Source organism: Eschscholzia californica, unplaced genomic scaffold (assembly GCF_041429995.1).
Source record: "Eschscholzia californica isolate CP2 unplaced genomic scaffold, dmEscCali1.0.p SCAF_1, whole genome shotgun sequence".
Classification (NCBI taxonomy): domain Eukaryota; kingdom Viridiplantae; phylum Streptophyta; class Magnoliopsida; order Ranunculales; family Papaveraceae; genus Eschscholzia; species Eschscholzia californica.
Window position 1 is genome coordinate 2,387,594 of NW_028238198.1, and position 113,976 is coordinate 2,501,569.

Here is a 113,976-nt window from a genome sequence, read left to right on the forward strand (position 1 = left end):
AGAGAAACTTGACCTAGTATTACTAAAAGTCAAAGTCATCTTGCTGATATTACGTCTATACTTTAGCCAATTTTGGTCGCACTACTAAGAGTCCTCCAACAAAAACGTAGCACTCAGAAAAGTTCTAATACTATACAAAGTTTAATGGGTCGGCTGATGCAATAGTCAAATATGCAAAGATAGAGTCTTCCTATTTTGGTTTGGATCACATTCCCCCTTTTTTTATCTAAATACTATACAAACAATGTACTCCTCCTTTAGTTATGTGAAATTCACCCGATAAGAAAAAAAAACGTAGGATGTTTAACTTTGTAATTGTTACCTCAATAAATTTGGGATACAATTCTAACGAACATTTTTGCAAATCGAAGATAAACAGAAGAAAGATACACTAGTACAGAAATCTGATATCAAAATCTTATTTCGTTTTAAAACATTCATGTACCTCGATCGTTTAATATTTATAGGTATGACCTAAGAAATTAGGTTTTGTTCCTTGAAAATATGACTAGAACCCATTTTTCAGGGAAACAAAAAGCAATGGTTGGTAAATAATGACAAAACAAATTATTTAGGGGTGGCAGAAAATTTAACATATTTTTTCAATGGAAACACAGTAATATTGTCCTTAAACTTTGAATGGTAAAATGTTATTTATAGCATATTTTATATATACAAAATTGCATCATATTAAATGAATATCACATAGAGATATGCACATAACTCTAAAGAGTATGATATAAAATATGTACACTTCTATGGCTTATAATGACTATCATAGTCGATTTCCAAAGAGAAAATGGCTATCATAGTCGATTTCCAAAGAGAAAAAAACGAACCTCTATTTTATTGGTTCAGTTCATATATTTTATCAAGAGGCTAAACAACAATCACCAGGATCACAATCTTCTTATTTTTGAAACCAATGTGAATCTCTCTAAAACTTGAGTAAAATCATAGTGATGTAGTAATACTACACACCCTTGAATCCTGTTTTTCTGATCTAACAATTTCTTTTAACATTTTTCTTTACCAATCTCGAAAGTTTCACAATATTGAGTCTGGCCCAAGAGAATTTATGACGTACGATACATATCATAATGGAAAGCGATAACCACGTCGTTGTGTATCTTATGTTTTGCCCACTAGCCCACTTTATGATGGTAGGGGCCAATATATATGAAAAACTTAGATTTGTAGTGTTGGATCTTGTTGCTTGATTTTTTTGACGCTCCCCTTGGATTATATTACGTCCCTGGCGTTATTATATATTATGTCTGCTAATGAATCAGAATCTGAATCAGACGAAAACATTATATCACATTCCAAAAATATTCATTCTCGAAATATCAAACACTATGCAGAGACGTGGACTATACACCCACAAACACTCTTAGTGGGATACACAATTTCTAAGTATTGTTAAATTCGAAAAATTGTTGATAGTTGTTTCATCTCCTCCCCCGATCATAGGATGCCTTCACATCCTACTATTTCTTTCGTTATTATTAAATTTGATGTGAGACTACTAGCGACATTCGCTATACCTTACATATTAAATTGAATAAATAAATTAAAAAAAATTCTTGATTGGATAAAGAGATCACACCAAACTAGTAGACCTAGAAAATACTAAATGGTTGCATGTGAAAATAGGACAATATTTTCATTGAGGTAGAAAGTGAGAGTGAGAGTGAGAGTGGGAGAGAAAAGAAGAGGTGATATAAAGGGACAGAAGGAAATGTCACATTTCATGTCCTTATGTAACAACATAAGAGAGACAAAGTATCTTTCTGGTAGGACTTCACCTAAATGTGGGAGGGGCTAACTTTTAATTAATCTAACCAATTACTCTGAGCCAATCACCTTAGACAAGACAAATTTCTTGATTAATTAGGTCCTTTTTATAAAAATATACAAAAATACAAATTTATTAGTTAAAAATTAAATAGAAAATTTAGGAAAAAATTGAACACCTACCCACAATTTGAACTAGATTATTTAATACTATATAATTCTCAGTTCCTACTAACGTTCATGGTGTAGGTTCATTCTTTTAAACATTACCGCTTACTCTTTCTTCTTCAGTTTTCACTCCATTTTCAAGTTCATCATCATACATATATATTCTTTTCTTATGCAAACCGTCCATGTTTCAGTATTATCAAAGCAAATATCGCCCACGTCTACATTTTTGAAAAGAGGCTGTTTTCTTTTAAGTTGCTTTGAATTTTAGTTGTATGTACTTTTATTTGAAAGGGGGGGCCATTAAAATATGATAAATATGTATAAACTAAAAATCAAATAATAATATGAAAATAAAATAAGATAGGATATGCATGGGTCTTTAAACAATAACCCAAATTAGCTACAAAAGGGCCACACCTGATTGATGGATCCATGTTGTATGGAAAATTGGAGACAAAATGGACCCCAAAAACTAATCCAATAATTAAAAGAAAAAACTAACTCACATATGTTCCTCCTTTTTAAGTAGATTGCTTCTTCCTTCCCATCTCATTACAACTTCTCTTACTTTATTCAAACAAGAAAAAAACTAACTTACCAGAGCCTTTTCAGTATAATGTCTAGCAGAAGATCATCAAGATCAGGTTCAAGAATGATTACCCAAGATGAAATAAATGATCTCCTCTCCAAACTCCAAAAACTTGTTCCCGAACTTCGCCATCGAAGCTCTTCCAGGGTATATAATCAAATTATGTTCTCCTATCTTCTAAATTTCTTCTTTTCAACCAACATTGGTTTTCGTACACTTCGTATTATATACATATATACTAGGGGTAACCTGTGCCACCAGCACTAGCAACAAAAGTAAAATAAATTGAAACAACAATGTTGGTTTAGTGGGAGAGATTTAAGGACTGTGAATTTGAATTGAACCGTTGGGTGGGGAATTTCAAATGAATTCCTATTATAAATCCGACAACTTTCCCCAATAAAGTCCATATTGTGTTATTATAAAGATATATATACATGGGTTTATTAAAATTAAGTATATAATTAAACAGGAAATGGTGATAATGGGGGAACTAATTATTAAGTTTCATGATTTTTGTGCAGGTATCAACTTCAAAGACATTGAAGGAGACATGCAAGTTTATCAAGAGTTTACATAAAGAGGTTGACAATATAAGTGATAGACTTTCTGAATTGATGTCTTCTATGGAGATTTCAAGTGATGAGTTAGAGGTTCTTAGAAGTTTACTTCTGCAACAATAATTATCTAATTAAGTTAGACCCACAATCCACATTACTATCTCTCTCTCCCTCTTCTTCTTCATGGGTTGGTCACCAATATTGAGATGGTATGTCTAGATTTGTAGCTTCATCCTAAGTTGGTTAGAACACCAAGCTCTGAAGTTTGTTAGAATTATATTATAAGTTGGTTTCTTAAGGTTTCTTTTTTAACATTTGATTGTTGCATTTCCTCTAATATTAAAAAGATAAGTTAGGTGTATTGTGTAAGAGTTCTTCTATATTAATCAATTAAATGCAATTAGATTGAGAACTTATCATGATATATATTTTTTATAGCCATTGACTTGTTTAATTTCTCCTTGTTCACTTCCCACCAAAAGTATTTAAACTATTTTTATACATATAGAATTTTACTTTGGAATTGGTGACTTAATGTGTCACATTACTCGTACATGCGAGTCAGTCATTAACCGGTGCCATATTGTCTTGGTGACTTGGTCTACTGTATTGTTCTTATATGCTAAAAGGTGTCACATGCCGATGCACTGGTATAATACGTATCATATGCTATCGTGTCTTTGATAAGACGACACCACGTGGTTTAAGGTTTTTCTTTTCTTTTTTTCTCCCCAAGGAGTACTCTAAACCTTTCCCAAACTGAGGTGCCCATAACCTAAATTGTGAGAGCTCATCTCGAAGATGTGAGACAATGAGAAAACAATAAGTGAAAACTACTAGTCATCTTAACCACTTTTTTTTTTTTTGATGAGCAAGTCATCTTAACCACTTGATTCCCTAAAAAAAGTTGTGTCTTCCGTATCATATTTATGTCTAGAACCTTGCATGATGTTCCAATAAAATCTTCAAGTTAATAATTTCATATTTTGCAAACAACTTTTTCTTTTTTGTTGTTGAAAGATGTTTTGCAAACAACTGTTTGTCCAATTGTTAGTGCATCTATTCAAATAATCTGAATGTCACCAATTCGATACTCAGAGGATGAGAACAAATAAAACAAATGTATCAATTTACGGATATTGAGCTCCATAGGACTACCTTTAAGGGTTTACATATGGTTTTTAGAGCCCAAAATGTTGTCTTTGATGTTTATAGATTTAAAGCTTTTCATGATGATGTATCTTCTTTTATATTTACCATATATCTATGAACCTAAAGAATGGAATGACTCTTAAACTCAATCTCAAAAAAATTGATATCTTAGACAATTTTGGGATTGGAAGGGAGACAAGAGTCCTAAAGGAATGCATTTTTGATAAGGTTGTACTTATATGATATATTAAAGCCCATTTCTAATCATAAATAAATATGGACCACTCAACTGCCAATCACACTCCAACATACTATTTCATTGATGTGATCTTAAGTTCTGAAATGGCCAGTCCTACATTAATTTTCATTGTCTTGTTCATCCAAAACCAGACCAAATTCTTAAACACATCACTTACTTGTCTATTTTATGCCAGTTAAATTTGTTTAACACTTCATTCTCACACATTTATTACAAATTTCTATCTCTTTTAGCCTCTAGGTCATCATTGGTTTATACTTTTGTTCAAATTTAGGTATTGAAATGTATGGTCTAAAGATTAAGTCACAAACTTATCAACTTACCTATATTCTATGTTTCTAGATAACATTGAAGAAATTTTTGTTTGGTGTAATATCGTTTGTTTGTCTATATTCTACGTTCAACTTCTCGTGCTTTAATTTCTAATTCTGATATCAGAATCACTTTTATTCTGCGTTCAACTTCTCATGCTTCTATTTCTAATTCTGATATCAGAATCACAATTCTAACCAACGCAGCCTATAAGAAATAAATATTAACAAATGAAAGATGGAAAACATATTTTAGGAGAGAAAGAGAAGAGCAAATTGAAATTCGAGACCACATGATTTTCATTTCGAACTAATCTTTTCTTACTATAGAACGCTTTTTTATGAGATATTCCCCTTCAACCATATATGTTTTCTTTTCTTTAAGTTTATCTGGATCTCGTGGTCGCTCCTCATCTTAAACAGTAGACACTTCATTGGGTAAAGAATAGTAGGCGAGGAAGGGGGAAAGATTCATTTTGGAAATACCAGGGAGTAAATAAAGAAGAGAGGTGATTTAGGGGGTTGAACTTTGTAACTGCTGTGGCGCCTTTAAATTCCTTATCTGCAGCTCCGAATTAAATGATTTTATGATTCAGATACTCTACACCCAGGCTATAGAACTTGAAAAGCTGGAAATAGAGGTTCTACAGGCGCTCCCAGAACACTAAAAGATCTCCCCACCTCCTATTTTTTTTTGGCCGTTGTTTTGGGGAAAGCATTAAAGTTTCCGGGGAAGACGGTGGAAAACAAAAAAAAAGTTAAACCAAACACCCCTTTAAAGTTGCCGGAAAAAAGTCGCCGGCCGGATGTTGCCGGCGACTTCATCATCTTCTCTCTCTTCTCTTTCTCTCTCTTCTCTTTCTCTTTCTTCTCTTTCTCTTTCTTCTCTCTCTTCTCCCTCTCTTTCTTCTCAATGTCTCGGGCGAAGGGGAGGAGCCTCTTCGCCGGAGCTCGTCTGGTTGAAGAACAAACCAGACGAGATCTGGTTTGTTCTTCAAACCAGACTTCCGGCGAAGGGGCTCCTCCCCTTCGCCGGAGATGGAGGAAAAAAAAAAGTTCGCCGGAAATGGTGTAGTCGTCGGAGATGGTGGAGTCGCCGGAGAAAGGAAGAAGAAGCTGAAAAGGATTTGGTTGTTTGGGGGAAATAAAAAAATCTAATTTTTTTTTGTTTCCACCCAAAACTTCACACCCCGGAAACTATTTAGCTTTCCCCAAAGCGCTGGCCTTTTTTTTTTTGAAGCCAAGGGAACCATTTCCATTAATAAGTGATAAAATCACATTGTTTACATGGATGATACATCATTCTTATTTCTCTCATCTGAAAACTTCATGAGAGTTACATACCTTTAAATGCAAAGTGCCTCATGAAGAGAAAGAAATGGGACTAGACACTGACTCAAACAAAAGACCCTAAAGGCCGACAAAGATCCAAAAGATCGAGAATGAAAAGACTTTAAAGGTCGACAAAATAACAGTAAAACTTATAAAAGAAACACCGCCTTGTTGTCGGAAAACCGTCGCCGACACCGGAAAACCGCCGATGCCGCCAGAAAACCGCCTCCGTCACCGGAGAATCGTCGCCATCACACCACCATAGAATCACATTATCACCACACCACCTTCACGAAGCACCACCCAATCTTGCCGTAGAAACCAATCGCTCCACCACCACCACCCATCACCATCAATAAAACACCACCACCACCCACCCCCTGCATTTAAAAACACCACCACCATCACATCATCACCATACTACCATTAACCCATCGCTCCACCAATAGATCTGAATTTGAGACCACCATTAAGTAGAGTGGATCGATTGAAGAGATGTCCATTAGATCGATCTGGAATGGTTTTTGGAACCAATTTTGGAGTGAATCTAACCCTGTAGCAATGAATCTAGAAAACCCTAAATTCACTCGAAAATAGATCTAGCCCTAAAACCAGTCATACCACCACCGCAACACCCCCACCTTCAAACCATTACCATTACTAGACTCCACCACATCCCAACACAAAACACCACCAAATCATAACATATATCCCATTCACACCACCACCATACAAAACACGAAACGGTTTTACTGTATAAGAGAAAGAGAACGAGGAAAAGAGAAGTAATAAGGAATCATTAAGGGTTCCGGCGAAGGGAGGACCCTTCGCCGGAAGATTCAAAACTAGATCTGGAAACGGTTATTTAGAAAACCTTATTTCTTGTTCTTATTCTTTCTTTCCTCCCCCCCACCTCCTATTATCACTTGCCAACCTCAAGATTTGGATATTGATATTGTCAAATACTCTAGACACCCACACCCGAGTCTTGCAGATTTTGTTTATGGGCAAAGCTCTGAGAGCCCTCCCAAGTCCCAAAAGTCATCGACACTCTTTAAGCATGATCGTATATTTTTAACCTCGACTACGAGTTCCCTCCCAAGCGATGTGGAACTATCACAATCCCCCACTCTCACCAACAACCCGGCCTCAGTTCTGGTACTATCTGCGACTTCCTAACCCATATATGTTAAAAAAGAGTGTCATCGCTGTAGATACTCAACCCCAACTGGTACAAGATTTTGTTCTCGACGAAAGTTCTATCGCTGGTGATACACGACTATCACAATAATTGATGTGTGATGTATAATTTGCTATTGTATTCATGTTATCGTGTAGTTTCGAGAAAAAAATACGAGTAATACTGATTATAATGCAAACAAGATCATATATATAGTTTGACAACTTTCTCATCATACATTTTAATGAAAAAAAAAACCATACTACAACATATTCAATCTTCACCACTCTCTTTCTCTCTCTCTCTCTCTCTCTAGTCTGTACAATACTTTGTTGGGGAATCAGTAACCACATCAAAGAACTATTGATAATGGATCATTCAATACTAATTAACTTACTTCTTGATCATTATTTGGTTGAAGAGATTTGATAGAAATTTTTCCGCTGAGACGTGAAGACGGCAAAATCTGCCTAGACGACCAGTTCGATCGAACACGACAACTTACCTGAATCAAATTCGTGTTCAATCCTTGTCCGAGATGTGAATCTTCTTCTATGATCTTCAAAATCTGCTGATGAAAAACCCTAAAATTCCGATTAACTGATCTAGGAGATTCAAATTCCTCTGATGATGATGATGATGATCCTCCTTCGCTCGTAATATCATTTTGTTCTTGAAATTCCATAAATCTCTTCAACTTATCAGAAAAACACCGATCAAACTTTAAACAATATGATTTCCTCGATTCATCAGTATGAAATTCATGGGAATTCATAACAGAATTCCGTTTTAATTTCTGATCGAAATCGATACAAGAAATTTCTTCTCTTGTTTTAATTACCGTCATAATTCAATGATCGGAAAGAGAGAGAAAGTTTTTAGAGAGAGAAAATCAGGAACTGAAGTGCTCTAAACGAGTTTTTTTTTTCTGTTTCATCGTTCTCCTATTTATACAGAGGTGGAGTGTGCGAAAGTTTTCATGATTCGGTACTTCTATCAGTTTGTTGTATGCGAAAGACCGCAGTTATTAACAAGGCACGTGGCTACAAATTGGTATATATCCTAGGACTAGGAGTTGGTGTAGTATTAGAGTTTATCTTAACGTTAACATATGAATCACGCCTAATCACGAGACTAATGAGGTTTTGAAAACGAACAATATGCCATATTTGGTATGGAAATCCATCCTTTAACGTATATACCTTTTTACATATTGAGATCATGAGGTGGCTTGGTCTCAGAAACCCTAAGTGGATCAATAGGTTGAGATGTTTGAAAACTCCATCATTCAAATGATCACGTAGTCCTACGACAATCCATATTGTTACACGCTAAACCTTTGCAGTTACCGATCCGCTTCAACTACTTCAAGCTCTTTTAACAAAATTTTGGTTTGGTCAAGACTCAAGACTCCACAGACCCCCCAAGAAACCTTGGTATGGGAAAAAACATAGCATTCGTCCGACATCGGAGTACACAACAACAACATAGACCCCACGATGATATTGGCCTCACTTTGCCATCCACTATCCAATGTAGTGTGAGGTTTTGTCCCGCAGGCCTCAGTGCTTAGTAAGTTTGGGTCTACATCTATAACACAGGTTTCAGACACTCTCGCGAGCAATATAAACTATCATACATATGCTACTTATTTATTTTTTTCATTTTTTGTAACTTGCCCCCATCAACCAAAATGATTAGTGAACTAGTTCATAATTGAATTAATGATTAACGATATTAGCATTTATAAAATGTAGTGGAATGTGAGTCCTAAAAAATTATTTTTTTTTATTGGCAATTTATTAAAACTAATCAATTAGTCCCTAATCAAGCTAGATTCAAATGAGTAATTTAGGGATTTGGTCTTTAGTATACTATGTGTCATACAAGATAAATATATCTTGAATAGATACGTGGGTATTAGTGAGAACAATAAATTAAACAATTAATGGAGTTGAACAATATTAGGCAAAATTGAAGACTACTTGGCAAAATGTGAATGGAAACATTTAGGAGTTGAGAAGCTTGAGCTTATCAAGAAACCCAAGATTATGAGGTTTGGGTTGCATGTGGCATTGATATTTATTTTCCTAATGTAAATTAGTCACCCCAGCCTGACCACATTTCCACTAGGGCTGGTTTTGATAATTACAAATAAATTTGGTTTCTTAGCCTACCACTTGCCAAACTCCCATCCACAAATTCATCAGTACAAATGGTACCAACGGATAAGTAGACTTTGAATTGTAGTCTCTTCAAACATTGCCAGATGCCTAGATATATCAGTAGAATAACTTTATAAACTCATCTCACAGTAGAATAACTTTATAAACTCATCTCACTACCGTCAATTCGAGAGTAGATCTCGACGGGTAACCCAAGAACAGGCACAGTAAGGCCACTCAGACAAGATCGACACCTCTATGGTGATGAAATTTCATTTACCTACTATGAAACTTTTTTTTTGATGAAAGACCTACTATGAAACTTTTTTTTTTGATGAAAGACCTACTATGAAACTTGAAAACAAGAAGTTATACTAAACAAGTAAACTCAATGTGACAAGAAAAAAAAATTACATAATCCCTTCCTTTATAACATTTACCTTCAAAAGGTTCTAAGTTAAGAAGAATCTCTCTAAGTTTCTCTAATGCAAAATGAGGGAGATAGATATCAGAAAGTGAACCTCATCAGATTTTTTGCTGACAGATGTTGTCAGATATAGCTTAATCTTCATCTTCATCATCACCATCTCCACCACCAGCTTTCTTTGCAGCTGCTTTCATGTTCCTTCTCTTAACTCTCCCAGGTCTTCCACCTCCCAGAGGACTGGTGAGTGAGAAATCAATGTGTTTCTGTGAATCAACCCTCACCATGAAAGAAGGGATGTTCACTACCTGCCTCCCAACCCTGTCAAACCACCATAAGGTTGATATTTAGCCTTCCTAGTTAAATGGGTAATGGGGTAAAACAACAAATAAGCACTCGTAGAATAATTTATCATCACAGTACTTCATCACTTAATAAGATACCAAGTTCCTCGACAATCAAGAACACAATCTGAACAAACAGTCAAACAAGAAGAGATCCATGAATCTACAGAAAGTCTGGATGTATTTGGAAACCCATATATCTAACAAACAAGAAAACTCGTTCTTAGTTGACGAATAATTATGAAATCCCAATATAAATTTCAGAGAGCACCAAGGAGTAGGATGTACTGAAAAACTTACGAATTCAATCAATAAGGATTTACAGACCTTACGAATACAACCAATTGATCATCTGAAACTTACTCAAGTTTATCAAAATCTTACATGTGTATAACCCTTGCAGATTGAAGTCAACTTATACTTCACATTTGTACTCAATGTCATTCTAAAAGCATGCATCGTTACTATTAATTTCACCTGTGCATTAATAATAGTTTCAACTTAGTCCCTCGGCTAGCATCAGACTTGTTAGTTATGTGGATATTCTACACAATTTTATCAATCTAAAACAACCGTCTTCGTCCTAGATAACAATAAACTACAAAGACAACATAGTTTCTAAATGGCGTTTATCCTAAACGAGAGGCTTTACTAGTACAGCTTAAAGCAAATACACATAATGGGTAAATGAAGAGACGTGACAACCAAACTCCACCGAAAAAATGCAACTCCCAAAAAATAATAAATATAACCTACTCCAATTCCAATTTCAGGCAAATAACACAATCTAGGAACGGAAAGTAATAACGGCGGCGTGATATTTTATATATATATATATATATATTATAGCAATTGTGATCTTGTGTTATACCTGATGTGTCTCTGTCTGATGAACACACGTGCGTGATGAATTGACTTAGCCATACCAGACTTGAATACTAGAGTTTGAAGACGACGCTCAAGGAAGTTCTCAACAGTAAGGGCCAAAACGTAATCGAGCTTGTTCTGACTCTCATCCAAAAGTCCGTATCTGTTCATCCTACGAAGAAGAGCTTCACCCTCAAATATACGGCGAGGGTTCTTCTCATCAAGTGTAAGAAGCATTCTAGCAGCATTACGGATACGACTCAAAGCATATTGAACCCTCCACAATTCTCTCTTACATCTCAACCCATACTCACCAACAAGCTTCAGCTCAGCATCCAGCCGCTCCTTCTCATATGGACGACGAGGCTTTTTGAATGTTTTCCCATCTAAAAACCACAAATTACATTTACAATCACAATCTTTCACTATCCATAACTAAGTAACGAATCATAACTAACTAAATCAAAATACTAAAATGGTGTTTGTTTTCTCTCATTGTATGACTCGTCTATCTCTCACTATCTGACTCAACTAGACCTAAATTCCACATGAGCCAATTCAGACCACGAGTTAGAATTCAGATCTGACTAAGACAAAAAAAAACAATGCAAAACAGATTAGAGAAGAATTAGGTCTTCTGATAAAGTAGAAATCTATCATGTAAACCCTAAATGTTTTCCAATGGCTTATGCAAAATGATTATCTCTAAAACATGAAGAACTAAAGCTAAAATGGCAAATTAACCAGAGTGAATCGAAGAAATGAGTTATTAAGAACCATGCGAGCAAGAACTACCTGAGATCGAAATCGAATATAGATTATATTACTTCAATCATCAAACTAGTTTCGGAAGATATCTGATTCGAGAAGATTAACAAGAATTAAGAGAGAGGAAGAAAACTTACAGTTCCGGTAAAAGTTGACGTGGACCATCCTCGATCTTCAACGTCGCCGGTTCAGTTCACCACCGTCCTCCGATGTGCTTGGATTAATGTACTTCAACTGAAATGGCGGAAGGGAAAGTGAAGCAGAAAGTAGTTCTGAGGATTATATACCTGATGAACCTTACGAAACCCTAACTTACTGTTTCATATATGCTGGTCTGGGCTTTAGTGGTTCAGTCTCACAAATTTTAAACACACCGGATTCCGTGATTTCGCTTGACTGGGCCTAGGGGGAATTGTTAAATGCACTCACCATTTTCGTTATATGCACTCATATCTGTTTTTTTTTTTTTGAGAAATTGACTACGATCTACGTTAGTCGTTACAGGACATTGGTACATCGTGAATATGTGATAAGCACAATAACCGCCTAAGTTAAACTTATAATAAAGAAAAGGTATAAAGCCCAACAACATGAAAGAGACCTAAAGCCCGACATACTTATTATATTATTTATACCTTTAACCCAAGGTTAATAACCATGAATTCCACCTCCCATGGGAATCGAATCTATAACCTCCAATTTTGGAATTTTGGAGTGTACATGACAAAAATGATGAGTGCATTTAAAATATGCCTTAGGTCAATCAAGTTTATTTGTATACACCAAGCATTTTCTTTTTCATTGTCGTCAGCGATCTTACCGACCACCACCACTGTCTCATTTTGGGAGGTTTATATTGAAACTCCCTGGAAGAAATTCATACCCCGATCCAGGGTTTTACACTTTAAGAGGAAATACCCCGATTTGGGTTTTACCGGGGCGAAGTGTTCCGTGAGTTGCCAGTCAAAATTGGAGAAAAAGATATTTGTGTCGTAAATGTGTGTTTGGATGACGTGCATGTGTCAATAGTAAAAATGTATTGATACATAAAATTCCTCATTCGATAAAACTGCCCAACCCTCATAAGTAGGGCCATTGACATGGACCAAGTATACAAACATATTTGGTGTTGTAGACCTATTTTCCTCTTCCTGGTCTACTCTCTTTTCCTCCTCTCACACCCCTACCACGATGTTTCTCTGTCGGTGTGTCAATGTTATTTTTTCTCTTGCCCTTCGTATACTTGGCGAAATCAGCACCCATTGTGACTATAGAATGTCAGTTTATAGACCATTTGTCTAAAAGAAAATGTAACTATATCATTAGTCGCAGTGTCTCACTCAAAATTTGACTTCTATCATATACTTATTGGTTATTTCCCTAATGGCCCCCAACTTTGTGACCAGCTTCCCGCTTGGCCCCCTACTTTACGAGAAATACCCATATAGCCCCCTTCCGTTATAACACTGTTACTCTCTCTCCTCCATCTCTTTTTCTCTCTCTGCCATGTCATGCCACATCATCTGTTACGCCACCTCATCACCTTCTCCGGCAGAGGTCGTCGGCCGGCCAAATTTCCGGCCGGCGACCTTCAAACAAAAAAAAAAAAAAAATTATCTTCTTCTTCTTCCTCTATCTCTCCTATTTTTTCTCTCTTCTTCTTCCTTTCTCTCTCTATCTCTCTCATCTTCTTCCTCTCTCTCTCTTCCCCTTTCTTCTCACTCTCTCTGTCTCTCTCTAAAATGGTCGGCGAAGGGTTCCGCCCTTCGCCGGCCATTTTAGAGAGAGAGAGGAAGAAGATGAGAGAGATAAAGGAGAGAAGAAGAAGAGAGAGAAAACCGGAGGGAGAGAGAGAGAGAGGAAAAAGAAGAAGAGAATTTTTTTTTTTTAGTTTGAAGGTCGCCGGTCGGAAATTTGACCGGCAGGCGACCCTGCCGGTGAAGGTGATGAGGTGGCGTAACAGATGTTGTGGCGTGACATGGCAGAGAGAGAAAAAGAGATGGAGGAGAGAGAGTAACGGTGTTATAACGTAAGGGGGTCATATGAGTATTTCTCGTAAAGTAGGAGGTCAGGCGGGAAGTTGGTCACAAAGTTGGGGGCCATTAGGGAAATAACCCTATACTTATTCTAAGGTGTCGTTTGGCAACGCTAAAATAAGTTACTTTTTTGTTTATTTAAGTAGAAAGGTAAAAAAAGTTAGTTTGGTAACGTGAAAATTCCCGACTTCACATAAGTTAAAATTTGACTTTCTTTTAAGTTCATATTTTCAGCTTTTGATTTTATAGTTAAGCAACTTTTCTTCAACATATGCAAGAATGTTACTTTACCAAAAAAATTTATTTATTTATTTACGCTCCACCACCCCAACTAAACTTCCACCACATTGTTGTACCACCACCACCACTATACACTCCACCACCACCACACCTCAAACCTCCACCACCATTATATCTCAACCACCACCACCACCATACCTCCACCACCATTGTACCTTTCCACCTCCATACTTCTACCACCACCATCACCACTGTGTCTCAACCACCACTACCACCAACGTACTTGCACCGCCACCACCATTATACATCCACCGCCACTATCCCATACCTCCACCGCCATCCCCCATACCTCCACCACCATCGTTGCCACCATCATCATACCACCACCACCACCTATTCCAAAAGAGTAATCATGAAAATCATAAATAAATTTAATTGAAATCAAGTATCTTTATGAGAAAAAAATAGAAAAGTAAATTACATAACCAAATTAACTTTTTGACTTTTTTATTTACAAGTAACATTTTCGCCAAACATACTTATGATAATTTTTTACATTTTTGAAGCCAAAAAACTTCTACTACAAGTAAAAGAACTTCTACTTTTGGTTGCCAAACGACACCTGAAACCAAATGGAATTTTTTTTGAAACAGAAACTATAATTTCATTAATAATAAAAATTACATAAGAGATAATACACGATGGAATGTTAGTGGAGTTCCATTCTCCATACAGATTCTCATGCAATACTAGAGCGGCCAATTCATGAGCAACCCTATTACAAGTTCGGGGGCAAAAAAGAAATTGAATTGACTCAAAATAGCTTTCGTAACGTTCGATATCCGAGAGGAAACGTTGTAATTTTCAAGGAGGATCAATGGATGCAGGTGAAATGCTATTAATGAAATTTTTCTGAATCGCTTTCAATTATAACTTTCGAAAAGTTATGCTTTAAAGATAGTTTTATTCTAAGTAAAATTGCATGGACTTCAGCAATATCAGATGTAGAGCAGCAAAGTCGACATGAAAGGCCGGCAAGAAATTCTCCATTCGAAGAACGAGCAACTGCATCACAACTGCATCACAACTGCATCACACCTTGCTCCTTCATTGGAACATGCTCCATCCACATTTTTCTAAACAAAAGAATCGGGTGGAGCAATCTAATGTGGTTGTACTATTAGATTTTGTAGCAATGTTGTGTTTCCCGATTCATAAGGTTGAACTCCGAATTGTCTAAGATCAGTGTTGATATGGAGCATAATCCTTTGAATGTTGTATTCTAAGCTTTCAAAAGTAACTCTGTTGCGTTCTTTCCAATGATTCCAGAAGACAATACAAACTTTATTGAACATGTAGTAGTTACTATTTTGGTTGAGCCACCATTGGAGAAAGTAAGATCGTTTCCTAATTACCTGGAGACGGAGTTGAAAGTTCAAATAAGTCCCAAAGTTGTCTCACTATTGCACAAGAGAGAAACAGATGGTTTATAGTTTCCTCAGATTGATGACAACGAGGGCAAAAAGTGTCGTGAAACAAATCGGTGAATATTCATTTTAACAGCAATTCCCGAATGAATTAATTTCCATATGAAACACCAGACCTTTGGTAAAAGCCCGAGTTTTTGTAAAATCGTGACCAATTTAAAGATTCTAATGCTGTTTCATCAGAATTTGGATTGAAGAGTTCTTGATAACACGGTTTAGTAGAGAATATCCTCTTTTTTTGTTGGTTTCCAAATAAAGTTATCTTCCTTTTCAAAATGCGGTAGCCTAATGCCCAAATTTTATTTGAAAAATCTAGAGGAAATAATGATTGAATAATTGATACACTCCATTGTCTTGTTACTGGATCAATTAAGTCTCTCAACAAACTTATATTAGTTGGCCAGTTTGGGGGCTTTATTCACGACTTCGAATCCAGGGTTCAGTAAAGATCTTAACTGAACTACCATTGCCAATTTGCCATTGACATATCTTTGAAAATAATGGACGTGTCTGAAGTATTGCTTTCCACAAAGAAGATGAAGTTGATGTTGGAACTGCAGTCCAAATACTATTTTGTTTCAAGTACTTTGCAGCGAGAAGTTCGGCCCATTTTGATGGGGGTTGATGATAAAATGCCAAGTAATTTTTGCCAATAATGCTTTGTTCACCAACTCTAAACGTCGAAATCCCAAGCCGCCTACTCATTGTGGGAGGCATGTGTCCTTCCAATCGATAAAGTGTAACTTTCGAGAATCTTCTGAATGTCCCCACCAAAAGTTGCGTTCAATCTTTTCCATCTGTCTGATTACTCCAATAGGAATCTTAGCCATACTCATAAAGAAAATTTATAAAGAAGAAAGTACGGATTTAACAATAACACTCCTTCTTGAGAGATCATTTTTTGTTTCCACCTGTCCATCTTGCCTCGAACCTTTTCGAGTAAAAACTGATAAGAATTAATTATTGTATCAAGTTTAAGAATCTCATTTCTCAAATATCTTTCATATATAGTCATTTGTCCCACTTCTAAGAATGAGGCAGTTTCTATTTTTAATTCATCAGATACGCCTTTGCTGAAGTATATTGACGATTTGTGAAAATTTATCTGTTGTCCTGAAAAATTTGTATAAAGGTGTAAAACTTGATGAAGTCCATAAAAATTCATGATATTGCATCCACCAAAAATGAATAGATCTTCCGCAAAGAGCAGATGTGAAATTGGAGGAGCTAAGCCATTAATCTTATACCCTTGAAAGAGACCTGATATTTGTGCGTGAGACATCATAATAGAAAACCAAATGGATTGGTTGCTCATGCAATTGGGTGGTGCCCACAGAACTTTAGAATTTTTTAAAATTAATTTTCAGCCGATAATTAGAAAAACATTTTTTTATATATTGGGAGTGTGATTCTTCTTCTTGTCCACTGCCTTTACTTTTCTTTCGCTTTCAGTTACTTCAAAACCCCCCACCCTCCCCTCTGTCCCCTATTCTCTCTCTCTCTCTCTCTTCTGCAAATCTTTGATCCATCCCCTTGTTTCTTCAGCCTCTAGCAAACGATCTAAACCCTAGAAAATCGCCGCAATTCTTTCGCATTTCGTTTTCAGCAAAAGTCTTTTCATCTTCAAATCCTTCAATTTGGATTCCCTCGTCAAATCTTGTTTAACGAAAACAAACGAATTTTCTGTATTTCATTTTTCATTCAAGAGATCGACATTTGAAAAGAAACCCTTTCTCATAATTTAGAATTTCTAGTAATGGCGATGGCAGCGAGTATAGGGATGATGGATAGTGCTTATTTTGTGGGTAGGAGTGAAATTCTGGCTTGGATCAACGCCACTCTCCAACTAAATCTCTCTAGGGTTGAAGAGGTATTATAATCTTAGGTTTTTCTGTTACCCTTTTCCTGTAATTTTGATGGGTTTCGTGTTGATTTCGATTTTCTTTGATAGTCGGTTAATTTTTTTTAGTTTTTGTCAAATGAATTTGGCCTTTTAGGGTAATTGATAGGCAAGGCATCGACTTTCTTCTTTTTAGCATTTTAAATTTGTACGCAAGGCATTTTGTCATTCTTGCTTTTTTTTTTTGTTTGTGGGGGTGGGGTTATTAGATGACCTAATTGATAGATGAAAAGTAAATGTCAAATCACTTCTCTTTTCTTTTTTATCTTGCATCTATTCTGTGACTTTTGTTTTCTTTGTGTAAAAGAAGTATAGGATCTACCAATTAAAAAAATAAAAATTTGGAACATTGCATGCATTTGAAATTTGCCCTATTGTTCATCTTGTATGTACACTTCTCTTGATAATTGTTTACCTTTTCCATTTCAGCCTTGAAGAATTTTGGTAAATGAATTGAGTTATATAGTTTGATCAAGGCATTCCGTCTTTTGATAACTCTAGGGTTACCCTATGTTGTTTGAGGCGAGGCGTAAGGCGAAGTGGTGCGCCATCGCCTTACGTCAGCTAGGCTAAGCGAACCCGATGATGGGGGAAACACCTTTTATGCATTTTTCATGTTTTCATCAGTATTCATGATATTAATACAAAACTAAAGATTCATCTTTAAGAAAAAAGTAGGCATGCTGACTTGGGGCACGTGGCTCCTAGGCGACGCCTTTAACTACGTATGGGATACCTTGATTTAAGTTCACAAAATGTTTCATATAGTAGTAACACTTCAATGTTGCGTGTATAGGTCTATGTGCGGCACCTGATTTTGGCAGTAATGCACTAGATGAAGGCTTATGCTTGTTTTTTAGTCGACCTTTTCTCTCTTTGTTCATATTGATTAAAAAAATATTATGGTAGGCTGCTTCCGGCGCTGTTCAATGTCAAATGATGGACATGACCCATCCTGGAGTTGTCCCAATGCACAAGGTATAACCTTACCTCGTATCTAGCTTGTTTACCTGTTTTCATTCTATTTCGCGATATCTGTCTCAGAGATGATCTAATTAAGCTCGGTTTATTTAGGTGAACTTTGACGCGAAGACGGAATATGACATGATTCAAAACTACAAGGTTCTGCAAGAAGTCTTTAACAAGTTAAAATTAGAAAAGGTACTTGTTGTGTCTTTTATGCTGTATTTCAAGCATTTCTGTATCAGATTTAAGTTCTTTCAACTCTAAATATTACTTGGTATATCTCATGACCTTCATGATAACCTAAATGCTGATTGGTTAGATTTGGTTTAGTTTGTATTGTATAGAGAGTTTTACTAATGAATCACGATTCACGAATAAATGGTTTGCATGGTCAAACTTCATTTCTTTGAACTTTTAGTAACTTTATCTTCTTCATATGTTACCCATCATTTGGATAGTGAAATTCATCAGAACATTAGATTTGCTCAATAAATCTAGTGACGGTCTAGAATACTTGAATGCGTCAGGTTCTAGATGTGCTATTATTAACGGGGTTTTAATTGTTAGTATGAAAAGATCGATCTTGATTAAGATATTGTACTTGTGTGCTAATTTATGAACTCTATTGTGACAGCATATTGAAGTTAACAGGCTTGTGAAAGGACGCCCTTTAGATAACTTGGAGTTCTTGCAGTGGCTAAAACGTTACTGTGATTCTGTAAATGGTGGCATTATGAATGAGTAATCAACTTCTTCTTATCTCTTTGTCATCATCCTTTGATATATTATCAGTAGATTCAGTACCCTAATCTCTTAAATCTATAATTTTTTTGTTTAGGAATTACAATCCAGTAGAGAGAAGGTGCAAGGGTGGGAAAGAACGGAACCCGAAGGGAGTTAGCAAAGTCACGAAATCGTTGCAATCAAACAACTTGCCTACCTCTGGAGATGCAACTGGTGTCAGTAAAACTGCTGGTTAGCTCTTGAATTGTGCAACAATCTTTTATGTTTGTGCATGATCCATCTCATTGAACTTGCATGAAGTTGAAATGTATTGTTGTAGGAGCTAGACAGGGGAAAACATGTCCGATGTCTGGCGTTGCTGACTGTGGTAGTGAAATTCAGGCACTCTCTGGGAAGGTATATTACGTATCCTATTGTTGAAAAACGTTCTTTTTTTTTTTTCAGAATTGTAAGGACATACTAGTATCCTGTTTTTGAAAGAGCCTAGTTTTCGTGACACTTGAAGTAGAGGATTTTATCTCCTAGGAGTAGACATTTTAGGTCAACCAACACAGAGAGCTCCACCAAGACTATATCCTTCTTAAGTAAGGATACTGAATTCGTCTAGTGTAACTGTGGGGGAGGGGGCAGTTTTAAGATTATATATGAAATCTATTTTTTCAATCCCTACCAACATTTTTAAGATTTTTTTATCTCAAATTAGTGGAAGAACTACTATGGTTATTATTAGGAAGACAACTAATCTAACACAAAATTCTTCCTAGTTCTGTATGTGTTGAGTAATAGTTATGATGCTCTTCCTGATTACAGGTAATGGATCTGAAGCTCTCGGTGGACCATTTGGAAAAAGAAAGAGATTTCTACTTTGCAAAGTTGCGAGATGTTGAAATACTTTGCCAAACTCCGGAGGTGGAACATCTAACGGTAAATTCTTTCTCTTTCGTTGCCTGCACAACTTTTAATGGTAATGATGTTTTCAATTTAGCTTCTCAAATCCTACTATCGGTGTATAATTCTCTTTTTTTCCCTCTATATTTAGGTAGCTGCAGCAATCAGAAAGATCTTATATGCAGTTGATGCGAAAGAGTCGGCTCTTGCAGAAGCCCAAGAAATCATTGCATCAACTACCGAAGATCCCGAAGCAACTGAGTGATTTTCGATTAGGTTGAAGCTAGTGGAATTGCATAGTTTTTTGCTTACATGGTAAGACTAGTGGAATTCTGATGAATGCTATACCTTCAAGTCTTCCTCACTCAGACTACATTCAAGTAGTCCACATTAGATTGAAGCTTTTGAATTTTTTTCTTCTTTTGGTTCTTTCATTCTGTGGGTGGGTAAGAAGAATCTGCCATCCACTTTTATGTACTGGATTATCGATAACTGCAATGAAGTAACCTCGACTTCTTGAATGACTTACAAAAGATTACTTTTTCACAAATGTTCTTCTTTCAAATTTATACTATGATATTGTGATTTGCCATGATCGCAATTCCTCTAATATAGTAAACAAATTATTGGACCCAGCAGCAGAACTAGTAAGAACTGCCCTGATAGAAGCATCAAATGGAACTCATGTTCTTTGACATAATCATCTTAAAAGGGTGACTGTATCTGTATCATATGCTGAGAAGGAACAGAACAAAACAAAACCACATACATATTGGATTTGTGCTTAGAATGACAAGTTAGGACAATATCAATAACTACTAGGGTTCGGGTCGTTGGATCATAATTAATCAGACACAACCAGTTGATTCTCTCTTGTACATTTCACGAAGGACATAAACAAACACAACTGCATTCACATGAAAACTAAAACCATTGTAATTTGGTTGTTGTTCTACTAGAGATGCGGTGACACCAAAAAAAGAAAAAAAGAAAGAAAGAAGAGGTCTGAGACTACAATTACATTGCTCAAATATTAACACCACAACTTTAAGCTTAGAAAAGTGAGACAATTCAAGTATAAATAACACAACCAGACTAAGACTGAGAGGTTCTCAACCTAACCTAAGAAAAGTGGTTGTTAGAGATGATGGATAGCTAATAGTTACAATCTCAATATCTATAATCCCCATCAAATATCATATAGTTGGTAGTGTCCGTCAACCTTGCTTCCTTATCAGCCTACAAAAACAAAAAACAATTTACGCCCATCAATCGAAACCTTCACTACAATATCTGCATTATCTTTTTGTGTGATTTTACGGGTAGGTTGACACTGTAACCAAGTTAAGAAGAGTTCTTAACACCGTTGGCCGTATGGAGTTGATGTAAATGGAAAGCCCCACATTGCTTAGGAAGACTTTCTTGGCTTGTAAAGTGGCATTTTGTCTTCTTATTTTAGCTAGGCAATTTTGGTGTCCTCGGCCTTAGCATGGATGTTCTTCATACATGCCTCATGCGAGAAAGAAAATGTGCCGTATTGATCTGGCCGGTTGGTCGGACGTGTACGTAAACTAGAGAGAATGGCAGGATTTACTTACAAAGAACGAAATAGGAGAGTATGACTGCCATTCGTTTAAAGATGGTATCTCGAGGTTTTATTCTTATCTTCTTAGACATCGATACTTCATTATATGCAAGCGTGGAGTACTTAATAAATATGAACACTGTGACCATGACTAGTTCTAAACAAACATACCTTGCTAATGAGCCTCTCAAACGCTTCTGTTCCATTTTCTCTTATATATTTCTCTGCAGCTGTCAAAATATCCTCTTCCTTAATATCTTTCTTACCCCATGGGACATACCAGATATTGATCGATGGTGGGTTGATAAGCATCGGTCTAACAAAATGTTCATAGACATATGCTGCCCCACTGAAATAAGGCAAAACTAACCAGCAAGTGCCGATCAACTTTGCATATGACCAAAAGGGCAACCTGCAATCAGAACGTCGAATTAGTAACCTGCAAATGTCATTAAAACCTGAAATCATGGCATGTAGGAAGTCAAGAGAACAATCTAAGAGAGCTTCATTTGTTCTAGATGAAAGGAACACATACAAAACTTATACGCGCGTGTCTTCCATAACTTACCATTCAATGACTCGAGCAAAAGTAAGCTCGAAGAGGGTGATCATGGAGTAAAGAACCCAATATGTTAGCCATTGCTGATCGTCAACAGGAGTCTTACTCTCGATTGCTTGAACTGATGCATATCTGTAAAGACGCCAAAAGAATGCAAGTTCTCATTTTTATCATTACCTAGAAGAGGTTAAAAGATATCGACTTTATGCATATTGACAAAGAAACTCGATAGAGATAGTAATGAAGCTCCAACTCCATTTGGTCTGTGGTCGGAAAACATGTTTACAAAAACCAATTTACACCCAATCTAATCTAAATCTTTTATTCTTCATCAAAAAAAAAAAAATCTAAATCTTTTATCACATCCAATTGGCTCCAAGGAAAATAGCACTTTTTTGGGTATCAACCCAACTGGCTCCAAGGAAAATCAAACTTTTTTGGATTTGAGAAACCAAAACTTCTCAACCAGGATCATAATTTCTTTCGATTTTAACAATCTCAACTCCCCTCACTGATTGTACCAAACTTCCCTTACTACTGATTGAACCTATACTAGGATATCTTAACTTATGTTTTAACCTGAACTGAAAATCAATGTAAATTGGTTGAAGTTGAGACCATAATTTAAATATAATATTAAACCATACTAGTACAATTTTCAAATCAATGTTAGTACTTTTAAACAACTTTTTTTTTTTTTTGTTAAGAAGTACTTTAAAACAACTTAAAATATTAAAATTTCAAGAAGACCCCTTTTAGGTCATCAAAGAATATAGGGTAAAACAAGCAAATATAATGAACCAAGTAAAACCAGATATTACTCACAGTGGATAAACAAGAGTAATCAAAGGTCTGCAAAAAAGTAAACATAGATAAACCCATATTAGCAAAGAAGAAGAAGAAGAAGAGGAAGGAGGATGAGAAATTTCTACTTTATTGAAGGGGGAAAGAAAAGGAAAAATACCCAGCAAGAATATCAAAATTTGTAACCACTACTTTGAGAAAACTAGCTAAACCCATCTCTATCTTTCTTCCTTCTAAACAAAACCCCCTTTCTTTTTCAGCAAATCTGTTTTGATTTTCTCAAATTCTTCTGTTTTGTTCTTAACTGTGAAACATAAACAACATTGAAGTAATCTGAACACTGATGATGAGAGAGAAAGGGTAGAGATAGAGAGAGAGAAGTCAGGAAATGCAGTGGGTGTGAATACTGAGCTCACAAAACACAAGCTAACAATCCTTCTTCGTAGTTCAGAGAGTCTTACCAAAATTAATGGGGGGTTAGGTGGGGTCTTTCTTTTTTGTCGAGGACTGAAAATGAATATTAAATTGACACTGGTATTCAAATAAATAACGGATTTACCAATCTCTCGTATCTTCTTATTTTTGACTATTTGCGTTATTTACGTCGGTCGTAAGTCGTAACTCGTATATAGGCCGTAAGGGACAAAACGGTAAGTTATTAACACGTGCTAGTCACTTTAGCCAGCTGCCATTTGGGCTGAATAGTTAAGCCCAATAAAAACTTGAATGGGCCAAGTTTAGCTTAAAAGAGATTTTAAGGCCCATTTAGGTGTCCATTAATTTAGGGAAGTTTTTCTAATAAATTAGTCATTTTATCATATTTTATTAGTTAAATCTAGTGGTGGAATGATATAATAATGGTAATTATTAAGGAATGATTTGAGTGGTTTTATGAGTGTATGATTGTTAGGCTTGGAATAAGGTTTAAATGTTACCCATAGTAAAAACATTATTAAGAGTAAATAATTTTCACCCCTAGAAGCCTAGAATTACTCCCACATATCCCAGTATCAAGGGACCAGTTGTTTCTAAATAGGTGAAGTCCCTTATATGGAGAATCTGGTTGATGAACTCCAAATTGAAAAAGAAGAGAGGTAGGTTGGTAGTGGTCGTTTTTGAGTTGTCCACTACAAAGAATGTAGTGTAGTGAATGACATGTATATCAATTTGACTATAAGTGGTAGCTTTTTACATCACCCAATGACCTTACAAATAGAAAAATGGGTTTGTGTGATACGTCGGGACCAAGGTGAGACGTTCCGTTATTGTTACGGACAATTGTTTCTGATTGTGCGAATTTTCGGCGAAAATCCCACCCGAAAAAAAAAAGAAAAAGAAAAAGTGTTGTGTGAATAAATTTGATAGGATCATATTAAACAAACCCCTTCAAGTGTTTGTGGGTGAATGACATTGTGTGCCTTGAATTTCCATTAATAAACAAATCCACCTTCTAACATCCTTTTACAAAGGGAAGTTTTAAATGCACTCACCATTTTAGTTAGATACACTCACAAAAAAAAGTTAGTAGTATATGTTCAAGGCTTAGGGGATGTGAGTGTAGATAACAAAAATTGTGTGTGCATTTGACATTACCCGCTCACAAATTAGACTACCCAAAAGCCACGTCTATAAGCGGCCAAATGAGTGCCTTCTCCATTCCATTGGGGCCTTTTGAGCCATGCCTCTGGGCACCCCTTTCTGGGCCGTTCTCTTGGGTCCTGGCTTCTTTGTGTTCAGAAGATTGCTCGAGAATGAAGGACCCATACTTAATGGCCCAACATTTGAGGTGTGTGAATAACAACATTTGAGCCTAGTGTGGTACGTGTGAATATCAATAATTGAGACCCTTTTAATACTTGAATTGTTTAAACTTTAATGAGCCCATCCTGACAGTCATAACAAATGATAGCTTAGTTGATAATTCATCTAATTTGTTGCACGGAGATCTTGAATTCAATCGTGTGGAAATGATATGAACTTCGGTATAACAAAAAGTAATTAGACTAACTTTATGTCATTAATAGTTGGACTGATTAAATTCAGTAGTTATCGTTCCAATCACATCCTACCGGTTTATAGGGCTAATCTGCGAGGTACTCGTCCAACCTCAGTCCACAACCGAACAGAAGTAGAGAGACCCATGGTTTAGAGAGACCCATGGTTTATTGGCTAAATAACAAATATTATTAGGAGATATTTTTTCGTCTTTGTCCCTAACTATTGATTGATTAACATTCTTTAAGTATAGATTTGGGTCATATATTTAGTCAATTAAAATCATCTCAACAAGTTTCTCCTTTAAAACCTAATTTACGGAATTCCATTTCTTTCTCTCTCTAAAACCCTCATCCCTTTTCTCTCTCACGCACCCACCCTAATTATCCCTCGAAATCTTTTTCTTCTATCTAATATGATTTGAAAAAAGGGTTTTGATGATATCACGAGAAAAAATGATCTAAATCCAAAGGTCAGTTGTACTATTAGTTCCTAATAAATTAGGTCTCGTGAGATTCTTGAGTTTAGGTTAGAAATTAGATTTGGGGTTCTGAGATGAGTAATCAGAAGAGAAGGAATTTTCAGATAGAAGCGTTTAAACATCGAGTTCAAGTTGATCCTAAATATGCAGAAAATACATGGAAGATATTGGAGCATGCTATTCATGAGATATATAATCATAACGCAAGCGGACTTAGTTTTGAAGAACTTTATAGGTAGTGTTTTTCTTATCTTGTTTCATTTACTTCTTTTTTTGATTGATATTCATTGTGTTTGTTCTTAACCTAATTTGTAGAAATCATTAGGTTTAACTTATGGGTATCTTGTGATTTGATGAATTTAATTGGCGAAACCCTTTATTCTGTGTTTGTGTTCAATTAACTGTGGATTTTATCTCTTGGGTTTGTCTAAGAAATTCAATTGTTCTCTAATTATGAACTAAACCATTCTATCCACCATATATGCATTGGGTGTGCTCTAATGTGCTCTATCTTTGCTCATTTGTGCCTGATATTTGTCTGTTTAGTCCATAGTTAAGGTTTGTTCTTTCGCAATAGTTGGACATAATTGGGTGAATTTGTGATAATCAGTGATCTACCCTTGGCGCCTGGTTTTGATCTTGTTGTTATGTTTGTGGATATCTTGATACTCCAGAAACAAGCCTCTTCTGACTTCCCGAGCGTTTACGCATTAGTCGCTTCGGTTGTTTTGATTAATGAATCTTATGAATTATTGCTTGTAGCTATAATTGGAGTATTATGATGTGTGTAAGGGACCTGGGTTTTGTCCATTTCTATTTAATGGAGTTAACACAGTGGATTTGCTTGAGAGTTTTCCTTTAAGTGGGTGAGTTTGGAGAATTTTTCCTTCTTTTGCAAGTTAGGAATCTACATCGAACTTAATATGTAGCAATCTAAAGAAGGCTGAGAGAGGTCCACGTACAAATTTGCTTTATCGTGCATGGTACAAAATTTTTGGCGAGCCATTTGGTTTGGAGATATAAATCATAGTGAAGACTTCTCCATGCTTCTCTTTACCATCTTTCACAGGTGCAATTGTATGAAGCTAAGTTGTACTTTGAGGATGTGGAGATGAGGTGCAGAACCTGTCAAGTAATGGCGGAATTGTAGTTAAAATTGAGCTTGAAAGACCGAAGCATTGAAGAATAGATCCAACTCTTTTGTCTACCTGAAGTTCGGTTTGGCCTCTGGTGGGGCTTTGACCTGTAAATTCACTCTTTCCAGGTTCATAGTGGATCACTAACGGGTTTGTTACTCTGGTGTTTGTTAATGAATGAGCACTTCCTGATGGAAGATAGGATGGGACAGCTCTGGCAGAAAGTTTAAGGTTGCAAACTATTGAATTGAAAGAGGATGTGTTTCTTGGAGCTGTAATATGAGAACATTGAGAAGTGGAAATGAATTATTTTGCATTCGTGCAACAGCTGTGTTTGTGAGATGAACCAATATCTTCAAGAGTTAATTGATCTATAGTGAGGAGAAAGCTCTGGTTGGGTTGATATAACATATAATGGCCAGCTCATTTGGTTTGGACTGGCAGTTGCTTGATATAATGGTTGACAATCAGAATTTGTGGTGCGACATTTGTTCACTGCTTGGTTCTTTGTGTTTTATTGTGGTACATGTGCAACTTGTAAATTATTAAATAGCTTTCTAAGTCTTGATAGTGTTTGAGGAGCGACTAGTCCAGTAGGGTATGAGAATAATCATTAGTCATATGCTATGGAACAATTGGTCCTTCTATTTGAGTTTTTGATGGCTTTAATAGAGTTGATAGTTATTCTTTTTCTCGTATACCGTTGAAAACTATAAAACTATTAACTATCTTTCCTTACTCCCTTTATTGTGTTCCCTTATGTTTCTTATTTGATATGCTTGGTCCTCTTACTATACGTCAATTATCTATTTTAAGTAGAGATTTCTTAGTCTCTTGGAGCACTGAACTATTTTGGTACTTTATTGTCTTCTGTGTCTAGTTGTGAATGCTCTTGTTTTTGACTCTTATGAGATATTCATGATTCTCAGTTACTGTTGTAATAGTGCGAGTCAGCATCTTGTTCTCTGAGTTCTAATGTGCTTTTGTAGATTTTATCTCACGACCTTACAAGTTCTAGATTTATGGTTAGGTTATGCATCTACGCGAGCAACACCAAATATTTTGGCATTATGTGCCAACATTTGATGTTTTAACTTCGTATCAACTGTACCGAGTTTTTGTTACGTGTGTCACTATTTTAGGACTTGAATTGCTTGTGATCTTTAATTATTTGGTTACTCTGTATTCTCTATTTTCGTGTTCCTCTTATTTTCCATTATGAAACTTCTTATTCTTCAAACCATTTCAGAAAACCTTATTCACGAGTGCATCATCACTTTGTGTTGATTGATCTTCAACCTGATAGTTCATTGCAGTTACTTTTCTGCTTCAGGTCGTGTTTTACTTATCATCAGATTTGTATCAACCTAAATTGTGTTTCTGTATCTGATTTGGGTTCAGGAATGCATACAATATGGTACTGCACAAATATGGAGAAAAGCTATATTCAGGTCTTGTGACAACTATGACAGAGCATCTAAAAGAAATGTCGAGAACAATAGAAGCTGCTCAGGGAGAATTCTTGGAAGAGCTCAATAGGAAATGGATGGACCATAATAAGGCTTTGCAGATGATTCGAGACATATTGATGTATATGGATAGGACTTTCATTCCCAGTACACACAGAACCCCAGTTCATGAGCTTGGGTTGAACCTTTGGAGGGACAACATCATCCACTCCAAGAAAATCCAGGCAGTACTCGTAGATACACTTCTTGATCTTGTGCACAGAGAACGAACTGGTGAAGTTATAAACAGAGGCTTGATGAGGAATGTTACTAAGATGCTAGTGGACTTGGGTTATGCTGTTTATCAAGAAGATTTTGAGAAACCCTTTGTTGTAGCTTCTGCCAATTTCTACACAGGTGAATCTCAACAATTCATCGAGACCTGTGATTGTGGGGATTACCTAAAGAAAGCAGAGAGACGTCTCAATGAAGAAATGGATAGGGTCTCACACTACTTGGATGAGAGGAGCTTAACTAAGATAACTAATGTTGTGGAGAAAGAGATGATTTCAAATCACATGCTAAGATTAATCCACATGGAAAATTCTGGCTTGGTTAACATGCTCGTGGATGACAAGTATGAGGACCTAGAAAGAATGTACAATTTGTTTCGTCGGGTCCCAGATGGTCTCACAACTGTAAGAGATCTGATGACCTCTCATCTTCGAGAAACAGGTAAGGAGTTAGTTACTGATCCAGAGAGGTTAAAGGATCCCGTGGATTTTGTTCAAAGACTACTAGATCAGAAAGATAAATATGATAAAATTATCACATCTGCCTTCAATAACGACAAAACTTTCCAAAATGGTCTGAACTCTGCATTTGAGTTCTTTATTAATTTGAATCCCCGGTCTCCTGAGTACATCTCGTTGTTTGTTGATGATAAACTCCGTAAAGGTCTGAATGACGTAAGTGAGGAAGATGCGGAAAATGTCCTGGACAAGGTAATGATGCTCTTCCGGTACCTTCAAGAGAAAGATATCTTCGAGAAATACTACAAGCAGCATCTAGCTAAAAGACTTCTCTCAGGAAAAACTGTTTCTGATGATGCCGAAAGAAGTCTGATAGTTAAGCTCAAAACAGAATGTGGATATCAGTTTACTTCCAAATTGGAGGGAATGTTCACGGACATGAGAACCTCTCAGGATACAATGCAAGGCTTTTATGCAAATCAAGCTGGTGATATTGTGGATAATCCCACCTTAGTTGTTCAGATCCTCACGACAGGGTCTTGGCCAACTCAAGCAAGTCCAACTTGTAATCTACCAGCTGAAATTATGGGATTATGCGAGAAGTTCAAGTCATATTATCTAGGAACTCACAGTGGTCGAAGATTATCTTGGCAAACAAATATGGGAACAGCCGATATTAAAGCAACTTTTGGGAAAGGAAAGCATGAACTGAATGTTTCGACTTATCAAATGTGTATCCTTATGCTGTTTAATAACGCGGATCGATTGACCTATAAGGAGATAGAACAGGCCACCGAAATACCCACGCTAGATTTGAAGAGGTGTTTACAGTCTCTGGCTTGTGTTAAGGGAAAAAACGTTCTCCGAAAAGAACCAATGAGCAAAGACATTGGAGAGAACGATGCATTCTTGTTTAATGAGAAGTTCACCAGCAAGTTCTATAAAGTGAAGATAGGAACTGTGGTTGCTCAGAAGGAATCTGAACCAGAGAAACAAGAGACTCGGCAGAAAGTGGAGGAGGATCGGAAGCCTCAGATTGAAGCAGCAATAGTGAGGATCATGAAAGCAAGGAGAGTATTGGATCATAATAACATTGTGGCTGAAGTTACGAAGCAGTTGCAATCAAGATTCCTACCTAACCCCGTTGTTATAAAGAAAAGACTCGAATCACTCATTGAGCGGGAGTTCTTGGAGAGAGACAAAGTCGACAGGAAAACATATCGTTATCTTGCTTGAAATATACAGCTAAGCAGTGCCATGTTAGCTTATTATTCCAAAGGCTGAGTACACTCTTCTCCTTTTTTGGTAAGAAAGAAACTTCTGACTAATATTTGAATGAACATTTATTTACTTCCAAGCCAATGCTTCCTGTACCTGCCAGTTCCAACATTATTTGTTTTTTGCTTTTTGTGGCAATTTATTGCTAGGGTATGTCTCTACATGACTACATGTGAAGCGACTCATTTTTAGACTGGCAAATCTCACTGAAACTATAATCGACTTGAAGATATTGATCATTTGAATTCACTTCGATCTGGGGTAAGTTTTTTTTACATGAACATGTTATTTTGGCAAGGCTCGGTACTGCAGGAGGCAAAAGAAACCAGAAGGTATCTCCTGGGACACTGAAGTGTAGTTTCACATGTCCTTTCTTTTGGGTTTATAATAGTTCAAGTGGCAATTGTGTCGGATTTGGAGTTAAAACCCAAATGAAAAACTTTATTTGAAAGTGTAATCTTACTCTATTACATTTTTCATCTTGTTTCAGTCATATTGGTAAGAACACAAAAACGGTATGGTGCACTAGAAGTTTGATTATACTGAGATGCACATATATGAATGCCGACTCTCTCTTCGAAGTCTTGCAATTATCTTAGAAACAAAACCCATCTAAAAGGTACTATCTAATGGTTGCCGAAGGAGTTTGATTATACTAAGATGAACAAAGGTGATATAAGTTTATTAACTTCATTTGCAAGTCCTAGTTTACTTAGTTGGGTTAGTTTGCTCGGTTGGGTGCCCAAGTTTAAACCTCTTAGAGCAAAGACAGTCTGTTTTAGTAAATTAGTTGGTATCATGTTTTTGTTGTAAAACAAACGGGCGTGACGAAAGAAGTTTGATGCTCCCTAAAAAGCACTCTTTCCTAGTGAGGCTTTGAGGCCTTCATGTATCAAAGTTGACGCTATTGCTAGAAGTCTTGAAAGTTGGTCTACACAACCTTATAACAATATTTATTCTCCTTACGTCGCCTCAAGAGATAATTTATGTACACCGAGTACGAGTGATTACATAAGAGGTTTGCACAATTTTGTACTGTCTTTACAAGTTTGCATAAGTTCGGTAAAAAAAAAAAGGTGAATCTAGCCTATGGTACTACCATTACCATCTAAAGTTTTACTCTAAGTCACCTTCTAAAATGAAGTTCATAAGGTTCATTGCCTATTAAATCTCTCTTAATACATTACCTCTAGATCTAAAAGAAAATACCTCACAAATAATTAAAGTTATATTTAAGGCACGGGAATAAAAATTTTTTCTACTAGCAATACCAGTCTCTTGATGCGATTCTTAGTGATCTCATATCTCTCTATCTCCCCACCAAACATGACCTAAAGTAAAAGTTTTGGTCATTTGTTATCGAGGTGAGTTGCGCTCAAACCCAGTGTCATAGACTGTTAGAACGTGGCAAAATTCTCGAAACCACACCAACCTCATTGCTAAGGATACCAAGTTGCTACATGTGATCTTGCCATTGAGTCGCAAGCTTCCGCCATATAATCACGGCTACCATTTGGACATTAGGAACAAGAGTGTCCCATCACTCATAAGCTATCTTTTTAACACCCATATGTCCAACTTAAGCGTATCAAAGACATGCCTCTTGAATGACTCAATCATCTCTCCATAGTAAATGCCCCTGCGTACCATGACAAGACACATGAAGAAGAAACTTCTCTCCCAGAGGGAGGTTGTTGTATACTATAGCCGTGCATTGTTCTAAGTCAGGTTCTACAGACAAGGGAACCCGTACAATAAGTTCTCCGTCATATGTTAGGCCGGTTATACGGATTGCGCCCTATAGTATTGTTTACTTTCGTGCTCATTAGTGTTAAGATGGACGAACGCCTGATCGTAGTTAAAATGGACAAACGCATCGATATCGTCCTTTTCACTACCGGAGCTCTTAGTTCTCTTAGACCCGTCTTGGCCCACTGGCATATAAACCAAATTTCCCATAATCCCATCAAATCATAATACGTTCCAACTTGGCACGTTTTTCTTCAAAGGGAAATCAAATCCCCCGTCTCCAGATTTCTCACAAAAAAAAAGGGTTTCCCGAAAGAAAGAACGATAGTCAATCAAATTCTTCTTCCGATTCAATCGACGACGATCAACCCTAAATTTGTAAGTAATTCTCTCTCTCTCTACAAATATCTTCGTAATTATTTGGCTCGAATTGGGTTGAAATAGTAGTTTTATTTCTATCATCTCACTTTAGATCTTGTTTAATTTTTCCCGATCTTCACAATTCTAGGGTTAGGCATATCACTAACCTAGAAATCAGTTAAGAAATTTCTTAAATTTTTGTTAATCTTTTTGTTCAGATCTTCTTACTCTAAGATCTTCCGATGGCCGGTCAAAATCAAAGATTGAATGTAGTTCCAACTGTTACGACACTAGGTATAATCAAAGCTCGTTTAATCGGAGCAACTCGAGGTCACGCACTTCTTAAGAAGAAAAGTGATGCTTTAACTGTTCAATTTCGTCAGATTTTGAAAAAAATTGTTTCAGCTAAAGAATCAATGGGAGATATAATGAAAAACTCATCTTTTGCCCTAACTGAAGTTAAATATGTTGCTGGTGAAAATGTTAAACATACTGTTCTTGAAAATGTTCATACTGCTTCTTTGAAAGTTCGATCTCGTACTGAGAATGTAGCTGGTGTTAAGTTACCCAAATTCGAGTATTTTACTGAAGGAGAAACGAAAAACGATTTAACTGGACTTGCTCGAGGTGGTCAACAAGTTCAACAATGTCGTGCCGCTTATGTTAAAGCGATTGAAGTTCTTGTCGAACTTGCTTCTCTTCAAACATCTTTTTTAACTCTTGATGAAGCAATTAAGACTACTAATCGTCGTGTTAATGCTTTGGAAAATGTCGTTAAACCCAGATTGGAAAATACTATTAGTTATATTAAGGGTGAGTTAGATGAACTCGAAAGGGAAGATTTCTTTAGGTTGAAGAAGATTCAAGGGTATAAAAAGAGAGAAGTTGAGAGACAACTTGCTGCATCTAGATTGTTTGCCGAAGAACAAGTCGCTGAGAAGGTTTCGTTGCAAAGAGGGATTTCGATAAACGCGGCTCACAATATGTTATCTGCAGGTATGCAGAATGATGAAGATATAATTTTCTGATTTCAGGTCAGTTGAATTCTTTATCGGCTTATCGTTTGTGTTTTAGTTTGTGATATTTGCAGTACTCCTTTTGTTAATCATCAAACGACAAACAATTTTATGATTTGATAAATCTTGTTATTGTCTGAATAAAGAGCTGAAAAACCTAGTATTATTATCGAACCCTTTGTACATTAGAATATCATGATTAGTACATTCATCTTTGTTGAACCTTTCGGTAATGCTTATGCAATTTTATATTGATAATTACGTGTTGTTGTGTTCGTATTGAAATCTGTTTTAGTTTGTTTTTGGCGTAATTTTTCGTTGGGTTTTATGATTCGATATTCATTCTGCAAGTTTGGTTGAAGTAGAATTATCAATGCTAAATAAAAATTTATTGTATACCCATTTAGCTGTTTCACTGATGAGTAATACTGCTCGTGTTGGTTGTTCGAGTTTTGTGAGTAACCATCTACTATTGAGGAATGTGAATTTGGGTGATAGAAGTGTTTTCTGTTCCTTTATATTCCGTAGTTCTATCATCTTTACTGAGAAGGGATAGTTTCCTATCACACTTGCTCTAGCATCCAACTAGTATATTATCGGAGTACAAATTTCTATTCAGCACCATTTGTGTTAGGCCAAGTGCTCCAAAAATGGGCACCACCACAACCCTGAACAAAACGAAAATCCAGTAGTCTCTCCAAAAAGATGTTGATGTTAATGTGTTGCTTTTGCGGGTTTAGAATTATGTGGGATTGTATGGTTGTTAAAAGGTTTTACAGGTACTACCAATGCTATTTACAAAGAAGACTTTGCCTGATTTTGGCCTCTCTCTTATTTCATTTTTCCTTTGGACAAACAATAAGATTGCCAAAACCTGAAGCCATGTGAAACAATTACTGCTATACCATCTCTTTCATCATCTAAATGACATTATTTTGCGCGGTTTTTGATGAAAAGAAATTGAAATTCTTCTAATTTCAAGCACAAATCAGAACTCTGAGAATTTGGTCCACAAGGGTTTGATTCTATACATCAGCTCAAAATCAAACAAAATGGATATCTTTTGTGAGGTCCTAGAAACAAACCATTTTCATGTTGATCTCAATTATCAAATTTTGAGATCAGGAACAAAAAAGCTAAAATGAGCACCATTATTGAAACCACATTCTGCAAATTATCTCATTATTATTGAAACCACATTCAGCGATTATGACTTGAGAATACGATCATTTATATCTGCAAACGTCTTTACGTCGGATCCCCACAACCTGGTCAGATGGTAGAGTATTTGTTAGATGAAATGAAAGGAAAAAAACATTATGAAACTGCAAAAACGGGATTAAGGACGGCGGATATTTCTTATATTAAAGCAAAAGGATGAAATATCCCAACTTCCTAGCAAATGTTACATTGTGGCAACCTACATCACAGAAACTCACCAGCACTCGATACCAACTTCATTCGCTCCCTCCTTATCTGCACGTTGATCATCCCCAACATGTACTGCTCTGTCAGCCTCAACTCCAACTCCCTCTACAAAAAGTCGGTAATGAGTTTATTCATATTTGAGAAGGTTCCTGGAACTAAAATGTAAGAGACTATAAGATCGTATTTGAACCAAACCTAAAGCGGCTTTGAAGATCTCCCCGTCTGGCTTTTCATATCCCACTTCTGAAGATATGATAATGGCATCAAACCTGAACAAAACCACAAACATGCGATCATTTTCACTCTAAAAACGATTTTTTAGAAAAAAGTATGGGAAGTATAAAATAGTTCGATTTATTCAGATTTAGGAATACGTTTAAGCTCAAATGCTGAATAAGTTAGACTAATGTGTGGATGAAAAAATGATCGTAGAAATAAAGAAGTCGAGTTTACATGTCTGCAACATTGAGCTCCTTCAACAGCTTTCTCAAACGGGTATCAAAATTTGAGACGACAGCCAATTTAACTGTATCACTGGAAACTTCACCAAGTTATGCTAAAGAAATATTGGAATTAGTTAGAATTGGAATCCTATAAGAGCATATTAACTACACAAATGATCAAGAATAGTTAGTTAACATTACCTCCAGCATTCTTCAGAAGACACATTGATTCATAAGCTCCAGAAGGAAGATGCCATGCATCACCATTTGCATAGTGCTGTCGATAGAAACCATTTAGACTTCAAAACATGCAAATTAGAGGATCAAACTTTTTGATTTGTAAAATTATAGAAGAACACAACTTAGTATGAAAGATATATCACCTCATATACTTCTTCAAAGTAGTCATTATCAGTACAACCAGTAGCTTCAGAAACGACAAGTTTCCAAAATGGTCTCCCATCTCCCTGCAATGATTAGGACAATATCGATCCCACAAAGATGTGAGTGATTAACCCCTTAACCTTGTTTAGTTGTTTAGCACCTTTAATCCTGGTTATCTATTACTCAGACTGTCTAAAAATATCTAACAATTCGTAAACATTCCCAAAAGAAAGTTCTCATAGCGCTATGAAATCGTAGGACTTGGTAAGATCTAAAAAAAGCCATATGTTTGAAACATCATTCATGAAACTAGATATCTAATGAAACTCAACCTATAATGGGAAGCGATGACAATGAGAAGATCAAAACGAGACATCCTTTATTGTGGAAAGAGTAGGTCGACTATTTCAGAAGAATCAGACCCTAGTTAGTAATTCCTCAAAAGACTAAAGGACTATGTGCAGAAAGTTTGAGCGTTACCCAGATTGGAGTTAGAAAAATATACAGCAAGGATTATACTATAAATGTACTATAGGACGAATCAAGTTAAGTGTACTAAAGGACTATGTGCAGAAAGTTTCATACTTCCACAAATAATTGTAAATTTGTGCCTTAAGTTCAAACTAGGAAGACGATTCTAAAGAAGGATCGGAAATTGAACAAAAGTAAAGTTACGAAAAGGGAATGTAGAAGATGATATACCTCGTAACGAAGCTTCTTAGACCATGGAGCTGCAAAAGCTCTACGAAATCCTTGTTTAATTTCACTAACACCAACATTCAACCCTATAGAGAAAGTTAACACAAGTAATTCATGATTTACTTGACCTAATCGAATGAAAAGAGAATCAAAATATCACAAAATTTGAAGGTTATAAAATTGAAAAAAGGGGGAAAATCGAACCATATTTCCTTCCAATAGATGCATATGTAACTTCAACAGGATTAGCTAACTGCAAAAGGGTTCCTCCAGCATCCAATAATAAAGCATCATATGCCCTCTTCTTCTCCTCAGATTTTCTAACTGTTACAGAGAAAAATGTTTTACATAAACCCTAACTCTGCTAAAATGTGCCCAAAAACTGAAATCCCATGTTTTTATACACCAGCAACAGAAAATTATCAAAGAGAAAAAACCCAACATTCTGAATTGTTCATTGATTCAGATTCTGAAGAAATAAAATTGGAAGAAGAAGAAAAGGGTCGAACCTGTATGAATTGACATAGGAGAAGTCTGATTTCGAATTAAGAGCTTTGGGTTTACAGGTCTCATGGCTTTGAAGAGAGATCCAGAAGAACATCTGATCAAGCAAGCTTCCATTGTTGTTGCTTGTGAATTTTGGTGAAGAAAAGGGAAATTAGAATTTGAGCTCAATAAAAATGGTGGAACCTGGAATTGTATTCCTAAATTACCCCTGGTTATATCAGAAAGGTTTTGACCAAAGTGTTATATAGAGGGGTAATATTCGTCTTTCAACTAATCCCGATGTCAATTTAACTTGTTTTTTTTTTAAAGATAATTTCACAGATGGCCCCTGTTTTATAATGGAAATAGAGTTTTTTTTTGGATTTAGTCAATAGATCTTTTGGCCATTGATTTAACGATTTTCTCCATAAGTTTAGATGGCTTTTGTTTATTATAATTCCTTAGTTTTATTTATTGAGTTTTCACTTCCTTCTCTCTTATAGCCTAATCATGGAAATTAATGGTGATAACTGCATGATTGTGTGTGGATTAGGTTTTGAGTTTAATAATGGGCCATGTAGAAGATGCAACTTTAATAGAGAACCTTAAAGAACATCTTTGAATTGCATAATGTTTTATTAACGTACTCTATTAAGATCGCATCTTCTACCGTCGTTTGGGGCCGTTTATTAGTCCAAAACTTGGCTAACGATATCTTCTGCCGTTAGGGGTGTCAACGGGTCGGTTCTGGTTCGGGTATTTAACTATCCAGAACCGGAACCTATAAATCGTAACGGTTTCGGTTCTTGACGGTTCCGGTACCGGTACCTCAATCAAAGGATCCAGAACCGGAACCTTTAAAATTCTCGGGTACCCATCGGGTATCGGGTACCCATTGGGTATTCACAAAAGTATATCAAATATTTCTTAAAGTAGAAGAATTTGCATGAATCTAGTGAAAATAAATATCATAAACGACATAGATCCTTAAATAAACAAATATCTCGGGTACAATAGTTGATGAGTATAAGAGATTAGAGATTAGGGGAATCAAGAAAGAAGAAATGAACCTTTATGTTATATTAACTCGCTCACTTTTGTGTTTTATAAATTAGTTTTCAACCAAGGAAAAGAGGATTTGAGAAATTTCATAACTTGGTGAGTTGGTAACTTGGTGAGAAAAACCCTGACGTACAAGAATACTATATAATCTAGGGTATTTTTTCGTATTATCTCGGGTACCCATTACCCGTCGGGTACCCATTACCCGTCGGGTACCCGGCGGATATACCCGATAAGGACCCGCCTCCTAGTCGGGTCCTTTCGGGTATACCCATTTAAGACCCGATTTCCTTAATGGATCTAAAACCTATACCCAGTACCTACCCATTAAGACTCGAGGTCGGTTCGGTTCTCGGGTAAACGGGTACCCATTGCCACCCCTATCTGCCGTGATCATGCGACAGAAAACTCTCCTACTTCAACAAGTTCTAATATGGTAGGTTTTTATATCTAGTAACGATTCTTGTTATTTGAAGTAACATTGGAGATCTCGAGGTGAGATGTTCTAGGAAATTGAAATGTAGAACAATATTATGGTTTGCAGTTCAATTTCCTCCGCCTCTCACACTTTACCATTCTTGTTTGCTCAATTTCATTGTTGAAGGCCTTGACAGATGTGCAAGTAAATGTAAGACGTGAGATATTGGAGAAAACTAAATTAAACACTTACTTATTAATGTCTATTAATTTAGTTTTATCCAATTCTCACTTCTAACAATTCCATTTCGTATCTTGGTTCAAAGTTGAAAGCTGGAGGTGAGATGTTGGAGGAAACTTAACCACACGCTTAAGCATTATCGGTTAAGTCTCCTACAACTCTCACTTTCAATTTCAACACTCTTCAGTTCACCCGCATCAAGAACACCACATGTATACATCAGTGGAAGTCGGATGTGAGATATTGGAGAAAACTAAATTAAACATTGTAAGTACAAAAATATTAATTTAGTTTCATCCAATTCTCACTTCCAACACTGAAACTTTTCTAACTAAAAGCTGGAGGTGAGATGTTGGAGGAAACTGAACCATATTCGAGTGCCATCGGTTCAGTTTCCTACAACTCTCACTTACAACTTTGAACCCTGCTAGTTTTCTCTGTTGAGGTTTGAGAACACAGATAGCATTGTATTTATAGGAAACTCTTAACATTTAAGAAAAAAAAATCCCAACAGAAACCACAGAACACAAAATATGTGTTAGTAAAGTACCAGAAGAATATTTCTGTCCTGCTTGGAGTAAGAATTCCAACTGTTTCCAGAAGCCAAAAGTAGAACCTACCAGTATGCCAATAGGAACCTTCTTCAAATGTACTTGACCAGAAAAGATGGTGATTTTCTTACCATGGTGTTTGCTTAATTTGATTGTGTGAATCTGACTTGCCTGACTTATCTGACTAAAAATCAGCCCAAATCAACTATTTACACGAGTCAGATATCATGATTCAGATAAATACATATATTTTGAAGTCTGACTCGAGTCAATTCAAACATCGAGTCAAATTTCATATATGACTTCGTAAAAAAACATATGGTACCTTGACTTTTTTTTTTCAACGCGAAGAATAATCATTTTTACTTATAAAATTATTATATCAGATTAACATAATACAATAATATTCTAAAAAAAATTTATTCTGGCATAACAAAGACTGCAGGAATCCCCAAAATTGCACTATCATAATAGCATCTCCACTAAATTGGCTACTTCGTCAAAAACCACAAACTCGACAGGTTAAGAAGCCCATGACTCCTACAGGATCACTTTGAGTTTACGTATGGTTAAGAGTAGTCTAGCAAGGGAGTTTTACGGCTTCAGCTCAAATCATTTTTTGAAGGAAAGTTTGTCCAACTTATTTATAGTGCTCATTTGCCCTTAAATAGTCTCTACTCAGCTCCTGTACCTCAAATCAATGAGCTCAATGAAGAGCTAACTTGCATTCAATGGTGGAACGAATCTGCAACCTTGAAGAGTTTGCTCAAAGATGTGTCCCACTCTGAGCAATTTACCCTGCAGTTAATAGAACCAAGTATTAGTGACCAACCAATCTAGATTCCGAACTGACTAAGAACGTGGACTGTTAATTAGGAAGAATGTAGTTTACGGTTGAATATGTCTCTTTTTGGCTAATTACAATGTGTTCACAGACAGACAGACTACCACTTTCTTCTAATTACTAATTAGATTATTCTAACACAAAAAAACTATGGTAGAACAGAATCCCAAGCGACTTAAGGAAGAGAACATATTAAGAAACCATCAAATTGAATCAATAGGTGAAGCGATTCATTTTGTATAAGCTCATTACCAAGACATGATAGCAAAACCTTGTTACCGACTCGAATGGATAGCGAGGGGTTGAGAGTGTTCCTAGAAGAAACTTCATTTTTGGAACTACAAAGTTTCCTCTTAGTTTGGTTTTTAATGAAATAGGTAACCATGAAGCCTTGCACTTGCTGTGGGTTTCTAGTTTTCAGATAGTTCTTAATTGGCTCAAGCTGGTAATTTCAAGCAGGAACACATGAAAACTAGTCCAGAAGTGAAGGCATATTGTAGACTTGAAGTACGACAAAACCTTGAGCAAACAAATGGTCATTATGGTCTAAATGATTTTGAGGAAAAAAGTTTACCTCGTCAAATTGTGCACCAATCATTTGAAGTCCGACAGGGAGTCCAGATTGTCCACCTTCAACAAATCCGCATGGTAGAACCAACGCTGGCAGGCCAGCCAAGTTAACATTGACCTGTGTTCATTTAGGAACATCCGAGTGCTTGACAATGAAATTGTAGAAGTCCAAACACATAAAAACTAGAAAGTAAAGTACGGAAGGAAACAAAAATCACTTCTATCATTCTTCCATATTTTTCTTCGTTCAACGTTTTTTTAAGAACACCCTCATGTAATTGAGACTCATGCCGTTTGGTCAATTTGGCAGGGGTTCATCTAGATGTGAAAGCATGACTCTACTTGTTCATGACTTCACTTCTGTAGTTCTGTTAATACCTTACTAAAAAGCCTCTTAGGTTCCAAACCAAACTCTTTTCATTTTCTCCTCTATGTACCAAACATTTTACAACTTGAAAGGAATATTTCACGATAACTTACGTCCCTAACTAACAAAAGGTAAAAACTCGAACTGCTTTGTCAGTCACATGTCATATCTTATTGGTCCATAATTTTCTACATCTTTTAGTGCTATCAATTCCATATAAGGAAAAAAGATCTCTTCACCTGCTGGTGCATTTCTTACTCAGTGGTTGTCTGATAAGTAATTTTGAAATAGCGGAATATCTCAAAATTCGGTGAACAGAAGAAACACACTTACAGTCATGATGTCACCTGCATACATCGCCAAGGGATCATTCTTCTTTTCACCTGTAAACAGCCATACCCATAAAATAAGTATATAAGATAGGACACATAGAACACCTGCATAAACTGAATCTGAACATACCTATCTTATAAGCAGCTGATGGTGCTGCCGGTGAAATTAGGATATCGTTCTCGCTCAATGCATCCTTGAAGCTTTTCTGAACCAATGTTCTTACCTAAAACACTATCACAATTATAAGCACTTTTGCATAACACAACATATACACCTAACTAATAACATTCATGGTGATGGATCCCATCAAATCATATCCAAGAAAGTGTCAAATCTTTCAATTCATTTTGCTAAAGCATTTCTTCGGGTAAAGGTCCCACCAACCTAAATATCACTAACCAAATAAAAATGTTGAAGGATATTTTCAAAATCTCCGCACAATCACACAATTGCAGAAATAAGCATATCAAGTTATTGATCAACTTACCTGTTGTGCACGCTTGTAGTATGCATCATAATACCCAGCAGAAAGAGCATATGTTCCCATCAAAATCCTCATTTTTACCTGTTCATAATGGCCATATATGTCGGTTTATTTTACAAAGCATTGAGCTAACAAACACATTCTGTTCTAAGACAATTACCCATACACATTGTGGCATCCGAAATAAAGTCCACGCAGAAAGGAATTATTTACATAAATTGCGACAGTGAGAAGCCATGGGAAGTCCTTACCTCGGGACCAAACCCGTTAGCTCGAGAATCACCATATAGAGAATTAAGCTCTTCTGCTGCAACTTGGTTTCCATACCTGGCATACAAGTTGGCAAGGATATAGGACCATAGAGGTTTAATAATTGACAATATTCGAAAACTCAACATTTCTATACTGATTTCTGTAATCACCTTACACCATCGTAACGTGATAAATTTGAAGATGATTCAGATGAAGCTAGAACGTAGTAAGCTGGTAATCCAAGAGAAAAGGAGGGTAGAGACACCTGCAATCAGGAAAAAATTAGATTACACTTAATAAAAAGAGACCCATAGATTAATTATAGTACTCCATATACAAAGAGCATCAGAGAGAATAACCTCTGTCACTTGACATCCTAACTCTTCCAGATGAGAAGCAGCAGATTTAATTGTAGATACTACTGACATATCAACACCATCTCCAAGGGTTTCACTGATTATCCCAACCTTCAGTCCCTTTAAAGGTTTCGATTCCGAGAAATCAGTGGAAATAAACTGAGATACATATTTCGGGACCTCCTGAAATGTGAAATTATCCATCACTAGTGGGATCAATCTATATAGAATTCATAATTATAAACTAACTTTCACAAATCGAACTTTTCTAGAAAACTATTAGATGAAGATGCCCTCATGTACCTAATGCCAAAGTTCAAATGAAACGAAAAACAATTTCCAAATGAACAATTCAAAAAAACCCGTAGAAGGAATAAGTCTCACACGCTTGCTACAAGTGGCATCAAATACATCATGACCAGAAATTGCTTCTAAAAGAATCGCTGTATCGGCAACAGACGAACCAAAGCACCCAATGACATCCAAAGATGATGCATATGCCATGAGGCCGAATCTTGATACACGACCGTAAGTTGGTTTCATTCCCACAACACCACAAAAAGAAGCTGGTTGTCTAACACTTCCACCAGTATCACTTCCCAGAGCTACAACGCACTGCCTTGCAGAAACAGCGGCAGCTGAGCCACCTGATGACCCTCCAGGAACACGATTTTCATCCCAAGGATTCGATGTCACCTACAACAAAAAAACGACGAATTTATCTTTTGTCAAAAAGGAAACTCTGTAGAAGGTAACATTGAGATGCATATTTTGCCAGATAGTGGGTGCAGTGATCTAATTTAATTAGGCTGACCCAATGTTACCCTATACTCTACCTCCCCTTGTGTACCGCCTACCAGATCTCCGTTACCATTTTAGGTGGGTCAGCAACCTAGTACTCCAAATTTGGCATACCGGAATTTTCAGCTTTAGTTAACCAGGATCTCTTTGTAAAGATTCATAAGCTCATCCAGTCGAATAGTTAACTACATGATTTACTAGTTAAGACATCCAGTTTTATGGTACTAGATTGTCCGAGAGTATGTGTAACTATTATATGTGCATCATATGGACAATATATTCTCTAGGAAAATAGCCCAACCCATACTGGAACCAAAAATAGCATACCAAAGAGGTATATCCTTAGCATACAAGATACTTATACAATAACATAACACATTGGGAGAACCTTGAGCTGATACTGACCCTAAATCCTAAACAACTTGCTAAACTCAAACAATTCAAATAAGAAGCTTGCAAGGGTTTTTGAATAAGTCATTGGAACAATTCAACTATCTCAATAACTTAAACAGAATCCCTAAATTAACCCAGAAAATGAAAAGAAAAAAAGCTAACCTGAAACCCTGAACTTTCAGTAGTACTACCCATACCAAATTCATCCAAATTAGTCTTCCCAACAAGAACAGCACCAGATTCCCTTAATTTCTTAACTGCTGTAGCATCAAAAGCTGGTCGATAATCCTGCAAAATCCTTGACCCACCAGTTGATGGCATATCAACAGTACAAATATTATCCTTCACCCCAATCAAAACCCCAGCCAAAAGCCCTAATTCTTCATTTCTTTCAATCTTTTCATCAATTTCTTTAGCTTCTTTCATCACATTTTCTGAAACATGAAGAAAGCTTCTAACTTGTGGCTCTGTTTGTTTCAATCGATTCAAATACTCTTCAGCAATCTCAACTGCTGTTCTTTCTCTAGAAAGAAGAGATTTCCTAATTGTTAAGATTTCAGATGAAGGTGGTGAAGTTGTTGTTGAAGATAGGGCTTGATTAGGTACTTCTGAGAGTACTTGTTGAGATGCTTGAAGATGAATAGATGAACGATGAAAATGGCGGGCGCTTTTTGGCGGGAAATTGAATTGAAAACGACATTGAATGAGTAGGAATCTAGGGTTTTGAACTGCAGAAAACATAATCCCTCTCTCTCTCTTTCTCTACTTTCTCTCTCTAACTTCGTTTGGAGGGAGAATTTGTTCTTCCACAAGCATGATATCCACAAAATTGCTAATATACGCGATTGTGCGCAATACGCATATTTGAAGATTGGGCTGCCTCTAGTAAGAAAGAGCCCGCCTGCCCGCCAATAGTACTTTTGGATGGAGATTTAAGGCTAAAGCCCTCATTGAGAGTATAGTATTTCAGAGTGAAGAAGAAAAATGGCGACGGAACTAGAAGAGCTTCTGGGTTTCCTTTCATCTCCTTCCCCACAAGTAAGTTCATGAAATTTCATTGTCTGGGTAGTGTTTGATTTTGGGTTTTGATGATTATGATTATATGCTTTGTTTCAGTATCTGGGTAGATTTAATTGAACAAAGTTTCTTGTTTGATTTTTGGGTTTTGATGAATATGGTTATATGCTTAGTTTCATTATCTGGGTAGATTTAATTAAACAAAATTTCATGTTTGAATTTGATATTTGATGTTTATGATTATATGCTGAGTTTCATTGTCTGGGTAATTTTTTATTTTGATAGAACAAAGTTTCTTGTTTAGTTGTGGTTTATGATTATTAGCTGAATTTTATTGTTTGGGTAGATTTAATTGAACAAAGTTTCTTGTTTGAATTTCGTATTTGATGTTTATGATTGTATGCTGATCTTTTTCAGGTGAAGAAGGCAGCCGTTGATATTGTTCAAGGCTTAACAGGTTCGCAGGAGGGTTTGCAATCTCTTGCTAACTATTCGAAGATCGTATTGCCTTCACTTGCTCGTCTTTTGGGAGAAAAAAAGGTGTTTTTTATTGTTCCAATTCAAGTCATTAGAAAATTAAGCATATTTTGTTAACTAGAAATTGTGACTCAAACAAGTGACAAATCGCCATTTCTACAGTAAAAACACTTATGAACCGTATAAATATATAACTAAAACGATAATCGCCCGTGCCCCTTTTTAATTGTGTAAAGGTTCTTCTTTGTGGATTCTGAAAAGTCCAACTAGGATGAAACTAAATTCAATGACATTTCAGGAGGTTTCGGAGCCTGCAGCTGAAGCTCTTGTAAATCTTTCGCAAAATGCGGATATATCCGCACAAATGGTTGAAATCGGAATGATTAGTATAGCGATGGACATGTTGTATAAGCAGGATAACGTTATTAAACGATTGCTGGTTATGCTCCTTGTTAATCTCACTCAGTTAGATGCGGGTGTTACTTCCTTACTACAGGTAATATCCATACATTAATTTGCTCGTGATATTATTGCTTAGATCTATTGCTTAAAATAAATGAAAATGATTCTAAGCAACTTTATCAAAGTTTGAGTAGCTAGTTGCCTCTTAACCTGTTAATGATAGAATCATCTCATTCTTACTTGTTAAAAGTGTACTTTTTTAGATCGGAGATGAAAAGATGCAAGGATTGTACATTATGAAGCTAGTGAGATCATTCTGTACGTCACCAAATGACAAAAGAGGTGAGTTTTAAATTCTTGTACCCGGTCTTTCTCGGAAGATGGCTCATAAATATTAGGAAACTTATTGTTCAGATCCCTCATACTTGTTGTTTTCACGTCTCCAAAAACATTAAGACAAGGTATTTTCAACTTGAACAATTGTTATATTTTGCATTCTCGATTCTAATTCTGTTTTCCTTTATTTGTATATCAGATGATATTTTTGAACATGTGGCTTCCATACTTGTAAACATTTCGAAGATGGATGCAGGAAGGAAAATTTTATTGGATCCAAAGAGAGGTCTTCTGAAGCAAATCATTCGGCAATTTGATTCAGATAATCAGTTGCGGAAGAAAGGGGTAAGGCTTAGAGATTCCTTTGATAAATTAAATTTCTCAAAGAGGACCCACACCCTTTTCAAATTGCCTTTAACTCAATCTAACTCGCTTTTTTCCTTTTAATTTTTTTTTTATCTTGAAACACCATCATATAGATGGTATAGGTATACCCTTTTTTTTCGAGTTATATAGTTCATTATATGCCCTTGATTTGTTCACATGATTATCGTCTCAGGTTTCTGGAACTGTTCGTAATTGTTGTTTTGAAGCTGAGAGTCAGTTACAGGATTTGATTTTGATGTCAGAATTTCTTTGGCCTGCTCTACTGCTGCCTGTTGCAGGAAAGAAGGTAATTTTCCTCTTCTTTGGTGTGCTTCTAGTGAAAACTCGATAAAATCATAGCTTAAATTATCAAAGCCTAAGTGCCTAACAACTCCTTGCAAAGTTAGTAACCAATTATCTTTCACCCAAACATGAGAAAAAGCAAATGAATTGGGCAGTATATTTTCAGATGAACTCCTGGTAGCTCGGAAAGTCCAACAGACATTGGGATGCCTTAATCAAATGTCAACCGACAGTTACCTCCTTCAAACCAAGGAAGCTGTAGCCAATGCTTCGAGTTTGCAGTAAACAGCATCCATAAAAGTTGTAATTTGCTATGCTAACTGGAAAATAATCAAATCTTGCCTCAATAGACTACAATGTAGAATTAACTAATTTTTGCTGATACAATTCCGAAAAACTTAAACCATCTTCTATTTCTGAACCTGACTTTCTATCCACTTTCAGTCTATTCTGATTGATACTGCAACCAATATCTTGATGTGGTTGAAGCACGAATGGGTTGTTTTTCTAGATTTTTCTTGTTATGCATTTATTTTCTATTAACTAGATAGTATCTTGTATGTGACTCTCACTTCCTTCGAATATTTCAATCCACCTGTCCTCTTGCTTAAATAACAATTTCCTCCCCGGAATTGTTGAATTATTTTCAGGTTTATAGTGAACAAGACACATCAAAAATGCCACTTGAGCTTGCAAGTGCACTATCAATTGAACGGGAACCTGTCGATGATCCAGATATTCGAGTCCAAGCACTGGAATCTATTTACTTGATTGTGCTGCAGGTCAGATTAGTAGCATTAGTCTGTTTTTCTTGAGATACTATCTGAGATTAAAGACCCAGATAGCATAAATTTATGGTTTCAAATTGTAGTGAAGAGACTCGAGACGTCATAAAACAGTTATCTATCTTATAGCCCGGGATCCAAAGATTTAGGGTGAGTCGTCTCCAATTGATTTTTATCTTGATAGCGAGAAATTCAACTACCAAATACATCTTTAGTATACTATAGCCCTTGGAAATCGCTTGGACTTATCAACCTTATAAACTTTGTGCTGGAGTGAAGTTTAGTTGAATTCGAGCTAAAAAAGGTGCTTGCTGATTTCTATTTCCTCAAGCTTGATTTAAGGTTTGCAGTATTTCTAGGCTACCCATTTCAAGATAAGAATTCTATATTTAGCTATATTGTGGATCATTGAAATGACATGCTCCTTATATAAGACTGCATATTTTTCCTTCGATAGAACTTTATTGCTATTCATGATATCTCTCAATATGAATCTACATACAGGAAGCAGGTAGAAGAGCTCTTTGGTCTGTGAATGGTCCACGGATACTGGAAGTTGGCTATGAAGATGAAGAAGACCCTAAAGTAATGCGAGCTTATGAGCAAATTGGTTCCTTGGTACTGTACACTTCTTGCTTTTCTATTCTATCAAGATTAGAAGCTAAATTTAGATTGCTTACAACTCTGGTTTAATAAAAAATTAAATTGGTTCTTTTAGAACCCGGACAAACAAAATGAGAATAATGCAAATGAGTTGATCTATTATTAGATTCACATGTTTTACTTTGGCAACGTTTCACATGGCACTTTTGGCAACGTTTTCAATTTCGATGCACTTCGGTGAGCATAAGACTCTGCCGGATTTTAGACTCCTCTGTAAATTGTGGGGATGCTCTCGTGGCTATATTTGGGACATGGGACGTTAGAGCCATGGTCTAGATTTATTACATAATCCTGAAATTTCATCTTAAGACTGTCTGTTTCTTGCTAAATATGTTGAAGCCATATAATTTACTTTTTTTTTTGTCTGCACCCAGCTGGTTGAAGGAACCGATGTAGAAGGATCATCTCCACAAAACACCGAAGCAGACACCCAGTCTACCAAGTAATGCATTTCGAGTGGCGCTTCTAGTCAAAATTTAGAGCTTCTAATGGTCGTCATTCAATTCGGTATGTGGACTTCAAGTCTCGCATTTGTCCTTCTTGATCGTCCCTGGCCACGACTTACCTGTCTAAGAGATGCATATAACTTAATCATATAAAGTTATGATTCATACTTTTGTACTCCAATTTCATACTTCTCTTTTTCAGTTGATCATAGACTATTCAAGTTTCATATTCAAATCACAGAGAAAGAAAAATACTTTTGGATCTAATGTTTTTGGCCATGACTTTCTTCATCGTGAATTATTTGTGGCATAATATATATGTGTATATGATAGCGCCGGAAAATTTTGGTAGGCCGATATCATAAGTAGACGGCTAGACTTCACCCACCCTATCAAGGTGGATGGAGTTGAACCATTAACTCACTTTGTTATGATGTGCAAGAGACTCTTTAATAGCTCATCCAAGAGTTGGTTTTATAAGAAGAAGCTCAAACCACAAATGATCTTCAACTATCTGGACCTTGCCCTATCCCTCTCAAAAATTAGATGAAACTTCAAGGAAACAATGTTAGTGGAAACTTCCTCCTCCCAACAATGGCTGTCCTTAACTTGTAAAACAAACTTGTCTCCATTAAACAAGTGATTAAACCACCTTGATTAATGTGGTAAACAGAAAAGATTAATTAAATCTGATTTTTTTGGAAAGGACAACCAACATCTACCCCCCTAATTAAATCTGATTTTTTGAATCTTCCCCGAAATTGCAATCTTTATGATCATCAACCAATAAAACCTCCATTTCTCATCTCCTTGGAAACTGATCATCATTGATTACTTTGTACTGCTGAGTCCTGGTCCGTTGGCTACGGCGTCAAGATAAAGTAGAAAACTGAAAAGAAGAAGAAGACTATGTGTTGAATTAAACAATAAGAAACAAGAACAAAGCATCCTCCGTTCCCCCCTCTCTATTTTCCAATGGCTTTTCCCCCTGTTGGCAATCCTCCCTTGGCTAATCCAGTAGTCGTTATAGGTCCTCATTTCTGTGCGCCATACCCAGTAGATCTAACCGTCACCAAGAGATTCCTTACCTTAAGGGAAGGTACCTTCGCTGTTATTGACATTAATGGTAATCTCATCTTTAAGGTTAAAGGCAGCATCCTCAGCCTTCATGACCGTCGTGTCCTTCTTGATGCTTCCGATAATCCTCTCATTACTCTCCAACAAAAGGTATACAGGTTTTCTCTTACTCCACTCACTATTTGTTTTTGTCAGATGTATTAGTATAAATCTGACTTAGAGACTATATATACGAGTCAAACTAAAACAAGTCAAATTTGGACAAACAAACTCAAAATATTTGACCCCGTAAGTGTCTGGACTTCTTGTTTGGCCTCCAATTGTGTCTAGGAGTTCGATAAAATCCTAATTCTAGGAAGCCCATAGACACTTATGGGGCATCAGCAAGTTGGTCACAAATTGGGTGCCAAAGCGGAGTTAACCCTAAATTATATTAGTTATAGGATGTTATAATTATGAATGGTTTATGAGACAGATATTGAGTGCACACAGAAGATGGCTAGTGTACAAGGGAGAGAGCACAGATGAGAAAGACCTATTATTTACAGTGAGGAAATCAAAGGTGCTCCAACTTAAGACTCAATTGCATGTGTTTTTAGCATCCAACACAAATGAAGATGCCCCACCTGATTTCATAATCAAGGGAAGTTGGTTTGGAAGAACTTCATATACTATGGAGAAACTACTACCATTGTTGCTCAAATGCACAAGAAACACAGTGTTGAGAGTGTTATGCTTGGAAAAGACACTTTCATGGTTACTGTTTATCCAAACATCGATTATGTTTTTATAGTTGCTCTTATTAACATTCTTTATGAGATTAATGAGGATAGAAGTGGCAAAGATTGATTCATCCTATTTATTTTATTTATAATGGCAGATTATTAAGTATAGGACTTATCATGTACGCATGAACCGAGTAATCCAATAATTAAACTTGTTTTCCATTCTTCAATGGAGTCAAAATATCATTTTTCTTATTGAGAGAGAGAGAGAGAGAGAGATTAGATGGCATAATGGGTGATATGAATAACATCTTGAGGTCTAGAAGGTGGGTGTGTCTTGTTTCTCATCCTGAGTTGTTGATAATCTTTGTAGAAGAAGCCTCTGTATTTGGGTGCCTCTCCAATCTCCTTAGTGAATTGTGGCAATGGCTCAACCCATTTGTCTCCTTCCAAGTTGTAAAAGAAAGCATAAGAGAAACGACTTCTCTCTCTTGATTGTCTCACCACCCTGTGTGTTGAACTCTTGTACTTGTTGTTAGTCAGCACCTAATTCACAAAAATCAACCCCACCACCCATATCACCAAAACAAACAACAATTCTATTCTAGTTAAAGAAAATAGGCTTTATACATTCTATAGAGAGAGGGGTAAAAAAAAACATCTCAAAAATTTTGATGGAGGCTCGTTGGCCGACTTGGCCAGCCGCCTATAGATAGGCTTGTGTTTGGTCCTAGGCTAGGCCAGCTAGTAACCTGCCATGGTCCGCATTTAAACGGACCAGCCTGGCCTGGCTCGAGTGACACTACTAGATTCAGAACATGAATCGGAGTACCTGAAATACATCGCCTATATTGACGATAATACTGCCCTCAGTCGGAATTACAGGAATCCAAACCCCGTCTTTAAGAACTTCAAGGCCTCCGAGCTCGTCTTGAAACACAAATGTGATACAGTTTCCGTCTTGGTGTTCGCTTATTCCATTGTTCTCGGTATTTGTCGCCGGAAAGTACCGTAACGCCACCATGAAATCCCAGCTCCGATCATGGTTATATTCTTCCAGAAAGTTAGGAGGAAGGTTTAAGCATTCATTCAGTATTTTCTCTATTAACATTCCTGTTTTGGTGAGATAGGAGAAGATCTTTTCTAACACCTCCCTGCCAACACAAGTTTAATCAACCAATCAGTACTCTACTCTTACTCATGATGTATGACTCATCTGAATGGCTGCCTTGAACAAATGGTAAGCTTATTTGAGTCAGACCAGTCAGATTTAGACAACGGAAAAAAAATACACCATCTACATCTCAAAACTAAAATGTGACTTCGTGAGATCAAACCTGAACCCCACAGGATTGTTGGGGTAGACATTAAAGCTCGATCCAGGAAGAAACATTAACAAGTACTCGTTCTTGTCGGCGGAGTGATCCGGTTGACGGGCATAACCAGCCGGGAGAGGTGCCGCCGATGCCGGGCTAGACTTCAACTTCTCTTCATCTGGGTACTCAAAAAACATCTTAGAGAGGTGGAGTGCTTGAGTCATAAGATCAAGAGGAACACCATGGTTGATTATTTGGAAGAAACCATATTCAGAGCAAGCTTGATTCATTACCTCTTTGATTTTCTTCTTAACATCTTCATTATCATGATCATCTCCTCCTCTTCCATTAAGAAAAGGAAGAAGATCAATTGTGGGTATCATTTCACTAACTTTAGACATTTGAAATCAAAACCTTGCTCTTAATTTTGCTATACCACTTGTGCAAACAAGATTATTGATTTAAGTGCCTAGGATTAATATGTTGTTTGACAAAACCCTTGGAATTGCAAATCATACTCATCATATATGTTAAATATTAGTGTTCTTTTAACATGTGTCTGAAAACGGAAAATAATTAACAATTATTTCTTTCCAACCTTTCTTGATTGTACCGGTTTCATAGTACTATGTGATTTTAAGGCACACAAAAGAAAGCCCCAAAATATTATTGTCTTTTTTCTTTTAGTGTATTGACATGTTTTTAAAAGTATAAATATGGTAAGTATAATTTTCTCCAACCTTTTTCCCATTTTTGAATGCAAAATATTAATTGCATTATCATAAGAGAATAAGACTTTTTAACTTGTTAAAACGGAAAATATTTACTCTAATTATCATGTAAACTCAAGTAACATAATACGAAATCCACAATTTATCATGTGAAGGCATGTTAGAAAGAGATGGTTGGGAAATCTAAGCAGACCACATAGGGTTGTGCTGACATTCCTTCCTACTTTTCGGGGCTAAACCAATGATCGGGGGCTATTTTGATGAACTAATTATATCAAATTCTCACTCATATTTGTAATATAAAGAACATAACGTTTTATGGAACACAGAATATATCACTTACATATATGAAGCAGTAATTTCTTCATGAAATCCTGAAACTTTACTCTTTTTATAAATAGAATCAGATTTACTCTTTCACAATTACCCCAAAAGTGTCCCAACCCTAAAACAAGACGGTACGAAAAAAGAGAAGGGTGAGAACGATGACAATACTAGAGAACTTCTAACATATAACCGTGGTAGTAGTATTTTAGCTACAAGATAGAAGAAATTAGCTGCTACCATTCAGAACTAACAAGTCTTCATCCACCTGACCCTTTTTGTTATTGATAGTAGACATCCATACTCACATGAGCTGAATCAGAAGGGCGAAAGCCAAAAATCTGAAGAAGCGAGCAAATAACAGACCACTTATATCATTCTTCATCGTCATCTTCGTCATCATCATCGTCCTCTTGGTCACCCTTTTCCTAAAAGCACAAATGAAAAGAAACAGTGAACAGAGATCATATGGGCTATTAATCATGCAGAATTCTTATTAACCCGTAAGACGTTTTTCTTTGAAGATTTAATAGTATGAACTATATGAGTTTACAGAGTTCCAGTTGCATGATTTCAGCATACAGTTAAATCAAGTACTGAGGTTTTAGACTTCTAGTAAATTGCTTAGAGGGCTTTCACTAGTTCAAAGGTAACAGCCCAAAATCTGGGGTGGACAGTGGAACCTTCCGGCGGGGAATCAATATTCTTAAAAGAAAAGGTAAGTCCCAAACTGATTTGGTCAGTGGAGAGAACCGTAATTACTTTTGTACCAAAAATTTACCCAAGCAATAATTCATTTATAATGTCAATGTCAAAGAGCAATAATCAACAGCAGCTAAGAGAAATCCGAGCTTAATGCCAGAATGAGAATATCTAGTCAGGGAATACATATATCAGCGAAGGTCAAGTGGTAATCATAGGAGTAGGCATTTCCCCACCGAGACCAAAAAGGAACCAAAAACTGTCTCCGAGGGCCTAAGAACTCAGACCTTAATCTGATAAAGATATGGCCGACAATATGATATTTTAGTATCATTCTTTCTTTTCTTTAGTTAATACCTACTAACTTATAACCAGCAAGATAATATAGGTCATAACTGATAGAGATACAATCAAGTTACACAGAAACGTGTGCAATGCCCTGTAACTAACTAACATAACATGATCGTTTATTGATCGGACACGAAAAGCTAAAGCTAAGACGACTTCATGTTCACATGTGGTATATGAGTTTAAATTTTGGAATATGGAAATTCATTTGCTCACCTCTTCTTCGTCATCGTCGTCTCCCTCGAAATCCTCTTCATCAGCCTCCTACAACAGTGAGAATATAAATGACGGGAAGGGAAAAAAGGAAACACGTGTACTATCTCTACGATTAATCTTTCCTTGTGTTCAATATACAGATAAACTCATTCTCTAAAGAAAGCCCCAACTACTTACATTGTTGAAATATTTGAGAGGATTAGGCCATAAATCCTCTTTGATAATCTCGGCCACCTGCAGCAAATGAAATCAAAGCGACATTAACATGACGTTTAAAAATGAGGAGCTCCTCCGACTCTGGAGCGACTCTACTTTCTTCAATAATGTTATGAAGTTGAATGAGAACGAATAACACAATATAAAACCATATAAACACTCAGCAGTAATTTTTGTAGCACATAAAAAGTCCTCTGAAGTCCTCAGTGGATTGCATCCTCCACAGAAAAAATAGCAATGCAGTTTGCATGATATGGGTTACCTCGTCATGAATGACTTCTGCGAGGTCCTTACTTTCAGTCTCGCCAAACCAGGAAAAGAAGCTGCCACACACAAGGTAAAAATTGAGGATGAGCAATTCAAAAAGTCTTAATCGCATCGCTGCAGAGGGCCCATTATCGTATTAATACTATTATTTTAGTTCCTAGCGGCTGCACCTTATTAATCTAAAGAATGACATTATCATGTGTTTCTCAAGATGATAATGGTCTCCAACTTTATAGGTTGCTGAAAATAACTATGCAATGCACCGAGATAAAGCGCTAAGGCACCAATACTTCACGGCACCAATGCCTTCACTCGCAAAGAACAGACAAACATGACAAGGAAACAAACCTTTCTTCAGTAACAGGCCGTTTGTTCCCTTTTTTCTCATGTTTACCTCCATTAGCAATATCCTTGAAGGTAAACAATGTTCATTGATTAATAATAGAAGGTAATACACTCTGTTAACAGTAGTAGACAACTTCTCTTACCATGCCCTCCTTCCACTTAATTTTTGTTCCAGTTATCTTTGTTGTACCTTCATCAGAGAAGGAAAATGTCTTTACGAGGCTTTCATCTTCAAAGTATGGGTTTGGACTGAAGTTCTGCAAAAGAATATGTTCATAAATATTAGAATGGTCAAGAATTGTAGACAGAAAGAAAGAACATGAAAAAATTTCAATGGTCAAAAAGAAATCAATGCATCAAAGCAATCGACCAAAAGCACGAAAAGATTCACATGTGAGACAGACAATATAAGAGACCATGAAATAAGAAACTTACAAAAGTGATTGAATACCCAGATTTCACATCTTTGAAATCCTCAACATCCAGAGAACTTAGATATTTGAAAATCTGCACCAAAATATATGGTAGATGTGAATTATATACATCAAAATGTTCCTGCCAATACATGTCTACTTTCTAGTTTAGGTTGAAGGATGAAGAAATTAAACCTTCTGATCTTCCTCGTTTAAGAGATCACTGAGGGCAGGATGACTCAAAAACTGCAAATGACAAGAAAGTCCAAGTAAAATGAATGGAAGATTTGCCAGTAAGCACAAACTATGTCATACATCCTCATAGGACTGAAAACTCCAATAAATTATTGGGGAGGAAGGATAACGCACAGCAGTTAACCAGAAGTCAGGAATGGATTTGATGATCTCATTCCTTTTAGAGTAAACAGGCCTACGTATCACATTATACTTTTGTTCTACTTCCAACACTTTGTCGCTTGCTTCCTCGTTTACCTATAAGTCAAACCAATAAAAGAAACACATGTATAAGCTTCTATCTGGATCTTTAGAAACATACCAAAATCTTTATTAATGTTTAACAAGAAACCCCAAAAGGAAAGGGAAGAAACAACAATGCCATGAATAATTAAATATTTAAATGATAGATACGTTGCCAAAGATCAACCCAGCGTGTAAAAGGAAACCAGGGAAACAACCAGAAGTCTTGTGCCCATTTATATTGTCCCAATTTGAAAAACTAGGAAGAGAAAAAGGCGGAACAAGAAAAAGTTTCAAGTTCCAATTGCTCCTTCCTTTCGTGTGGAAAAAGAAACAAAAAAGAACTCTTCAAACTTCGAAGTACAAAGAACTGCAAGCTAAGCTCCTTTATGACTCTTCACAACAATTCTTGTTTTCAACAATACTTTGTAACTTTATTTTACAAAGATTCGCCAAATATAAACATTAAATGCACGAAAAAACAGTGACGCAGTGATTTATCTGTTTGGGAATTCTCTTAACAAGTACTACAGAGTGCTGACACAGTAAACACAAGGAGCCCAACCTTTGGGACAATTCCTATAAAGGAAGCAACCCAATGAAGTGCTTTCCAAATTGAATCTAGCAAATACAGCAAAATTATCTTTAAAATTCCTTCATGGGAACACATGAATAAAAGAAACAAATTGTTGTGTTAACACCTCTTTCAGCAGAAGAATTTTCTCACAAAGCTTCTTCTCCGACATATCAAACTCAATCTTTTCTGAACATATGCCTGCTAATTTCCATTTAAGCAAGATTAAATGGTACAGAACTACACCAACATTTTTCACAGGCTGAACATTAATAAACAGGAGAGGACAAGCTCCCAGCTGACCGAGAAAACACCTTCCAATACAAACAGGATAACTAGAACTAGACTTAATAATTGTCTATCATTTAGCTTGGAAATTCTCCGAAACTTGAAGTTTCAAATAGGAAAACAATTTAGAAAACTGCAAGTCAAAATTCAAACTGAAATGAAATCAAACCATGTGAAAATCACAAAATCATGACAACCCAAATCAAGATATCATCGTCTCTCATCTAGACTAAAAACAAAATCAACCAATTTTCTATCTTCTAACATTTCCACTAAATCGTAACTTTGAACTCATCAAAACCTACCAAATCAGTAACACGAAATTCACAAAAATGCAAACTCAAACTTAAAACTCAAACAAATCAAAGTATGTGCCCAATAAATGAATCAAATACGAGCTATAAGGATGAGAGAATTATCACCTTTTCGAGCTCATCTTGTATCTCTTGCAATTTCTCGATGGATAAAACAAGTTCGCTGTCAATGTGATCGGAATCCTCTTCCTCAACCTTCGATTTCTTTCCCTTGTCCGCTACCATCTTCGGTTCTCACCACTAGCTTGGCTCAAAAACCCTAGCTTTTATGGGGTTTATGAAACCCTAATTGCCGGAAGAGAGAAAGCGACTGTGTGAGCCAGATGAGCTAGCTTGCTAGTGATGTTTAATATATAGGGTGGACGGTTTGGTTTAAAACTGGCGGAATAATTTGACAAATACTTGTACTTACATAAATATCATAGAATAAAGAATTATACAAATGACCTATCTGATTTAAGAATTAACACAGTTAATAAGATGAGATAGATATTTAAGAGTACCTGATTCAACGTTGTATAATTATAGTTGTCTCAAAGGAATAACAGAGACATTTTCGACACATTTAAAATGTATCCAATGAATAACACATTTTGAGATATTTCAAATGTCCTCAACTGTAACACAAAATTGATAAACATGCAAATGTTTAGCAATGGATGTAAACCTTTATTATCTTTGTAGATGTCTTTCTGTTCTCTCTCTGTAATCTCTCATATCTCTTCAACTCTTCAACCCTTCATCGATATGTTATTGACATTATGTCGATGGACCGTCTTTTCTCATACTTTCCTCCGTCCTCTCTCATATCCATCTTATTTATATCTTACCAATGACATATACTATATATATGTATAACCTTTAAAATTAATAAATCATAATAATTTCACAACAAATCGTAATATCTGAAGCCAAAATTCTTAGATCCGAAATCTTTTGGTGTAGCTTAGCTTAAAGTTGACGTTCTCAAATAAAAACAATCTCAAATAAGGCCTCCTAATCACTCTGATTATTTCTATGAACTATAAATCGTATACCTCTAAAGAAGGTAATTCAAAAGATGAACTAAAAATGAAAATTCAGAGAACTAAGTGAACATACAAAATAAAGAGCAATCCATGAGGGATCGAAATTTGGATATCATGTCACTGGGAGGGATATGAGAGGAAGATAAGACTATTTTCGCATTTTTTTAGTGTATGTTCGTTAAGCGGGGAAATAGGCTATGAAAGTCGTTATTCACGAAAAAAAATCAATAGTCCACTGTTTAGTTCGACCATAAAAGTGAGAAGAATGATTTTCCTTTGGAAAAGACAGTGAGAAAAAATTATGATTTGTTAAAATAAAATCGAAGAGGCAAAGAGAAAAGATTGAAACACAATTGATCTTATCTATATATTAAAGGCAAAGGATAACCTTTTCTAAAAATATACATTCATCTTCAATAGCAAAGATTACCTCCCAAACTTATCTCCAAGGGTTGAGATTGTTTCTCTCAAACTTATCTCCCGGAGTTATGATTATATTTCTCACACTTTTCTTCAATGGTTAAAATAACACCTCCCAAATTTACCTCAAAGAATTGAGATTGTAGAATTCTCTGTGTTCATCGAACAGTTATACACACATATTATCAGGTAAATGGAGGACATTATTAAGCGGATTATGTTCGACAAATACTAATCGATTGGATTCGAACGGGATACGAGTAGTGCTTCAAAATTGAAATGCGCCAATTTATTCCATCGAGTAAGTCGAGTTGAAACCACTTTCACGAGTCCATTGCAGATTTTGGATTATGATCTAAACTTCTTTTATCTCTTTTGATTTCTCTCAATCTATTAAACTCTCTCTTTCGCTCTCTGGCATCTTTATTTTCTTTCTCAATCCTAGAAACCTTAGTCACCGTCACCGTCAACAACAACTATCTACCAATAGATAGAGAGTGAAGACAAAGATAACGGCCTATGCATATTTAACTCTTCTTTAACAATCTAATACCACATAAAGTGAAGATAGACCGACAGACAAGTTACAACCCCGACTTTTGTTCAATATGTAGTGCAAATAATGATTTCTTCTTGTTGTTCTGAAATTAGGATTTTTAAAATTTAGAGATTTTTCATTCAAATTTTTGAAAATGAGAAATCTGAAATCAGAATTTCTAAAATTTAGAGATTTTAGAAATTAGGGTTTCTAGAAACGAAAGAGATCTAAAATTGGAAATTTCAGAAATTAAAGTGTCTAACATTAACACTTAATCACTAACATTTAAATTTCACACAACAACTCTAAAAACGCCGGCACTTAGTGGGAACAATAATATAGAAAGGGAATCCAACGGCAGTTTAGTTGAGGAAACAGAGTTCAATATAATGAAGGAATCCTCCTAGAGAGATAAAATTAGAAACTTCCCAAAGACAGAGAACCGAATTAGAAACAGGAGAAATCTTATATAAATTGGCAGGCATTATTCTACAGTACTATTCATCTGAAAACTCTTTTTAAGTCTTTCAAATACAACCAAGAAACCTAAAGAAGAAGAAGAAGAAGAACTTCATTGGGGTTTTTCTGTTCAAATAAATAATTTCAAGTTCTGGGTTTTGATCAATCTATCAGGTATTAGCCATTCTAAGTTTTTTTTTTATTGGAAGAATGGGTAGGATTTCGCCCAGATATCAGAACACTATGATTTCGTCTGAGGCAAAGTTGGGGAGGATTTCGTCAAGAGACTCTGATGAAATAGACTTCGATGGAGAGAATGAAGAAGAGATGAAGATCAAGGATGAAACAGAGACGAACGATGTCAATCTTCGAAGAACAATTTATCTCACAATCATGTCAAGTGCTACCTTTCAAGAGGCTGGTCACAAGCTCCTTAAAATTAAGCTTCGACATGGTCAAGAGATGGAATTATGTATAATGCTTCTAGAGTGTTGCAGTCAAGATAGAACTTATCGTAGATACTATGGTCTTTTGGGGGAGAGATTTTGTATGATTAGCAAAATCTATCAAGAAAATTTCGACAGGTGTTTCCTTCAACAATACTCGATGATCCATAGGCTTGAAACTATTAAATTGCGTAATGTGGCGAAGTTCTTTGCTTATCTACTTGGCACAGATGCCCTTTCTTGGCATGCTCTCGCTTATATACGACTTACAGAGGAGGATACTACATCATCTTCTCGCATCTTTATAAAAGTTCTATTCCAAGAATTGTCCGAGCACCTTGGAATGCGTTTGCTGAACGAGCGACTTTCGGATCCCACAATGCAGGAGTCATTCGAGTCCATCTTCCCCAAGGATAATCCTAGAAACACAAGATTCGCTATTAATTTCTTTACATCAATCGGTCTTGGTGGTTTAACAGAAAACTTGTGTGAGTACTTGAAGAATATGCCTCGATTCATTATGCAAAAACAGAAACTAGTATCTGAATCTAATGACGATGGGTCTTCGAGTTCAAGTTCTGATAGTTCCAGTTATGAATCAGGATTTGAATCTCAGTCAAGTTTTGAAAGTGAAAAGGACAGAAGGAGGAGACACAAGAGAAGGAGAGATTAAGATGATAAACTACAACACTAATATTTCATAATTTTGATGATAATCTAATCAAAATTGGTTACCTAGTTTTACCTATATCATAATAACTCTGTATGATGATGTCCTTTATTCTTCTTTATATTTTTGTATATTGGTGAATAATTCACTTTTTTGTTATTTGGAATGTGCTCTTTCTTATGTTTTTCAATTTTCATGCCTTTTGTCTTCCTCCTCTATGTCTTCAAGTAAAAGACCCTCAAAGTCAGTCCACAACATACACTACTAGTCATATATTTTCTCCTTATAAGCAGACAACATAACCCAAACTAGTATAAATATAAATGAAAACAAGCTTATCTTACTTTATAAGGACGGAACGAAGTTTTATCCATCCCTTGCATTGTGCTAGAAGAGGACTTTGTCATTGTTAATTGGTAGAAGGCTATCCGAGAAAGAAGTAACATAACTTTCCGTGCATAAATGTGGAACCGATGAGGGGATCCCACTTACTTCAAACTCTCTCCAACTACCCTTCTTCCAATTATATGAATAAAATGACACACACTTCTTCCCCACTTCTTTATCACAATCCGGTTCCTCAGATAATGTGATGATTATCTCGTCATCTGATCCTACGAACTTACAAAATCTAAAGCCATACTCCTTCCCCAAACTAAAAGGCAATGTGATAGTACTTGCATCACTCCATGTTCCATTGTTAATACTTGAGAAACTACCACCACTACTATAGATCCCATCTTTTAGCTTGTAATCATCCTCTTCATAAATATACATCTTGAACAGACGATTGCTCATTTGAACTAACATAGATAAACGCCCACACACTTCTAATAAATTAACACGCTCACCATGTAGATAATATGATGGACTATTGAGGTTGTTGCTTCCTCCTTGGAAACAACATGGAGGTTGATCAAGGATGAAATCAGGGACGATGATATTTCTAAACTTCTCTCTTCCTACATCAAATGCCACTATGACTATAGGACGATATTCACTATTCCAAAATCCAAAATGAAGGTCAGAACTGCTCCAGTAAATAACACCATTCACATAAACAGAATCCTTCCCTAGGCTATAAGGGACCTCTTCAATCCTCCTCCATCTATTATCACCATGAATACCTTGACGCCCTATAGTCAATACCTCGCAAATCAACTGTTTTCGTTTTAGATCTGAAGAGGTAACTTTCCACAAACAAACCAATTTGTGTTCATTAGTGGAAGGATCAAAACCAAATTGGTAATTGGGCTTGGCATCGCGATATTGCATCCTCCTGCAACGTATGCCATCAATTTCTTTTTCTTCGGATAACAATGATGACTCAAACCATGGTGATAATTCTCTGGTACTAATATTGCATATACGAACAACATACTCGAAACTAGACTCAATGAGACATATTAAACCGTTTACAGGGTTTGAAACATAATCATAATTGGTCGAATCCACCTCCCTTACTGTGTCAACCATTACTACACTTGTAGCACTAGTGTCTCCTCCTCCTCCTTTGTGGTCATCTCCAAACAACAACATTAGGTCAGCTGTAATGTAGATTTCATTGTATGGCCAAGTGTCCCTACATAAATTTTCATCGTAATCATCATCATACACTTCCTCGGCTATCTCTGGCAGGCAAGGTACAGGATTGACGATAAATAGACGGCGAAGACTTGTCTTAGAACGGTTAAGAAAGTGTGAATCAATGAAGTTTTGATCTTTTTCAATTAAAGAACACCATCTCTTTGAAACCGTCTTAAAACGAAAAAGGGTTTTCACCGGGAGTCTTGTTAGTATTTCAAATATCAACCAATCATCATTAACTGGAGGAGGACTAATACTACTACTACTACTAGTACGAGTTGAATCAATGAGAGCAGTACTACTACTACTAATACTAATAGTGTTGGGTTTATCAGGGGGTTGTGTGATTGATCTGGGTATCTGACTTCCTGCTGCATTCACAAAGACTCCCGGTGGTGGTGGTGGTGGTGGTGGTGGTGGTGGTGGTGGTGGTGGTGGTGATGGTGGTGATGGTGGCAAACGAGGGCCAACTTCAATTCCTTTCCTTCTCGAAAGCATTCTATTTCTCTAAACCCTTAATTGAGATCGATGGAATCTGAAAGCATACTACTTACCCTAGTTAGAGGAGGAAGATCAATAGGTACGTCGAGAGACTGTGAAAGATGATCCAACAACAACAACTTCAAGAGATCAGAGAGATAGAGCCCTTCTGGTTTGCTTTACCGAATGGGACAAGAGTATCTTTTTTCCCTAATCCAAACGGTTCTGATTGATTTAGACCAAAACACATCCAACCGACTCAATTTTATATTTGGGATTCATTCCTTTTTGCCCCCCTCTTTTTTTTTTGAGGAGTTGGGCAAAACACCCAAAATCACCCCGAGAATAAGGGCCCAGTCCGCGTCAGAGAAACAATATAGGGCAGGTCCATGTGTTAGGTTTCAAAAACAAAAGAAGAAAACGACCTTGATTCTTTAAGAATTTACATAACTGCCATTCAAAGACGCCCGCAAAGATTTCGAACAAATTTTGGAAACTCCGCTCAATTTTGAAAGACCAAATAAAGCAACTGTCACGTCTCCATTAATTACTATCCAAGCAACTCAATTTTGGAAAACCATTTTCCCTTCTCAATGAAGAGGTCCGTTTGATACGTTAGAATGTGTGAGTAAGAAAACCCCTCTTTTTCTGATGGGTAAGAAAATGAACTTTTTCTCTTGTGAATTTGAATTTTAGGTGTTTGGTTGGAAGTAGGAAAATTAAGGGGTGCCTGTAAAATGTGATGAGAATTTGGGGTTTCTTTAGAAAGTCTAGGTGGGGTGCTTTTAGACCCTTCATCTTCTTCTCTTCCCCAATTTAGAGAGAGAAAGAAGAGAAACTATTGACAGGAAGATCACTACCCATTGTTTTGTATAATCAGAAATTGAAACAAGATACACAAAATAATAATTTAATAAACAATTGTATAACCAGGAGTTCATAAACAATAACTCAAATTACAATAAAGAATGGAATTAAAAAAAAACCTAAAACAAATTTTGTAAACCATACCTTGATTCAGAATTGTATAAACCTAAAACCTAAAACAAAGTTTCGCCGAACGAATGCCGATTAAAACACCAATTTTCGAATTATATAAACGATATCATGATTCAGATGGGGCTACGGAGTTGAGAAAGATGGGGGTTTGGTTCAAAATTCATTCTGATGAAGATCACAAGCGGGATGAAAATTACTTTGGCTTTCTTGATTTTAAAAAACTACTTCGGCTTTCTTGATATATCTCAAAATTACTTGATCGGACCGATTCCCTGTGATATTGATCGAATTTTAAGTTTGAGAGTACTGAATCTTGGAGCAAATAACTTGGCCGAAAATGTTCGAGCTTTGATTAGTCGGATTCATTCGTTTAAAAGAAAGACACTTCGGCTCTTTTGAACTTCCCATCGAATTTACACTGCCGCTTTTGCCATCACCACTAATTTAGGTTTGTACCCAGTCGTCTGATTATTTCATAGTAGCACCAATTCCAGAGATGAAAAGGCAATATAATGATGATCTAAGTGATGGAAAGAAGATGGTGGACTTATGGAATTATTAGGGTTTGGTGAGGAGCTTTCCACACCATGAAATTACCACCATATTGATGAATTGTTGTTGTTGTTGCTGCTGCTGCTGCTGCTGCTATTGTAGCTGTTGTGTTTCGGTTACTTGTTGTCCATTAGAGATAAGGAAAAAGATCTGAGAATGAGGGAGAAATTCTCTATGGTTGCAGAGAGAGAGAGTCGAAAAAGATGAGAGAATCAAGAGAAACTTACGGGAGGAGAGAGAGCGTGTTTTGGGCGAGGGTGAGAAATTGACTTTCTCACCTTTTTTGTGGGAAAATAAACTAACCCTTTTTCTTACCTTTTTTTCTCACAAGAAATGAGTTTTCTTACTTATTGTGTCCAATCAAACAGTGGAAAGTCGATTTTCGTACGAAAATCGACTTTCTTACTCACTTTTCACTTGTATCAAACGGACCCTATAGAAAATTGCTTTTCTCTCTCTAGAAATCACTTACAAATCAGATCCTCTCATTCACCTTCTTCATTTCTCCTCCAAAGAATCACATTAAACAGTAAGTTTTTCGTACCCTCTCACCAGTATCACACAAAAATACCCTAAGGGGGGGGGGGGGGGGGGGGGGGGGGGTAGTGGAGCGGGACTTTACCACATTTGTTCTTACAAAAGATGTTTGTGTAATTAACTATAAATTATGGTAATTTACGATAAAGTATGTACTGTAAATTCTGTTATGAGTACCCGTACGAAAGAACAAATGTTTCATAAATCGGTACGCATTGAAAACCAGATCTGAAGAAAAAAATGAGAATATCATGAAGCTTAAACTACAAATCTAAAGATATCTGATATGATGATTGATTGCAATAATGACAAACTCGAGTTGAAGGATTAAACATCAAGATCAAAAACATAAATGAAATTTTAAGAGAGAGAAAGAAAATAAACATCAAACATTCGATTGTTTCTATGAATTAGTACAAAAAAATCTTTGAAACTTATACTCAAAATCATATATAATCAACTTTAGAAAGAGAATTTGTTATAATAAACTGAAACATAATATAAAATCGTCTAAAACAGAAAGTATTTTACCTCATTAACGATGAAGAAGATGATTTCAGCAGCTCTAATGAAGATGAAACAATGGAGGTTTTTATTGCTGTTGTAATGAAGATGAAACAATGAAGGTTTGTACTGCTGCTGGTGAGTTTAATGGATGTTTTTTGGAGCTTTCGTTTTTAGAGAGAGAGAGAAAGTTTCCAGATTTCAGTTACGGAATATATTGAAGATGGAATTTACTTTGAATTTAAACGTGATTGGAGAGAGAAGGTGGAGATAAAAATAGTAAAAAGATATTTTGGATTTTAGAAAGTAAATAAGATGTTATATATAAAGAAGGTTAGTATAGGTATTATAAATTAATACGTAATCTAGGGATTTATGTTTTCTCTCTAGATAAGACCAAATGGACTAGATATCCATTTATATTATTTTTTTGGTTTTGAAACCCTTTATAGGATTAGAGAGGACTATTTCTGCTATTAGGACCCGTTTATTGGACTGTAAGCCCAAAATTTCAATAAAATATGACTAGTGTTGTTTTGTTTTTTTTTTTTCTTTTTTTGTTGAAGGATATATGACTAGTGTTGTTAACTAAAAAAAAAAAGTTGATGGTAGAAATAAAATTTCCACTTATAAAAAGTGGGCACCTGCATAATATGTGAAAATCTAGGGGGTGTTCTCAAATTGATTTCTAAGTTAAGGTACTCAAGTTTTTACTAGCAGTTCATCTTCTCCACCGTTTTCCCCTAAATTTCACTGAACAGTTTTAGGGTTCCAGAAAAATTCAGGAAGCTAGGGTTTCGTTCAGTTGGTTAACATGGTTGAAGAAACGAGACAAAATAAGAAGTTGAGACTTACAAATAGTGAAGAAGAAGATCCGGACCAGATTAATGGGGACCCATCGCTCGAGAATTTGCAGAAAATTCAAGAAAAACTAGAAAAGGTCTGTCTGTGTTTTTTTTTTTTTCAATCATTCATTCTTTTGAGTCGTTTATGTTCTATTCGATCATTGTTTCAGTAAAAAGTGCATTTTGAATGTATTTCTTCTTCTTAATTAGATGTTTTCATGGACAGAAATGTGATAAAAAAAAACTTGATCTTTTATGAATTGTTTTACTTGTGGGTTGACTTACAGGTAGAGAAGGAAGGAATAGATAAAATGTTGGCGCTGGAACTTATTTATAAAGAGAAATGGAGGTCTATTTGTGATGGAAGGAACAAGATCATCAAATCAATTCCTGATTTCTGGTTAACTACTGTTAGTGTTCCTCCTTAGCTTTCTATTTGATCTGCTATTCAATATTATACACATTTTTAGGTTATGTTTGTTTTCTCATTATCCGAATCAAACTCGTGTGAAATTGAATCGTCTGAACAAAATGAACTTAGAAACTGAATTAACGAGTCAGACAATAAAAACAATTATGTTTCGAGATAATTCAGACCTAGAGCCAGATTTCGGATTTGATATTGAGTAGAAGCAAACATTACCTTTAGTGATAAATGAAAACTTTCCAATTGACTAAAGATAATGCTACTGCTTGCAGTTTTTGAATCATCCTGTACTTGGCGATCTACTGAACGAGGATGACCAGAAGGTTTGGCCTTTTAAACCCCCAATAGTGATTTGGAATGTAATATCCTCAGGAACTAGTAAGGGTTTATTTTTTTTTTGCCTTAAAATGTTATTGGGATTGATAAGTTAGTAGTTAATGGGTCTGAAAGGAATTTGCTGAGAATGAAAGAAAAGTGTCTAGATTACCGGAGCCATTATCGCTGTATGCTAAGTATATGGGTTCCTAAATTTATGCAGATTTTCAAGTATCTAAGTTATCTGGATATTGTAGAGTCTAAAGATGTGAAATCTGAATACTCAATTATATTCGTGAGTAATTCTTCTCATTCACTCATAAGTTTGTCATTTTCGGTGTAAAACCTTATTCTCTCCATCCGCTCTTTGTTTTAAGCTGCTCCTTTATAGAAGATTAAATCTGATTTCATCTAATATGATGTTCAACATTTGCAGGGCTTTAAAATGAATCCTTACTTTAAAGATTCAAAGCTCATTTATACATTCTTGTCCTCTGGTGGCGAAACAACTCAAATAACTGGTACGAAGATCAAGTGGAAGAAGGACATAGTAAGTGCAATTTCCGCCCAACACTTCGATCTCTATGGATTTTGTCTAATCTAATTTTGATTATGTTTTTGTGTTCTTTTCTTGTTTAAGGACGTTGCAAATGGAGGTGACTGTGAGAAGAAAGGGAGCAAACGGCTGGTTGCCGATAAAAGGTTTGTTTCCTTTCATGTTTGTCTTTTCACTGGAAGTGAAAAATGGTTATGTGTTGCTTGGTCTATTGTTTAGCAATAGCTATAGGGTAACTAACTCCCAATGATTCTAGTGAGAGACAGTATTGGCATTACTGCATTATCTCACTGAATTGTATGACTTAGTTTTAGGCTTTGTGGAACCGTTAGTTTGATCCTTCACCAAATGCTATATGGGGAGTTTAGTTTGATCCTTCACCAAATGCTATATCGGGAGTTTATTTTGATCCTTCACCAAATGCTATATGGGAAGTTCAAAAGTGATTATGTTTTTCTTTCTTTCTATTTAGTGACTTGTGTCCATGTTCTAGCATATGAACCTTGACCTAAATATACCAGTTACTGAAATGGAGATTGCAAGGTGACATAGTCATGCAATGCTTTTGGAGCCTTAGGTTTTTCTACAAGTCTTGAGAAAAATTCTGATCTTTAATCTGTTTTTCTTGTGAAAACAGTTTCTTTACCTGGTTCGGTGAGACTCAAGGTCATGATAGGGTAACTTCTATTTTGCTCTTCCATGTCCCAAGCTTATAGCCATGTAAACTGCATTTTCTTTTTGCAACAAAAACTTTGAATCGAGATGATAAAAATGTCCCAAGATTGACCTATTTCCTTTCCCATCATAAAAATGTTTTGTTAGTCTTCTGAGCTTTCATTTCTACTCGTAGGTGGCCGAGATAATAAAAAAGGATTTGTGGCCCGATCCTGTCAAATACTTCAGCAATGTGAGTTGGCTCTTGATTTCATTTCTCTTGCAATTATCTATTGTAAATAGAAGTTTTACGTTACATATTTTTCATATCATCCATCTTTTGTTACTTTTTCTCATGATCTGCAACCTCTTTGCCTATGGGTCAAAATAAAGTACTACTAAACTTGACACCTTCCTTGATGGTTCTGACAAGCGACTCAGATGAGTGACACCAGTTCATGTCCATACAATTATTCCTCCCCCATTGAGCTAGTTCCTGGACAGCACAGTATTAGTGCGAAAACCTCGATTTGAATACACATATTGGGTCCTAAATTGGCTGATTTTGGACCCACAATGTTTATTTTTTGGAGTGAAAACACCAATGCAGCAGAGAACAACCACATGAATCGGAATTAACTTAACTTATTAAAATAGAGGACCAAGAAAGCAAGGCCCTACATGGGGTAAGCACTCAGTTAAGATTCTGGTATTGTGATGTGATGGTTTTGAAGGATGAGTATTTTGATTTGAGGGTTCCATTTAGGTTAGGAACCTGGTAGTAAGTGGATCTTTACTGGGCCGGATTGGTATCATAGTTTCAAAGGCTAACTTTTATCAGATTTAGTTGATGATTTGGAGGTATGGTATTGACAGTAAAAGGATTTTAACAATGACAAGAGAAAATGAGATTAATATGCACTGGTTCTACCATATTTTGAACTAGTCTCTATCTATCCGCTAATATGCTATGTACAGCAAGGAAATAACTGTTTTTCTTTTCTCTATATTTTTTTCCCAAAATTTAAATTTACTACTTTTTCTTTTCCCTGTTCCTAAACTCTGGTAGAGGGTGCACAACGAGAACTTAACGATGGCAAGCCACGAGGGTATTGGCAATGAGCTTTCCTCTGTTGTGTCTAATATGGACATGACTCATGTTTTCCAAACCAATCAGGTAAATTTCTCTTAGATACTTGTCATGACGCTATTATAGAACTATATGACTAGGCTGTCTTATTCATTACTATTTTCTCGAAATGCAGATCTTCGACTCACGTGAGCACATTATCAAATGGTGCCAAGAAAAGGGTAAAGAAAATAACATTGTGGTTATCATTTTGAAGTCTCAAAAACAGGGTAAAAAACCCAGGCTTACTCTTGGTTGCGAGAGAGGAGGTGTTTTTCGTGTTCATAGCAAGAAAACAGAACAAGTTAAAGAGAAACCAGAACTAGGGGAAAAAATGACAAGGACAAAAAAGTGTGGATGTCCTTTTGCCTTAAAAGGGGTGTTTTTAGTAGGGGATAAATGGAAGCTTGAGGTGTTATGTGGGCAGCACAACCATGAGCTTGAAACTACTCTTGTTGGGAATTCTTATGTTGCTAGGTTGGAAGAACAAGAGAGACAATTACTTATAGAAATGACAAAAAGTGGAGTTCGACCACGACATATGCTTACCGCTATCAAAGAGAGAAGCCAAAATAACATGTCCACGTTGAGAACCATCTACTCTGAAAGAGTGCGTTTGAGATTCGCCAAGATAGAGAGAAGATCTGCAATGCAGCAAGTTATGAAACTCTTGTCTGAGCATCATTACGTGGAATGGCACCGAATGGATGAAGAGAAGAAGGAGGTGAAGGATATATTTTGGGCACATCCCGAATCTCTTCAATTATTGAAGTGTTTCCCTTCCGTTTTGGTGGTTGATGGATTCAAATCAAAACGTTATCATATGCCATGGCTCAGCTTTGTTGGTGTTTCGTCCACAGGCAAGACATTTACCGTAGCTTTTGCGTTTCTGGAGGCCCAAACGGAATCCGACTATTCATGGGCCTTGTCATGTCTTAAGACAATTTTGGATCCTGAATCACTGCCGTCTGTATTTGTGACTGACAAAGAGGATGCACTTATAAATGGAATAAGTGAAGTCTTCCCAGAAGCTAATCGCTTACTCTGCACAGACGACATTTCAAGGAACATTCTCGCTAATTGCAAGGAACGTTTCGAAACAAATGAAGATCTTGACGCATTTTTAAGGGAGTTCAGAGAAGTAACACAATCCGAGACACATATTGACTGCATTGATGGTTTTGCAGCATTCGAACGTAAATACGACAAATATCCAGCTTGTTTGAAATATTTACAGGAAAATTGGATGGGTCAGAAAGAGCATTTTGTATTGTCATGGACCAATTTAGTTAAGCATTTTGGCAACACAACAACAAAACAAGCTAGGGTTGCACATTCAAAACTAAAACAGCACATAAAATCAACGAAAGGCGACTTCACATCGTGCTGGATGGCAATGCATAACATGATTATTGGAGAAATAATAGCAGTGAAGGCCTCATTTGAAAAGAGTTTGTCTGCAAGTCAGCGTAGATATAAAATAGATGCGTTTAATGACTTGAGAGGTTTCGTTTCTAATCAATCACTAGATCTGTTACTCATAGAGCTATCACGGGTAAGTGAAATCGACATTGACAGTTCAGTTTGTCGTTGTATAATGCGTACTGTTTATGGGTTACCTTGTGGACATGAGATGGTTAGATTTGCTCGAGAGGGTAGGCCTATTCCATTATCTGAGATTGATCCACATTGGAGGAAGCTTACAGCCATCCCAACTTCAAAGCCGGGAAGCAATATGGTTTACCTAACAGAGTGGGATAATTTCAAGAAGAAATGGGAGACTTCGATAGAGGAAGAGCGGCGATCCATGTGCAAAAAGTTGAAGGAAATAGTTTCACCAATGATAATGATAGAACAGCAGCAGCCCATGATAGAGAATAATCTTATGGAGGGTCAAATCTCTGATTTTGTTACAAACACTTCATGATTTACGGTTTTATATTTAGGCCCCAAGCCTTTTTTGTGTAGTTCTCCTTACCATTTTTAGACCTATAAGGCTATAAAAAGAACTTTGTGCAAATTTGTAACAATTTTACTTCAAGATAATTAATGTGTCATATTTATATGTGCGTGTTCCCAACAGATAAGTCGTTAGTGTCAATAATCGCTTACGATCTCCCCAATATAATTGCTTCTTCAATTTCTTAGGAGTACTATCCATGATTAAATTTTGCTCTTATTTTTCTCCCTTTCGAATTTTTTTTAAAACAGATATTACAAACTATTTATGGTGTGTTTGGTTGTAGGATTCCTAAGCAGAATTCCTATCAAAAGTGGAATTTGTAGGAATCATGAATCATTGGTTTGTTTGGCTACCAAGAATCCTAGGATTCTTGAATCCTAAGGATTCCTAATTCTAAAATTTGTATTGGACCAAAATCCCACCCTACCCCATAGGATTTGTTAGGATTTTGGATTAATGAACCTAAATTTCAAACTTAAAATCAGCAAAAAAATATTTCCTTCTACAAAATCATTATCTTTTTCAAAAATCATATTTTTTCTAAAAACGTTTAAAAATACTCAAATAATAATGAATCATAAGATTCTTAGTTGCCAAACAAACCAAAAAATATTACTTGGATTCATGAATCCGTGAAATCATGAATCCCAAGGACTCATGAATCCGCGGATTCATGATTCCGCCATCCAAACACACAATTAGTTTTTCATGATGTTTATTATTTTCGGTAATAAGAACTAACGATCACTGTCTTCATCTTCTCCCTTTGACGTAAAACATAAAAAAATGTCATCTACGGGCTTTAGTCGAGACTCAAGAGGGACAGAAACCTAGTCAGGTCTTAAAACAAGTCTGCTGGTCTGGGGAAGGATTAAATCTTTATAGGCACCAAAGTTTTTATAAGCTAACGGCCAATCCAATTGGGCTTTATAGGATTGTAGAGCACAGCCTAATTTTACCCTAATCTATCACAACCGCTAGCTACTACCATCTTTCTCTCTCTCTCGATGAGACAACCCTTTTATTGAGGGTCTATTCCTCACCTTTGCCGGACAGAGGAGAAACCCTTGATTGATGGTTTCTTCCTCACCTCTTTCGGTTAGGGAAAAAGGTTTGCCCCCTTCCCTCCCTCGCCTCATTTGATCATTGACTCTCTAATGTGCTCAGGTGGTTGATAGTGTTGACATAAACTTCAAAATCTTGGAAGTCACACGATCGAATTCGGAGTTGGATCCATGCTTATTGAGTTTGGATTATTAAAGTTATAAATTATAAGTTTGTCGGGCTTTAGGCTTCTTTAGTATGTTGTTGGACTTTAAGCCCCTTTCATTTGTAGTTTAACTTAGGCGGTTATCATGCTTGTCATCACATCTTGACGATGTATCAATGTCATGCAATGAATAACGTAGATCGTCGAAGTGGGTTCTATAGAAAGTGGAGGGGGGTTGGATACTTGGATCTATAGAAGTGGACTCTCTGGTGTCCATAGGCCCAATAATGGCCCACTATAACTGGAGTCAAACATTGGGTGTCAAGACGCGGTACCTATAACGCCAGGCGAACGTATACCGCGAAACTGTACTATTTTGGGCGCGGTTTCAAAATAATCATTTGCATCTTCCCGCCCAAATGGGTATTATTATCATCTCTTTCTTCTCACTTTCTCATCTGTCTTTCCAGATCATAAACCCTAGAATTCTTCGTTTCAATTACAAAGAGAAATGGATCTATCAGAGATTGCGAAGAAACTAGGGCTTTCAGATTCAAAGCACATAATCCGAAAGGCTGAAGAAATTCGACGTCTAAGCAACATTCAATTCGACTCATCCATAATCGGAGTCGTAAGTTTTAGTTTCTTTTGATTTCGATTTAGTCATTCTTCTCTTATTGATTTGTTATTCATGGATCAGAAATGTTTATAGAGATCTATTTATGAAATTTCAGGGTGAGATTTGTAAAGCTGTAATTTGCTTAGAGATTGCGGCAACTAGGTTTGTTAATTTGTTGACTTTTTTGTTGAATTAAAAGATGGATCTATTAGGGTTTCAATTTATTTGTTGTTTAATTTGATTAAAATGGTGTAGATTTCAGGCTTTGTTTGATAGACAAATTGCTATAAGATTGAGTGGATTATCTGAAAAGGGGTATACTAGGTCTTTCAATGTGATGCAAAATGGACTTGGTGTGAAGTAAGTCTCTCTCTCTCTTTCTATCTCTACTATATGTTTTGAATGTGTGAATATACTCAAAGAGTGATGAACTAATTTTCAGGAACACCCTGGATGTAAGAGAATTGGCAATCCAATTTGGCTGTGTGAGGCTAATCCCTTTTGTGCGAAAGGGTCTGTCAATGTAAGACCTAATTCTCTTTCTGACATGAAGAATTTATCTTCTTTCCTTACTCTATACTATACAACGTTGTTGAGATTATACTCAATTCACCCATGAAAGCTAACTTCTACATGTTATTTCTCTTGGGTTTTTTATGGGGGATTATCCAAAATTTTCATCGTCAACTGACTTGGGAATTCTACCCATCTTCATTGCTAGTGCACTTCTTCACTTTCGCTTAAATTGTTGTGGGTTTAGTGCGATTCTATGTTTTTCCTGAATTAGACTTTTATACATATATTGGAATATATTTGTGTGCATCTTTTGTTGGTGTACTTCAATCTTTGTTTGATCAATATTGATTATGTTATACTTATTTCCTCTCGCTATAGAACAGTGGCTTAATGTAATGAATGCTGTTTACTTTCAGGTACAAGGAACGTTTTCTTGCTGCATTGCCTGCTTCTCGTCGTGCAAGTGCTGACTTCACTCGGCCTGTTTTTACAGCTGTTGCATTTTATTTATGTGCAAGAAGACACAAGGTAGCTAAGTTATCAACATAAGTTTTGGTATTTGAGAGGGTATATGAACATATCACTTACTTATCTTTGTTTGTTTACTACTTCACAGCTTAAAGTAGACAAGCTTAAGTTACTTCAGCTATGTGGTACATCCGAGTCTGAATTTACGAGTGTAAGAGATGATCTTTGCTACCCTTTAGTGTTTTAATGGTGGTCATAGCTTTGCTTGATTCTGATTCATTTTATGTTGTGGATTCTCTATTGAAGGTTTCAACCTCTATGAATGATCTCTGCTTTGATGTTTTTGGGATATCGAAGGAGAAGAAAGACGCAAAGGATGTGAAAGGACATCGAGGTGATAACCATATTTGACACTTTGTCTAACCAGTTCTTTGATCCACTTTGTAGTTTTCATTTTTTCATCGTTTATGAAGTTTGTCTTAGACCAGTTTCTTTTATGTGTTTAACAGAGCTGCTTGATGCATTACCTGGAAAGAGGAAACACGAGGATGGTGGTGATGTATCTGATGCCTCGTCGATAGATGATGACGATGAACTTGAGGTATGCACTGATTACTGTTTTAATGATTTTTCTGCAAATATCAATCCTTCGTTCACTAGAAAGACATAAAACATATATGGCAACACCAAACCTGCCCCTGTATAGAAATTTGGCTATTCACACAATGCTCTTTTGAATTCACTATACATGAAATTGCCCGCAGCTACATATTTGTATTATAGGGTCTCCTTGAACTGAATAACCAGTTGTATCTCTTAAAAACCCACTTGTACCTACTATCCCCTCTCAATTTATTGCAATCTCATTGTACCTACTACCCACTTGTATCCAGCTTCTTCTCTGATTATTTGTGTACTTAGCTGGTCATCCCTTGATTAAGAGGTTTGTTCAGAAATGTTGTGTAAATTTTCAAGAAATGTCCTCATTTTCACATTTTCTCGGCTAAATCTCCCCATATTCAAATATCATATCTAATTTCAGTTTATCTTATTGTTTGCTGAAATGAACTATTATGTTCCCCCAGAAAAGCGTAGTGTTAGACTACGAGTGTTCCTCAGAGGAAAAAGTAGTTGAAGAATTAACATGTAAAACTGCACTCAAGTTAGGATAGAAGAAGCATTGAATTGGATAAATGCTTCTTTTGCATGTTGCGACATGCTAATATCTTTGAGAACTGCCTTATATTCCTCATTGATCTGGTTGATCACAAATAACATCTTACTTCAGTGCTCTTGTTATTGAACCCGTTGCGCACTGACCAATGAAATATACTAAGTAAATATAAAAGTAAAACCTACTTGTGCGCATTACTATCTTGACATTTATACCATCACTAGCTCTAGCAACGCAATGTAAGAAGTGTTGGAAAATCATGTGAAGGAACAAAACTCTGTAATCTGAATCTAGGGTTTTCGTGGTAGTAATTGTAGTTAGTATAGCTTCCAGAGGGGGACACATGGTCACATATTTAAGCAAGAGTACCTGATGGATATTGTTGGCTTTTAAAAATAAAGTACATTTTTGTTCCCGTCTAAACTGAAGTCCTTAAAGAAATCTAGTTGAGACTTAAGAAGTTGGTTATTTGTCAACGCGTAAAACCTCTGTTGAAGCTTCTTCTGACGAGTTTGCTTTACTCCCTTGGAATGAATCCAACAACCAACATCATGTATTAATAATCTTTTTGGCTCTACACTTCCACTGCATGAGGGAGCATCCTTAGGAGATTCAGCCTCCCTTTAACTAGCACTTCAATTGTTTCACAAACCTGTACTTTCAGTCACAACAGAGAACTTCATTCAGGTTATAACAACGAAACATCCTAGCCTCCGGTGATTAAAGGCACTAAAAGTTCTTACAGTTTCTATGTTTAAAAAACAGTTATGCGTATCATTTGTTATTGAGTTGACGTCCATCCATGGGTGTAAAATTTTCCAATTGGTATCTCAAATTTCCATTTATTTATAAATCTTACACCTTGATATACTTCTGTATTTTCAGCTCCCTAGCTACAAGAGACACAAGGTCATGGAAAAACGCGCTTACAATGACTGGAAATCATCTGTCGTCGCCTCTAACCATGAAAGCAAGTCAAAAGGTTTGTAATTTCATATTCTCTTCTCCCACACCCTATCTTTTCTTCACTTTCCTGACATTTCCGTCTAACGAACATTTCTTTAATTGATCCTTCTTACCAGATCCCATTAAGCCTAAGAAGCAAGCAAAGCTCAACTTTGTTAAGAAAGCTTCAAAAAGGGTCTCAGTTGAATCTCCATTAGAGGATGGTAATGTGATGTAATCCTTGTTTACTTTCAGATGCTCAGTTTGTAGTTCCAAGTGGATTTTTGGATCATGAGATTCTTAATTCTAGGAAATGGAGACTAAAAACTGATCCAGATTAAAGTTCATTTTGAATCTCATATTAACTTCGAGTAATTTGTTCTATCTTATATACATGTACATTTAAAGCTCCTCTTGATTTCTTGAATGATAGTTCATATTCAATAAAATAAAATTTCTCCACTTTTAGGTTTCTTCTCTTCTTTCAAATTGTTACAATACCCATTAGAAATAGTTACCTATGATCTTTAATCGTAATCTGCTCTATGGGTAAAATACTATCGACTACATAACTTGTGTCATACTAGTGGAGACATTGAATGTTTTCGACAAAAATGTAATCATTGATTAAGTAGACTTACCATTATCAAAATTAATTGATCTCTTTGGATCTAGAAAATATTGCCGAGCAAAGCTAAGTGGGCCAAACGTCCTATCAACCGATTGTTGGGTGGTTTTGGGTTTCTCAAAGCTACCTCAAGAGGTAAGGTTTTTCTCAGATTTATGAACTCATCCCCCAGTCCATTCCACAAAGAACGTGCAACAATCTCCTCTTCACACATTGACTCTTAACTTCAATAGTAATTAGACCGAGACTTGTAATACATGAGCTTTGATACCAATGTTGGGTGGTTTTTGACTTCTCTCACACAAAAATTAGCTAACAGAGGTAAAGTTTTTCCCACACTTATAAATTCATCCTTTGCCCCTTCCACACGGAACCTAGGATTATCCCTGCACCATGTCCTCCTTACACATCTTATATATTGATATTGTTAGAGCTTAGAGAGCTTAAAAGGAGTTGATTTGGTATTATTTGAAACTGGTCTGATTTTAGGTCAAGTCAATTCTGGTTCTGAGTCTTGTACTACTAACAACTGACATTTTTTTTAAAGAAAAAAGGACCACTAAACATCCATCACCCACTAGCTGATACTTCTCAACTTGAGCCATTTTTTTTTTCTGATTCAAATGACCTCAATCTTGACTTGGCAAGTTTGTACCTTATAGTTCATCAAAAAAAAAAGTTTGTACCTTATAATGTTCTACCAATTAGTTATTAGGGCAACTTTTTTTTTTGGGCCTTTTGAAATTTGACCCCACATTCATCATATCTAATGTTCAAACTAGTAAATAAAATAATTGCATTTACTAATAATTGCAAGCTTCTTTCCTTTTGACCCATTATTATGTAGGTTTACCAAGCTACGATTTTTTTTTTGTTTCTTCTGTTTTACGAAATAGTAAATAATAATTGCATGTTACTAACTTACTTTTTTTTTTTATTATTATTGTGGCTATTTTGGCTAATATTGGTTGCTTTTAATAAATGTTGGATGCAGTTCTTAATGACTTTAGAAAGATTCGAAATGCCGACAACAAATATTATTTTAAGAGTTAACAATAAAAGGCATAAAATAATTCACGTATAAGATAATTAAAACCATGTCCAACCATCTCTTGTGATATCAATAAAATAACAAAAATAGAATGTCCTTATCCAAGGACCATATTGAAGGTTTACATTCAATAAAATAACTCCAATAGTTGACAAATTCCAATGGGACATAAGTTGGATATTATATGTGTTTCTATCAAAAGGGTGTATAACTTATTAAAGATCAATCACAACTTTCAATTTCTTCAAAATTTCATACTAAATAAGGATGAATTAACCAGCTAATACCATTTTAAAAGACAACAAATAAGAGCTAAGAATTACTTTCTACTTAATCTTTAGATGAATAACTCCTTTCTTTCCACTTCAAAAAAAATAACTCTTTTCTTTTATGTTGACTAATGTCTAAAAAAAGAAGAAGATATCAACTATAAGTGTATCTTTGTCAAATGTAAACTACCAATCAAATAAAATCATCAACACAAAAAGATGTATTGATTTGTTCATCTGAATTTACATCTTTTAACGTATATATATGTCATACAGAAATGAAGTATTTTAAAAAAAACAGCAATAATTAGGGTGCATCGCTTTCTGAAATAGGTATTAACCACTTTTCTATAATAAAGTCCCAAAGGTTTGAATAAGAAATAAAATATCACAAAGGGAGAGTTAGGTAGGACCATAACCCAAAGTGAAGTCCTTCAAATGTTCCATCTTCAACCACGTCTTCTTCCTACCACAACAAAAAAGTAAATGAGAGGTATAGCTCAATCTCATCATATTATTTGATGTGAAAATAGAACATTAAAATACTAAATAAGTTTCGGAGACATTCAAATCAACCCTCAAAATTTCTTTCTTGATATGTATTTTAAATCGTTAATTTAATCTTTTCTTCTAAATTTGTCTAGAAATTCTGTTGCCCTATCATTATTTGTGATTGCCCACTCTATTGAGAAAAAGACAAAGATAAACGAAATTAGTATTTCTAAACTTGATTAATTTCCACCATCCACGTCTTTAGATTCTTTTAGTTTTTTTTAGTTATCTTGCTTAACAAATACTACTAGTTTGTTAATGTTAAAATCTTCTACTTGACTTCTCTCTCTCTCTATCTAGGTTTTGGTTTTCTACTTGATTTTCTCTCTAACTTGTATATTGTTTGTTTGTTTGTTTATCTCTTCTTCTTCTTCCTCTTCTTGTTTATTTCCCCCGACAATCTCGCATGTGAAAGACCGACTATCATTCCTCCTATACCTCACCTCCGCCTCCTCTCTCTCTCAATTCAGCTTCGGTTTCTATCTTCTCCTCCTCCTCCGAAGCTCATTCCCTTTTCTTTCTTTCCATCCTCTCTCTCTCTCTCTCTCTCTCTCTCTCTCTCTCTCTAGAACAAACAAAAAAACCCTAGAAATCGTTGTCGCACCGTCGCGCACGTCGTGTTTTTTCAACATTTTCTTCATGATCTGATACTATTTTCCCTAATTATTTTCAATTTGTTCTTCGAGATCGTTTAATTTGTTCAACATCTTTTTTTGGGGGTTTGATCAGAAAACCCACGACATGATGTGATTTTTGGTTAAAGGTTGAAACTTTAGAACTTCTATTGAGATTCTAAACTTGGGTTTGTTTGGATGATCACGGAAGTGTTTTTATACCCTTTTTTTAGAATTGAGGATTAAACCCTAATAACTCCGTTTCACCTGATTTGGTATTTTAGGTTTGAATTCCGTCATGGGTTTTTCTGTTTCAGATGAATTATTAGGAACATTTGTGCCGATTTTGGTTTATTGGGTTTATTCAGGGATTTATCTGTTATTTGGATCCTTTGATAATTATAGATTGCACTCAAAGAAAGATGAAGATATGAAGAATTTGGTTTCTAAGAGAACTGTTGTTAAAGGTGTTCTCTTTCAGCAAACCATTCAGGCAATTGTTGCAATTCTCTTATTCACTGTATGTATTTTTTTTTCTCTTTAACTTTTCATCTTACTATTTATTTGATCGATTGGTTATAACTTTTTTGTGTTTGGCTTAGAGATATTATTGGTTACTTGACCTAATTATTTTATTTCAATGAATTATATAATCTTATTCTTTTAGGAATATTGTTGAAGTGTATAAGCTAAAGAAAAGAGTTTAGAGTAGGTATATGATTGTATTAATTAAACCTTAGAAAAGGGGGAAAAAACTAAAAAGTAGGTATAAGATTGTCTGATTTGGTGTATAAAGCTATAATTTTTACGGACTCAACGATGATCAACTCTAGCGCATTCGGGTGGTGGTCCTTTTTTGCTTAATTTCATGCCTTATGTGGTAGGGGTTTGGTGTTTGTGTGTGATGTAATTTAGTAGTGTTGTCTTAAGTGAATTCATGAAGATTAATTGCATGACTATGAAATTGGATTTCGTTGATTTACTTTGGGTTTTCCTAATTGTGTAAGACACGTGTTAAGTCATAAATACTTTCCATTTTTAACAAGCAAATGTCCATCTCCCCTTACTGATTGAATTGATTCCAACGTTCCTTAGCTAAAATTAAGAGGAGTTTAAGCCTTTTCATGTGGCTTATGTTAGGAAAATCCTTTGTTCATTTACTATGGGTTTTCCGAACTCTTCTATAAGGACACATGTTAAACCACAAATTTTTCCATTTTTATTTATGAAACATTGGGATCGGTACAATCAGTGAAGGAAGTTGAACATTGACTTCTTAAAAGTGGAAAGAGTTTATGACTTATTAGGCACATGTTGGGAGAACCCATTTACTATTTAAATTATGATAAATCCTCTACAATACCTTGGCATATGTACTCAATGTTTCCGAAGTTCTTAAGATTTAAGATGCTATATGGCTTGTGATAAGTACCTCGACTTAACGTAGAATAGGTTTTTTTTACTGAAAATCGCGATGTGTGAGCTTTAAATAAGGTAACTACCAACAACTGTACTTTGGTTGTTTTATGTCCTTATTGTAATTGATCTTGTTTGCTGAAGTAAGTTGTGATTTGCTTTAAGCGCAAAAAACTCATTTTCAGCCAAGTAAATAAAAGCAAGTTCAATTGGATTGAGGACGCTGTCCATTTATTTGTTTCTTCGTTTCTAGGATAAGCGTTCTCTCAGTAGAGAAAGTGAGGCAAATATATTTTATTAACCCAAATAGATAACTGCTTCTTAACTCTTATAGTATTTACATGACTATCCTGAAGTATGCAAGCTTTTGAAAAATAAAAGCACTTCTTTTCTGCTGCACCACACATGTAATATAGCAAATCTTAAGCACCAATTATTGGGTGTCTATGAAAACACACTTATAATAAGCTTGTAACTAACCCACATGTGGCCTAATAATCTTCAAAGGTTTGACCTGTTAAGGAGTAGAACATCTATTTATTCAATCTAGATTCTAGACACTTCCTAGCCTTTTGTGCTTCTTGTCTACTCGCAGCTTCCGTTATATAAGAAGCGGAGTCCAGTTTGGTGTCACAGCAACTTCATGGGTGGACCACATAATAGGGATCTCAATTACTCATTCAGTTTCTATTGCTCTTGTTATGAGAATTGAGACCTCAGTCATGAATGCTTTAATGGTGTTTTTATACTTCTTTTCATATTATAATGAATCTCAAAGACATCACAAGTACCTTGACCAATGCCCCATAAAGTACCCCATGACAACATGATGGTTAATGTTCTTCACCCTACCTTACATCTACATCTATATGCATAGCTCCCCACGTAGTTACACACTCTTCCCTCTCATCTCTATAGCCTGCACCAAAGGAAGAATGTAGATTGAAGTTTGACCCTATTGTGTGTGCTGCTTCATGAGGCAACCCACTTCTTTTCTCCTTTTGTTTAAGATTTGAAAATCAGCAGTTGTGTTTGATTTTCAATTATTCTTGGTAATGAGTTTCGGATCTTAGAAGTTAGAATGCACTTCATGAATATGATGTGAAAATAATGTCCGACTGATGTCTATGTGAAACGAGAAGGGAGTGAAGTCTGTAGGAGTTTACGGATCTTAGAAGTTAGAATGCACTTCATGAATATGATGTGAAAATAATGTCCGACTGATGTTTATGTGAAACGAGAAGGGAGTGAAGTCTGTAGGAGTATTAGGGTTCTTTTTGTGAACGACTTCAAACGATTCTTGGCTATGGTCCTATCGACTGTACTAGTGTATGTAGATTCAGCTAAATTCAGTGGATCCTCATCGTGCCCCAAAGTGTTCAAACAAAATAAGCTTGTTGTCTCTATCAGACAATACAGTGATACACCGTGGAGATGAGCACCTCTCTAAACAGAACTTAGTAATCCTAGCAACATAAGTAGTTGTGGGAGGAAGATAATGAGTTTTCTTTGATAAACAAGCCACCCCCATTAAGTTATTTTTGCCTGTTGCTTGTACAATCTAAGCCAAACATTGTCTAGAACAAGTCTGATTTCAGCAACTAAATGTGTAGGTTGTGAAAATTGCAAGTAAATGTCTAGAACAAGTTTAATTTCAGCTACTAAACAAAGAAAAGATTGAGAATAAGTTGGTATAAAAAACCTTGAACTTAAGGGAGAAAAAAGCAAGTAGAGAAACCTTGTAGAATTTGCCTGAGAGAGGAAATAGAATAATAAACATCTTGGACAGCAACGAGAACAGAGATGGTAACCCAGACAGAGCATAAATATAGATATAACTGTTAGCTTCAAACAAGAATAAACTTTTCGGGCACACACGTTTTTGGATCACAGCTAAGTGTCTTCAGAGTTCAGACCAGAATTTACGAATCACTCGAAACATATGCATACTATTTATAAGTCTATTTTCTTTGAGTTGATTACATATCCATAGAACTACCAGGAATCAAGCATCTACCACTGACAAATCAGTGGCTTAGGAGAAAACAGAGAACTGCCTATGTTACCTAGAAAATCCTTTACTTGGATATGTCTCTCAAAGACACACGTAGAAGCAGATATCTCTTCACCCCGACATAAAAGAAAATAACTACCTATACCTAATCAGCAATTGGACCCCCTGAACAGTCCTAATTTTGGCTGTTCTAATTTGGACCATGATATGATAGTTTCTTCCATTTACTTGATCATGTCATTCCTTACCTACTTTCCTGAAACAACCATGATTGAGTTTTGACAAGTTCTTTCTTTGCAGGTAACTGGAAATGACAGTGGATCCGACCCAGATATGCAACCCACTCTTCTCTCACTAGGAAGACAGTTTCTCATTGCAATGGTGGTTCTAGATACATGGCAGTATTTTATGCATAGATATATGCACCATAACAAGTTCTTGTACCGTCATATCCATTCTCAGCACCACCGTCTAGTAGTCCCTTATGCTTTTGGAGCTCTATATAATCACCCATTGGAAGGACTCATATTAGACACCATTGGTGGAGCACTATCGTTCCTTCTCTCTGGTATGACACCTCGATCCTCCATATTCTTCTTCTCTTTTGCCACAATCAAAACAGTAGACGATCATTGTGGGTTATGGCTTCCCGGCAACCTATTCCATATTTTCTTTAGAAACAACAGCGCTTATCACGACGTTCATCATCAGCTTTACGGCACTAAATACAACTTCTCACAGCCATTCTTTAATATCTGGGATAGAATTCTTGGAACCCATATGCCCTATACAATTGAGAAGAGAGCAGGTGGAGGTTTAGAAGCACGACCCGCGAAAGATTACAAGGATTATTGATCAAAACTTTGGCGATTCTGTTTTTCTTCCTTTACCACTTTGTGTTGTGAGCTTTCAGTTTATCTGCGAAAAATTGCTTAAATTATTTGTAGATATTTTATGTTTTTCTTTGTTTATATATAGTCTTAAAACTGAACAATAAAATTAAAAGTTTTGATGCGGGTTGTCTTACCGAAAGAAATTAGCAGGATTCTTCAGTATGGGCGGAACAGTTAAAAAATTACTGTAGTTAGTCATTTTGTGTCACATTTTAGATAGCCTTTGCTCTTAAAGCAACTCGGAAAGCCCCATTCTTCATTCTAAGGGTCACTACTGGAATCCTTTGGCTGAAAAGTCTAGCTTCTATCTTCATAGCATTTATGGCTCATCTCACCATTACTTTTCAGTATTATTGTAAGATCTCCTCATCCTGTACCTCTCCCTCTCTCTCACTACCCCTCACATTCCCTCTCTCACTCTCACATATTAAGACTAACTTTCCCATCTGGAGGATGAAATTTGGGTGTAAAAAGAATGAAGGGAAGCTACAAATGGTTTAATCTGAAGACACTTAGCAATTTATACACTAACTGTATACATTGTGATATCTCACTCCACCATATTAATCGCCGGTCATCTAGAAAATTCTCTGCAATCTTCAATCTCCGAAATCCCATACTCTTTCAGCTTTTGTTCGATCTGGAGGGCTATGGACTTATGGTTTTGAGTGAAAAAAGTATGTATGTACTTTTAAAGATTTGATACCCTTGTAAGCATAAAGTGCCAGCAAAAAAGTTAGGAAGATATCCATGAAACTTATGTCTTAGTATGAAAAGAACATTACATAAACAAATAGATAAACAGAATAACAATCTAGCAAATACGACATAAAACATTCTTTTAGATACAGTAAGATTCAACCTTTGGTGCGCCTAGCAGAAAGACATACACGATTACATTGGGCTCTTAATTTTTCAATCTTTAGACGTATTTTGTACCAGTTGTTTTCTTCAACGAATCTGATTTTTGAAGCTTTCGTGTCATAGACTTTACTCTAGTTGGTGTTATATGTGCTTCTGCTACCACTTTCACAGCTTTGCTACTCTTACACCCCATTAGTGTACTCGTTTTTCGTCTTTGAACCTCCTTAGTCGATGCTGTTTTGGTTGCTTTTGTAGTTGTGTTATCCATTATTGACTTCTGTTCGCCAGAATATGAAGCAACCGAGAAGTTTGCAGCACTTGCAGTAACAACACTCCATTCAATACTCGCTTCGCTTGGCTCATAACATGAATTTGGAGACATACAAGTTGATAGTTCATCTGATTCTTGATATTTGAATAATGGGTGAGTATTTCCTGATAAGTTCTTGATTTCGAATAAGTCTGAACTCGAATCACTCTCTATATCATCTTCCATTTCGATATTTATTGACGTATTTTTCTCTGCTATTATATTTTCATTCCAATCTAACAACTTACTTTGGAGGTTCAAACCTATTTCTACCTTGTCTAAGGTAGATGATGACTTGAAAACATCCAATGATTTTCGTGGTTCTTCTTCGGTGTTTTCCTCTACAAATTGTCTTCCAATGGTTATATTTCCCAGTCCGGGATTCGTATTTGGTGAAGTGAGAATCTCTTCCTTGAACCAGGGCTCTGGTTGAGACTGGTTTTTTCGTGCAAAATCAACTGAATTCTGCTCCATTCGAAGTGGCGATTTTATGAGTTCTTTACTATAAACTTTTGCAGAATCAAAATGTTTCTTTTCAATGTAATTCGATTTGTTCTCTTCAAAATGATCATCGACATCGATAGATTTCTTATCAGAACAATAACACTTGCAACCAAAAACAGCGAAAATATTCTTACTATTTGATCTATTATGTCGACTCGGAGTTGTTAACAATGCATTTTGGCTATTCCAACTCAAATCTGAATAAGTACTTGGAGTTCCATACTTAGACGATTTCATCGACCAACTTTTACCGACTCTTTCGGTTTTTCTTCCACCCTTTTCTGCAATTCTAGTTTTGTTATCATCCATAGCACCATTAAAGTATTTCTCAGCACCAAAAATGCTAATTTCACCATCTTCTGTTTTCCCTTTTCCTACACTTACTTGGTAGAGAGAAATAGGCTCTTGAGGGACATTTATGTTTACTGGTTTATAAGTTGAATCGGCGAGTTTCCGGACAAAATTTTCTTCTGCAGTACTAAGATAAGAAGAAAATGAAGGTTCTCGAAGTTCCGGGTTACCATTTTCGACGGGTAATGGGTTGGTTTTGCAGGTTGATGTTATTGTTAGAGTAGCCATTGAGCTCAAGAAGGAAAATATCTCTATGAATATGAAAATGAGAAAACTTTCTAAGGGTATTTAAGAACTATTTTCAAGAGTATAATGCTGAAACAAGGGAGGAAAATGAGGAAATAAACTTGACCACAAATTATATTTGCTTATTTGAGGAAGACCCACAAGAGATGGATTTGGTCTTTTTAGGAGAAAACAAGAAGTGAAGAACAAAAAGAACCCAAGAAAGGAAGTTTGAAGTTGAAGGAAATTATGGGGGAAGTGAAGATTGAAGAAAAAGATAAGAGAAAGTTTGGATTGGTTGATGGGGTTCTTGGCTTATTGAAATGAGTTGGATTTATAGTGACTTTATGGATGAATGTTATTAATTAGTGGGTCCATATAATTTGGATCAACTTGATGATTTTTTCAATTTAATTTAGGATGTGGGGTTGTAAGGTATAATCTAATTTCACACTTAATTTTTTTGTTTGTGGAAAAGACACACAATGTAATTGATGGCAACCATCATTTGTTTTCCATGTTTTGTGGTAAGCAAGTATTAAGAGGTATTACAAAAAAAACTACACATGAGTTGTCTATTTCATTAGGTTTAGTTTTGTTGTTACAACATTAAAGTTGATTTGTCTACTGTAGACATTGTTAATAAGACAATTATGGTCCATGATATTTTGGGTGCAGTAGTTAGACATCTATTTCGAGAGAGAGGTCTCAAGTTTCTTAATCGAAGAAGAAACCAATTATTTATTGAACTTAGATAATGAAGAATATAAATAAAATAAAGGAATGAGCAAATGAGTTTTAGGCCCAATAAGATGACTTTGAGGGTTTGTATATGACTTTTACAACTTCATGCGGACAGTTATGAAACTTATTCAAATCATGATGTATGTACGCATTATATATTTATGATGTATCTTAATCATGTAGTTTTGGTGTCTATGCAAAAAAAGAAAAAAACAATCAATAGGTTAGCCTAAATGACTAGCCGACAAGGTATAGGTAAACCTAAGCATAAGCTAAAACATGATGAGTTAATTTCGTTTTGGTGTGACCAAGGGACCGATTTGGCCTTTATAAGTATCCCATGTTGATTTGGCCCCAATTTTATTTGGCAGTTCAGCCTCAAAGCTTAGTCAAACTTTTTATTTCTAACCTTATGCTATTTCTGTAATTATATTGTTTTTATTTATCCACCTCATATCTCCTTCTTGTCCACTTCAACCTCCCCTCTTTGCCTCGCTTCTTAGACTTAAGAAGTAAGAAGACTTGAGAAGGGTGTCGACGGACGACTTTCTGCATGCGACCTCTTTTTATTTTTTTTATTTAACTCTTCTATCTCCGTCTGTCACCACTGTCACTTTCTTAGGGTGAAGAAGGCGATGTGGATAGAAAATAGTGAAGGGGAGGAAAAGAGATACGAGGAGACAAATGAAAATAAATAAATATATAATTAGAAAAATGCTACACCGGAAAAATAAGAGAACTTTTTCAAATTGAAGGCCAAACTGAATTGCCAAACATAATTTTGAAGCCAATTGAAATTGGCAGATACTTATGGGGTTAAATAGGGCAGTTGATCACAAATTGAGAGTCAATACAAAATTAACCCAAAAATGATTTCTTATAAAGAAGGGATCATCTTTATATGATCCTAGTACTCATAGGCAGTAGGGCAACAAAATGAATCAATACGTATTAGGATCCGTCCCACTGGCACTAGACGGAGTTGATTCGAAATCTTTTCTAAAACGGTTACTATTCATGAAACATTTCGAAAGTTTAAGTCGTGTTCAATTTTTTTTTTTCTTGGTCAAATACGTATACTAAGTCGATGCCTGAATTGATCCGAAGTTAGATTTTAAAATATATGTTTTGTTTCCTTTTTGATATCTAAGTCGTCAAAATAACTTATTCAAATTGATTTTGCTTCTATATATTTCATACAATTCAAATTCAGAAAGTGAATAAAAAAAAGAATATCACGTTACATCATAATTCCAATGTATATAAGTTAGATCCTTATCTACCATGCTAGAAATGAATCAAATTTCCATTTATGATCAAAAGTGTAGACTAAATATATATGAAAGTCATTTAGACAAATTCTCAAAAACCAAATATGATTAAACCTCTAACCTAAATCTTTTTACTTTTAGAATCTAGGGCATGGGTTTCCCAACATTGTAAATCTCATACATTTAAGCTAAGAATAAGAGATATGTCATTATGAAGAGTTTAAGGGTATAATGGTCGTTCTAAATGTTCCAAGACATTTATACGTAAGGTTGCAAGTTGAACACATTTCTAATATATCAACAAGAAATCATGGCCCTACAAATTGACATCAAAGAATAAGTGGATCATAAAAAAAATTGTAAATTTAGAAGAAAAATAGGTCTAATTGTCATCCACGTGGCATCAAATGAATCCACAAGCATGAAAATCCAACATCAACTCTTTGTTACAGAGAGGTCCCTAACTCATTAATGGAAATTGAAACATTCTAATCTTTTTTCCTCTCCGATTGGTTGGATGACTATCATCCTCGAGTTCTGTGTGGGCCTTTCTCTACTTATGATTGATTGGACTAAACCCAACAATCATCTATTTTGAGGGCCAAATGTTGGTATGGAATTTAAGACGAGAAAAGGCATGTCCGGATTGCTTCTTCTGTTTATTTTATTCGTCCATAATAAAAAAATCTAGAGTTTTCGATAAAATCTGCTTCAGAAAGATCGAACTTTAAAAGCTAAAAGTGGCTATAGTGTATTTTCCCCCTTTTTTGTAGACATTAACAAATGACTCAAGGCAGGGTGGAATTCAAGTATCTCGAACTCCTGATCTAGATACCATTTACGCAAGTGCTTGACCACTCCAGCTAAGGTTGCCCGCTATAGTTACCCTCATACCCAATTCCGCTATAGGAGAGTGCCAATAACTAATCTTAAGGCGCTTATAGATTTTCCTTGGAATAGGCCTTGATCCACTAATGCGAGATGATGCTATTGGGCTAGATTGATCCAGAGATAAGGGCCCTTGGTGGGCTTATTATACCCTTCTCTTAATGAAGTTCTAAAGGCGTCCCTATTTTTTGTTGCTACAGAGCATACTCTTTCCACACGCAATCCCATTTAGTTTGGTTGTAAGAGGGCCCCTGTAGCAAAAGTCTGTGATCATCTTGCCATTTATAATGCTCCAAGCCTTAGAAGCTAGTGATATTGTTCTAGCTTCCAATACCTAGGCCCAAGCTGGAAGACTACGAGGTTTTGTTAATGTGAAAAGTTTTGCCAGTTCATCCAAAAAATCTCGACATTTGCAAGTTGAACATACATTTTTAGCTCAAACTCGAGAAGCTCATCCAAGCAAGCGAGACTCATACACCCCCACGACCCCACCCTTGTAGAGATTCGGCTAGAGTGTCCTCGTGCAAGTTAACAAAATCACAAAGTTGAAGGATACGTCACGAGAACAACGTGCACCTTGTGCAACAACCATTCCATCTTCCTCGTGTTATGATTTAAAAAAAAATGCTAGATGGTCAAGAAAAAAGGGGCCGAACCAACGAGCAACTATTTTTCTGTAAGCGACCTAGTCAATGAGAGCCGGCCACATGGGCTTGGAGCTATATGATCTCCTTTAAAATACTATTCTTTCATGAAAAGGATGCCATTGGTCTATTCCACGATATCCGTAGAAAAGAAAACTCCTAGTACTAAATATACTACTTTCCAACTTGAACCTTTAAAAACCCTTAATTTTGTTTTCTTTCTCTTTCATATTGTTTCGGTTGAGAGTTTCTCTTCTTTAAAAGCCATAACAGAATTTCTAAACCTCGAAAGTCAATTAAAAACCTTTCTTCTATTTTAGAAAGACAGAGAGAGAGAGAATCTCAGTACTCCTATAAGAGTTCAAAACCACGATCTGTTACGAGTAGATTTCAGTAACTACGATTGATTCAGGGAATCAATTCTTCCAGGATTCAGGTACTAACGATTCTTGTTAGTTTAGATTTTGACCGAGTTTTCTATGTTATGAATGTGTTGATTATTAATCTCTCTTTTCTATTTTGAGTTTTGAGAATTTGGAGAAATCTTAATACGAAATTCTCAGGGTTGTTTTTGTTTCAAGTTTTTTGATTTCTATGATCTTACTTCATTGTATTTTGTATCTCGTAACTTATTATTCCAATAATGCCTCAACCCTTAGCAGTTATCGATATTGTCTTCTCTTTTGTGACGGAGACTTAAGACCAAGAGTACGGGTTTTATTCGCGCCCAAGACTCCACGGACCCAGTTTAAGACCTCTACACTTAGTAAGCTTGAGCATGCACAATCCGAGACTATCAAAATTCCCCTACTTTGGAGATGAACCGTCCTTAGTTCTGATACCATCTGTAACGCCTCAAGCCTTAACAGTTATAGATGTTGTCTTCGCATTTGACACCCATACCCAAGTTCATGGTTATGGGGTTTGATTCTAAGCCCTGGCTCGACAAGCCCACTGAAAAAGCCTTGACATTGGTGAAAACACAGGATTTGCGCTACCCATCCGTATAGTATGCAGTGACAATGTGGGCCCGACATGCTCGAATTTGATTTGTTTAAGAAAGATTTGTCAGTTTCAGCCCACATTCAACTTTAGCTTGATTTTTGTTTAACTTTGAACTCTCTGATTAAATTAAATCGTCCCTTTTAGACAATGACCGTGATGTTTTTCGTGCTAGATGAAGAGGTTAGACATCGAATTTAACCATTCGAACAACCATGTCTATTCGTCACCATTCCAAAAAGTTTCCTACTTTCAGTACCTTTACTTCTCCAAAATAGAATTCTTATAAAGAGTCAATACTCATGATCTTTTCTTGATTCATGGTCCATTAGTATCAATTATGATATCAAGTCGATGTTTAAACCATAAAATCAACGATATTTAGTACTATTAATGAGTTCGAATTCATCGAGTTTGTTTTAATTGGTTTTTAATTACTCATTATTCTTTTATATTTCCATTCTGCAGGAAAATTGCTCGTCGATTTATTTAACTAAAGCACTAAACAGTAGGCCATTGTAGAGAATAGAGATGGCCTTAGTTTCTTCTACCAGCATTACTTGTTCAATAAACCAGGGACAACCAAGTTTTCACCCAAATGGAAAAACTCCATTGTTTAGTTTGAATGGCCGACGATTTAGAAGGTTCGAAAAGTGCACAAAATCGAGATTCTCCTCTTCAGTTGTTAGAGCTGTTGTTAGTAATCCAGATATCGATTTCTCTAATCCAAATTGGGTAGAACATTATCAAGAGGATTTTGAGAAGAGGTTTAGTTTGCCACATCTAAGAGATGCATTCGACATTAAACCGATCCCGACTACATTCTCTCTGAACAACAGGTGAGTTTCGTAGTTGCTAGTGTGCATATGTAGTGTCTCTGTCTCTGTCTTTGTAGGTCTCGTTTACTCCTACAACTACTTAATGAACATATGAATTGTATACGATGTTTGCTTGTCACAGAGGTCCTCAAGTGATACATGGTGCTAATATGCCAGAGGAGAGGAAAAATAGATATGTAAATGAGGACGACCGGGCACTTTTAAAGGTGTGTATCTTATGTGCATCACATATTTTAGATAATCAACTTGTTTGAGGCACTTCTAAAATCTTGTCTGTACTAGGTCATCAAATACTCCTCGCCAACTTCAGCCGGAGCTGAGGGCGTTGACCCTGATTGCAGCTGGGTAGAACAGTGGTAAGTTCTTCTTTGCCCGTTCTGTTATTTCGCTCTTCTCTTAATAGTTGTTATTCTTTAGTTCTCTCGTGATGTCTATTTCAAGAATCGAGTTGTATTCTGTTCTAGTCATGTTACGACAAAATTATGATTTTAATCTTCTTTCTAGGGTGCATCGTGCTGGCCCACGTAAGCAGATATATTTCAAACCTAATAGTGTAAAGGCTGGAATTGTCACTTGTGGAGGATTGTGTCCGGGTCTTAATGATGTCATTCGACAGGTTAGGGAGCTCGCTTCAGAGTTTCAGACTAGTAATTGAGTTTCGAACAAGTTTGTACTTCAATATATTCTTATGGCAATATGTTTTTAACGCATCATTTAATTATGCAGATAGTTTTTACCCTTGAAATCTATGGGGTTAAGAAAATAGTTGGGATCCCATTTGGTTATCGTGGATTTTTCGATAAAGGCTTACCTGAAATACCGGTTAGTATACTCTCATGAAGATCATATTTCCGAGTCGCTAATATATACATAACTCTAAATTTGCAGCTCTTATGTTATTTGCAGCTTTCTCGTGAAGTTGTTCAAAACATTAATCTTGCAGGAGGAAGTTTGTTGGGTGTTTCTCGTGGGGGTGGTAGTGTCAACGACATTGTCGACAACATACAGGTAAGAAAAAGTCGATAGATTGTATTTAAAATTCGGTCATTATAGTAGGCGTAGTTTCATGTTGTTAACTATCAATTTATAGGCCAGAGAGATTGATATGATTTTTATACTCGGCGGAAATGGTACTCATGCTGGAGCAAATGCAATTCATAATGAGGTAAATCATCTATTCATTTCCAATTCCTAGAAGAGAATACACATACATGTATATGCGTTTATCGATATTGTATGCATGTTTCATCGGTTGGTGGACCGGGTAAGGCTACTCGTATAACCCAGATAATACTTTCTTTGGATGCAGTGTCAGGAAAGAAAATTGAAAGTATCGGTTGTATGTGTTCCAAAAACAATTGACAACGATATACTTCTGATGGATAAGACGTTTGGGTTTGATACAGCCGTAGAAGAAGCTCAACGAGCAATTAATTCCGCATACATTGAGGTACACAAAAAAGTTACACATAGTTTTGCACAATGGAATCAACAAATCTACTTGTCACCAAGTATCTCAATGTAAAATTGATTTCCGGATGATGCTCTCTAGGCTCGTAGCGCCTACCACGGAATTGGCGTGGTAAAACTAATGGGAAGAAGCAGCGGTTATATAGCTATGCACGCGTCACTCTCTAGCGGGCAGATTGATATTTGTTTGATTCCCGAGGTCTGTATATTTCCGCCCTAATATCTCTTTTCTCATATTAGCTAATTGTTGTCAGTGGGTTAAGGCCTTCATAATCAAAATGCAGGTAAGTTTCAACCTAGAAGGACCTTATGGGGTCTTAAAGCATTTAGAACATCTCATACAGACAAAAGGATCAGCTGTGGTTTGTGTAGCTGAAGGGGCTGGACAAGTAAGTATATCTTGACGTTTTCTCTAAGAGTAAGATTTATAATGAGACAAGCTTATTTTAGATTATTGGCTCGATTTCTTCTGGATGCTAATTATTTGTTGGTACTGGGTTTCGGATTCAGAATTTGTTAGCAAAATCAAATGCAACAGATGCATCTGGAAACACAATATTAGGAGATATCGGAGTTCATATCCAACAACAGGTTCGATATCTTAATTTGGACCATTTTCTTGCAGCTTTTGTTTTGCCTATTGGCTCATCTTCAGTCAATGTTATAATTTTCGATTTTCGACAGATCAAAAAACATTTTAAGGAGATTGATATTCCAGCCGATGTTAAGTACATCGATCCTACTTACATGATCCGAGCTTGTCGTGCAAATGCATCTGATGCTATTCTCTGCACTGTTCTGGGCCAAAATGCGGTAAGGGTTGATCTCAAGACAGTGATATGTTTGCTTGTTTTTTTTCCCCCAAATTCTGATCTGAAATTGGACTCAATATCTAAATTAATACGACTCAGATTACAAAAATGTTTGTCTTTTATCTGATTCTTGCTTCTGACTCGTGTGAGCGAACCTTCTTTAGTTGTTTTGGTCACAAAACTAACTGAATTTTCATGATCTTGGGTAGGTTCATGGTGCATTTGCAGGATACAGTGGCATAACAGTTGGAATATGCAATACCCACTACGTATATCTACCGATTCCTGAAGTTATAAAGTCTCCAAGATATGTAGATCCAAATAGTCGCATGTGGCATCGATGTTTAACATCTACTGGTCAACCCGATTTCCTTTAAACTGGGAAGAAGATAAACGCTCTCAATTTGAACTTCAAATCAGTACATAGAAATTTTGGCTGAAACAAAACCTCTGTTTCTCGAGGCGAATGCTCTTTAATTGGTTTGAAGGAGATGATTTTACAAGTAAAGAATGAAATATATATGGTAGTTCAAATTTATTGAGTATTATATACGTCATTAAATTAGATTATTAAACTGGTGAAAGCAAGAACATTTTTCATTTCTTCTGAACAATGATAGTAATAAAGAAGTCAGTGTGATATTTCGATTCCTTATTTGTTTTTTTCATTGCAAACAAAGGCCACTGTTTTGGGGAAAGCAAAAAAATTTCCGGGGAAGACGGTGGAAAACCAAAAAAACACGATCCGAACGCACCTTATCAATTCTCTCTTCTCCGGCCGACAGTCTCTCTCTCCTCTCCGTCTCTCCTCTCTCTCTCTTCTCTCTCTCTTCTCTTTCTTCTCTCCCCCTCTCTTTCTTCTCTCTCTCCTCTCTCTGCATCTCTCTTCTCCCTCTCTCTCTAAGTTCCGCCGAGGGAATGGTCCCTTCGCCGGAACCCTTCGTCTGGTTTTCCAGACGAAGGTGGTCTGGATCTGGAGTCCAGATCCAGGCGAGCTTCGCCTGGTTCTACCAGACGAGCCCTCGTCTAGAAAACAAGACGAGGGTTCCGGTGAAGGGGACTCCCCTTCGCCGAAATTTTGAGAAAAAAGAAGAGAGGAAAGAGATAGGAAAGAGAGAGAAGAGAGAGGAAAGAGAGAGAAGATAAAAGAAAGGGATGAAGAGAAAGAGAAGGAGATGGATGACCAGAGTTGTTGTCACCGGAAATAATGGTCGCCGGAGTTGATGTTGGTGAGAAGGAAGATGGTGGAAGAAGACATAAGGAGTAGGTAGTATTTGGAGGAAACAAAAAAAATTTGTTTCCACCCAAAACTTATTGTCCCGAAAACTCTGCTTCTTTCCCCAAAACACTGGCCCAAACAAATGAGTAATTTCATAATAGTACACACGGAAGAAGCGTGATCTAGTAGCCAAGAACATAATAACTACATACACTACACTTATTACCAATTGGTTTCGAGTTGTATAAGCACAAACTTAATAACTAATATGCCATTCTCTAAGAATTTTGGGCAAGCCATGTTTATTAGAAAGAAATGAAATGTAAGTATCTGGGAAAATGTATTCAATATGATTCCTACTTCCCTGTGATTAAATTACCTTAGGTTGAACTTTGGTTTGACGTGGTATAGGAATATAATTATTTGTAATTTTTTTTAAAAAGAAGTATGATTACACAAGTATAATAAACAATGGAGGTTGAATCTTGGCCCGACCACCTTGACTTGCTCACTGGTGCTCGCATCTGGAAGGGTCCACAAGCGTCCGTTGACCGGCAAAGACACAATCCATCCTCCACTTTGTATTAAGGTGCTTCACCTGACATAGAACGATTATTGTATATTTTATGTTGCTATAAATTTTGTTATTGAATATAGTTTGATTATCGATTAAGAATGGTATCTTAAATGAGAAACTCAATATGACATGATTAAAGCATTTTTAACATAATATAAGTAATTAAGATCCTAAAATTTGTGAAAGAATCGACTAATTACGCATTAAATTCGGGTATCGGGTATTTATTGGGTACATCCGTCGGATGTACCCAATAAGTATTATAATCTTATCGGTTCTAATCGGGTAATACCCGTCGGATATTAAATTCTTATCAGATATAAAAATAAGGATCCAGAACCAGTATAAATAGTTTCGGTTTCGGTTCGGTTCCGGGTAAATGGGTACCCTTTGTACCATTTAAGTGTTGGGTTTTTTTCTTAAATATTTTTGTCTGTAACTGCTAGAATCTCAACTTTGTATTAAGGTGCTTCACCTGACATAGAAGTATAGAACAAGGCGGCTCAAAGAACCTGAAGTCGCATATCTGTGTAAGAAAATCCATGTTCACGTATCAAACCCCATTTTAATTTTAGTTTTGAAATATTTTTCATCGATGTAAACTTTATTTCACCCTTACCTACTTTTGTTTATAAGTTATTTCACCCTTATTTTACTTTCATTTATGGGATGTTTTGTCAAATTTTTTTCTTACGCAACCTCTAGATCTTTCTCTTGCTCTTTTCGTAATACTAGTTTGAAGGGTTACCTTGGATCGTAAAATTTTTAAATTCAATTGAGGGAGATGTGTAGACATAATGATCGGTCTTTTTAAATTAGTTATTGAGGTTATGTATAATTGGGAAAAAAATGAATACATCTAAAAATGCGAGAGAAAATGAGAGACATTTAAAGAATCATAAGAAAAGATTTGAGAACTATCTCTATGCAAGTTGAGAAGAGCTTAATGACATTTGTAATGGTATCCATTATATTTATTAGGCAAATGGGTGTGCACTTCTGTCACGTTTGGTTAACTTCGATCATGATTGCCTTTGTAGGTCAAGTTTATACGAAAGAAGTGACAAGTGCGGTTCACTAGATATAAATAAATCGTGGTTGTGTTTTATTGGAGAAGATTGGTAATTTCGTACGTTTAAAATTCTTATTAAAATTTTAATTTCGCAACAATTATAATATTTTTATTTTTCTTTTCAAAGACATTTTATTTTGAATCTTTTAATTGAATTTCTAATTTTTTACTTTTCCAAATATATTATTATTAAAAAAATAGTGTGATCTCCTGTGATGAGGTAAACACACATGCCTGTGCCCGTGGGGCACAGGCTATACCTAATCTATTAAACGCAAAATTTTATGTTGATTGGGACAAACCGAAAGACAAATCCAGTCGTTCCTTGTTTTTTTGATAAAATTTTCGCCCTTTTATTTGTTACCTATCTTAGAAAATCTATTATATAAAATGTAAAGTTTTTTGTTGACTGGGACAAGCTGATTGGGACAACCTGACTAGGACAACCCCCTATTTAGATTTCTAAAAGCTGAATAGGCAACCCAACTTAGAATTTGGAGTCCTCTCAACTTCCATCTCTTCCCTCCAACAACTAACTGATGTAACTCTTCATTCATTGAATTGGTTATGTCTCTTCATTGCATTACACTAATTTTCTTCAGTCACCCAATGCTTCTTCCTCTCCTCAGAAATCCAAACGCCTCCATCTCCATATTCAATTCTTTAGTTATCCTATTAATTAGTACCCTCATTATCTAATATTTCCTACCTAATTCTTTCTATCTCTTCTCTCTCAACATGTCTTATTAGAGCAAGTAAGTCGACGAACGTTCCTTTAAGAAAGTTTCATTTTGAATATTTTTCAGAAATTATGAATCTTTTTCTTGGGTAGTTGATTATTGCTCAATTTTCTAATATTTCTTCAGAAATCTTGTTTATTCTTCATGGCCGGTTTATATTTGACATAAAGCTTATCATTTAGAAATCTTGAATTTTCCTTCGGAACCATGAAGTGATTCTCTTCCTATACTTTTCTCTCTGGATGGCTTTTTCTTTCCTCAAAAGAAAAGTGGAAACAAAATCACACTTTCCGTAATTTGTCTAATATTGGTTATAACCAATTTTTGGAATAATATTAACTAATGAATTCTGAGTTCAAATTGTTCAATGAAAGTCCTCAACTAAATCATCAGTCATTATATCATCAAGGTTAGTTTCTTTAATCTTATCTTCACTAAATTTAGTTTTTTCTCATAAATGTTGTTAGGTTGTTCTCCGATTTTGAGCTTCTTGATCCAAATTTGCGAATATGCTCGTGTATGATTTTTTGGTAGGTTGACTTCAGTTTTCTGTTCTTTTAATTTCACTTGTGTTCAATTTTTTGATGGAAAATAGATGTATTTTTTTATTATATATTTATTTTGATTGTTGTTGAAGCATTCCTCTCAATAAAAACCTCAGGCCCCGACATCAATTTTTGCTCATTTTGCTTCTTTAAAATTTGAGGTTTCTCCCTCGATAAAAATATAAGTTTATTTATAAATAAGTTCATTTGAACTCTTCTGTTTTAGTTTCTTATGAGTAAATCTTAATTCGTATTCGAATTTTGTGTTGGAACAAAGTTTTAGGGTGCCGAAAGCTACACAATATGGTGTCGCTGTTGCAAAGAGCATATAGTCAAGGACATGGACCCAAGCCTTGTAAAGGAGGTATCATATGCAAGCAATGACGTGGGTTGTGAACTTGTGATGTGATGGCGGCCATCCACCTAGTCGGCCTCTCGGCAAGACTAATAGTGGGCCTAATGGCCAGGATCCTATATTAGCATTCCAGTTTAGTATTTCAGGTTTCCATGTTTAGAGTCCTAGCAATCAAGGAAAGTATCCTTAGTAGTATCTTGGCATCATATGATTCCGATTATATTTCGTGTTATAGTCCTTATTTGTCTTCTTCAAATTTTCAGCAAATCACGAGCAAAGTGGGAACTAAGGATTGCTTTCAATGTCGCCGATATCTACCCGTTTTATCTGGCAAAGCCAATTTACGAAGACCCCAACTTGGGGACAAGTTGTTCCACAGTGGGGGAGTATGATGGCGGCCATCCACCTAGTCGACCTCTTGGCAAGACTAATAGTGGGCCTAACGGCCAAGATCCTATATTAGCATAGTTTCCAGTTTAGTATTTCAGGTTTCCATGTTTAGAGTCCTAGCAATCAAGGAAAGTATCCTTAGTAGTTATCTTGTTTCCTTATTTGAGCCTAACTAGGAAAGGTATAATCTCTATATAAGAGAAGTCCAGTCTGTCTTGTTAAACACAATTGAATTATCAAATACAAAAACCCTTGATTGCATCTTCTTTATTTACAGTCATTTCAGTTTATCTTTAAATTATTTATCGTTTCTTCTTTAGTTTAGTAATGAGTTCTACTACTTTTATGCTTCCGCAACAATCTACATCATGATGGTAAGACTTGGTTGTACATTACATTATAAGGATTTGTATTATCCTGTGTGGGTGCAAGCATATGATGAGTGGGGAATATCTTGCTTTTCTTTCCCTTGGAATTAAGGGTTGAGATGCCCTTATGTAAGAAATAGTCAAAGAGTCTTCGTTAGAATTGAAAATCCAAAATCAGTTAGCAGAATTTGTTTAGTGTGATTTAGTATTTCCAACTTTAATCAATGTTATGTTCATAGTTGACTCATGTCTCTAATTGTCATCCCGATAAATATATTATAGAATTTTACTTTATCACTGTCTTATAGTTGGTGTGTTCATGTCTTTTAGGTGATGAACTTCTCTCTTATTTGTTCTCTTAGGCCCAAATTGAAAATGGAACGCTGTAACAAGTTGAGGTGAAGGTTGGTAGTTTACAATCACCACATCTTCTTTTTTTTCACACTCACATTTTGATAAATAAGTAGTTGACGCGAACATCGATGTGAGTCCTTTGGCAGAAGGTATTAAGGACAATGAAGGTGTTGATGATCAAGTTGTCAAGGTCAATGTCATTATATGTCGAGACATTCAGACTATGTTACATGACATGCATTTTTTTCAGCTAGTTTAAAACCCTATGTTTCTTTGTAGAAGTCTGAAGTTAGGCGATGAGAATCTTATAGCATTTGTATAAACAACCTCCATCCGACGAAAAATAGTTGGCATGAGTGAAACGATATGAAGTTGGTTCTTATCCTTCCGGATTCATTATGAAGTTGGTAATGAGTTTTACATGTTTTTTGTGCAGTTTCAACGAGGATAGCATAAAAGATGATGTCCGTTGGTCTTTGCTTACAACAAGGTGCAACTGGTCCCACATTTCTCTACTCATATGGATTAAAGGTAATAAGCGTTGAGTATTCGTGATATGATATTTCATAGTGTAGTTGTTTGGTGTGAACTTATAGTTTACTTTATACGAGTTAATCTTTGAACTGATCCCACGTTTCTCTACTCTTATGGATTAAAGGTAATTGTCGAGTATTAATTTTATGATATTTCAGAGTATAGTTGTTTGGTGTGGACTTATAATTTAGTTTATACGAGTTAATCTTTAAACTAAGATATCGTTTAAATTAAGCCTCCCATTTAGTTTTGATTTTGTTTCTGGATAGGCTAATCTAATAATCTATAAGAATTTTTTTCCTTTTTGGCAAATGAACTAATATTGAGTAAGGACAACTTGAGGGTCGTTTTTGGAGCTGATTTTAGAACTTGGCTTCCAGAGGAGAAATTAAATGTTACAGATTTTTCCTAAATGCGTCACACATGGTGTTTGTAAATAATACGTGCCCATGCTACTTCAGATCCCTTTTCTTTTTTGTTCTCGTTGAAAGAGATTCCTATTCTTTTTTATTGGAAGAGTTTCCTATTATATTGGTAAATCAAAATCCATACTTAATAGTCTGTATATGGCAAAACATAATGGCAGTTGACAAACATTAACTTATTTTACCTTGCATTATAACTTGTGTCCATTTCAGGATTGGGGAACTATATGATGACTTAAAAACTCAATAAGGTGAAGTTGGGCAAGTTTTTCCAGGTGGTGGAAAAGTTAGATGAGAGGTTGATGAACTTGGCATTGATGTTGATGAAGTTCTCTTACTCTTTTGATCATTTTGTGGTTCTAACCCGCTTGAAACGACAATTCAACATTGACTATATAATTTGTTGGAGTGGTTTATTCTCCAATTTGCTTGTGAAAATGATTAGTAGAGATGGTGAGCAAATTAGAAGAATGATGTGATTGATTTTCAATATTTATGTATGATTTTCTTATACTTCAATGGAATTTAATAAACCGTGAAACAAATATCATTAACTTTCGTAACTCATGGAATTAATTTGTTGGACTATTTAAAAAAGTTTTGTAATTTACCACTTTGCTCATATGTTTTTGCAGTCGAACGGTAAAAGATATGAGTGAAACTTGAAACGATCGAAAAATATTTTTTTCGATAGTGTGATGTAACCGCATTATCTGTTGACATTTGAAATTGCATCGTGCCGGAGTCACGGGCTATCTCTAGTCTATTATATAAAACGCAAAATTTTATGCTGTCTGGGACAAATCGAAAGGCAAATCCAGTCATTCGTTGTTTTTCGATTGCATCCCCCCCCCCCTTTGATTTGTTACCTACCTTAGAAAATAAAAATCTGGTCGCCCACTCAATCCAAGAAAGTAAAGAATCTATCAGTGGAGTTAGCAACATCACGGAAAAGACGATTATTCCTCTCTAACCATATACACCACCAAATGACAAAGGGAGTAATCTGCTGAAGGAATCCTTTCATCGTATCTGACTTCTCAAACTTCCAAAACCTGAAGAAAGTACCCAAAGTGGATGGCATTAGAGACGGACAATCGATCACCGGGTGGAAGTATCTCCATATGGTTTCAGTAAAGCTGCAGGAGATGAGCAAGTGAGAGGCATTCTCTTCAGCCGATCTGCATAATAGGCACATGTTTGGGTATTGAAAGCCCCTCCTTTGAAGCATGCCCATAGTGGGGGCTGAATTGAGGATACAAGCCCATAAAAGGAAGGAGACCTTAGTGGGTACCTTTTCCATCCAAACTTTCTTCACCGGAAATTGGGCTGGACTATGATCTTGATTGGAAGCAATGTCATACAAAGATTTTACACTAAAAATTCCATCATTGGACGATTTCCTATTATTCGACTCTTGATTGAGAGTTGGAGGTTCTCCAATGTACTCGAGAAAGCTAGCAATGTCTTCCAAAGTCGAGTCTCTAGATGTGCTCCTTAGTCCCACGTTCCATGCCTTGAGACTACCAACACCTAGAATACAATTCGCTAAACAACAATTCTTTTTATTTGAGTTTCTCCATAGAGCGGGGAACTTGTTCTTTAGAGTTTCATTATCTATCTATTGGTCCTCCCAAAATCTAACTGATTTTCCATTGTGAATTTCAATTGACGTGTGAGCTGCCACCATATTCAAATTCTTTGAAATGTTCTTCCAACTACCTACATCGTGAGATAAACCAATTAGATTAGGAAACCAAGCATGATCTTGTCCACCATATTTTGTTTGAATAACCTTTCTCCACATGCTATCCTTTTCCTCACCATATCTCCAAACCCACTTCCCTAATAAAGCCGTGCTAGTATTCTTAATCTTTCTAATACCCAAACCACCAAACTTTTTCTTTTTGCAAACTTTATCCCAACCAACCCAATGCATCTTTTTCTTCGAGCTGCTATCTCCCCACAAGAACTTCTTAATGATTTTCTCCATCTTAAGAATTACTGAACAAGGTGGCAACAACATAGAGAGAAGGTAAGTGAATATATTTTTAAGAGTGGATTTTATCAAAATCAACCTTCCACCCTTTGAGAGAAATCTTTTTTTCCAAGGAACCATTTTCTTTTCCATTTTTTCTAGAATGGTATCCCAAATGTCGATGTTCTTGATCTTGGAACCAAGAGGGATGCCCAAATAAGACAACGACAACGAACCAATACCGCAACCTAAAAGATTAGCACATTCAACAATATTACTCGTATCACCAATAGGGATCAAAGAACTTTTTGAAAGGTTAATCCTCAAACCTGTGATAGCTTCGAAATAGACCAAAATATCTTTTAATTTCAGCAATCGTTAATACCTAGTTATGATAACTGAGGGCCCATTTGATTTGCAATCAAACATCTAATTTAGACAAACTAATATCCATCAATACAATGTTCAAGCATAATCAATTATGGGCAGGAATAATGTCAAAGGCAATACCTTGAGAAATCTAACATCACGAATTGAAAATGTGCCATCATCACTTCCAGACGCTATAGCGACTCGACTTATGCCTATTATTATCCAGGAGAATGTGAGATTTATTAACATTAGATCCACTGAGACATGAAAACTAAAAACATGTTTTTACATATGGATGCCATGCGATAACGTTTACATCAGCCTTATGTGCCTTCACAGAAGTGTGTAGTACATGTGATTTTCCATCACCAATGTCCCAGATAGCAATAGTTCCATCCACAGAGCAAGAAGCAAACACGTTGGCATCTGTTGGACACCACTGTATGAACCAGAACAGATGAATTAAGTTGAGTAATTGAAGCCAGAATATGAATCACTTGGCTCTCAAAAAGAAGAAATATGGTCAAAAACGTAGTCTACATACGTGAAGATCTTCAACACTAGCAGTATGTCCGATAAGTGGTGTAATATCAACATTCCATGTAGCATCAGAAGGTTGCCACAGGTGAATACTACCTTTGCAATCACCTTAGAACATGAAAAGCATTTCAACTAATAAGGAATGGTAATTTTGATTGGACATTATCAAGTTAAAGATACCAAGTAATGAACTCCAACGAAAGAGATATATAAAAGCTATACTTTACCTGATACAAGCCTTTTATTTTTGTGAGGATCCCAATCTATAGCATACCCTTCATCTTTGTGCCCGCCAAACTTCATCAATGGGGCCTGATACAGAACGGTAGAAGCTCCTGTTCTTACATTTTCTTCTGATCCAGCTAAACAATTTATGTGGGAGCTGAAATCCCATATCTGCATGGAGTAGTTTGTGAGTGCATAAGCACAACTGAAACTTGAAAGATTAGTGGGTTAAGTTTTACATAAAACTGTGTCACCCATGATTCCCTCCACCGACAAGCTTCTCTTCTTTACCATATGCTAATAGTCTTATTTATTCACGTGTTCACATAAATATAATATTTCTTCTGTATGGGATAAGAGACACCTGAACTATGGAAAAATCTCCACAGTAATGCACAAGAATTAATTAAGGAGATGAACTAAAAGGGGAAAGCAAAGAACATGAACAGAAAGAAGAAAAAACCCAAAATCTGATTTTAGTTTTCTTTTAGCTAGAAAAAAAAAACACTGCAGATGCTCGAAGCCAGTGGTGCCTTTGTGGAGAAGTTATGAGTTATCTGATACAGTTTCACACGACTTACCTAACGAATAAGTACCATCTTCCATTTGCCCCATTTGTCGGAGTAAACCATCATGGGCAGTCTATTCTATTGGGTTGTGGGTTATTGTCTAATGAAGATGCAAAATCATTTTCGTGGTTGTTTAGGACATGGCTTTCTTCTATGGGCGAAAAAGCTTCTGATGCGATTATTATCGATCAAGATGCAGCCATGCAGATTGCGATTCGAGACGTATTTCCCACTATAAGACATCGATGGTGTTTGTGGCATGTGATGAAGAAAATACCTGAGAAACTAAAAAGTTACAAAAAGTTCGACGAAATAAGTAAAACTCTTACTGAACTTGTCCATGAAACACTTAGCCAAGAAGAGTTTGAGCGTAACTGGATGCTTACATTAAAGAAGTATGACTTAGAAGAAAATAGTTGGTTGATTCATATGTACCAAGAAAGAAGGCGATGGGTACCAATTTTTGTGAAAAATAATTCTTGGGCGGGAATGTCTAGTACTCAACGTAGTGAATGTGTAAATGCTTTTCTCGATGGATATGTAGGCCCAAAAACTACCTTAAAATTTTTTGTTGAACAATACAATATGACTTTAAGGGATAAAGTTGAAAAGGTGGCAAAAGAAGATTTTAGATGTTATAATTTAGAAATTTCGTGTGTGAGTCCATTTCAAATAGAAAAGCAAATGAGGGAAAAGTACTCCCTTAAGAAATTTGGAGATTTTCAAGAAGAAATAAAAGGAAAGATGGCTTGTGATACAGTCGATTGTAGAGAGTATGAAAATGTGCACGAGTACACCATTTCAGAGGAGAAAGAATTTGGTAAAGGCACCAAAACTTGTTATTATAGAGTTATGTTTGATCGTATTGAATGTGAAGTTCAGTGCAATTGTTTATTGTTTGAATTTAAGGGGATTTTGTGTCGACATGCGATAACTGTGTTATGTAAGAATAAAATTGTTGTCATCCCAGATAAGTACATCCTTAGGAGGTGGAGGAAAGATGTTTCAAGATCTTACACAAAGATTAATGTAAACTATGGCCGATGGGACACAACACCAGAACAAAAAAGATATGAAGAATTGTGTCTATCCTTCACTAAACTAGCTAATGTTGCATCTGAAAGCGAAAGAAGTACCGAACACTTGAAGGACTATCTCCTAAAATATAAGCCTAAAGCAAACTTCGTAAATGAAATGAGCAGTGGTTCTGGTTATAGCATTGACTGTGAGGAAAATGCGCGACAAGATATTCTTGATCCAATATCGCGTAAGGCGAAGGGGCGTCCTCGAGAGAATAGATTGAAGCGGAAGAGCTACAAGTCGAAGAAACGAGTAAGTAAACTTGAACTTATAGTTCTTATACCTTTCTCATTTGTTTATATGTAAACTAATTAGGGTATAGTCCGTGCCTCCGGCACGGAAAAAATTATTGAGCCAGAAATTCTAGTTTTTTTTTATAATATGTGTATGTTTACATCAGACTCCACCTTTGCAAAAACAAGCATAGTCAGGAACTTCAAATATTATTTAATTTTTTTCACTGGAAGTAACTAACCGAGAACAAAAGACAGATTGTTTTAGAGGCAAAGGGGTGGAGAGAAAATTAAGAAGAATTTTCACACTGGAAGTAAATAACAAGAATACGCTAAAAATCTACAACTATACTGGATTTTTGTATTTACCTCTATTATTTATTACAAAATGAATTCATCGTGAAGTTACGGGTGTTTACTCAGGAGCACTCAAACATGATATTACAAAACAGTCGCTCAAAATCTACAACTATACAAAACTGGATATTTGTATTTACCTGTATTATTTATTACAAAACGAATTCAACACAATACAAAATAGTCGTCTGTAACTTCTCATAAATTAAACTTCGTCAATCTTCACAATTACACGTCAAAATCTTATACCAGTAGCCGAATGGTTCAACTGGTTGATAAAAGAAAGAAGAACAAACATAGAATATACTAAATGAATGGTACTGTTATGGCCTTCTTGATTGTTTGTGAATAGGTAATGTGTAGATACTTCAGTGTAGCTTATAGTAGGTCCTTCAACATCTTTCCAACGTTTATTACCTAAAAAGCAAAAGCAAAATTCATAGAAATAAGTATATGTCTATGAGTCGTTTATCGTTATCATCATACCCTTCCCCGTTGAAGTCCTTGAGCTAAAATAATTCGTCGAGTAATCTTCTTCAGACACACCCTATATCTTCACATACACCTTAAAGAAAAAAGTTAAGCATTTATCAACAATCAAGCTGATAAAATATATGGCAGAGTGATGAAAGATAACATTCATGAGTTAAACCTTGGTTTTTAAGTTAAGAGAAGAAGTCAAAGTACCTTTCAGAGCTTGAGTGGCGCACCGCGAAGGAGATTCTAAGGGAGACAAATTATTAGTAGATAGTTTCATCATCCATTAGATAAATAACCAAAATTTTGAGTAAATGTAGAACAAATTTACCTTTTTACATGCTGGATACCTTGGTATTCCTTCAGATGTCAAATAATGATTTCCATCAACTCCAAGAATGAAATCATTCTTGGGCCAATCCAGTTAGTTCCCACTATGGTGAACTCAAGACCGACTATTCTTAGAAGCTGATAAAAATGGCACAAATTACGTATACTAATAAGAAATAATTAAAACCCAAGATTTCTAATACCATCTATGCTTCCAAATTGAACCTAAACACAAGGACAAACATGTATTTTATGGAGGTAAAAGTGAGGATCCTACTCAAAATGAGAAACAATAGTTAAATGTAGTTTCAGTGACTGTATCTTATTCATAAACTAAAATAGACAACTAAGTACCTATCAATCTTAACCCTATTTATAATATAATTGAGGAGTCACTTAAGTAACACATGAATAAGATTGGAAAATCATAATGTCAGAAATAAATAATGAACTGTAAAATTTGGAATGCCATATACGTTCACAAATAGATTTACCATTCCGGAGGCTTCAAGCTCTGAAAGGTTCTCTCTTACAAGAGAATCGTTATGTGTTTGTCTTTAAAAAATCGATCGCTCGTCAGAAATTGGGAAAATTCTACCAGCAGCGAAAAAATTGTGATTTTGCAGCTAAAGATGAGGTTCAAAAGATCGAAAAGAATGATTTTATTCACTGGCCACATTTGATAAACAAACTATTAGTATCACAAACTTTGAGTATAAATCCTGCCATTGTGTATCTAGAAATAGAACAAAAGAGCTTATTCCAAATAGTAGATTGGCAGATAGAAAACTCACAAAGAATCGAAGTATTCCACTACAAAATTATAAATGACTAACCTAACATAATGTTTTTCTGATTTTCCTTCGTAAGGACTTTGCACTCCTTACTTACCAGTTTTATGCTAACTTTTGTCTGAAAAAGTTTCCAACAGGTCGTAGTGACCGTATACATGAAACAACAATTTGATAGGGTTCTTACTCTTTCCGTACTCCTGCCCGTACGTTGTATTGTTTTTGAAGTCGCCCGAGCTTCTTTCAATAATAAAAACCGATATCGGTATTCTGCACAAATATATCTAAACGAAAATGACGTTATCAAATTTCAGTTTAAGTAACCCGATAACTTTTATTAATCTGAAAATCTATATATGAAAGTATACGGTAAAGGTGTGAATCAGAGTTGAACAATTGAACTTCTTTATTTCAAAAAAATTGGTATGCCATCTAAGTATAGTTCAAACTTCAAATCGCATGATTATAAAAAGTTAAGAACAACTTTCCCAGTGAGTGAGCGTAGTTAAAAGATGATAATCACAAACAATTATAAGGTAGTTCCTTTGGTACTTCATAGTCTAGATGTGGATCTTTTATCAATATAAGATAGTAGGCATAGAATGAATACATTTAGACACAGTGAACCTGCACGACGAGACTGCGTAGTTGAGTTTGCACGGAGGTGCTATGCCGAAGACATGAAGGTGCAGTGGTAGCATCGGAGTTGAGGCAGAAGATTGAAGTACTCCAAACTTAGTCGGCTCGTGTGGGTAATAAGGGTAATACTCTTCTAGCCTTGATATCAATTGTTAAATGGAATCAAAGCGTAATACTCTTCTAGCCTATCACATAGGCTCTGATACCAATTGTCAAATGGGTATCAGAGTGTAATACATTTTTAGCATGTACATCTTCATCGTGTTGCTCAGGCTCTGATACCAATTGTCAAATGAGTATCAGAGTGTAATACGTTTTTAGCCTGTACATCTTCAGGCTCTGATACCAACTGTCACGACCTTTTTGTCCCGTTAGGTCGACCCGGCATAATATGCTTGAACCACCAGTGATTTCATCCCTCTACCTAACGTCGGCAGCAAGATCTTATTAATGGTCAGTTTGTTCTGTATGCAACGCTTAGAGAAAGACATCGATGAAGATGACCGGAAGAAGTGGGATGATGATTTTGTTAAGCTTGATGGTGGTATTCTTTTTGAACTTACTCATGCTGCAAATTATCTCAACATAGAAACTTTACTTGATTTAGCTTGCCAAACTATGGCAGATAATATAAAGGATAAATCAGTTGTGGAAGTAAGAGAGTATTTAGGTGTTGAGAGTGATTTCACTACTAAAGAAGAAGATGTTGTTTCAAAGAACAGTCAATTATCTAGGTTTATTGGGTGTTTAGATAATATTAAACTTTACTAGTTACTGTGGAAGATTTAGAGTTTTATGATAGGAAATATATTTTAGAAGGTTTAGTTTTATGAATTTGATGAAGAAGAAGGTAAGGAGGTACTTAAATCTATTTTCCTTCTTTATCGATGGAAATTTTGTATTTTAGAAGGTTTAGTTTTATGAATTTGATAATGGAAATTTTTTTTTTAGCCGTGTTCTTTCTCTTTCTTCTTTGTTCCCTTCTTTATTTTGGCCGCGGCTTTGGGGCATAAAGAATAATTTCCGGGGAATAAATTCTCTAGGGAATCCATATTTTTTTTAACATTCTCGGGGGCATATTTTATTTTAGTCCAAAAACTCACTTGATCAAACATTGCCTCCTAATCTTCATCTTCTCTATCACCTTCACCACCACAACTTCCCACTACCACCATTCCGACCACTATTGCCACCTATTCTCTCTCCTCTTTTGCCGAAGACATGAAGGTGCAGTGGTAGCATCAGAGTTGAGGCAGAAGATTGAAGTACTCCAAACTTAGTCGGCCCGTGCGGGTAATAAGGGTAATACTCTTCTAGCCTTGATATCAATTGTTAAATGGAATCAAAGCGTAATACTCTTCTAGCCTATCACATAGGCTCTGATACCAATTGTCAAATGGGTATCAGAGTGTAATACATTTTTAGCCTGTACATCTTCATCGTGTTGCTCAGGCTCTGATACGAATTGTCAAATGGGTATCAGAGTGTAATACGTTTTTAGCCTGTACATCTTCAGGCTCTGATACCAATTGATACGACCTTTTTGTCCCGTTAGGTCGACCCGGCATAATATGCTTAAACCACCAGTGATTTCATCCCTCTACCTAACGTCGGCAACAAGATCTTATTAATGGTGATTTCGTTCTGTATGCAACGCTTAGAGAAAGACTTCGATGAAGATGACCGGAAGAAGTGGGATGCTGATTTTGTTAAGGTTGATGGTGGTATTCTTTTTGAACTTACTCATGCTGTGAATTATCTCAACATAGAAACTTTACTTGATTTAACTTGCCAACCTATGACATATAATAACAAGGATAAATCCGTTGTGGAAGTAAGAAAGTATTTAGGTGTTGAGAGTGATTTCACTACTAAAGAAGAAGATGTTGTTTCAAAGAACAATCAATTATCTAGGTTTATTGGGTGTTTAGATAATATTTAGCTTTACTAGTTACTGTAGAAGATTTAGAGTTTTATGATAGGAAATATATTTTAGAAGGTTTAGTTTTATGAATTTGACGAAGAAGAAGGTAAGGAGGTACTTAAATCTATTTTCCTTCTTTATCGATGGAAATTTTATATTTTAGAAGGTTTAGTTTTATAAATTTAGTTTTATAAATTTGATAATGAAAATATATTTTTTTAGTTGTGTTCTTTCTCTTTCTTCTTTGTTTCCTTCTTTATTTTGGCCGCGGCTTTGGGGCATAAAGAATAATCTCCGGGGAATAAATTCTCTAGGGAATCCATATTATTTTTAACATTCTCGGGGACATATTTTATTTTAGACCAAAAACTCACTTGATCAAACATTGCCCCCTAATCTTCATCTTCTCTATCACCTTCACCACCACAACTTCCCACTACCACCATTTCGACCACTATTGCCACCTATTCTCTCTCCTCTATTACCATATTTTTCGACCTCTCTCTCTCACTAAGATCCAACATAACTCCTTTTTGAAGTATCAAATAAGAACAAGAAAATAAAACTTCTAGAGAGTGATTTTACTCAAAGAAGAAAGTGCAGAGTGATTTCTATTAGGCATTTGTGGTTTGATTTGAAGGAAGCCTCTCCGATTAATCCTTGTTCACCTCGTTGGTTTTCTTTCCAGTGAAATGGCATAATCCATAAGCTACATGTGATAGAGGAAGAGGAGAAGAAACGGGTGTAGGATAATTCCTAGAATTGGATTGATGAACGGATAAGGTAATGCCCTTCAATTGAGACGTTACAAACCCTAATTTAGAACCTTTGATTTTCAGAGACCCATTTGAAGATGCTTTAATGTTGTGAAAGGGAAGAGGAGAGTGGGTAGTGAACAAGAGGCTTGTTGATGTTGAAGATGTCATGTTTACTTTCTTACTGATTGGCTCACTAGACCTCTTTCCATCTCTTTATTTCTCTTACCTTTCATATTTCTGGTTTATCCACTTTAGCCAGAAGGGTTTAAAAGAAGCTAGAAAGAGAAGTTACAAATTCTAGACAGAGAGATAGGGAGAGAGAAGATGAACAATAGAGGGAAAAGTTTGATCAATCCAATTTTTGGATTAAAATGAAAAATATGTGCCTAGGTTAATGTTTATTAAATAAATTTTTATTCCCCTGAGATTTTTTTTATTCCCCAAAGCCGCGGCCTTTATTTTCTGGTATTTGGGTTCTGCACATTTGAGTTAGTACTTCATTCTTTTAAAACCCAATATCTTACAATTTATATGATCAATTATAGTTTCCTCGAAAAAAAGAGTCAATTAATGGGTGATAGAAACTAAAGAGAAAGTATTATTCATTAATCTCACAATCAAGGAATGATTCAATTACAATGAGATTTAGCTTATATAGCTTTGATTACAAGAAAACTATTATAGAGAGAAAGAATAACAGAAAAGGTTGTTACAACTAATAACTAACTATGTTAGTTATGAAAACAATTTATTAGTTGTTGATCCATTTAGTCTATAGGCACCACTACTATTTAGTTGTTTATTTGTAAGTTTACACTAGTGAGACGCCATCTTCTAACTTCATCACTTGATATTGACACACTCGGATTACACCATTAGTATGTTCACTGTCATGCCCCCTCAAGATGATGGGTCGAGTAGGACCATGAACTTGTCCCTGAGAGAAAGAAACATATCCTTGGAAAGACCCTTAGTGAACAAATATGATGACTGCTCCAATATGGGAATGTGTCTAATTAGGAGCTGACCAGAAGCTACTAAATCCCTCACAAAATGATAATCCACTTCTATGTGGTTAGTCCTAGCATGGCAAATTGGATTAGAAGCAATATTCTTAGCTCCCAAATTGTCACAATAGATAATCATAGGAGACAAAATGGAGTGATGAAGTTCTGTAAGGAGATATGATACCCAAAGTAATTCAGCAACAGAAACAGAGAGATCCCTGTATTTAGCTTCTATTGAGGATTTGGCCACAGTGGACTGCTTCTTAGAGCACTAAGACACAAGGGACTGACCAAGCACAACACAGAAATCAGTAGTAGATCTTCTAGAATCTGGACATCCTGCCCAATCTGAATCATAGTATGCTCTTAAGTTTGAAATGTCTCCTGGAGTAATGGTAATTCCACACTCAATAGTTCCTTTAACATATCTGAGAATCTTCTTCATTAACTGAATATGAGAAGACCTTGGTTGTTGCATAAATTGAGCTGCATAGTTCACAGCATAGACCAAATCTGGTCTTGTCATGGTGAGATACTGAAGTCCACCAATGATGCTCCTATAGAAAGAGGGATCAGATTCAATGTCACCATCATTCTTAGACAACCTGTTGCCACCAGAAACGGGAGTACAACTTGGCTTAGATTCAAGAAGATCAGCCTTCTCTAGTAAACCAAGAGCATATTTCTTTTGGGTTACCAAAAGAGCAGAAGAACTAGCTCGAGAAACTTCAATACCCAAGAAGAAATGAAGTGGACCTAAATCCTATATAGCAAATTATTTACTTAGAGTTGTAATCAATGAATTCATGAGAGAAGGACTACTACCAGTCAAAATGATGTCGTCCACATATAGTAATAATACCAAGATAGTACCTTGAGAATATTGCACAAACATACAGTGACCATGTGCACTCTTATTAAAACCAAGAGTCTGCAAAAAGGATCAAAATCTCTGAAACCAAGCTCTAGGTGCTTGTTTAAGACCATAAAGACTCTTATGCAGATGACATACATAAGAGGGATGAGAAGGATCAATGAAACCCTGAGGCTGAGTCATATACACATTTTCTTCTAGAAGTCCATGCAAGAAAGCATTGGACACATCTAGCTGTTGAATTTTCCACCCATTAGACACAGCCAAATTGAGAACAATTCTTATGGTAGCAACCTTAACCACTGGCCTAAATGTTTCTGAATAATCTAAACCATCCTTTTGGTGATAACCCTTAGCTACTTAACGAGCTTTATACCTCTCCACTGAACCATCAGACTTATATTTCACTTCGAACACCCATTTACAACCTAACAAGTTCACAGAATTGTCAGCTGGAACAAGAGACCAAGTACCATTCTTTTGGAGAGCTAAAAAATCATCTTCCATTGCCTTTATCCATTTTGGATCAGTAGAAGCTTCCTTGTAAGTGGAAGGTTCCTCATATGGAGATTTGTTTTGAAGTAACCTGGTTGGAAGTCTGTTAATGGTAAACACAGCTGCTGAGAATGCTTCAAACCAATAACATTTTGGAGCTTCGGACTGAAACAAAAGAGAATTTCTCATTTCAGTAATCTGTCTATTTCTCCTTTCAGCTCTTCCATTTTGCTGAGGAGTGTATGAACATGAACTCCTAAAGAGGATGCCACATTGATCAAGATAAGACTTGAATTCTCCTTTAGATAATTCCAAGGCTCCATCACTCTGAAAGTACTTTATGGTAGTGGAAAACAGGTTCTCATGTGATGTTTTGAAGAGTTTGAAGTATTTCAAGCTGTCTGATTTTTACTTGAGAGGATAAATCCATAAGAATCTACTAAAATCATCCAAAAAGAGAATAAAGTATTTGTCACCATTGAGAATAACTTCAGGTGATGGTCCCCAAATGTCACAATGTACTAAGTACAATGGTGATTCAGTATAACTCTCTAATATAGGAAAAGGAAGCAACTTACTTTTTGGTAAAGAACAAGGATGACATTGACTCTTCTTTGGATTATCCTAAACCTGAATTAACTTGTTCCTAGACAATAGGTGAATAATAGAGTCTGATGTGTGTCCTAATCTTGTATGCCAGATGGAAAATGGTGCAGCCAAAGAGACCACATAACTATGCTGAATAGGTACCTCTTCTATATCAAATACAATAGGACATAGATGATTACTCACTGTTCCTTGATTTAAAATATCATCAGACCAAAGGTCTCTTATTTGATAACCCCATGGAGTAAACCTTAGAGAGCATTGATTATCATGTGTGAACTTTGATATAGAAAGTAAGTTTCTCTTTAGGTTGGGGACATAGAGAACATTGAATAAGTCAAAGTTATAGGATGAAGTATGTAGATGAGCATTACCTGTAGCAGCAATTGGGATAGATAGACCATTACCAACCATCACTGAGTCTGATCCTTTATATGCTTGTGGATTGGGGATAATTGAAGAATCATTAGTCATATGACTAGTAGCTCTAGTATCAGCCAACCAAACTTTCTTAGTAATAGTATGATGAACCTCATTAGAAGATACATATGTGGAAGAGACTATAACTACCATATTGGCCTTTTCAAAGGCAATCTCTTCTGAACCATAATCATAGTTCGATTCATATACTCCTCATCAGTAGGAGTGCATTTTATCATTTTATCATCTTTTCCTTCATCTGTACTCTCATACAAATGCATACCAGCAAAATTCCCTCTTTGAGGTTGAATTGGCTGATGAAATCTCTTTTGTTGTGGATTAATTTCGTTTTTACTTTGTGGAGGTCAAATTGCATCATCAGGTGCATATCTAAATCGACACTTAGAAGCAAAATGTCCCCATCTTTTACAAATTCCACAAGGAATTGTGTTAAAATCGAAATCAATTGCAGAATCTCCAACATTTTGAGATGATGAAGAAGAACCTTTAACATTTTGATTATAAGCTCTACTTTGATCATATGAATAAGAATTTCTATATGAAGAATTATTAGATCGAATAGGTATATTAGAAGAAAACTTAGGAGGTAACTTCTTTGCATAATAAGCAGTGGTTTCATCTTCTTGAAGCTGTGTCTTCATCCATTGTTCATGATGAATTATTTGAATGCGTAATTCACCAAAGGAAATGGATGATTCTCTATGAATAGCTATAACA

The 113,976-nt window shown here is 35.9% G+C and overlaps 18 protein-coding genes, 1 long non-coding RNA gene and 3 pseudogenes across 29 annotated transcripts; 14 read left to right on the plus strand and 8 right to left on the minus strand.

The window, feature by feature from the left end:
- Positions 1–2,525: 2,525 nt before the first annotated feature.
- Positions 2,526–3,539, plus strand: LOC147563146 (transcription factor PRE6-like). The gene is made up of 2 exons (XM_086664705.1): positions 2,526–2,704; positions 3,082–3,539. The coding sequence occupies exons 1-2, from the start codon at positions 2,585–2,587 to the stop codon at positions 3,238–3,240; spliced, it is 279 nt and encodes a 92-aa protein (XP_086520831.1). The 5' UTR covers positions 2,526–2,584; the 3' UTR covers positions 3,241–3,539.
- Positions 3,540–9,865: 6,326 nt separating this feature from the next.
- Positions 9,866–12,257, minus strand: LOC147563147 (small ribosomal subunit protein uS4y-like). The gene is made up of 3 exons (XM_086635282.1): positions 12,057–12,257; positions 11,156–11,537; positions 9,866–10,261 (listed from the first exon to the last, which is right to left on the minus strand). Exons 1-3 carry the CDS (start codon positions 12,082–12,084, stop codon positions 10,078–10,080), a joined length of 594 nt encoding a protein of 197 aa, XP_086491408.1. The 5' UTR covers positions 12,085–12,257; the 3' UTR covers positions 9,866–10,077.
- Positions 12,258–16,953: 4,696 nt separating this feature from the next.
- On the plus strand, positions 16,954–20,730 carry LOC147563148 (microtubule-associated protein RP/EB family member 1B-like). 2 transcript variants are annotated; one of them, XM_086635289.1, is made up of 8 exons: positions 16,954–17,552; positions 18,492–18,560; positions 18,657–18,743; positions 19,183–19,289; positions 19,387–19,523; positions 19,612–19,688; positions 20,103–20,216; positions 20,332–20,730. In XM_086635289.1, exons 1-8 carry the CDS (start codon positions 17,439–17,441, stop codon positions 20,443–20,445), a joined length of 819 nt encoding a protein of 272 aa, XP_086491415.1. In that variant the 5' UTR covers positions 16,954–17,438; the 3' UTR covers positions 20,446–20,730. The 2 variants fall into 2 exon arrangements, with proteins under 2 accessions (XP_086491415.1, XP_086491419.1); XM_086635293.1 differs by lacking the exon at positions 16,954–17,552 and adding an exon at positions 17,881–18,026 and having other exon boundaries at positions 18,379–18,560.
- Positions 20,731–21,074: 344 nt separating this feature from the next.
- LOC147563149 (HVA22-like protein a) lies at positions 21,075–23,598 on the minus strand. The gene is made up of 5 exons (XM_086635297.1): positions 23,289–23,598; positions 23,150–23,176; positions 22,334–22,456; positions 21,937–22,177; positions 21,075–21,419 (listed from the first exon to the last, which is right to left on the minus strand). Exons 1-5 carry the CDS (start codon positions 23,342–23,344, stop codon positions 21,351–21,353), a joined length of 516 nt encoding a protein of 171 aa, XP_086491423.1. The 5' UTR covers positions 23,345–23,598; the 3' UTR covers positions 21,075–21,350.
- A 1,407-nt stretch (positions 23,599–25,005) lies between these two features.
- LOC147563150 (cullin-3A-like) lies at positions 25,006–30,731 on the plus strand. Of its 4 annotated transcripts, none has more exons than XR_015223525.1 (3): positions 25,006–25,839; positions 28,142–30,245; positions 30,368–30,731. XR_015223525.1 is itself a non-coding variant. In XM_086635324.1 (2 exons), the coding sequence occupies exons 1-2, from the start codon at positions 25,679–25,681 to the stop codon at positions 30,174–30,176; spliced, it is 2,196 nt and encodes a 731-aa protein (XP_086491450.1). In that variant the 5' UTR covers positions 25,006–25,678; the 3' UTR covers positions 30,177–30,731. The 4 variants fall into 4 exon arrangements, 2 of the variants coding, with proteins under 2 accessions (XP_086491450.1, XP_086491453.1); XR_015223526.1 differs by having other exon boundaries at positions 25,395–26,257; positions 26,397–30,245; XM_086635324.1 differs by having other exon boundaries at positions 28,142–30,731.
- Positions 30,732–32,106: 1,375 nt separating this feature from the next.
- LOC147563151 (V-type proton ATPase subunit D) lies at positions 32,107–33,573 on the plus strand. The gene is made up of 2 exons (XM_086635333.1): positions 32,107–32,345; positions 32,546–33,573. Exon 2 carries the CDS (start codon positions 32,570–32,572, stop codon positions 33,353–33,355), a length of 786 nt encoding a protein of 261 aa, XP_086491459.1. The 5' UTR covers positions 32,107–32,345; positions 32,546–32,569; the 3' UTR covers positions 33,356–33,573.
- Positions 33,574–34,286: 713 nt separating this feature from the next.
- Positions 34,287–37,363, minus strand: LOC147563152 (Haloacid dehalogenase-like hydrolase (HAD) superfamily protein). Its single transcript, XM_086635338.1, has 9 exons — positions 36,807–37,363; positions 36,502–36,621; positions 36,301–36,383; positions 35,598–35,681; positions 35,416–35,491; positions 35,225–35,297; positions 34,967–35,040; positions 34,783–34,876; positions 34,287–34,611 (listed from the first exon to the last, which is right to left on the minus strand). Exons 1-9 carry the CDS (start codon positions 36,916–36,918, stop codon positions 34,551–34,553), a joined length of 777 nt encoding a protein of 258 aa, XP_086491464.1. The 5' UTR covers positions 36,919–37,363; the 3' UTR covers positions 34,287–34,550.
- A 2,022-nt stretch (positions 37,364–39,385) lies between these two features.
- Positions 39,386–44,264, minus strand: LOC147563153 (Amidase family protein). Of its 2 annotated transcripts, none has more exons than XR_015223529.1 (10): positions 43,617–44,195; positions 42,645–42,956; positions 42,264–42,443; positions 42,075–42,169; positions 41,904–41,979; positions 41,656–41,733; positions 41,298–41,399; positions 41,169–41,218; positions 40,473–40,586; positions 39,386–39,852 (listed from the first exon to the last, which is right to left on the minus strand). XR_015223529.1 is itself a non-coding variant. In XM_086635342.1 (10 exons), exons 1-10 carry the CDS (start codon positions 44,193–44,195, stop codon positions 39,772–39,774), a joined length of 1,659 nt encoding a protein of 552 aa, XP_086491468.1. In that variant the 5' UTR covers positions 44,196–44,264; the 3' UTR covers positions 39,386–39,771. The 2 variants fall into 2 exon arrangements, 1 of the variants encoding a protein (XP_086491468.1); XM_086635342.1 differs by having other exon boundaries at positions 41,298–41,391; positions 43,617–44,264.
- On the plus strand, positions 43,818–48,516 carry LOC147563154 (ARM repeat superfamily protein). Of its 2 annotated transcripts, none has more exons than XM_086635348.1 (9): positions 43,818–44,492; positions 44,889–45,011; positions 45,247–45,444; positions 45,614–45,692; positions 45,886–46,031; positions 46,246–46,359; positions 47,006–47,137; positions 47,645–47,758; positions 48,178–48,516. In XM_086635348.1, the coding sequence occupies exons 1-9, from the start codon at positions 44,439–44,441 to the stop codon at positions 48,247–48,249; spliced, it is 1,032 nt and encodes a 343-aa protein (XP_086491474.1). In that variant the 5' UTR covers positions 43,818–44,438; the 3' UTR covers positions 48,250–48,516. The 2 variants fall into 2 exon arrangements, with proteins under 2 accessions (XP_086491474.1, XP_086491479.1); XM_086635353.1 differs by having other exon boundaries at positions 44,404–44,492; positions 45,943–46,031.
- A 708-nt stretch (positions 48,517–49,224) lies between these two features.
- LOC147563155 (protein LURP-one-related 10 pseudogene) lies at positions 49,225–50,292 on the plus strand (annotated as a pseudogene). Its single transcript, XR_015231153.1, has 2 exons — positions 49,225–49,476; positions 49,802–50,292. The product of XR_015231153.1 is annotated as a protein LURP-one-related 10 pseudogene (transcript).
- On the minus strand, positions 50,234–52,544 carry LOC147563156 (1-aminocyclopropane-1-carboxylate oxidase-like). 2 transcript variants are annotated; one of them, XM_086635362.1, is made up of 4 exons: positions 52,442–52,544; positions 51,389–51,709; positions 50,884–51,205; positions 50,234–50,597 (listed from the first exon to the last, which is right to left on the minus strand). In XM_086635362.1, exons 2-4 carry the CDS (start codon positions 51,655–51,657, stop codon positions 50,331–50,333), a joined length of 858 nt encoding a protein of 285 aa, XP_086491488.1. In that variant the 5' UTR covers positions 51,658–51,709; positions 52,442–52,544; the 3' UTR covers positions 50,234–50,330. The 2 variants fall into 2 exon arrangements, with proteins under 2 accessions (XP_086491488.1, XP_086491483.1); XM_086635357.1 differs by lacking the exon at positions 52,442–52,544 and having other exon boundaries at positions 51,389–51,889.
- LOC147563157 (NAP1-related protein 2-like) lies at positions 52,390–57,117 on the minus strand. Its single transcript, XM_086635364.1, has 10 exons — positions 56,691–57,117; positions 55,299–55,421; positions 55,125–55,175; positions 54,952–55,023; positions 54,660–54,773; positions 54,520–54,581; positions 54,167–54,227; positions 53,866–53,922; positions 53,689–53,736; positions 52,390–52,850 (listed from the first exon to the last, which is right to left on the minus strand). The coding sequence occupies exons 1-10, from the start codon at positions 56,805–56,807 to the stop codon at positions 52,797–52,799; spliced, it is 759 nt and encodes a 252-aa protein (XP_086491490.1). The 5' UTR covers positions 56,808–57,117; the 3' UTR covers positions 52,390–52,796.
- A 1,713-nt stretch (positions 57,118–58,830) lies between these two features.
- LOC147563158 (pre-mRNA-splicing factor cwc22 pseudogene) lies at positions 58,831–60,321 on the plus strand (annotated as a pseudogene). Its single transcript, XR_015223523.1, has one exon. The product of XR_015223523.1 is annotated as a pre-mRNA-splicing factor cwc22 pseudogene (transcript).
- LOC147563159 (F-box protein At1g52495-like) lies at positions 59,016–62,507 on the minus strand. Its single transcript, XM_086635302.1, has 2 exons — positions 60,488–62,507; positions 59,016–59,892 (listed from the first exon to the last, which is right to left on the minus strand). Exon 1 carries the CDS (start codon positions 62,226–62,228, stop codon positions 60,531–60,533), a length of 1,698 nt encoding a protein of 565 aa, XP_086491428.1. The 5' UTR covers positions 62,229–62,507; the 3' UTR covers positions 59,016–59,892; positions 60,488–60,530.
- A 2,692-nt stretch (positions 62,508–65,199) lies between these two features.
- On the plus strand, positions 65,200–70,793 carry LOC147563160 (uncharacterized). The gene is made up of 10 exons (XM_086635367.1): positions 65,200–65,742; positions 65,935–66,057; positions 66,347–66,397; positions 66,613–66,684; positions 66,826–66,939; positions 67,030–67,091; positions 67,583–67,622; positions 67,796–67,852; positions 68,669–68,776; positions 68,865–70,793. The coding sequence occupies exons 1-10, from the start codon at positions 65,617–65,619 to the stop codon at positions 70,653–70,655; spliced, it is 2,544 nt and encodes an 847-aa protein (XP_086491493.1). The 5' UTR covers positions 65,200–65,616; the 3' UTR covers positions 70,656–70,793.
- A 948-nt stretch (positions 70,794–71,741) lies between these two features.
- Positions 71,742–76,085, plus strand: ORC6 (origin recognition complex protein 6). 2 transcript variants are annotated; one of them, XM_086635377.1, is made up of 11 exons: positions 71,742–71,802; positions 72,372–72,532; positions 72,636–72,682; positions 72,776–72,880; positions 72,963–73,043; positions 73,453–73,564; positions 73,653–73,715; positions 73,811–73,898; positions 74,014–74,105; positions 75,564–75,660; positions 75,761–76,085. In XM_086635377.1, exons 2-11 carry the CDS (start codon positions 72,413–72,415, stop codon positions 75,859–75,861), a joined length of 906 nt encoding a protein of 301 aa, XP_086491503.1. In that variant the 5' UTR covers positions 71,742–71,802; positions 72,372–72,412; the 3' UTR covers positions 75,862–76,085. The 2 variants fall into 2 exon arrangements, with proteins under 2 accessions (XP_086491503.1, XP_086491500.1); XM_086635374.1 differs by lacking the exon at positions 71,742–71,802 and having other exon boundaries at positions 72,270–72,532.
- Positions 76,086–78,246: 2,161 nt separating this feature from the next.
- Positions 78,247–83,179, plus strand: LOC147563162 (sphinganine C4-monooxygenase 1-like). The gene is made up of 2 exons (XM_086635398.1): positions 78,247–79,257; positions 82,468–83,179. Exons 1-2 carry the CDS (start codon positions 79,036–79,038, stop codon positions 83,020–83,022), a joined length of 777 nt encoding a protein of 258 aa, XP_086491524.1. The 5' UTR covers positions 78,247–79,035; the 3' UTR covers positions 83,023–83,179.
- A 628-nt stretch (positions 83,180–83,807) lies between these two features.
- On the minus strand, positions 83,808–85,625 carry LOC147563163 (protein PHYTOCHROME KINASE SUBSTRATE 1-like). The gene has a single exon (XM_086635391.1). The coding sequence runs from the start codon at positions 85,315–85,317 to the stop codon at positions 83,983–83,985; it is 1,335 nt and encodes a 444-aa protein (XP_086491517.1). The 5' UTR covers positions 85,318–85,625; the 3' UTR covers positions 83,808–83,982.
- A 2,876-nt stretch (positions 85,626–88,501) lies between these two features.
- LOC147563164 (ATP-dependent 6-phosphofructokinase 5, chloroplastic-like) lies at positions 88,502–93,635 on the plus strand. Its single transcript, XM_086635387.1, has 14 exons — positions 88,502–89,297; positions 90,332–90,702; positions 90,824–90,908; positions 90,985–91,058; positions 91,207–91,318; positions 91,429–91,524; positions 91,609–91,710; positions 91,793–91,867; positions 92,012–92,152; positions 92,255–92,371; positions 92,457–92,561; positions 92,683–92,763; positions 92,857–92,985; positions 93,194–93,635. The coding sequence occupies exons 2-14, from the start codon at positions 90,395–90,397 to the stop codon at positions 93,359–93,361; spliced, it is 1,593 nt and encodes a 530-aa protein (XP_086491513.1). The 5' UTR covers positions 88,502–89,297; positions 90,332–90,394; the 3' UTR covers positions 93,362–93,635.
- Positions 93,636–96,336: 2,701 nt separating this feature from the next.
- LOC147563165 (uncharacterized) lies at positions 96,337–100,126 on the plus strand. The gene is made up of 4 exons (XR_015236321.1): positions 96,337–97,001; positions 98,581–98,654; positions 99,041–99,135; positions 99,777–100,126. It is a non-coding gene; the product is annotated as an uncharacterized LOC147563165 (long non-coding RNA).
- A 3,100-nt stretch (positions 100,127–103,226) lies between these two features.
- Positions 103,227–104,633, plus strand: LOC147563166 (protein FAR1-RELATED SEQUENCE 5-like). The gene has a single exon (XM_086655470.1). It carries the CDS (start codon positions 103,227–103,229, stop codon positions 104,631–104,633), a length of 1,407 nt encoding a protein of 468 aa, XP_086511596.1.
- Positions 104,634–108,784: 4,151 nt separating this feature from the next.
- Positions 108,785–109,096, plus strand: LOC147563167 (SKP1-like protein 1A pseudogene; annotated as a pseudogene).
- The last annotated feature ends 4,880 nt before the right edge of the window (positions 109,097–113,976 follow it).

Excerpts from the sequence above, each read along its gene's own strand:
- ORC6 (XM_086635377.1), top strand. The coding sequence starts at position 72,413 with ATGGATCTATCAGAGATTGCGAAGAAACTAGGGCTTTCAGATTCAAAG. Across the intron at positions 73,044-73,452 it reads GTGCGAAAGGGTCTGTCAAT|GTACAAGGAACGTTTTCTTG; the intron begins GTAAGACCTAAT and ends GTTTACTTTCAG. Across the intron at positions 73,565-73,652 it reads TATGTGCAAGAAGACACAAG|CTTAAAGTAGACAAGCTTAA; the intron begins GTAGCTAAGTTA and ends ACTACTTCACAG.
- LOC147563154 (XM_086635348.1), top strand. The coding sequence starts at position 44,439 with ATGGCGACGGAACTAGAAGAGCTTCTGGGTTTCCTTTCATCTCCTTCC. Across the intron at positions 45,012-45,246 it reads GTCTTTTGGGAGAAAAAAAG|GAGGTTTCGGAGCCTGCAGC; the intron begins GTGTTTTTTATT and ends ATGACATTTCAG. Across the intron at positions 46,360-47,005 it reads TGCCTGTTGCAGGAAAGAAG|GTTTATAGTGAACAAGACAC; the intron begins GTAATTTTCCTC and ends AATTATTTTCAG.
- LOC147563149 (XM_086635297.1), bottom strand. The coding sequence starts at position 23,344 with ATGGGTTTAGCTAGTTTTCTCAAAGTAGTGGTTACAAATTTTGATATT. Across the intron at positions 23,177-23,288 it reads AATTTTGATATTCTTGCTGG|ACCTTTGATTACTCTTGTTT; the intron begins GTATTTTTCCTT and ends ACTTTTTTGCAG. Across the intron at positions 22,457-23,149 it reads ATTACTCTTGTTTATCCACT|ATATGCATCAGTTCAAGCAA; the intron begins GTGAGTAATATC and ends GCGTCTTTACAG.
- LOC147563157 (XM_086635364.1), bottom strand. The coding sequence starts at position 56,807 with ATGGTAGCGGACAAGGGAAAGAAATCGAAGGTTGAGGAAGAGGATTCC. Across the intron at positions 55,176-55,298 it reads CTGACTTCTGGTTAACTGCT|TTTTTGAGTCATCCTGCCCT; the intron begins GTGCGTTATCCT and ends TGTCATTTGCAG. Across the intron at positions 54,582-54,659 it reads TTAAGTGGAAGGAGGGCATG|GATATTGCTAATGGAGGTAA; the intron begins GTAAGAGAAGTT and ends TTTACCTTCAAG.
- LOC147563166 (XM_086655470.1), top strand. The coding sequence starts at position 103,227 with ATGAGTTATCTGATACAGTTTCACACGACTTACCTAACGAATAAGTAC.
- LOC147563150 (XM_086635324.1), top strand. The coding sequence starts at position 25,679 with ATGAGTAATCAGAAGAGAAGGAATTTTCAGATAGAAGCGTTTAAACAT. Across the intron at positions 25,840-28,141 it reads AGTTTTGAAGAACTTTATAG|GAATGCATACAATATGGTAC; the intron begins GTAGTGTTTTTC and ends ATTTGGGTTCAG.
- LOC147563159 (XM_086635302.1), bottom strand. The coding sequence starts at position 62,228 with ATGCTTTCGAGAAGGAAAGGAATTGAAGTTGGCCCTCGTTTGCCACCA.
- LOC147563152 (XM_086635338.1), bottom strand. The coding sequence starts at position 36,918 with ATGGAAGCTTGCTTGATCAGATGTTCTTCTGGATCTCTCTTCAAAGCC. Across the intron at positions 35,682-36,300 it reads CTAAGAAGCTTCGTTACGAG|GGAGATGGGAGACCATTTTG; the intron begins GTATATCATCTT and ends TAATCATTGCAG. Across the intron at positions 35,298-35,415 it reads TCTTCTGAAGAATGCTGGAG|TTAAATTGGCTGTCGTCTCA; the intron begins GTAATGTTAACT and ends CCAGTGATACAG.
- LOC147563164 (XM_086635387.1), top strand. The coding sequence starts at position 90,395 with ATGGCCTTAGTTTCTTCTACCAGCATTACTTGTTCAATAAACCAGGGA. Across the intron at positions 91,319-91,428 it reads TTAATGATGTCATTCGACAG|ATAGTTTTTACCCTTGAAAT; the intron begins GTTAGGGAGCTC and ends TTAATTATGCAG. Across the intron at positions 92,153-92,254 it reads TTAATTCCGCATACATTGAG|GCTCGTAGCGCCTACCACGG; the intron begins GTACACAAAAAA and ends GATGCTCTCTAG.
- LOC147563153 (XM_086635342.1), bottom strand. The coding sequence starts at position 44,195 with ATGTTTTCTGCAGTTCAAAACCCTAGATTCCTACTCATTCAATGTCGT. Across the intron at positions 42,444-42,644 it reads ATGCCACTTGTAGCAAGCGT|GAGGTCCCGAAATATGTATC; the intron begins GTGAGACTTATT and ends TTCACATTTCAG. Across the intron at positions 41,219-41,297 it reads ATCAGCTGCTTATAAGATAG|GTGAAAAGAAGAATGATCCC; the intron begins GTATGTTCAGAT and ends GGCTGTTTACAG.
- LOC147563160 (XM_086635367.1), top strand. The coding sequence starts at position 65,617 with ATGGTTGAAGAAACGAGACAAAATAAGAAGTTGAGACTTACAAATAGT. Across the intron at positions 66,685-66,825 it reads CTGAATACTCAATTATATTC|GGCTTTAAAATGAATCCTTA; the intron begins GTGAGTAATTCT and ends CAACATTTGCAG. Across the intron at positions 68,777-68,864 it reads ATGTTTTCCAAACCAATCAG|ATCTTCGACTCACGTGAGCA; the intron begins GTAAATTTCTCT and ends CTCGAAATGCAG.
- LOC147563146 (XM_086664705.1), top strand. The coding sequence starts at position 2,585 with ATGTCTAGCAGAAGATCATCAAGATCAGGTTCAAGAATGATTACCCAA. Across the intron at positions 2,705-3,081 it reads GCCATCGAAGCTCTTCCAGG|GTATCAACTTCAAAGACATT; the intron begins GTATATAATCAA and ends ATTTTTGTGCAG.
- LOC147563151 (XM_086635333.1), top strand. The coding sequence starts at position 32,570 with ATGGCCGGTCAAAATCAAAGATTGAATGTAGTTCCAACTGTTACGACA.
- LOC147563148 (XM_086635289.1), top strand. The coding sequence starts at position 17,439 with ATGGCGATGGCAGCGAGTATAGGGATGATGGATAGTGCTTATTTTGTG. Across the intron at positions 19,290-19,386 it reads AATGGTGGCATTATGAATGA|GAATTACAATCCAGTAGAGA; the intron begins GTAATCAACTTC and ends TTTTTTGTTTAG. Across the intron at positions 19,689-20,102 it reads TTCAGGCACTCTCTGGGAAG|GTAATGGATCTGAAGCTCTC; the intron begins GTATATTACGTA and ends TCCTGATTACAG.
- LOC147563156 (XM_086635357.1), bottom strand. The coding sequence starts at position 51,768 with ATGTCTAAAGTTAGTGAAATGATACCCACAATTGATCTTCTTCCTTTT. Across the intron at positions 51,206-51,388 it reads AACAATCCTGTGGGGTTCAG|GGAGGTGTTAGAAAAGATCT; the intron begins GTTTGATCTCAC and ends TTGTGTTGGCAG. Across the intron at positions 50,598-50,883 it reads ATATAGGCGATGTATTTCAG|GTGCTGACTAACAACAAGTA; the intron begins GTACTCCGATTC and ends TTTGTGAATTAG.
- LOC147563162 (XM_086635398.1), top strand. The coding sequence starts at position 79,036 with ATGGGTTTTTCTGTTTCAGATGAATTATTAGGAACATTTGTGCCGATT. Across the intron at positions 79,258-82,467 it reads TTGCAATTCTCTTATTCACT|GTAACTGGAAATGACAGTGG; the intron begins GTATGTATTTTT and ends CTTTCTTTGCAG.
- LOC147563163 (XM_086635391.1), bottom strand. The coding sequence starts at position 85,317 with ATGGCTACTCTAACAATAACATCAACCTGCAAAACCAACCCATTACCC.
- LOC147563147 (XM_086635282.1), bottom strand. The coding sequence starts at position 12,084 with ATGGTCCACGTCAACTTTTACCGGAACT. Across the intron at positions 11,538-12,056 it reads CGTCAACTTTTACCGGAACT|ATGGGAAAACATTCAAAAAG; the intron begins GTAAGTTTTCTT and ends TGTGGTTTTTAG. Across the intron at positions 10,262-11,155 it reads ATCAGACAGAGACACATCAG|GGTTGGGAGGCAGGTAGTGA; the intron begins GTATAACACAAG and ends GTGGTTTGACAG.